General features: G+C 41.8%; 3 protein-coding genes across 8 annotated transcripts; 2 read left to right on the top strand and 1 right to left on the bottom strand.

Annotated features, from left to right (window-relative positions):
• Positions 1-14696: 14696 nt before the first annotated feature.
• Positions 14697-74129, top strand: nlgn2b (neuroligin 2b). Of its 2 annotated transcripts, none has more exons than XM_056411601.1 (9): positions 14697-15003; positions 42315-43060; positions 50203-50256; positions 54662-54811; positions 64600-64785; positions 67623-67888; positions 68027-68180; positions 68740-69100; positions 69412-74129. In XM_056411601.1, exons 2-9 carry the CDS (start codon positions 42544-42546, stop codon positions 70343-70345), a joined length of 2622 nt encoding a protein of 873 aa, XP_056267576.1. In that variant the 5' UTR covers positions 14697-15003; positions 42315-42543; the 3' UTR covers positions 70346-74129. The 2 variants fall into 2 exon arrangements, with proteins under 2 accessions (XP_056267576.1, XP_056267575.1); XM_056411600.1 differs by having other exon boundaries at positions 68734-69100.
• A 2098-nt stretch (positions 74130-76227) lies between these two features.
• On the bottom strand, positions 76228-77355 carry LOC130191698 (endonuclease domain-containing 1 protein). Its single transcript, XM_056411360.1, is given in 2 exon segments — positions 76228-76836; positions 77059-77355. Coding segments are annotated over 2 exon segments (906 nt in total).
• A 7475-nt stretch (positions 77356-84830) lies between these two features.
• Positions 84831-103904, top strand: kdm6bb (lysine (K)-specific demethylase 6B, b). 5 transcript variants are annotated; one of them, XM_056411599.1, is made up of 22 exons: positions 84831-84909; positions 87334-87476; positions 89943-89973; positions 90457-90580; positions 91671-91727; positions 91873-92092; positions 92212-92457; positions 92678-92833; positions 92926-93189; positions 93900-96475; positions 96585-96711; positions 98143-98248; positions 98806-99011; positions 100152-100306; positions 100393-100461; positions 100555-100703; positions 100829-100943; positions 101246-101433; positions 101551-101692; positions 101803-101929; positions 102033-102203; positions 102846-103904. In XM_056411599.1, exons 4-22 carry the CDS (start codon positions 90462-90464, stop codon positions 102867-102869), a joined length of 5217 nt encoding a protein of 1738 aa, XP_056267574.1. In that variant the 5' UTR covers positions 84831-84909; positions 87334-87476; positions 89943-89973; positions 90457-90461; the 3' UTR covers positions 102870-103904. The 5 variants fall into 5 exon arrangements, with proteins under 5 accessions (XP_056267574.1, XP_056267571.1, XP_056267573.1 ...); XM_056411596.1 differs by having other exon boundaries at positions 96561-96711; XM_056411598.1 differs by having other exon boundaries at positions 92209-92457.
• Positions 103905-104391: the final 487 nt, after the last annotated feature.

Genomic DNA, 104391 nt, shown 5'->3' with positions numbered 1-104391 from the left:
TGGTGATAACGAGAGAGCTGGCTAGAAGCAGAAGCAGCTTACTATCAGTTTCTCTTGACTTTTAGCAGGTCATCAATACAGAGGTCATTCCAATCAAACCCGTCTTAATTGCATCTCTTGGTGAATCCTAAAGACTCCTCTGCAGCCTGATAGATAGCTGAGCTGAGAGTTCCCCATTCCCCTTCATAAGAGAGTACTCTTTGATGTTGTAGAGCGCCGCTGAAAATCAGCCTTTGAACCAGTGGGAAACTGCAGTGGATTAATGGATATTGCAGTCAAGTCTCTTGCTGGGGGCTTGCTTGTGCTATTATGAGCAGACCATGCAGATCTTTGCTATTGTCAATTTACCACAAGTCATGCCCTGCATATGGCCCAGTGAGAGGCAAAGCCATGAGCTGGTCTGTTTGTTTTTCAGATGTGAACGGAGCGTTGTTATGAACAAGGACATGCTCGGGGAGAGTGTACAGAGAAAGACATTGTTCTCCATGTGTCAGACTCCAGGACAGTGTGTATTGCCAGAGTCCATGGGGGACTGGAGTTGTAACAAGGCCCGTAACAGCAGTTGTAAATTGTAAGCAGTTTGTTACTCGATGATGTGCTTCGTGTTGCAGGATCAGATAATAGCCATTTTAGACATGATCTTTCTCTTCTTTACTCTCTTCCAGGTTGGATCCATTGATTTTGCTATTGTTCTTTGGGAAATCGAACGTGCACGTTGCATGAAAAGCACCCGGACACAAAAGATGCATGAATGATCAAACACAAGTCGGCTGGCATATGATAATTCATTACCTGCTGTCACACAAGCAAACAGATCCAGACAGAGGAGAAAATAGTTTCCCTGTTTGCTATGCCAGATCCACTGAACAGGCGCCGTCCCACCTGTGAAGACCAATTAGATGACATGCACGATGAAACCTAATAATTGACTCTACAAATCAGGAAACTACATTTCCCCCAAAACATTAAGTGGTAAATCTCAGGGAGAACATTGTATTTATGTTTGGTTGTATGGTGAGGGTCTTAAACCTGCATGGTTCGAGATTAGTTCCACATATTTTTCTATACAAAATAAGAGCCAGGTTTTATTAATTTTTTTACATTTCTGGCAGCGCTCACCATCCTTGCACCAGAGAACTTCCCTGCACAGGTGTAGTGTGTGGTTTTGTGTTCGGAGCAGGCTGTTTATCTCACGTGAGCCAATTTATAATCCGGCTTTGCGTGCATTCAGGTACAAGCCTAAAATAAATTGAACTTGACTGTAGGTGTGTGTGAGTGTGTGAGTGTGTGAGTGTGTGTGTGGGGTGGAGGGGGCGGCGGCGGCTGTATTATATGGTCTTATGCCAATTCCTGTCATGTAATTATAGTTGTAACTAAAGGAATATATTATGCATGAACGAGTCCTGGGTCTGCAGAGGAGCTAAGGTAAAGCCACTCATGCCAGGGAAGACAGTCTACAATAAACAGGTCTTTGATTATGTTTTCGACCTCTGTTTTCCGTGTAGGGTAAAAAATAAAAATAAATAATAAAAAAGAGTTTAGAAAGAGACCATGACATGCTCACAGAGAGCGAGACCTTATCCCAGCATGTATTGGGCAGGTTGGGAGTCCATCACAAGGCTAACACAGAGTACCACGGTCAAAGTCATGTTCTCACCTCTGATGGAACAGCGGGCCGAGCAGTGAGGCTGCAGTGTAAGTCACTGACCCATTGCGATATTCAAAATTGTTTAAAACGTCTCTTAATTAACACCTGTTCTAGCCTGGTGGCAAACCAATAAGTGGGCTTCTACAGCTACAACTGTGTGCTTCAAAGATATTTTTTTCCTCCAATCGCTCTGACATAATCACACATCAACCACATATTTGGTAGACTGAAATGTAACATTGGATATTTTACTTCATGCAGTGAACTAGCGGACGGTGTCGAGCACTTGTGCCTCCGGTAATAAGCCCTTGGATTTGCATCCCTGCCAGCACAAGCTAGGTGCCTTTCAGCCAAAACGCCAGTTTAATCCAACAACTCTGTCCTCTCAATTCCCGTGGAGGACAGCCAAATCCTTGTTTACCCTGAACCCTCATCTGTCACCACATATTTAGCCCGTCTCTCAACAGAAGCCCAGACACTGCCTGCAATTAAAATATTAATGTGATACCTTTTATCCCCATCATTTGATACACAGAAATACCCCCACAGATGCTCCTCACTCACACAGACACACGTGGATGTGTGGTGAGTGCATACAGAGTGCAGATGTGCTTTTGTACACACTCTCTCACACACACACACACACACACACACACATGCAGACTAAGTGAATGTTTATGTCCGCTTATCAGATCAGTCACGCTTAAAGAGGTCATGTGCAAATAATACATTGTTTAATTATATTTTGAATTCAGAAATCAGAAACTTTTATTCCCATTTAGGTAACATATACACAGGAACTTTGTGGAATAGCACAAGATAACATTAAAAAATAGAAAATATGAAAATGTACACTAAAATATGATAAACAAACCAAAAAATTAAGAGTATGTTTAAAACTAGTATAGTATTAGAGTGTGTAGTAGAGTTGTAGAGTTGTGCAAATGTGTGTAACTCTATGAATAATTGTCCTGGGTATAGAAGTGTCCGAATCCCATTGGTGTATTGTTAGTATTGTGTCATTGGTTAAAATGACAACTGAGTTAAAGGTTCTTAATAAAATAGTCAGAGCATAACATGTGTAACAATTAACTGTTTGCAATGTCAATAGTGGAGCTCTTTTGCTGTTGTTTCCGCTGTTGGTGCTGCCAGCTGCTCGCTGCCATGTTGAGAGCCGAGTGGAGGCAATCCCTCTGCTGTGAATATGATATTGAGAACCTTTAGGGTAACAACAACTTTGTTGTCATTGTTACATAAATAAGCATGTGGTTAAGATGAGGGAAAGATTATGTTCATGCTTTAAAAAAAATCAGTTTGAATGAGGAAATGAACTGTGGTCTCCCGCGTCTGAGGATTTCTTCTTTTGTCCCCATGCATCCCCCAGAATCTCACTCTGAAAAGATATAATAATACTTACACGTATGTGTCGTTTAATGGCATTGGTTCACACAGTAGAAAGTAGACAGTTGTTGTGTGACAGTGCTATCGAGGGAAAATAAGCTCTTATTTGAGGAACAGCACATATTGTAGCTCTTGCTTTAAAATTGAACACGAAACATTTCCATCCTGGTAAGATGGGGGTTTAATAGGCCACTAAATCTGCCTCTAAAGTAGACCTCATACGCTTTTGGCAATAAGCTGTATAAATTGAGATGGATATCAAGTCACAAATTGCTGGAAAGAGGAGCCATGAAATGCATTACGCTCAAGACTGTACAATACTTTATGGACCTCAAGACAAGAGTGGCAAGTCCAGGCTCCATTTGAATTGACAGTGAATCAAAACCTCAACCTTGTTTGCGTCTTACAAACGAGTATAAACAAATAGTGCCATTAGTTGCTCTCGGATATGGCCTCAGTTTGTTTTATTCAGTTTTTGTTATTCCAATTTAATACTACAATGCTTTTATTGGATCACGTGGGAACTTTCTGGTGAGCGAGTGTTCCCTCGTCTAATTAGTGCCCTTGTTTGCGTACTGCAGCCCATCTTGTGCGTCATGGCTTAACAAATAATTTGTCACACCCCACTAGGAGTCTGTTTTCTTCTACCCCAAGCTTTCTGTCTTCTCCTTTTTCTCTCCGTCTGCGTCATCCATTGTGACTGTGTGTCTCAATTTATTCCCTCTGCGTGTTGACGTTCACGTCAAAGATGACATCAATTTAGTTCATCAATTAGTTTATCTTCATCATATTTCAACAATGTGAAACTATTACCGGACCATGGACAAGTTTTCAACATAATTTAACCCTTTGTATGATCACAAATTGCATACATTTTCACAAAGGGGAACTAAAAGTGTCTATTTCCATTTGTGCACTTTATTTAACAAGGCAGTCGGGAGAAATTGTTGCATCATAGAGCCGCCTGCTAAAGCTGATCTCATTTGAATTATACAGAAAAGGGAGCCAAAAGTAAGAAGTAAGCAGCAAGAAAGTTGATAGAGAAGAACAAATGGATGATTTATTACACCCTTGACTCTTAATCCATTGGCTAGCTCAACCTCTAAGATAGAGACATGTTGCAGCAGCAGAGGATGCTGGAGCTCCAGTGTGTGATTCCAGATGCATGAGGGCTGTGGATAAGGCGTAGCTTCATTTGTCCATCTTTCACATTATTGTGTAGTTTACATTGATGGATCAAATAAATTATTACATTTTGTCATAGTTCTCGAAATGAAATGTAACTTTTCATTCACTCAAAGTCCTGTTTTCAAAAATGAAGGACGACAACAGTGTTTAGTGTTCAAAGTAAACATTGCTTTCACAGACACATATTGAATGGGTGAATACACACATGACGCAAAACATGTGTCTTCATGTTAACAGCTTGTGCTGCAACAGTAAACATGTCTGCCAATATACACTAATACTGAGAACAAGGCAGGAATGAAAAGGACAATCACACAAGTACACACACACACACACACACACACACACAACGAGAGGAAACAAAATGTAAATCAACTATTCATTGACCACTGTAATCTGCCCCTAAAACCCCAGCAGGTTCCTCTTTTCATTTCCTCCCCAGCAACTATTAATACTCTTCCTGTGTTAATTGAGATTAATGTCTTAGGGCAACAAACAGACGTAGTAGAGCAAAAGAAATACCATCATGAGTGATGGTGGAGGGGTGGGTAGAAACAAGGGCGTAGTGAAAGATAGATAGATTTCATTAAGGCGGGGAAAAGGAAGCACTAAGATCTGAGGTATTCAACACCTTCCTCTCTCGGAGCAAGGTGTTCTCCAAATAATTACGGTTTATCGTCACGAGGCGGAGTGTAGCACAGTGAACAAGAGGATAACAAAAAGTCTCTTTGTTTTACATGAAATGAAAGAAAAAGGACAAAAGGTAAAACATGTCCTGGTATTGCAATGTTCATGGTTAAAGGGTAATTTGTATGTTTCAACCTGCACCTTGCTTTTGTGTCCAAGCAACGAGTGGGCACAGAAACTTTTGTAATTATTCCTGTCATGAAGGAGAGCGCTGCAGGAATGAATCTTGATCCAGTTTGCATGTCATTGAGTGTCACGCTTTGAGAAATCTCCCGTAGTCAAAATCATTCATATTCAAACATGACATTGAAAATCTTTTAGATAATAATAAGCTACACTTTTTGTACTCTAACACGTCAAACTGTGGAAAAGACTGATGTCCCGTCTCACTTCTCTCTCCAAGTCTCATTTCCGACTCCACAGAACACAAAAACAAACAGAAAGCCGAAGGTTTTTTTTCCTTTTTCCATAAGGTTGTCAGACACGTATAATGTGAGCCTGTCAGGGGGCCAACACGAGCACTTTTACCGGACGTAAATTGAAGGTGAGGAGATGCCTCGAGTGATTACATTGCAGCCTTTTCAGTGGCTGCCATCTGCAGCGTTCTCCTTCAATGTTGGGCCAATTTCAAAAAGTGTTGTCCCCCATTCGACACAAACCATAAGGAAACTAGAATGGGCACTCGGTAGAGCGCATACCTTCGCATATCACAAGATTGGGCATTGAATTATGAACATTTTGGCATTAGTTGCATGCCAATTGGACAAAAATGTATCGTGCTATGGTAAAAAAAAGATGTTGACCTTTCCATGACCTTGACCTTGACCTTTGACCCGATTGATCCCAAAATCTAATCAAATGGTCCCCGGATAATAACCAATCATCCCACCAAATTTCATGCGATTCAAGAAGATTTTGACCTGTTCATGACCTTTGACCTTGACCTTTGACCCGATCGATCCCAAAATCTAATGAAATGGTCCCCGGATAATAACCAATCATCCCACCAAATTTCATGCGATTCGGTTCAATACTTTTTGTGTTCTGCGAATAACACGCATACAAATAAATAAATAAATAAATAAATACACGGCGATCAAAACATAACCTTCCGCATTTTCAATGCGAAGGTAATAAGGTTGAGGGTTGAAAGGTCCCAAAGTTAGCCTTCTGCAAACAGGCTGTCCTGCAGCCTGGGCAACGTCAGACCAGTGGAAGTGTCTGACGGCGTGACGTGGCCTGAGGTCGTATCTTTGGACACACAGGAGAGGGCGGGGCTGTGCTTACATAACTTGAGCTGTGGAAGACCACAGCCTGGAGAGAACAGACAGACAGACAGTGTTTTCTGAGGGTGGGGGATGGGTGGTGGTGGTTGAGGGGGTACAGCAGAGGTATAATCTCCTTATCCGTGGCAGATTGGTTCAATGGGTGATGTGCAGTGTGTGTGTGTGTGTGTGTGTGTGTGTGTGTGTGTGTGTGCACATACATGTGTGGCAGTGATATGTTTGTGCATAAGAGGTTTGCCCGTCCTCCCTTCACATCACCTCCTCTTCTTCATCCTTCACCCGCTTCCTTGTCTTCCGTGTGTTTGACCCCCAACCTCCTCCGCCCTTCCCCACACAATCTCTCCATTTCATCGCAGGCTCCGGATCAAGATCCTCTCATCTGCTTTTTGTCCTCATTAGTGCCTCTTTTCCTCTGTATAGGTTTGTTCTTTCCCACCAATCAGAATATGAAAGTGACCCAATGTGGAAGGCAGAACTGAGGGAGGTTTCTCACTGAGACTGCTGGTGGGTCTCTGCCCCTGGCCACGGTGTAGATTTGTGTGAGAAGCAGGGGTGGGTGGAAGGGCATGAACCAAACCAAACCATGTCCTTAAGGATCACCCATCCAGCTTTCAGCACACATGCACACTCACAAACATCTGTGCACGTGCACACAACACTTTTACCCACCGATAGCCACACTTTTCATCTTAACACCTTTTGGAAGCACCATTTGTCGTGCCATTCCCTGTGTATCCTCCCATCTTCCTCTTCGATCCTGGTTTCCCTCTCCTCCCTGATAGTCTTACTCACAGACCGTGACTATCTCCCACTGACAGAGCCGCTGCAGGATTAGTGGAAGATGAAGAACGCGGTGCTCAGTCAGCCAGCACCTCCTGCTGTACACTAAACGCAACTGACTCGCAGGTCTGCTGCATCCTTGAAAAACGCAGCAAGGGCATTTCTCCATTCAGACACCTGCTGCCATATTCTTTCATTCCCAAATAAATTTCAACCTCAGACTGAATTCATGTAAAAAAAAGGACGATAAGAAGGAAGAAAGTTCTTCACAAGGCATCACAAACTGCATTCCTATTCTGATCACAATATTATTCAGCATCAGGAAATGCTCCCATCTGATTGGTGAGTGGCGCGCTGAAGGTCATACAAGTTATCCACTGATAGCATAGGAGATTATTTCTGCTATAGTCGTTTCCAATGCAAGCAAGAATGTAACGTCTCAAAGCTGTTAACCAAAGTGAGGAATGAGATGTAGAGCGGACACGGTTAGACCATTAAACAATTAGTTGATTGACAGAAAATTAATTGATAATTATTTTCTTTCATCAATTTACTGTTTGGGTCACTTTTAATAATAATAATAATAATAATCATTTATTTTTTATAGCGCTTCTCAAGTCACCCGAAGTCGCTTTACAGAGTCCAGAGTCCAGTAGTCACACACACACACACACACACACACACACACACACAGTCATCCCAGTGGTGGTAAGCTACATCAGTAGCCACAGCTGCCCTGGGGCAGACTGACGGAAGCGTGGCAGCCAATCAGCGCCTACGGCCCCTCCGACCACCACCAACATTCATTCACATCCATACAACCGGGGTGAGGCTGCGGTGCATGTCTTTATGATGGTGGGGGAAACCGGAGTACCCGGAGGAAACCCACGCAGGCACGAGGAGAACATACAAACTCCACACAGAAAGGACCTGGGACGACCGGGACGACCGGGATTCGAACCCAGGGCCTTCTTGCTGTTTAAAGCAAGAATGCCAAACATTTGAGGATTTGTTTCTTTTCTCCATTCCATATTCCATAGGTTCAACATTCCATAGGTTCCATAGGTTCCATACATAGGTTCCATAGGTTTCATAAATTCTCTAAGCTCTGTAACCTTGTGACGGGCTTTTTAAAAACAGTTTTATGACATTTCATAGACACAATACTACTTATTATTCATGAAAATAATAATTGCTATTTTTGTTGTTCTAAAAGACAAATAAAGGACAAATTGGGACCTAATCATAACATCACTTCTTCACTTTGATGTGGAAATTCAGAATTAACTGAGAGGAGGAAAGCAAATTATTTAGTTCAAATGTGGTCATCTACTTTAATAAATCAATGGAAGACCCACATGCCCCGTGTCCCATCTGTGTTGTACTAATGCAGCTATTAAATATAACACATTGCTCTTCCCAGATCATCATATTGTAACGCAATTTCAGTGTTCGTATTTAATCCAGTCAGAATAGATTCAGGCTGGTTTGGGGCGAATTTGGATACAATGAAGAAAACTGGGACACGGCAGTACATGCGGTATTCTCTGTGGTTCACTATTCTGATTCAAATAGCAGCTGCAAGTCGAGCTCCTCCAAACTAAACAGTCAGACGGTGGGTTTTTTCATCCGGAGATTGAGACAGAGTCTTTTCTCTCGTATTGAATGCTGTCTGAGATCCTACAAATGATCCAGCCACCAGGGCTCTCTTGCTCTACTGATCTTTTCATGTGGCCTGTGCCGTACATCCGAGTACGGAAACGTACTGACACTATTGCCCTTTTTTAATTTTTTTGGAGCACCGTTATTAGTCTGAGGCCTGGGAGAGTGAACAGTGATTCAGAGAGAGGAGAAAGGAGAGAGGAGACAGAACGAGAAGCTGAATGGCGGAGAGTGAGACTGGCGGATCTACAGCGTTTTACTGCAGAGGTTTTAAATCCTTTAAGATGATTTCCCCTCATCCTAAAAGACATAAAAGACAAAGCTATGGATAGGGAGGCTGTAAATTGTTATGTACAGGAGGGAGGGGGGCTGAGTGAGAAGGAATGAAAGGAAAGGCGAGAAGGGAGAGCGATTATATGGATGTTAAATATAGGGAACAAATCATCACTCCAGTCCCATTTCTACACAATCAGGCTTCTAAATGTTCTCTCCATCATCTCTTGTAAATTGCACTGGATCCTTATTTGCTTTCCTCGGCTATCATTCCTTATTCTTCACATGGACATCTCTCTTTTGTAACCAGTGACTTCCTTCTTCAGTGCAAACCGCCAAAAATGTAGATTACATCATATTGACGTATTGTATTGCTTTGGATGAGAATATAATGTTGGCACAAAAAAGTTGAGAGGGGGCTCAGACTCATTGGAATAATTGTTTAACAACAACCACAATTGTAGTGCACGGTCACCAGGTATTAACCTCCGGTTCTGAAAATTGAAGCCAATGCAGAATTGCCTTAAACGTGCTTGCTTTCTAATAGCATCATAGCATTTCTAATATATATATATATAAATATATACACAGTATATATCTGCAGTTAAAGATCAAAATGAGAACTAAAGCTGAAAGTTGATATGTCAATCTTGTGTTTACAATTTATTTTTACTGCCCTCAATTGGCCAAAAACATGACCGCGCAATACAATAAAGCCTTCTGTTACACTCAAGTCAGCTAACAGCATCCGTGACGGGGTTTAACACAGTGTGGAAATACGTCACAGTTGTGTTCGTCACGAACAGAGCTTTGGCATCCTCCAAAAAACACAACCGGCTGTGCACTGTGTCGCCAATCGCCGATAGCCAATGTATTTGTCCAGTCGCCCAACACAAGGCTGCTTTTGTCTCAGTCAGAAGCTAAGTTTAAAAGAATTACCAAATATGTTCCGCTCAACTGTTTGAGTGCATACAGACGGGATTAGTTTGAGCTTGTTTGTAACAATTTGCAATTTGGGCAGGCCAGCGTGCTTGTGCTTATAGTCTTTCATAATTCAGCACCAGCGACCGTTTAATACCGAGTCTTGATCACAAATCCTAAAAACCAATAAATGATCTTTGCACTAGCCACATTATATCCCCCCAACTTGAAATCAGCCCAGCTTGATACATCAGTCATAGTTTTTGTTATGTATAAAATCTAATATTAAAAGAAAAGTATAGAAGACAGCTGATAGATTCTGAATGATGGACTGACATTAACATTAGACACGCAGTCTCAGCTGGTTACAACAGGACACAGAAAAAGAAGAAAGTGCGACCAAAACAATAGCTTTAACCTTCCCTCTGTCGCCACTTTATTCTGTATTCATGTTCAACTTAAAGCTCTGAAGTTGTTCACTGACCCCTCTGACTCACTTCCTATTTCCCTCTCTCTGTCCCTGTGGATGCAGCCAGGATGAAGGCTTCATCGTGGCATCTTTCCTGAAGCAGTACAGCTATTAAGTTAACGGGAACAGGCTCTTCAAGGTCTCATTAAATATGTATTATGTATTTTCACTGTGCAGGTTTATACATCTTTGAACTGGAATTAGTGTGTTGATTTCTGACTGATGATTTTGATTCTTACAACGTTTAGTTGTAGTTTTGTCAAACATTTTTTGGCCAGCTTCTCATGATTTCTGGTTTATCATCTGCAGACATGATGGAAAATATCTACAATTCTTTAACTTGCTGCTGTTGTCTCTGGTTGCCAGCCACTGGTTTGCTTTTAGCTGTAGCGTTGCTGTAGCTTAATAAGATATCTGAGTTTGTTTGCTGGACAGATAGATGTCATGATGGCAGCATTACAATGATATTGTATATTCAATTCACACTGAATACCACTTGATGTCCATTTATCTTAAAAACTAAAAATTAAAAATGCCAGCTTGAATGGTGTCTTCTTTAACAAATGCAGTGCCCAGAGATGCAATATTAAGTTGAATCCAGCAGAGTGAGCTGTTCTCCAACAACTGAAGAGTGGACATGCGTCACCTCTTCATGAATCTCTGAACTGGACCCTGAGGTTTAGAGCTCATTAGTCCAATGTTCTTTTTGTATTTAATTAATTTTGCACTACAATCATGATTAGAGTTCAAAGCCATTGGTTCTAGTTAACATTTCTGAACACTGTGATACAAATGAGAACTCACAGTATACCTTCTACTGCCTCATTGTCATCCTGACAGTTACCTTGTGGTATTTGACATGGCGTTAGACACCTGGAAAGATAATCTGGCTTCTAAATGCTCTCTCCATCACCTCTTCTCGATTAGACTGGATGAACTTTTCTGTCCTCAAATATCTTTCCTTATTCTTTGCATGGACACCTCCCTTTGGTTAAGGTCAACTCCAAACATATTGTTGTTCTGGGCTATTATTGGCTTTTCTGGATAGCACAGAGGTGTAAACCTTAGCTCACCATATGTATACACCACTTCCATTCTCTCACGGCCTAAAGCATTGAGAGCAGCAGTCGCTGATTTTATGAGTTTACATCTCCATGATGCTGACTGCAAGCCAGTGCTAGGTTTCACTACTCTCCCGTTCGAGTCAGGTGATGATAAAAAGCTCAATGCTGTGATGCAATCCAGAAGAAGAAAAAAATCAATAAATAAAAAACACTCACTCCCACTCTGTGTAACAGAACGAAACTCCAGGGCCAGCATCGACAGGTAATGCTTTGTTGTTAATACTATTTAGTAAGCAGATGATTCTCCTGCAGCTGTTGGCTCTTAAATGTCCTCGCTAACTTATGATAAGTTGTCGGGGCCCCAGGGACGTTATCTCCCCTCTCATTCTAACGTGACACCAGAGATTTGCCCTCTGCTCAAGGACTATTGATGAATGGTTTTCTTCCGTACTGACCCAGAGCAATAAGTTGTGGTTTATAGGCTTTGCCTTTTTAAAATTGAGATTCTGCTCTTTAACTGTGCCGCAATAACACATTTCTAGCCTTAGTCATTGCTGTCAGTTATTTATCGAAGTCAGTGCATGTCGGACACGTTGATGTCTTTTTTTTATTAGCTATCAAATCTCAAGCTTGATGAATCGAGTCAGAGAGAAGATATGTTTGAAACTCGTCTTATGGATGTCAAGAACATTTCAGATACACAACATGTGATCTTTAACATTAGTATTGTATCCAAAACAATGTGTCCTCTGTTCAATCTGAAAAAAAACAGTTGATCAATTAACTATCAAAATATTTTTGGGGATTTGTGTTGACCTTGAGCACCTTAATGTATTGCTTTAAAGGGTTTCCATATTATTGTATTTGTATTATATTTAAATGATAGATAATTGGTTTCCTTTTGTAATCCCCTTCAGCGATGATATGACATAATTAGAATAGATGTAGAAATTACATGATTTGCTAACAGGGCCGACGAAATTATGGCAATTAAATGAATGTACCTTCAGCTGGTGTAATTCTCATAATTTTACAATGGAGACAGTTAAAGTTAAATAAACGGATATAAATAAGCACGTTAAGAAATGATTGGACGGACAAAATAATAAATCTTTCTTAACATATTGGAAACTAAAGCAAACAATAAAAACTGATAAACCATTCCATCAGGGGGAGTTTGAGGTTACAGTAATGTATACTTATGATAGTAATTTAAGGGTTTTCAAATAATAAACATTGTTGTGAGAAACCGAACAAATATTATACATAATGTAATATGTGTGTAAACTAAATTAGATGAGTGTATTGCTTTCTTTTTTATTCAGATAGTTTGGTGCATGAAACCGTTTTGACAAATAAATCAAAGTGCTCTTGATATTTTTATTTTAGTTTTAGTTTAATAAATTGCCTTGGTTCATTCCACAGTATTTTTGCACACTCAATTAACACACTCGATGTGCATCACTGCACAGAGAAAAAGAATAATGTTTATGCAATACAACTACTGCGACCTTTGTTATTTGAGATTGTGCATGTAATTGCATTTATTACATTTGGCTTCATACTTTCGATCAAATCCAACTAATGGCTCAAAGAAAACTCTGGTATTGCTTTGCTGCAGAAGCAGGCTATAAATAATTATCTAACCCTCCTTAGTGACCACAACCCCAATATATTTGAACTTCTAATTAAAAGGGGGAAATCCACCATTTTCCAGCGGAGGTGCCATGGTCACAGTGCAATGACGCACGCAGAAGTGCATCATTAACAATTAGTTGTGTTGAGTTCCAATTTCCAGAGATAATAACTCAAATAAGATGATGTTCACTCATTCCACAAACATAACAATTCAGCCAATATGGAGAGTGAAGTATAGTAATTGTTTCCTTCAGCTCGACAGGGCGGTTTAGCATCGTTCGGCTGATTGTTTGGGTTTTATGGTCTGCAACTTTACTGGTTCCCTCTCACTGCTCAGAACATAGTGGAGCATAGCTGCTATGAGCCAGTATTTATTGTTTAATAGAGTTAAAAACAGTAAATACTTGAAAGAACCTTCAACTCAGACAAAGCAGCCTCCATATCGTCACTCGCCACCAGATGAGTCACGAGCAATACTCAATTGCAATATGTTACAACCAGCAGGTATACTTCATATTTACAACACAATTTATAGTCATTCAAATACTTTGCACTAAAAATATCGAGACCTGAATGCATCACCACTTCGCAGAAATTATTGTTTGAAGTTTGGGGGTCAATTACAAAATTCAGGAAATGATATAGAACTATGGGACATGTAAAGTAAAGTGTTATCAATATAAATAGGCTAGTATCTTTAGATTTGATTTGTGTTTGTATCTTTTGAGAATTGAAATATTGAACTGAACAGGTGCTTACCCTGACATCGTCATGTGGAAGAAAAATCAATCAATAAATCTTATATTTGAAGGTTGTGAAATGCAGATGGCTGGCTCCCAAAAGAAGGGGGAACTAAAACATTCTGACGTCAGCATGGTGCAGATCCTCATCTAAAAACAATCAAAGCAAACCCCTCACCGGTGTGTCAAATGCAGATTTTTATTTTCTTTCCTTTCACATGTCGATTTCAGCAGAGCAAGCGGCCGTTCATTGAATTATGCGTCGCACCTCCTCGTCATGACAACAAGCTGTGGGATTGAAATAGTGTGTCGTCCTATGAGCGAGAGAGGCGATGAAACCGCACAGAGAGAGAGAGAGAGAGAGAGAGAGAGAGAGAGAGAGAGAGAGAGAGAGAGAGAGAGAGAGAGAGAGAGAGAGAGAGAGAGAGAGAGACGTGGGCTCCTCTTCAGTGCAGAGGCTTCAGAAATAATATCACTGCATCCAAATATTTGAAGCACTTTTGGTGTTATTCTGAAACCATGAAGGCTAAAAGGAAGATGCCCGCGCCGTGTCTCAGCCGGCGCCTCTGTTTCCTGTGAAGAGCATCAGACACCAAGTGAAACCAAGAGCGAGAAGAGCACCAGGCAAGCGCGCATAGAGGGGATCGGACACCTGATCTTTCTGGGGTGTCTTTAGAGCGCCGTTTCCCATTTGAAGTCAAACCATCCTTGTTTTTTTTGCAAGCCCTCGCGCTGCCGAGGGGTGGGACAGATACCGTGGATTATTATCAGCATGGACACACGGGAAAAGGAGGACAGATCACTGCGTTGACTTTTGAGGCACCGCGCAGAGTCTTGACGCTATAGCGTTACGCATTTATTTTACTGTGAGCGCTTCCTCCCCCCCCCCCCCCCTCGGTTTGAATCACACTCGCTGCTGCATCTCTCAACATTCTAAAAGTCGAATATCTGTGGATAAAGAACAGAGCTGGGTGTTGTCGGAGAGGGATGAGAGGAGGAGGGGGCAGTATGAGGTGTGCTTTTTTTGGAAAAGCCGGAGAAAGACGGACACCGAGAAGGTGTATTGATGTGCGAAAGCCTGCGACGCGTTACCCTCCTGAGAAATAATTGCGATCAGGGAAGAAATGGCCTAGTTAAAACATCATCGACAAGCCGGCAGAGGATAGAAAAGAAGAATCGTGTTTAGATGGACGGGCCGTCATCATCGTCATCATCACAATTCCAGTGCTGGCATCGAGTCTTTTAGGTAAGCCGTATGTCCATCACTACCTACGAAACGTGACTGGAGATGTTCTGTCTATAATGGGTTGTAGCCTATGTGTGCGCAATCTGTACGCGTTGGTGACTTTGCACATTGCGCACGTTATCCATCTTGACGCACTGTCACAATTGGGGAATGAGAGTTCAATGATAATCCTCGTGCCACTTTGTTGCTATAGCACATATTTTCTTCCTTTTCAGCGGGAGCCTTCGATTGGCCTTGCCTGTTGATTAGCTGTCACATCTTAGCATGATCAGCTGACTTTGGGCTTTCGACATCGCCATTCTGTCGTTTCCCCCGTGCTGCTATAACTAGATGATATCCGTGTGATTTAATTGGAATCAACTCATCATGCAGGCTGTCAGTCAGACTGGCTGTTCTTCTCCATTGGGCTCCAACAGTGTCCTGTTCCCTTTGCTATAGATTGTTTTCACGTAATGCTTTGATTACATGTTTGGATGGCTCTATTGCAGCTTAATTAGACACTCATGCTGCTATGCTGCAATATAACTAATGTCAAGCCAAGTGTGTGACAGGCCTTGAACTCGGAAGATGTCCTCTCTCATGAACAAACCCACAACACACAGTGAAACACACACACACGGTGTGCACAAACACTCACACAGACACCCAACGCCTGTGTCCTAGAAGATGCAGATAGGATTGTGAATTAAATGCACACACTCCAGGGAAAGGCTCCATTAATATTCAGTGGTGGTTGGGCAGTGCTCAGTTAATGGCAGACAACAGGACCTCTGTTCTGACAGGTCGTGGATGAGAAATGGTATGTTTTCATTTTGGGGGGAAAATACGTGTGTTTCTCCCACTGATTCGGTGCCTCTAGCAATGGAGGAGTGACATTTAAAATCCATCAGAAAACCAACAAAGTGATTTTGTAGACTTTTTGCAGAATTTGGCATTACTCTTGTTCATGTACTGTTGGAATAGCTGTGATTGCTTTCTTAAGCCGGAGTCATGTCCAACTGGTTAATGGCATTTGGACACTTACTCAAATAGAGCATAACATGGCTGAAGACTTCCAGTCTTCCGATATGCCATACGGTTGCCTTATCCAAATCTTGCCAATACATAGAAGAGGAAATAGAGCAACGATTCGTCAGAGATGGACCAAGAACCCCAAAAAAGTATTTTAAGAACATTTAAAACCTGTATTCTTACCATTGATTATCAATTTCTGAAATGGATCCATTTTGTGTCTTCCTCACTAGCAAGAGGGCCTGGCAGATTGAGTGGCATTATATTGACAGGTGGTCCTTTGCTATACAAAGATGTAGTGCAGTGACATCACATATACTGTGATGAACAGTTAATGTGTGTATACTTTAATACGTGTACTTTAACAAATAAAACTGCCAGCAATGTTTATATTTCTAAGAAAAGATAGAGTGATTGCAACCATTCCCTTAGTAACGTATCCAATAAATTACAGCAAAAGGCCAGTTTAGCTAATATTGTGGTGAGCACATCGTGGTTTGGTTTACAGAGGGAAGATAGACAAGATAATTGGAATTAAAGCTGCAAGCAGTGATGATCGGGGAATCGCACCGTTGCGTAGGAGGTACGCAACGGTGCCAGGCACAAATAGGGTTAGGTACCGGAAACCGGTGCCAATGTGGTACCGGTTCCAATACAACCGGTATTACCCGGACCGAAACGCAACGCACATTTCGGTGCTTCTTTCCGGTGCCTGAGCCGATTGAAATTGAAAAAAAATATTGTTGTGAACTTCTCTGGTGACTCCGCCCTGTCAGCAGGTTACGATTGCCTATCATTTAACGTTGACAGCGGAGGCTGCGCCGTGTGTGACTACGTGAGCCCGTGTCGAGCACACCAGCGTCAGGCTGGGCGCGATGGGGAGACCGTCACCGGTCCCCCTGAACACGTGGAGAACGATTATGATGAGCAGCATTAACTCAGATTAGTACCGTATCGTTGATTGCAAGTCTTGCATTCATAAAAGTAGCCCAAGAAATAATAAATTATCCATTATAACCATGTTTAAGCTAGCTCGTAGCTAGCGCGAGCTACGAGCGTGACAGTCTGCCAGCAGATATGTTGATGTACAGCGATCCCGGTGTTACCGGGAATATAATGACGGAGGAATAAAGACCGTGGGGCATCACTTTGTTTCAGTGTAACTCGCTGTCAGAAGCAAAACTTTATTTGTCACGTGTCATCTTCAGTATCTGATTGGTTGTTCTCTTTGCCCATCAAAACAGTGACAGGATTAACCCTATAAAGTCTGCACATGACAATACATATCACATCATATAATGGAGAACATATATTGTGTATGTTAACAGTCTGATATCCGTTGTTTGTCAGTGCTCCATGATAACGGCTTCTACAGGGAATATGGCCGAAGAGGTTTTTAATGTCCTCATTGTGCGTTTAAAAAAAAAAGTATCGGTTCAGGCACCGTTTAGGCACCGGTATCGTTTTAAAAGTACCGGTTTAGCACCGGTATCGGAAAAAACCCAAGCGATACCCATCATGACTTCTGAAAAGGGGCAACTAAAGCAAAGGGGGTGGAGCAAACTGCCACTAATGACATAGGATCTCTCTGCTGAGTGCAATGACAGCTCCGTTAAGAGTCTACGACAAACGGTTCAGGAGTCCAAAAAGGGGCATGGCTTGCACGTAGGGGGCGGGACAAACAGTCATTATTAAAAAAGAAACTCAGCAGAGGGCAATGACTGAGCGGATTGGACAATATATGCTGAAGTGACAACTTATGATGTTTTGGCGAAAGGCACGCCATTGTGTAAAGACGCAAACGTTTGATAACTTTTCATCCGAAAGTCTTTAAATTTGACTGACCAAAGTCGTTTTGATTATATCTATTAGATAAAGTATCGTAAAGTGAGGGCTAAAAACAGTTTAAAAGTGCACATTAAATATAAAACGGCCAACTTCTCGTTGGGTTTACGGTTTACCTTCAAGAGATTTTTTGGTATATCTCCTTATTTTTAATCTACTGACCAAATTTCCTATATGTAGGGGGATCTTCAATTAGGGGCTAAATGTAACAACGGTACTCGATGATTTTAAGCCACACTCAATTTAACATAACATTTTTCACCATGTGGGCACATTTTCAGTATTTTTTTCGCCAGTTGAGCCCCACAAACAGGTGATTCATTGGCATGGATGATAATTCCTTGCATTTTAATACGGTGCTTGCACCGAGGTTAGTGCTTGGACCCTAATGAAAATAGAAAGAACGGCGGCTTAATGGATTGGATGACCACATGAAGAGGAGCCTTTCAATCTAGAACAAAATGTGTTTAGTCTTAATGTACGTTTGGGTGCGAAGGTGAAGTGTCGGAAGGTGTTCAATGAGATATTTTATCTTGCATAAACATGATCAAAACCAGATATCTTTGCAGGAGGACAAGGTTTATGTAAAGTGTATTGTAGTTTATATGCAGTAACTATAGATATGACATTGTGAAATACCTGTGCTTATTTCAATCACCGTGGTCCAGCATTTAAAAGGGACAGCGGAATAATTTTACCTTGGTATTACACTATTAATAATTCACTATCCAGTTTTGAGAGAATTGTAATTCTGATTAATTAGATTTTGGTTCAGGCTGAGTTTTGAATTGTTTACCTTATTATGGCAGGTAAATAAATAATACACTTGACTTCCTCATTATGACTTGAGGCATGTCCATTTTCATCTGTATCATTTCTTTTAGCTGCTAACTGATTACCCAGTGCACGATCGTGGATTGAAGTACACACAATATTCTTTAAAACAGGATATCTAATATGTAAATTATGGATTTGGTAGTTGGTGAAATGGACCCATAGTCTGTGTTTTTCCATTTAATAAACACAACTTGCTGTTCCACTAAGCCAACAAGACAGAATGAGTCAATCGAAAGACCTTCTGTATGATAGCAGGTGGCTGATGTGTACAGGGCATATGCTGCTAGTGCATTTACCCATAATGCCATAGGAGGTACCTTATACAATTAGTTTGGTAAGTGGTGGTAAATTCAAGTGTCATTTTTTTCTTCATTTCACTGTGGCCATCTGAGCAGAAACAAAGGTATGGTTAGCCTAACTGGGTCTAAATGAAACAATCTGCGCACACAATCTGCATGAAAAAACATGAATCTGCAATGATTTATCAACGTTTCATATTATTACAATTTATTTTACCTCATCTTATTTATGTCTATTTGCGTTTACCTTCATGGTCTGAGGGATAATCATTTCTTTTTGTCACTGTCCATATTCAATACTTACCGTTCTGTAGATACCAATGTCCCCGTCCTTACAAATTATGCTGCTTCTATCGTTTCTTCCGCTGCAAAAGAAAAACAGTCTTTGTCCAAGTACATGTACTCATAAACCCCTCAAATCAAAAGCATTACAAGCTGTACAGTATCATTATGCTGCCATAACATAAAATGTCTGCACTAAAAAAAGCGTTAGGAAACGAGTCATCTCCTAGCAATGTAGCAATGACGCATCACATTCTCCACTCTAGAGCTGAAACATTGAAATGGACATTTAAGTGATAAAGGTTTGGCATCACATGACCAAGAACCAGGTGTTTTAATTGGCCATTAAAGTTAGGTCCTATGAATAAATGCATACATAAAACTGATTGTATTTTGTACTTTTCAAAATCATAATACTGCTCTATGAAATTGTCACTGTGCCTCCATGGAATCACCTTCCATGATTTCAGTTTTCTTTGTTTTCTCTTTTTCTGGGTTTTCTTCTGCGGTTCCCCGGTTGTTCCGGTGTTTCATGCCACAACTCTATGAACTGTGGGACAGTCCCTTAAGGAGAGACTGCAGGATGTTGCACTTTAAAAAGTGTGTTTCAAATGCTCAGAAAGTGCACAAAAGAGTCCTCATGTGCTGGTCTCCTCAATTGTTTGACTGTGGGACTACCGGGTACTCTGAGCACTCAGATACTCTATGTACCAAAAACATTCTTCAAAATATATCATATCTTTTGGACTCAGATGTCTTACATTGGGATAGGACTAAATCTGTCTCACTGCTCCACAGACAACAAGCCCCATTGACTCACTGTCCAGAAAGCTGCCCATTTTTAGCACAGACACATCACGTGACTTCTTAGATCTTCTTTAGCATTGCTATGTCGAGTGTTTGAGTCACAATGATCTCGAGGCGAGAAAGTGAGGCCCCATTGCTTAATATTAGACCAGCTTGGAGGCGTGTCAGCGTTTTGTGTCCATACATCCTCTCGATGACCGGCTAGTTTCACACCAAGCATCTTTACATACAACATTTACTGTGTTCCCTGTTAATGGTGTAGCTGCTGCAATGGAGGCTTGGAGATTTTAATTATGTGTGAAGATGTCAAGTCAGAGAACAGGGAGGTCAAAATGACCCATCTCTCAGTCAAATCATAACCAAGGGGGAGAAAAACAGGAGAATTGTCCTGGCCCTTTATCTGCCAGCAAAGTAAAGCTGGAGAAAACGCCTGTGCTAATGCCATGGAAACCATCTTGCGTAACCTCCTTTGAACAATATCCCATCGCACTCATCAATGAGATAAACCAGGATAAGTGCTATCCTGTCTTGCAAAGTCTGCGAAGAATATCACACCAAAACCATTAAAATATCTGATAATTTAATGTGTCTTTTATTCGCAGCAGCGACACAAGCCCATTAAAATGAGGCACGCAACCTTTCCTGAATTGCAAAGTTCCACCCTTCAATTCACCAGACATGATCCATTAAGCAGCTGTAACACTTAGTTCTCTGATATGTTGTGGGCAGTGAAGCACACGCTTGAGCTTGCATTCAAATGTGGCATGGCATGTACTTAAGAAAAAAAAAGGAGAATAAAATAGGTTATTTTCAAGTAGTGGTAGTTTGACATTGAACTGCACTGACCATCATTCACCTTGCTTATGACACGGCACACACATTAAGCAGCTGGTGCTCTTTAGAAAGGTGTGGGCAGTGTTGACATGAATTGGACAGATATGCAGTTTGAAATGTGGCCTACATGATGTATTGGGGAGGTGGCCCATTTACTGTGTTATTAATTAAATGTCATAGTTTCTGCATTTGCAGATGGGGACATAATAGACAGTTAATGTTGCAGTATGAAGATAGCTAATGCTAGTTTCATTGGCTTTGGAGTGAGGAACGTTAATGCCTAATGAGATACGGTGCTAGAGGAAATGTTAATAACCATACCCCCACCTCCTCTTTACCTCTAGTGCAGAAGAGAAGTGTCGCCCAGTGGAAATAAACACACTCAATATGTCCTCCCTGTCTTCTGCCTTGTGGAAAGCCGTTGTAGCTTCGGTACTATAAAGCTGAATATGTAATTAGGGACAAATATGAATAAAGATTAACATCCATTGACTGGAAATAAAACATTTTAAAAAAGACTGCATCTAGTGTAGTCACTGACTAAGAATTTTCTCAATCCTCATTACACAACCCGAAAGTTAACGCAGCTGGAAGTAAGCTGTTTGACAACGTGCAGATATTTTAAGATAAAGCTATGATCTGAGGTGAACACCGAGAAGGCACTGGTGGGCATTTTGTCTTCAAATTAAACAATCTATAAATCTTGTGTCAGGCCATCAGAAAGGTGCAAAAACATTCACAGACTAGAATGTCAGACGTATACCCCGTTTCAAGACATCCACCTCAGAATCATACGCGACAGCGACCATAAACATTGTAATCTTTGACACATCCCTGCAAAAGGTACCACCACACACTTTGAATGCAGAATGCATTGATATATGGAAATTAGGCCAAATAAAACTAAACTACTGTACTTGACCTTAATGAACAAAACGTCACGGTAACTGCTCTGTTGAAGCCAAAAAAAACAGGCATCCCACAAGGCTCTTCACTTAACCCTCTGAAGTCTAAGCCCGCACCAGTGCGTTTTGACAGCTTTACGTTTTTAAAATCTGTATATGTCCGCGACAATACGTCGCCGAGATACGTTTAAAATACTGGATGAATCCGGAGGATTTCCTCTTCCGTTTACTTCTCTACCATAAGCTCCTCTGCGATTCACAGAGAAAGATAGGGGGACGAACGTGTCGGGTGACGCGGCACCGAGTACTGTGATTTGCCAATGCGGTTGTCCGTCAACATTTTGCAGAGAAAAACAACCAATGAACACTCAAGAAATCACAAGGACCTACCCACCTCCCAGGTAAAGCTCATTTGCAGTCTGTCAGTCAGAGAAGCCATAGAACACGGCGCGAACGGACTTCACAACAATATAATGTATAACACATTTATTTGAAGAAAAAAAAAATGTAATGGTCATTTTTTATTTGCACACACCCCATGAATCTTTATCTGCAGTATGAAGTCATTTCTCAGTCCCATCTTTATCATTTTGGTGAATGTGTGACGGACCACATAATTTCTACTCCAAAAACGATAATACCATTTTTTTGTTTGGACATTTATTTACATGTATCTAGCATTGTATTAAAATATTTCACTGCTTTTGTGAACCTATGACCTTTGGTAAACCAATTTCAAACACCAAAACAGTTCGTCCACATGAGTAAAGGTGTGTTTTCAGAAGAGATATGAAGAATTTTTAAAAATCGAACTTACATTTTCAGCTTTAGGGCCATATTTTTTCTTTCCACTTGTACCTGAGGACAATTGTGCCTCATTATATAGAGAGCTGAGATTGTTCTGGAATTTTTGATGTATAACACATGGGTATGTGTCATATGCAAAAGCCTTTTGAAGGTGAATTTAATTTTGTTTGTAAAATCGAGAAAATGACCCCAGACTCCAGAGGGTTAAATGATGAGCAATAGACATTTTACAGGTGGTGTTTACTGTATCGCTCGTACATGACATCGACTGGCTTGGTCCTAGGGTTTCTGTTGATTTGGGTGGAGCTGTTGTTACACTGGATTGTGAATTGCTCATTTGGCCCTTGTATGTCAGGCAATTTACTTGTTTTTTGCTCCGTGTGAAGGATTGTTGGTATCTGCACAGAAGGTCAGCTGTACACATTCCCCTTCATCTTGGTATGTCGTATAGTAGAAGTCAAAAAGTTCTGGTGATTGCAGATCTCTGCAGTGGTCATCTGGATAGAACCTCATTGTCGGCCCTTGTGTCTATTCTGTTCAGATAAAGCAGGACACATCAGTGTTGCTCTGTTTTCAAAAGGCCAAGCCTCTAGTTTAAAGGCAGTACACCTTCATGTTTATCAGCAGGGCAAAAGGTTCGTCTGCAAATTACACGGAGAGTTGCAGAATCAGTAGACTGGGACAGGTGGACGAACAAAGACGAGCGAGATAAAAGCTCGGCCCAGCAGTGTCAACGCAGATTCAAAAGGATTTACCTGGACAGTAATTTGAAGGGGAGCACCCATATCACCTTAAGAAAACAGAAATGTTTCTCCTACACATTCAAATGGGCTAATTTACTGTATTGTCGATGACCTATTTAACGAAATCGGTTTCTTATTGCATAAGACATTGTAATTAAGCCGGAATCTGTTCGAAGTTATTGTGTGAGGAAAGCAAGAGATTTTTGCTATTGTGGGACTGCATGCAAAAAAATATATATATAAAATCAAAATAAATTCCTGTAAATTCACTTGTTTTTCTAATTATTTTAAAGAAATTTTTCAGTCTTGATTATGAAAACACAAATTGTTTAGTTGATTATCACTCAGAGCTTCGTTTTATTTACCCTGTGCCCGGCAGTTTGCTCATGAAGAATGGCTGTTGGTTGCTTCAATATAATGTGAAATATTAGAGATGCTCCGATCAGGTTTTTTGGTGCCGATCACCGATCACTGAAATCAGTATCTGCCGATCCGATAATACCGATCACCGATCACGGTGTCGATTGAAGCATTCTATTTATTGTGAAGCATTATTTATGAAATTAATTATTCTTAACAACATTAGTTTTGTATTTAAAGTATTTAAATTACGAGACGAGAGAGTATCATGAATTGACAACCATCCGTTTTATTGCAGGGAACGTGCAACATTCCCGCATAGAACCCCTAAATGCAGACCGTCGGGATGCCCGGTGCGGTGCGTAGGCCCTTGTCGGTTTCGCCCCTCTAGCCGTAAACCTCCCCCCTGCTCGTTACTGCCCCTTCGCGGGGGGAGGAACGGGCGGGCGCGCCCCTCTGTGCCCGTTCTTGCGGGCGTGGCTGCCAGTGGACTCGACCGTCTTCTGTGCTGCGTCAAGCATCCGAGTTCATGGGAGCGTCAGTGGGGGCCCTAGGTTGGTGATCAGGGGAGATCAGGGTGGGATTCGGCCGGGACCTTCCTCCGCCGCGGCGGGGTACCCGACGAACCAGATGCCGTGAGCCTCTGCTCCCTTTGCCAGAGCCAGAGCCACACTGCCGTCCTCCAGGGCGGCGCCTCATTCGACCATGACCTCAGATCAGACGAGACAACCCGCTGAATGTAAGCATATTACTAAGCGGAGGAAAAGAAACTAACAAGGATTCCCTCAGTAGCGGCGAGCGAAGAGGGAACAGCCCAGCGCCGAATCCCCGTCCGACGGGCGGATTGGGGACATGTGGCGTACGGAAGATCGCTTGCCCGGTGTCGCTCGGGGGCTTGAGTCCTTCTGATCAATCGTCGCGCCGGGGTCCGGTCTTCTCGGAGTCGGGTTGCTTGGGAATGCAGCCCAAAGTGGGTGGTAAACTCCATCTAAGGCTAAATACCGGCACGAGACCGATAGTCGACAAGAAAGTTGAAAAGAACTTTGAAGAGAGAGTTCAACAGGGCGTGAAACGTGATTTTTAAGAATCATTTCTTACCATTGGCGGCCTGAAATGCCTATCTCTAACGTTTTACTGAAACGTCTATGATAGTAGTTCTCGCAGATTTTATGTCATCTGATCGGCCAAGTTTGATCGGCCGTTTTGAGAACGCCGATCAAAACCGATAATGGGAATATCGGCCGATATGGATCGGCGCCGATCAGATCGGGGCATCCCTATGAAATATGTATTGAATTGTATTTTTGCCTGCTGTATACACATATAAACTATATACTATTAAAGTAATGCCCGGTGTAAATATAACATCACTGCATCCCCGAACACTGTTTTCCATCATATCCAACACTCCGTCAAATCACTTGAACTTGGTGAGCGTGAAGATCATTTTTCGTGAAGTCCAACCACATTGTGGACTGCTAACACTACTTTGTGCGGTGCTCTTGCAAAATGTCCGGCAGTTCAGTCAGACACTTACATCAAAGGATTCAGGACGATTTGTTGCAAATAGATGTCCTGATGCACTTGATGGAAAATGCTCTGCATTTCAGGGCGCTCAACAGAGGAATCTGAGCAGCCTGGGAGGGTCCGTGTGGCGTACGACCTCAAAACGGAAGCAGTGACATGAATAATCAGAGGAGCGAGAGTGTGAGCTTGTCTGATTATCGAGACCTGCACCTAATGACCTTGTTTTAATCTGAAAGGTGATTGTAATAGTCTGTTGATAGCGATCAGCCGATGGCATGCGGAACCCAGCGCCTCACCGGTGCCGACATAACGCTCCATTCCTTTACACAAGGAATGAAGTCCATGTTTAAAAAGCCCAGAAGTCAAAGATGCAGCAATTAGTATTCTGGCAATTTGTTAACAATTCTTCCTTCAATGTTGTGTTTTGGACTTTTCTTTTTTTTCAATGTCTAATTATATTTTGAGGTTTCACTGCCAGCGTATTATATATAACAATGGTGGGTTGTATTCAAATATATAAGATATGCACTAATGGTTAGGGACTATGCTTTATAAATGTGTTTTTTAATACCGCAATTTATGATTAATTCCGGTAGTTAGTCGTATTTTGTGTGACCTCATCTAAAGTGAGGACTATCTATGCCGTACAAAGCATTTATAAAGGTCATACAAAATACTTAACTAATGGTTAACTAACCAGTAGTAACTACCTTAAATAATCATTACATTTATAAATGCTTTGTAAGGCATTCTCATTTCAAGAATTATTTAAAGAATTTACTCACACTTTAGAAATGATCTCATCAATCATCTTTAAGTCCTTAATAATTGGTTTGTAATATATATTTATAAAGTATGAAAACCCAATCATGAAACACATAATTGTCAAGCTTATTAATCAAGAAAAAAACAATGGTTTATGAAGGATGAATTAAGCGTTTACTCATACTTAACTAATGCTAAATAGGGTGTAGTTATTATAAAGTGTTACCGAAATATTTTACCTTGCACATTGTATGTTTGCCTTTCAAACTAAAATATACGGATCATTACATCCACGAACAGAAGCCAAGAGATCAAATATACAATCTCCCGTTATCAGAAGGTAGCGCGCCTTAAAGTCTTGTAGGTTCTGGAGTGACGCTACAACCCAAATGAGATCCACCGCCTCTTATTCAGCTGAGCCCGGAGCAGTATCTTTGGAGTACAGGAAACCTTCTCGGCACCTTTGGGCCTACAAATCATTTCAGCAGAATTCATCACACACAGCGAGTCTCAGCGCTCGACTTAAGCCAACGCATCATCAAGGCAGCCAGCCCATCGGTCAAGGCCCGCTCTCCACTGAACGTGACAGTCCTCTTAAGGCAACATTTAAATCTCAGTCGCCGTTTTGTGTTGTGGCAGCTCGAATAGCGTGCCAAAGTAAACTGTATGTATTTACTCAAATGAATGATGATCCTGAGTCAAATTTCCCCCAGTGTGAGACAATGAAGCAGGCTTATGTTCCGGGACGTGTTGCTGAACTCTTCTGGAGTAGAAAAAGAAGCCCATCTGGTTCTCCCCTCCAGGAACCGATGAGGATAGGGCCGGCTGAATGACTCGTAGATATATGGTTTCTGACCCATCATTATGATTGTCTGTGGTCAAACATAGTTCACCTGCTAACTCCTCCACTTAAAGCATTGGATTTCTTTAGGTTTCCATTTGTGAGTAATCCTCGAAATCAAAATCTGCAAGGTGTCCCCTATGGCGTGCAACGAGAGTCCCAATTACCAGTGACAGGTCCTTCCCCTTGGGGATTAATAAAGTATATATCTATCTATCTATCCCGTCTGTACAATGTCCCCACACACTTGAGGTTACAAGGGCCTTTATTATGGCCGTAGACAAACTATTAAAATTATAATTGATTTGCCCGTGTATCCATTGATTTATGTCAGAGTGTAATAACACATGATCTACAGGACGGGTTGCATCTCAAATAGTCTTGTAGATCCCCGCCTGCTTTATTTTTAGCCGTCATCACTTGCATATGTTTAGACATTGTCGATGTAAAGGACACTGTATGGGGATGCAGTCCGTAAGACGTAAAGTGAGGTTTTCATCTAATGTCAGCAATTTAACATTTTTGTTTTCTACTATATCGGCACATGTCAACAACAGAAGGCTATTGTTAAGTGTAAAAGGCACTGGTTAAAGCAAAGATCCTATGGTTGAAATTCATAGTTGTAATCCTTAAGATTTTCGACCCGGTAGATTTTTCGACATCCATGGTTACCGTGGTAACAGCAAGTACATTGAATGGTTATTGCCGACCATGAACATCTTAAGGATTAGAACTTTAGGGTAAAACATGTTTATTAACTCAAGAGACAGGTTTGATTCTCAGAGTTTGAGTTAACATGGAGGAAGTAAAGCTCTGTGAATAAGAAAAATGCTAATTTTATTTCTCAATTTCCCTTGGTATTTTAAAAGTGCATCAAAAGGTCAGACTAAGATCACGTTTTCTTCTTTGAATAAACAACAGGAAGAAAAGAGAAACCAATGAAGCAAAATGTTTGTTTTTTTATTTCTGGGATCCCCTGCGGTCGTAACTGCATTTACACAGAATTCAAGCTCCCCTTGTTTATTTAAAAGGATGTTTTATTGCCATAGAGGAGAAACACTGCAGGTTGTCACAGTCTTTCTGAAAACATTTAAATTATTAATTGGTTTGGATACTCAGAACACATCTGGACTAAAGCAGTTAGGGAGCCGTGTGTTAGCAGCAGTAAACGACACAAACTAAACAAACACAAGCATGGAAACTAAATGGCTGAAGGATAGGAACAATGCAAATTAAATCATGAAGACGAAGATGCTGGTATAATCCCATCAAAAATAATAAATTCCACATCCCCTCTCAATTCAGTGGAGCTCAAGTCATTACACCTCTTAACTCTCTCAGGCACGATGTATTTTATATTGGATGATTAAACATTTAAACTAATCCAAATAAAGCAGTCACGCCGACTTTACATCGTCTGATCTATTTTGTGTTAAACTACATTGTGGTGTGGCGTTTTCTCTAAAATAGGGCTCTCACTTGTCACTATTTCTGACCAAATACATCAATAAACTGATGATACTTGGGGAGGTTATATAAGTGGTATAGTCTGCCAGCTGGCCTTGCAAGAAGATACAATGCAATTGTATTTTTAGAACTTAAAAAAAGTATTTAAGTAATGAAAAAACTGTAAACACCAGTGGAAAAAACCACGTCTTTCCAGGTCCTTCCAGATCTACAAAGGTCCCAACACTCAAAATAGATGTAATTGAAAATAGATGTACTTCTAATCCTTAAGATGTTAATGTTTGGCAATAAACATTCATGTGAATGGGCTATTCCAAGTTTATTCATCATTTTGATAATGTCAGGGTCTTGTCACGGGGTGAGGCTCAGGCACAGAGAAACAGGCTGGACTCAATATAAACAACAAAAAACTCTGTTTAATGAGACAAAAGTTCCAAAAAAGCAAAAAGTCCAAAAGGGAGCAGGCAGAGAATCAGGGGTCAGGGCAGGCAGGTCAGGAATATCCAGGGCACACAGAAGATGGAACTATAGACAACAATCCAGGAGGCGACAAGTGAAAGACTGACACAATATAAAGGGGGCGAAACAGGTGTACGGCATCAGACAGTAACGAGGCAAGAGTGGCTGAGGGCAGATGCAGGGAATGAAACAATCAAGGACAGGAGTGGCTGAGGGCAGGTGAAGGACACAGAGGCGACATATAGGAGACACAGAACACAATAGACACAGGGCGTTACAGATAATTGTCTTCTTATGACATTATGTTTGTAAGGAAATGGCATATATAAAGCAGGCTTTTTTCCAATAGTATACAAAAACATAATACAATATAACATATGTGACCTCCCTCAAGTTGTTCATCCAATGCAACATAACGAGCATCATCTCTGATGTTAAGGAGTCATCATATTCAATCCTGTCTGATGTGCAGTGCTGTATAGCACAAACTTACCTTTCATTATGAAAAGCTTTGTTGATAATGGTTTGAACAGGATTATGGTTATAGGAGCCAAGGGGATGGCTGCTATAAACAGTACTGTTGCCAAGGAGATGGTTCTCAAATAGGGTGTTTCTGTGGTTAGCAATAATTACAAATGATTGTTTCATCTTAGAGAAATTGGATATCGAGTGAAAATGATACACCAAACGTTTTGTCCAAAAGATTATTTGAGGCAAAATAAAATTCATTTGAATTTGAATTTTATTCCTTTAGTTTTACTTGTCCAGATATCTCCCTTTCATTCCCACCTGTCATCGTCCATGGACCTTAACAGATACATCCGAAGGTGCTCCGCACTCTTTTTGTCTCATTACATAGATATATATATATATTATATATATATATATTACTCTTTGTCGCTTATTTAAGTCAATGTTCCTACATTCCTGTTGCAACTCGTGCCACTTTCTCTAAAATCTCACTTCTCCAGCCCTCATCTGCTCCCCCTGGTGCAGTATCCAGACTCTAACTGCTCATCCTTATACCCAACCACCACCACCACCAGCACCCGCCCCTGACTCTGCACTCCTGTAATAATGAGTATTATTATGTAAATGTCATGTGAGTAGTAGTGTTTAAGTGGCAGCCATGTGTGCTTTTTCTAGCCCCGTAATTCTTTGCGCCCACATGATGGTCCGTAAGAATGAAGCAGGTGTGGCTGACATGTGTCTCTCTGCCACTCGCTCTCAGGATGCTACCAAAAGCAAATTGCTCTGTCTCCAGGGGATTTCCCTAACTAAATACTTCATTAGAAGTACATTTTAACAACACAACATGTAAGTGGATACTTGTGGTTTTTTCATGCAAAATGTGACTTAACAACATCCCAAAACAATCACGTTAGATGTTTTTTTGGAACATAACTGGCTGGACTTGTTCTGATTACATAGGAACAATGCAAGGGCCTGTTTCAGAGGGCGATATTTCAATTTAGCATGAACACAGTTCAAATGAAAGTGATATCACGCAGCAGCTGTAAGTTTGATTCACTCACAAAGTGTGGGCTTTACTTACCACTCACCTTTGTGTCATCCCTGTGAACAAACACTTTAAATGCCCCTTGTATTATTTTTGACACGCAAACACATTTAAGACACTGGAATCAGATCTGAAATCTGTGTTTTTTAACAGGTTGCTCTTACAGTATTCCTGTTGACAGATAGACAGACAAGTGTTAATACAACAACTAAAACAACTGGATTAATGTCTTAATTAGTATACATGGCTATTAGTGCAGACATAAATGCACCCACTATCATGTGGGTCTGTCATGTGTACCTAAAATCAATGTTGGTGATGAAGCTTCTTTATGTAACACAGCTGGCAGGGGATGTTTAATTGTCTTTTACACTTTACATAACAAACTTTTTTTTCCTGTTTTATTAATTATAAAACCAAACAGTTTCTCTGCTCTACAAAACGTAACACACTATTGCACTGGATCCCATAAAGCCCTGCAGTAAATTAGAGAATATTTTCTATTTAAAAAAAAATGCACAATAACATCTTGTACTAAGATAAGTCAGGATTATTGCCTCCTAGAAACAGATCTTTTCTTTCACAACTGTGGCTTATAAAAGCTCAGCAAACAGCCAAGCGACTTCTCTTCTGACATGACTGAAATAGAATTGCTTTGAAATGAGTTGCGAGGGAAACTTGATGGCAGAATGGCTCTTTTAAAATGTGTACAGTGCAATAAAAAAGATATTGGGACAGTGACATGCTTCGATTTAACTCCTGCACATTCTATACGTAATGAAACAATGGCTGTATTTTCAGCTTCAGGGATCTGCTTGTAGCCTGATTTTGGAATTTTGGTCTTAAATGTCAAGGTGGTTGTCATTTTAAAATGTGTTATTAATAGCTCATGTTTCGCTTTCATTGTTCTTTGCCCCTGTGCAGTAAGAATGAGGTAATGATGGAAAAGTCTTACATATTGTGTTTAAAGACCCTCACATATGCTGTAAGTACGTATCATCTTCACAAACTATCAGTGTGGTGGAACTTTAAGAAAGGGGATTACAGGATGATGAGCTTTAACTTGACATTCAGCAAACCACTTAACCACGCATGTCAGCCCTGCTGCCTGTACCGTTCTGTTTGAGCCTTGGCAGCTTCTTCCTCTATCTCTCCCGCCATTGGTCCTGACTCTCTACTCCTCCTCGCCTCTTTAATACCATCCTCTCCTCCTTCCTCATTTTGACCTCTTGCTCAATTCATCCACACTCACAAATGCACACGTTCACCTCTTTGTGTGATCACAAACCTTCTTCACTTCTGCTGTGAGTGGGTAGAACTTACAACACCCCAAGTTGTAATAAAGCAGGAATAGCGTTTAAAGTGTTGCATGGCAACAGGCAGAAGTTGTTGAATGAACCTTAACCATAAAAGAAAGATTGAGCAATTGAAATATACATCTATGATCTTTTGATATGTTACCTTTTTTGAAAAGCACAGATTTGACGCTATTAATCCAGAGTACAAGACCTTTTTGAGGAAATACATATGCATAATATGTTGAAGTAAAGTTGACGATGTAGAAACAAAGATATGAAGTATTGAAAACAGAATTATAATTTGCAGAATGCTTTAAGCTACAATGAATTTGTGGCCAAGATGCATGGTTCATTTTTACTTAATTTTTATTTATTTTTATGTTATTATTATTATACATTCTAACTTTTGAAGGTTGTATTTCTGTAAAAATACCTAAATAAAATATCAAGTATAAAAAAAAAAAGCTACAATGAATTTGGCAACCCTGGACTTGTTTGACGACAGTAAACTATAATGTTAGGTTGTCAAGTACGTTCTTAAATACATACAGTCTCAGGGCACTAACTGGCTTGTATTGTACATTTACAGTGCATGCCTTTGCTTAACAGTGATTTTGGAATATTTCTCCCCAGGCATTATATAATATAATTATAAAATTAATGATTTTGTAAAGTAGCCCATCCTCAAAGATTTTATGGCGTTTTATTTTACCAACTTGCCACAAGTCCTATTAAAACCTTCTCCACATAAAGGGAAAGGGATTTTCGTCAGTTGGATGTGGTGGTCACAGCCGGTAATGAATTAGTCAGACTTGCACATTGCCAGCGAAATGTTCATAACACATCCACATCAAAAACATGAGACACACATTGATAGCATATTACTTGGGAGCCATCGGACAAATGTGATACCTTTGAAAACTCAGAGCAGCGTATTGTATCTTCTTGAAACTAGAGGCTAAAGCATGATGTAAACTCGTTTGAAATCGTTGGGCGCCGGCTCGCTGTCATCACTTCTCAATCATCACATTTAAAGTAGGCTAAAGCAACGACTGGCCCGTGGCTACGTTCCGGCTTTCTTGTCAGCCGGGGATCCTCGGGCTCTGTTCACTCTTTCTTGGTCTTGAGTCAAGAATAAAGCTGATTGCAATGTTGCTAGGGTTGGGGGGGGGGCTTTGAATGTGCCTGCCTGAGGAACGTAAACTAGTTAATTCAATGTAATCCAGTAAATCTCCTTTTTAGATTGCGCCCTACTAGACATGCTTTTATGTATTGTTTACATCTTTGCAACAGCCTTTTCTGTTTCCTCTATTTAAATTGTCCTCGATTATCATGAGCATCATTATTTACATTTTTACACGTAACAGGATATCAGTGAGACTGTGCAATCAAGTCAACATGGCAAACCTACCCTCTCTATACGTATAACTTAGTGGGCCATTCTATTCTTGAATTAGCTTTAAGCTCAAAGCAAAGCAGCTGTCAGACTGCTCCCTCAAACTGTGTGTATCACCAACAGACACCTATACACACGCTAACGCAGCTCGCATTTCTCCTAGATTATCGCTAATTAGTGTGTCACCAGATTGTGCACACCACTTGGCTCTCAGGATGATGCATTCTGCCACGCACTACGACCAAAAACACTTACGAAAGCAGATAAATAAAAATTAACAGCCCACTAGAGGCAGCCATGTTCATCTATACCGAATTGTTAAGAGTGTCTGGCCAGTCGTCGTCAGGATGTATTATTCTGTTTGTGTCCTGGTGAGGAGCATTGTACGATAAAAGGGTTTCCATGTCTCCTACAGGTGTTAACTAGAGAGAACAGTGGTGACTAACAGCAACATAGGGATTTTCTGGTCCAACAGTGACTGAGAGCCCTTGGTCTAGCGTCTCGTATCTGCTTTTTATAATCCCTGTTGCTGCTTTGATAACCTACAGTCAGTGCGTTTACATGATGGTATAATTCGAATCTTGCTTTAGTCGGACTATGCTATCTTTTGGGGGATCTGCTGTTATCCCAATATACATGGCAGTGAGTAATTCGAATCATTGGTCGAAAGCATGTCATATCCGATACGATAGGTGGCGCTGTTTTCATTACAACTCGTGGTGATACAGCCATTTCCACTTGACCTCTTCACCACCACCAACAACAACCAACAACAACAACATCAACATTTTGAGAAAGAACCATGAACTTTAGTATGTTCAACTCCTTCAATACATTAAGCATAAATTCTGTCTGCTCTTCGGTCCAGAGATGTGCGGTGGCTCTTGTGTTCTCCATAGCGTTGTTTGTAGCGCCGCCGCTCCCATAACGTGCACTACGCGCTGCGCGGAGGGCACCAAGTCCTGAGGGGGCTCCACAAAATAGGCAACTAAAAAAATCCTCATAGTTATAAAAATTATAATGCCGATATTATTTCAGTCTAGAAATATTAGGCGCCTTTTAGGCATGTATATCACTAAACAGGCAGAACAAGAGATATATTTAATCGCTTTATTGGGTTAATTAGATTTATAATAAGTTTTAAGTGATATATCCTTGCGGATATTCCCACATTTATACGGGTGCAGTATGATGAGGATGGGAAAGCGGTGGCAGATGGAGCGGCCATGGTATCTGACTGTGCTGCTCTTTGAGTCTGGAGGGCTTAAGGTAAATAGAATAAATTGTGGGATGAAGCTCACGGCCCCCATCAGCACCAACAACCCAGTGGTTCTCCACAATTATAGGGTCGCCATGAACTTACAACCTATAACCTCTGATTTCCTCAGACAGAGTAATGGTGACAGCTTTTAAAAGTGGCACAAAACAATTAAATAACTGGTTTATAATACTTGATAATAACACTTTACAATGTAGTAATAGACAGATATATAAGTGTTTGTTCGTGTATTCATCAACAACTATAACTCTTGCTTAAGTGGAGGCTGCTGTATAGACAGATAATAAGTTTGAATTATTGACAAATACTTTATGGTAAATTCTCAATAATAAACTCATGAACATGTAAAAAATATCTGTTCCGTCTATGTGATTCCTTGTAATGATCAAGTCCTGGTCAAATGGAAATGTTGGCCTGGTTGTAGTGCAAAATGAAAGGTCAGAAGGTCATTCTCTGGGGACAATAAATATGTATTTCAAATTTGATTTCAGTCTGGCAAGTAATCCCTAAACTATTTTGCTATGGTCAGGCAATATATTGCATTCATTCAAAGTTCTGTTCTCACGGTAAAATAAGAGGTATTACGATGTGCAAATTTTTTTATTTTCAGTCAATAAACCGCTGACTACAATCGCTGCCTTTAGTCTCGCCAGGAAACTGTGACACGAATAGAACACTTTATTTTAGGACTGCACTGACTCCAGGTGTCTCCCGACTTCAGATGGCGAGCTTGCTCTGGCTCTTTTAGTCTTTTCTGACCTGGTGGCTAGCCGACATTAGCTTGCCAGCTGCCAGACGGATGGCACACACACAGCAGGAGCAGATGAATGAGTGTGTTCACGTTTTTACTCTTTCTGTGCTGAAACTGACTGATTGTCAAAGTGAATGTACGTGTGCTCTGTTAGGTTGAAGCATCTGGCACTGACACACAACTGTATTAAATATGATTTTCATATGCATAACACTGACCGACTTGAAGATGGTGCAGGTACTATGCATGCTCAGCTGTCTTGCATATTAAGACATACAAATATATATGCATTTCAATCATGTTTTTGCAAGTTTTATGTTCAATTAATTAATCGAACCACGCTTGATTTTTTACTTTGTCTACATTTATCGCAAAGTGATCGACTAAATCAACTGACTAACCAAGATCTTGAGGCTTGCTTGCAAGAAAGAACAAAACATATATATATAAATATATCTTTCTGTGATGGGGATATTCTCCCAGGGTTTATGACTGTTGAAGTCCGCTGTGATTTTTTTTTGTTGTATCTCTACAAATTGAAAGAATACACACAAAAAATTAATAAGCATGTTCCCAGAAGGTTCAGCAGTGATCCTATTACAATAATCTGAATATGGTTTCGAGCTCGATTGACATAAAGTCTGTCAAATCTCTGCCTATAACGCTCTGCAGCACTCCCCTTGTCTTTGGAGGCTTCAGTCTTCATTATTTGGCGTGTCATAAAGTTTTTACATATTTTCGGGAGTTGACTGTTTTTTTAAATTAAAAGACACTTTTTAGTCAGATGAGCAGTTAGTGATATTACTTTTAAATTGTGTCCCAAAATGAACTGATGACTGAACAGGGTGTCTTGTATTTGAGTTGGCTCGTCTCTAACCAAATGCATCACACCTGATCAGTGCTGAATATTAAATTGACTGATTTACCCAATGCTGTAGGACTGTCAAATCTTTCACATCCGCCCTGTTACCTCAACATCATTGGTGCATTATATAGTTGTTACAGATAATAAAGAAAAAGAACAGGCTTCTCAATTGGTGGCTTCTGAGTACCGACTAAATACATTGTGAAATAATACTGCACACTCCAGAAGTGGCAGACATTTTTTCCACCTAATCTCCTATTCTTCATTCTGTACATTGGGCGGTTTCTGCGTTGCTTCAATGTCTAGTGTGAAAAGAGGAAGAGGCCCTTTGGCTGAGCGTATGCAGTCTGACAAGTCTAATCTGGGCTCCAGCTACCGTCTCAATTCATCAACAAAAAGACTTAATCTCCTCTAATCCATTCAAGATGTAGGTAACATTTAGACCCCGAGAAACTCTTTAACACATGCATCTGAAAACTGTGCAGTTAAGTCATAGTTAATTAGCCTGTACATGATTGCCTTATTCCTATCCCCATAAGACACTTTCTGAATAAAAATGTTAAACTTTAAACAGGATAACAAAATTCAGAAAATTTCACTGGCAGTAAAGGTGCTCAGCGGCTCCTTAAAGGGAGGGGGAACTTTTGTTTTATCTAGTAGAAAAGCGTATTGTTTACATTACAACAAGATACTTTCACATTAGTGTGATCATGTTATGCCTTTACTATTTATCTGTGAAACTAACTGTGCATGGAGAATGAATATATTAAGGAATATATACTGAATAGCAGCCACTTTGGCCACAAGTGATAATGGTGAATTCAAATTCAAATTAAAACATGAGAGTATCAGTTCGGAAGTAGAGAGATTACTTGTGTATGTCAGTGACACAGCAAAAAGTTATTTTAAGCTTTCAACCCCATAACATTAATTGTTTCATGCTACTGGTCACATCAATTAAAACCCCTGATGTATTGAATTGCTCAAGAGTGGGTTTTCCTGCTAATGAATTCAACTTTTCATTCACAACAGGAATAATACATAGTCATAAAAGCTGCCAGATTTCTTATTTTAACAAATTACTAATTAGCCTCATAGCTTTTCAAATCACTTCACCTTTGCTAGCAATGAAATCAAGTAGCTAAATATGGTAATGAAACAATCAGATTATTCTGTTGGCTGTGTTCCCACAACCGTTATTTACCCAGAATCCCTAAGAAAAGGTAAGGCACCTGAAGCAAACCACCGAGTCTTGCAGATCCCGCTTCAGTGACAAACAATTGGAAGACGTGACCATAATTCACGCATGGTATTGTGGGTTAAAGAATAATGTGCATTTGCTTTCAAAGTCATTGCTTATAAGCTCTGTAGGACACCATTAATGTCTCTTACCAAAGGAAGTTTTTGTTCCCATTAGATATCAATGCATATAGAGACAATGGATGACTGTATCTAAACATTGTCTGTTGCAGAAGAATACAACAAACAAAGACATTTACACTAGTATTGATCCGTGTGGGGAAATTCTTCTCTGTATTTAACCCAACCTTAGTTATTAAGGAGCAGTGGGCTGCAGTGAAGCGCCCGGGGGAACAACTGGGGGTTCAGTGTCTTGCTCAAGGACACTTCGACATGCAAACTATGGGGAGAGCGGGGATCGAACCGGGTACCTTGTGGTTACGGGACCACTCTCCTCCACTAGCTACAGCCGACCCCCAAACAACCATCAGCTCAGCGAGCCAGAAACAGATTTTTTTTGTCTGAAGTTACTCATCTGCTATCTACAGTCACTGTGCTAAGAAGAAGTTTGTTGTTGAGATTAAAGCGTCCCTTTTTCTTAGCACAATGACTGTAGATCGGAGATGAGCAACTTTCGTCAAAAACGTTGTTTCTGGCTTGCTCGGGTCCTTATCGACCACAGATGTTGACTAGCAGAGGAAAGCAGCTTGAAAGCTGAAGTAATGCATTTAGTTGTAACATTCAAAGTGGAAACAAAGCAATATAAAATCCCAGAGGCGAGCATTTTCCGCAACACAACCATTCTACAAAAGTTTTCCCAAACCACTCTGACCATTGTGTTTTAAACATACCCATAAAAGTGTCCCACTGGCAGACTCATTACCTTCTCAAACCGCTCCAGCTGACAGAGCTACCTGTTATATAACAACAGCTGAAAACAGCCTGGTGATTTGTGAGTCAATTTATCCCTTTTTTATGTGTGTAGATTCACGCTCAATGCCGTTTCAGCTCACGGATGGTTGACATGAGCAGACGTTAGGGATATTTGGGTACTACCATTTGCAAGTCACATGTGAGCGGTTAAGAACAGACCAATTTGTTCTCACATGCAACATCTGATGCCTCGTAGGATTTTAAGTGTTTGTCTATCCATCATTGCCAGAGAGGCATTGAAGAGAACAATCTGACAGGCTACTTGATAGTGGCCAATGCTATCGCAGTAAGCAAGGGCATACTTCTGTGTGCATCCCTGGAACTATGCTGTGCATATTGAAGATGTTCTGACCTTGGGTTTGTGCTTTATGTTCAGTCCCATTGACAGACTATGACAAGCACATATATTTGTAACTATAGGAAACGTGAGCAATAAGAAATAACAGCAGCTCTGTGTCATTTAATGCTTTTTTGAAATCACAGGCTTTATACAATATTCATCTTTGGGGCGGCTTTAGCTCAGTGGGGTAAGAGGGCCGTCCTGCAACCGCAGGGTTGTGGGTTCGATCCCCGCTCTCCCCATTAGTTGCAAGTCGAAGTGTCCTTGAGCAAGGCACTGAACCCCCAGTTGCTTCCCGGGCGCTTCACCGCAGCCCACTGCTCCTTAATAACTAAGGATGGGTTAAATGCAGAGAACTAATTTCCCCTTGGGGATTAATAAAAGTGTATATTCTATTGTGAAGGTATTGATGTCCCGCCTGCATCTGCCTTGTTTCCAGTATTCCTAAGCAACTTACAATACGTTCCTCTTACTAATTCATCAACCGCTCTCATATCTGTCCATTGAATATGAAGCCACAGCCAGCATAAAGAAGAAAAAAATAACCACAAGCATGGCTCTGTCTGAAGGTTGTCTTCTTTGTTTATTCTCTCCTAAAACAGAAGGGTAAAAACGACAATTTGTGCTTTTGTGTCGAGCTTTTTTTGGCCAGGAGCAATGACTTCCCTCTGATGGTTACCTTGCAACCTCATGGCAGTGTTTCCCATTAATCATCTGGACTGGCGGCCCGCCAAAGTTTATTTTGTCCCGCCACAGTTTCCTAATGAAGTGAAAATATATGTATTCTTCTCCACCGGTGGGCTGGCTGGCACTGTCGCATTTCAGTGATGGAGCCCTGTTAGCTGTTAGCTGACACAACTGTTAACCAGGGCAGGCTGTCCTCAGTGGTTTGCGGCAATTTTGACAACCCTCCAGACCCGTCCTGAAACACGGACAATGGCACGTTTACCATACTGTGTGAGGGTAACTGCTTTGCTGTGTCATCACCATTCTTTTTTTCTTTTTCTTTTTTATTACAGCCATTGTGTTTATGATTATATTATTTATTGCAGTGCTTTGTAAAGATTTTTTTTTTTTTTAATCTATAAAGTGGCATCAAATACAAGTCTAAATATGAGACTTGGCCGACTGTAAATGTGACATAACAAGTGCACACAATTGTTTACAAGAGCAACAAGTTTTCCATACATCCAGCCTTTTAATGTTGTTCTCAAAATGCACCAGAATCATACTTTTTATTTTAAAATGTACAACATTTTCTTCTGAGGAAGCACGGCCGAGGAACACGTAATGGGAATAACAAGCACAGCCAGGAAATAGTCCACCACATCAAGCTCCTATAAAACAAAAGAGCCAGGCCAGCTGTTGCCTGTTTCCACATGTGTTTCTAAACTGAGCCAACCATCTTCTGAATATATCTTCATATGTAACAGACAGACATGAGAATAGTATAAATCTTCATCATCTAACTCTCAGCAAGAAAGTGATTAAGATTATTTACCGTCAAACTTCTTGATTGGTTAAATAAGAATAAAGAAGAAATTAACACATTTCCCTAAATTCTTTACCTCTTATTACAAATAAGTCCAGTGGCTTTTCTAAATCATGCAGTCTTACCCCTTCACAATGGGCCCTTGATTACAACGTGGAGAGTCATGTACTGTGTATAATTCACATTAATGTTTTTGTAAGTTGGATTTTCAGCTCGACGATGTATGCACACTAACTTTCTTCATGAGGATGAATGTACTGGAGAGTTGTCATAAGATGGAGTCACTCAGAGGGGTTCACTGAAATGAATATTTTTTCCACACAACTTGTTCCTGCTTTGTCCTTATGAAGCGGAGTACCACTCACATCTCTACCTTTGAACATTATGCAATGCTGCACGCCATCTTTCAGCTGTCATCCCTCGTGTCTGCTGGTTGGCAGCCGAGTGTGGTTCTTGAGGGGGGAAGGACGAGGTGGCATTCTACCAACAGTTAGCGCCATATAAAGCCTTTATCACACCTAAACGGCTCCGTCTCCCAACGCCAGAGTGAGATAAGCACTGCCCATTCATCTGTAATGATGTGGAAGCAAGAACCAACTGAACTGAGTTGAGAGGGTAAGGCTAACTCTGTCACAGTGGAGACGGCTGGAAAGGGTGCGGGGCCAATGGGGTTTGCTTCGTTCACTCCTCAAGATGATGCGTTTATTTATTTGGTGTTCTCTGTGGATTCAAGATGATTACAAGATGAGTGTTGTTTTACACTTCAAAGTGCTATAATTATCTGCAATACGAAATGTGAAGCAGGAGCCACATCACTCCATGGTTATTGAAAAAGTTTCCCCTTGGACTACAAATTGCATTTTTCCAACAAGACCACATTTTCTCAGACACTTAATGTTCCAATAAAACGGAAGTTAGAGCTTCTTTAGCTTCTGTAATGTGATGTATATCCCAGGGAAACTGAATATGTGAGTGGCGCACAGCCATAAGAGGGATTTACATCAGCTGAGGACTGTTGGCTCCACATTCACCTTTCTCACCTTTTAGATCGGGAGCAGGACGAGTGAGATATGAAAGGGACACTTTGCAGCTTTTCAGTGGGCTCCGTGTCACTGCAGCGTGGGCAGTACATATACATGAAGAGCACCCGGCCTGCCTCCATGCCACCAGCACCCCGAGCTCCATGCTCACCCGCTGGCAAAAGCCTGCTGATTGTTCGGCGTCAACTCGGAGACAATTAGGTTAATTTTTGTGAACACGGGATGATTCATTTAATATTTTAAACCATTTTGCAGAAGAGGAAAGACAGGGACTTTGATGTGATAGTACACTAAAACAGATTAGTTGTATTTTTGTTACACATTTCTATACAATAATTACAGGGATACAGGATTTAAAATGGGAAAATATGTTCTTTATTTCACTGTGTCTTTAACCCTGTCATCATAGGCTCACTAGCTTCTGTTCTCAAGTCATAATGGTTCTTCCTAGTAGGCTACATTCTGAAGTTCATGTTTAACTTCTAAGATTTTACATAACTTTACATAACAGGCTATCTTTGGTTTCTTTTCACAGTTTTCACCTCAAGGTGCCTGGGCGATATGATCACAAGTTTACATCTCTAATTACAGCTGTGTTTGCACCCACAGTGTATTAGTGAGGTATCACACAAACCGCTTTTGTAGATGCAATATACATTGCTATTTACAAATCAGCGAGGATATAGAATTGGACAAAAGTTGAATGGGAGAAACCAGAAAATCAGGAAAGTGGTGATAAAATGGATGCTGAATAAACATAAACTGTGCATGCACATGACTCTTAATGGTTAAGTCAGCTAGCTGGCTAACAGGACAATTGAAGAACAGGTGCAATAACACAGTACCAACAAATGAGCAATCGAGAAAGACAGCAATGGATACAGTAAAATGTGTTGCGGTGAACACATAATGGCAAATCTACTGTTTTCATTTTTGATGAAGATGTTTACTTCCTATTTTAGACGCAGTATGTGCTGCACTACTACACTAATACTGTCGGCAGCAGGGTTTGTTGCTCACTGTTGGCTTCATTTGAACTATTAACTATAATTCTCACTGATGTCACTATTTTCTATTCAAATAAATTGTCTTCAGCACCAGTAAATCACATGACATTACAGATATACAACCCTTGGTGTCTGCTAGGGTAGACAGAATAGCAAACTTTAGCCCCGGGGTAATATAAATGTACAACATCTGCAGTCATGTGTCATTATTCCTTCTCTTTTGATCTAACAGACACTTAAATTTAGGTAGAATCAGCTTCCCCATATTATCCTCTTGTGCCTTTAAAAAAACCACTGACAGGGTTTAAAGAGCACACTTATTCACACACTGACTCCAACCTGCAACCTGCCTGTGTCTTTCAGGTGTAATTGGCTTCCTGACTGCAGCCCTGGATCCATCAGGAGTTCCAAAGAGGAAGACGGATGAGACCACAGAGTCTACCTGAGAATGCTACGTGTCCCTGCGGCTCACCATGTCACCATAGGAAAACCGTTAAGCTGTCCCCTTCCACAAATCCTCTTTTTTCCTTCGTTACTTCCCGTTACCCACAGTTTGTGACCCCTCTCTACACTCAGCTGAAGTCCTAGTGATATGACGAAAAGAGCCTTTATTTTGGACATGTTGTTTTTTCCTCTCAATGCTGCCAGCCACCAAGGCTATGGTGGGAAACGTCATTATAATTCTCAGCAGATTGCTAATCACTGTCTGCTGTGGCTCTTGGGACTAGCGCTACACCTCACCCTCTCCTCATGTCAACGAGTTGACCTGAAACACCCCATAGTGTCCACTAGCTATGGAAAGATACGTGGTCTCAAGAAGGATCTCAACAATGAGATCTTGGGCCCCGTGGAACAGTACCTAGGTGTGCCGTTTGCCACGCCACCTGTTGGCGAGCGCCGCTTCCAGCCTCCTGAAGCGCCGGGCTCATGGCAAGAGATTCGCAATGCCACCAATTTTTCCCCAGTGTGTCCCCAGAACGTCCACGGGGTTTTACCTGAGATCATGCTCCCAGTGTGGTTCACAGACAACCTGGACGCGGCAGCGACCTACGTTCAGAACCAGAGTGAGGACTGCCTTTACCTCAACATCTATGTCCCAACTGAAGATGGTGAGTGAGAAAAAACTCTCATGCTTGGTATAGGAAGAGACTAAGTTAGTCTTGGCCTGTTAAACTGTGTATTTAAAGTAGGTCATAAGGAAGGTGAGCGTAAGAGTGAAATCCTTGGACCTTCCTGAAAAGATTAGCTTGTGTCACAACTGTTTCAGAACAGCTTGGACTTTTCAAATCATTTTTAATTTCGTAGATATCTGATCATTTAGTCAGGAGCCAAAAGACACCCAGGAGATTACCAAATACATTCTCTAAAAACCTCCTGGTTTTGTATTAATGCCAGTTTTAGTTATTTTTGGTTTCTCAATTACAATTGGTCTAATGGTTTTCTAGTCACACATACTGCAGCAACATCACAAAAGCAATTAGATAACACTTCACTTTTCATATTTAATTAATTAATTTTAACAATTCATCAGATATTCAAAATTCATACAGAACATGCTCTACTAACTAGCTGCTCTTTGTACCAATTAGCCACTCCGTTACATGCTATGTTTAAGGTCAACGAACACTAAGTCTCTTAAACCATGCATGAACATTATATCTTCACAATTCACTTTGCTAAGTATCCTTTTGCCCGATCAATCAGAATAAGTGATATTCGTTGAGTGACTGAACAAAGTCACTGCTGATGTAGTAAATCACTCAGTGACTCACTGACACCATTAACATTGTGGTACTTCAACCAGTAGATGAGTACAATTATTAACGTACACAAGTCTATATTAATGAATGATTATTTCATTTTAATTTATTTTAATTTACATGAGGTATACATTTTATTTAAAAAATGTATGCATGTGTTGATGAAAACATGTACACACTTTTTGTTTCCTCTCATTGGTAAAACAAACAATGTATTAGTTTCAACTTTCAATGTTATAAATCGTCTACAATTACCAGAACAATATGAACTTTCAGGCTCTCTCATGCAGCTTAAATATGTTTTGCAGACTATGGAAGAAATTATGCAAATGTACATGGCGATACTAATACAATCTCCTCCCATACGGGTGTTTGTAAAGGACTGCATTAAAGAGTGTACAAATAATAATATTAATAATAAATAAGGCATGGTTTACTTTTAATTTTAAATATGTAAGCTGAACCTGCATATGTTCATCATTTTGGTTCGCTATGGGACCAACATTCACATTGACATTTTGTATTAGTTTTAAATTATATTATAATTGCTCAAAACTGTTAAAGAACTTTTTAATCACATGCCAGTTTCATTGTTTGAATGGAATGAGGCTTTCTTTCCAAACTTTTGAGTTACACTTTGCATGTCATGCTGTTGTAGCAGCTGGGTGAGGGGGTAAAACAATTCAATGCATTGCCAAAGATAATCTTGTTTCGGCCTCCTGGGGTAAAATTAGCCCAAAACTGAAGATGGCTATAAAGCAAAGCCTCCACCTCTTCATGGGCTATCGGGGTGTACTTCTTGCATTAATGATCCAGTGGAGAGCATTTGAGAAAGCAGATGGGCAGGTAAAAGAACACAGGATCAAAGTTTAACTTTGGAGACAAACCATATGTTACTTATGATGGTAAGCAAGGCTAATGATGAAATGCTAATGATGAAATGTAAAAAAAAAAGTCTTTGATCAATGGGCACACCTGAGAGTTACGGAAGTGTATGCAATGAAATGTTTATGCATTACTGCTCTTATACTCTATTAATTCTGACTCCAGAATTAGTCTAGAGTGGTGCACAGCTTTGTTTTAATTTGACACGAAAGCTGAAACCATAACCTATTTAGCCAGATTGTGTCCGTGTTGCAGATTATTTCTTTTTGTTGATGAATGCTCTATGGCCCCAACAAAAAGATGGAAACAGATTAATTGCTAGTGGAAAATATGAAATATGACTGCAGTATTGAGTGAGACTAGAGCACCCGCCAGAGATGCTGTGAAGAAGAAATTAGATTGAAAAAAAACGACAAACTCTAACCATTTGAACTCCTCTTAACATAGGAAAGTGCACATACATGCGGTTACAGTGTGTATGCTGTACACGTCACACACTCTCCGAGAAGACGACGTATAATCTTTGGTGTTATTCCCGGAGGACAAGGTGTGCAAATGAGTGAGACTGATTTAACATGTATCCCTGTCTGCTTGTCAGAATCTGTCACTTATTGTCAGGGGTCACTGCTTACACAAGGCTGATGCTGTCCCCAAGGATATGTCTTGCCCTGTGTGTGAGAGAGAAAGAGAGACTGAAGGAGACTAAAATGCCCCTGAAATCAAACACACCACATTTTACACGTAACTGCTGTCAGAATCTCACAAATAGTTTCCATGGTGTTCGTTAGACTTGTGGTTAAGCCCCAGTTTTATAAGAAAGAAATCTATTTGACGCTCTAAACCTCGGCTGTTCTGAACCGGGCCTCGGGACCTTTCTATGGGAAGGATTTTGATGATATTATCAACACAGATCCGTGTCCTTCTTAGAGATGTTTTTTTAAAACACTTTGGCAGTGTTTGACTTTTAATCAAAAGAGCATCGTCAACATTTTCAACACAAAAACTAATGCCATTCCCATCAGAGTCAGTTGTACTTGGTATTAAGTAACTAAACTCGGCGAACATTGTACCTTCTAAACATCAGCGTGCATTAAGTTCAAAGCCCTCCTCTGCCTCAGCACAGCCTAACAGAGCTACTATGGCTGCAGACTCGTGGGTTAGCTTGCTAGCGTGGTTGCTGTAAGTGATGGTCGAGCATTTTCTAATGAAGAATGTCAGGGTTGTGCTCTGCCGTGTTTGGCAGTGAGCAGTTGCATTGCCGCTAATGGCAGGTGTAGGTGGGCCAAAATGAATTGGCAGCACAGAACCATACCGCCTGGATCAAAATGTTTTGGTGCCAAATCTGGCCTGCTCAACTCAATTTTGACACATTTGTATTCTCCGTAGTACAACGTTATGTATTATCTTCCCATTCTCAGACACATTCATAGACAAAAGGAAATGCACACACTCAAAGAAATGACTCATTGGATGAACTCAATTAAATTGTTGGCAGGTTTTCCATCTAATAATTATATGCAACTCCAACTCAAATTAAACACATCAGTGCAATAAAATGTAATTAAGTTAGTCCAACTCATTTGTATCAAATACATCTAAAATAAAATAACGATATTCATTAAATTAAATTAATTTGTGTTTGTCCAACTCAAAATATAAACTAACTAACTAAAAAAATATGCAAACTCCACACAGAAGGAACACCCCGACTGGGAATTGAACCCACGGCCCTCTGGCTTTGAGGCGACAGTGCTAGCCACTACACCACCAAACAGCCCTGAAAGTGTCTTCACCTCATGTAAACAACTTATTTTCAGCTGGCGCATGCGCAAAGGGTAGTCCTCAATGAAACACATTTATTTTGAGTTGATATGCACACCATCGAACCTAAATAAATCTAATAAATGAAAGTATTCATACATTTTGTGTTACACCCATTAAATATAAATATCTATTTTTGTAATTGATTTATTTAAATGTATCAAACAATATTTAAATGTGTCACCTCGAAGAAGGCCTTGAATTGTTTTTGTGAGTGTAACCTAAATAAATCTAATAAATGAAAGTATTCCTACATTTTGTGTTACACCCATTCAATATAAATATCTTCGTTTTGTAATTGATTTATTTAAATGTATCAAACAATATTTAAATGGGTCACCTCTAAGAAGGGCTTGAATCGTTTTTTTGAGTGCAGCTCTCTTGTCTTTCTGCATCTGTTCAACCTTCCTGCTCTCTCCTCCCTGAAATCCTCCCTGCTTCTACTCTCTTCTCTCCCCTCTCCTCCATCTTTATGCAGATGGTGGTAGAAGGGGTCACTGTTCTGAATGCAAATGAGCTTTGTGCCCTTCCCCACCAGGCCACTATGTAGCCTGTGACTTCTTCAATTCAAATGAAATCCAAATACATATTTAGAATAATGTAAATAACACAATTGATCTTGTGAATTGAACAGTGAGTTTCACTCGCTCTTTATCGCACTCCTTCTCCTTACTTCCTTTTACAGTGTTCTTCCCAAACTCTCCGATGAGGCCAGGCTGCAAGGCAACTGTCTCACTGCATTCCTGTTTCCTCAAGACACTCTTCGGCTATAGGCCTAAAATCCTTCATTTTTATTGCCGCTAGAGCAGCCATTTACTGTGCTCTTTATTAAAAACCATATTTCAGAAGGCAGGACAGTGGAGGCAGGGAGGAGAGTGGATGCTGGGGGCGCAGTAGAAGAGATGGAGAGCAGAAGGACAGGACTGCATGTGCTGGGAGCTGCTGCCTGGATGCAGAGGGGGTTGAACCAAAGCTGTGTCTGACACCTTGTCAAGCAGACAGGCCACCATAGACATGACATACTGCAGCTTCATCCCATTTACCGCACTGAGGAAATAGAGAGGGACGGGAGGCCGCTTGCGCTCCGGCCACTAGCTCACTGAACCGAAAAGAAATGCTGTTGACTGAGAGATGGAGCTGCATTAGGTCAAACAGTACGAGGACAACCCAAGCCAAATGCTCCTGCATAGGCCAATGCATTTCTGTGACCAGTGGCCCATTACATTATGAGACAGTCCACCTACCGGCAGGCTTCTCTGCTGAGGCAGAAGGGAAAGATGTTTTGTTTTTGTAAGTGTGTCGGTTTCCCTTTGGCGGCATCCTACTTTTTGTCTTGTCTAATCCATTCTCTCGTATTCCTTCAGGAGTCAGAAGTTTGTTGTCAGAAGTTAAGACCTCGATACTGCCGTGAGCATTTCTGACAAAGCAAATCACCAACATAGCAATGCTATCTATTTATGGAGAGAATACCAGCAGTAAGATAACCATAAAATGAAGACAACAAGGACTGACATGATCAATTCATTAGTTTGACAATGCAAATATAGTTTACAAAAATATTGAATAATTTATTAATTGTTTTTTAGCCAAGCTAGCCCTTTTGGTCCAAACATATTTGATCAGCTATTGGACAGATTGCCATGGCTTTTAATTCACGCATTCATGTTCTCTTCAAGACTTTTCCTCTCACGGCATCATCTGGTCAAAAGTTACAAATTTTCAATGCTTTGGTTTACAAGTGTACCCTCAGAACTAATGGGATTACCATCAACTTCAACTTCTGTGTGGCCATAAGATGAGGAGACCTAGGTTGGATAAATGATCCGGATTGTGCCCACATGTGGTCCACACTTCGTTGAGATCTCAACTCAATATGGGCCAGGCCACCCCGGCATGTGGTCCGGCTAATGGGATCTAAATTCGAGCAAGATTTGATCTTGGAGAGTATGTACTTGATAGTTAATGCGTCCTGGCATTATTGGATGAGAGAAGTCTCATTGAAAAGAGAAGCATTACCACGGCCGTAGTCTTGTTGAACAAGACCTCATTCAGGTCTCTGGAAAACTGTGGTCTTTTCCCGCTATTTTATACACTCAACAATTAAGAAATATAAAGTGTACAGATTGTATGATGATACAAATGGTCTTAAACCCAACAGTAATTCTTTCTATTCTCAGTTTAAATTTAGATGAAGGTGAAGTGCCCTTGTGCAGTCATAAGTTTATCCTCACGCAGGTTAGCTCTTTATTAGGCATTAGAGAACGAATGAAATCAGAGAAGTCTGCATTAAGGGGAGAGGTGTGGCTTTAGAGTGGTGCTAAGTAGTGGGGAAGTGCTGACAAGAAAGAGGACTTCTCTGCCTCACTATCCATTACCGGTCTGATTACCCGTCTGCTCCGTAGCCGAGGACCAACTGCTGTACCATCTCCCTTCATGGCAGGAAGTGCTCTCTGAATCAGGCGCCTAGATGCTAGTACTCATAGGATGCAGCAAATCCATTCAGCATTGATCCTTTTCCATTTCGACAGAAGATAAACGTTTTATATCAGGAAACCATATTCATAGAGAGGGATGGCTGAAAATGCGGCGGTGGAGTGCAGTGATGCTCTTTGTCAATAGATGCACTGTGGAAGGGGCGCAAACCGTTACTTTACTGTGAGGTTTCCAGCAGAATGGTAGAAACAGACATGTCAGCAGAACTCTGGCAGAGTGATAAACCTCTTGGCAACCACACATATGGTATTCTTTAATACGAGAGATGGAAACGCCTCCCCACCGGAGAGAAGGGCATGTGCTGCTGGCTGGGTACGGGGAGGACAGCAACAGATGATAAGGACACAGTTAGCATGCTTTGTGCAGCGAGTGGAGGTCTAATCTGTGTCGGCCTTTCTCTAAGACGTGACGGAGAACAACACAAAAAACGCATCGGTAATTGTGCGCTGATGGAGGGTTCCACTGACAGAGAACGAACAAACTAATGGGGTCCTTATCAGTTAAGACTTACGGAGGTTGATGTGCCAGGGCGTCGGTTGGTCACTCTGATGAATGCTTGTTCTTTGCCGTGCACTACGGAGCATTTAACTGCCGTTAACGTTAAAGCTTAATGTGAGACACCTCTTTGACCTTGGTGAGGGGGATCCTGTCACAGGCCTTTGCAGGCGGTACGAATATCAAAAGCAGCTCCGTCTTTGCTCATTTGGAAGGAAAGACTCACATCCATGCCAGATGTTCTCCGTGCACCACGAGCATCCGAAGTCACATGTATTCAGGATGCGTATCTGTGTCTGCCCTTGTGCACGCGTGTGTCTTCAGTGGTGTGTCTTGACATTCAAGCCTCTCAAGATCGTGCAGGGACTTTTTGCCTCAGGACTGAGCCGGAGCAGCGTACGGAGAATCTTGGCATTCCTTTGCCTTTTCTGACCGAAGAGAGTGATGGCTTGATTCTGCTCATTGATTTTTCTTTACAGAGCAGCGGTGAGTCAGGATTGATAGGGTGAAGGGTTGAGGAGAAGTGGTCTCTGGGGTCATTTCAAGGCAGTGCGTGACTAGATCCTAAGCAGTTGAAACAGAGGGGTTTGGGGTTATCTTTTGGGGGAACCGTGTGTCGTCTTAGTAGCCTACACTTTTGTCTCTAGTTGTATAGCCACTGAAACGCAACGTACAGAACGCTCACCTTTTGCTATGTTTCCTCTTTTAATAAGCTCTTGTTTTTCTGTTTTGTTTTTCTGCTCATGTAATCTTTTAAAATGTTGTCTCCCCCCCCCCTTCTCTTTTCTGAACCTCAGGTCCGCTCACAAAAAAACAAGATGAGTCTACAATGAACCGACCGAGGGATGAAGGTATTTTAATTGCATGTTTTATTTTCTTCCTCGTGCCCCATTTTTCAAGCTCCGGGGGGAATTTTGCGTTTGTATCTGTATTAATAATCACCTTAGACTCATCACTCTCTGCGCACATTACGTTATCCATTGTTAAGTGCTTTTATCAGCACACACATCTGCCATTCCTTATCACTGGCACATGTTGGGCTAACTTCTCACTGGCACACGTTGAGCGAACGTGCATGAGGACGGAGCTATATATAATGTAGTTGTTCTTCATTCCCCACAAATTCAGCTTTCTGGGTACCTGCACAGGGAGATAATTTCCTTTCCTTTCTCAGGTGCGATGTGGTTGATCAACCACATCCTGATGTTCGGACTATCCTGTGTGATGCATCACTGAAAATCAATACTGAGTCCTTTTTCACCATCCGTTTCATTTTTGTACACTATACACCATATGAAATGGTCCGCTGATTTATTGTCCTTCATAATGCTATTGGGCTTTCTCCAGTTCTTAATTTTCAAAGAAAAAAAAAACTAGAGGATTGCTGCACATTTCTGCTATTGCTGTACAAGTTCACTGCAGTCATATGTAAATGCTCTCACTACTCTTCACTGATGCAGCCTAAGTCTATGCAGACAGCATGTGCATCTGTTCCTGTACACGTGCCCAGACATACTGTATATTACATAGCATTATGCATACATAGAGTGCATTACATTTCCATTTGTGCAATGTGTGTCTACTCGAGTGCAGTACATGTGCAAATCTACGTCTGAGTGCACGTGCTCTAATCTGTGCCAATGTGTGTGGTTTTTCTTTCTTTTTTGGGGGTATTTTGAGCTCTGTGCTATTTGGGTATTGAATTCTCTCTCCCTTGCATCTCTAATTGCTATGGTTTAAAAAGAGACAGATGTAGCTAATCCAATTGTGTGTTTTCTTAACGGTGAAAACAGAAGGAAGGATTCATGCAGGATTGCCTAGAAGAGGAGCAGAATGAGAATAGAGATGAAAGAAAGGGAAAAGCTGAGCACTGCGAGAGCACAGGGGAGGGCAATAAGGGGGATAGAAGGGGAAAAATAGTCATAATGAAGACAAGTGCATGATGAAATGACATTTACAAAGCTTTGAAAGTGAGAGAGATGTAGAAAAAGAGAAATTGAGAGGGTGGATGAGTATGAGACTGGTAGAGCTTGACATTTATGCCAACACCTGATGGTTCCTGACAGGATCAGGAGGGCCAGATTCCTCACGTATAATTGCTCAGGTATGGATTGGACCCAGGTTCCCAAACAGTGTTGGAAAATACTATTATTAGCATCTTGTTTTTGAAAGTTATTTATAAGACACTGCATTGCTTGGGTGTGGATTGGATGCAAACAATATTCAAATGCTGAGTCAGACTGAAACTTTTACGCCCAAATCGATTGAGATTTCCATAAGAGAATGAATGAGAGAGGCCCGGAATAATGGAAAAGCAGAAACGAGGCAGTTTCTTTTGGGAGGTAAGACATAACATTGAGAATAGAAGTGAGAGAGGGGGCGGGGGGAGGTTTGAGGAGGATAGTATCATGTTAGTTAGAAGAGGAGTGAATAATTTGCCAGTGTTTTTGAGGCAGGCAGGAAAGACAGAGAGGTCCTTGTTGGCCGTGTAGGCCTTGGATCTGGCCTGATTGAAACACTTTCACCCTGCGACCCTGCAACCCTAATCACCCCTCTGTTTGTGAGAAGCCCTCTCCCACCAGTGTACCATGTGCCTCACTCCAACACACATCCAACTCCATTTGTTTTTATTTTTGTTATATTAAAGTGTTTATCTCATGCCAATGGTGTCATATCTTCAGTGTTTTTAGTAAATGCCAGATGCCGAAATTCTATTATTACCATGTGTCCCATTTTGTAAAATCATAAACCCGACAGATATTATTCTTAAACTTACTAGATGAAAGTCCAAAGCCCCTAAAATATTATCAGAATAAAGTGTGTCCAAGTGATGAGCTATAGACTGCCAGAAGTTTTCTTCTTTTGCACCACTTAGAGTTAGACCTTTTCCTATTCACCTTGCATTAAGGCATTGTGGCTATGCATGAGCTTTTTATCTTTTATTCCAAAATTAAGGTTTACTCTTAGCGTCCATTGGACTCAGCAAATATTTAAGTAATAACTTTGGTGTTTCTGATTAGAACGATAATTTAAAAAAGCTGAAATTATAACAGAAGGATATTTAGTCAGTTTTGGATTTAAAGATCACGGTTATTAACTGGTTAATCTATTAATGTTAAAATTACAAGCTACCCAGGACAGCAATATATACCAATTTAACTTTGACAAAAGAAAAACACCATCATCTTTCAGCCTATTGGAAAAAACAATGAAAGAACGTCTTAAGGGGGAAATACAGTACATGTTTTGCTCAAGACTCGTGGAGCAGAGGCTAGCTTAAAAGAGTTCTCCCTATCAAAGGCACAATTTATAATTGAAATTACTAGAAACTCTTCTGCCAGTATTTAACTCAACTGTCTTCATTTTAAGGAACTTTCCGCATAATAGAGTTCACACTCATTGGAGTGTGTACTTAAGAACATGTAGAGAAAACAAATTATTGATAAGCTACTAAACATTCAACGAATACATTTAAAGGAAATACAAATTTGAACTCCAACAATCTCACACAGCAAATATTGGATCGCGGGGTTGAAGTCAAAGTTGAAGATGTGGTGGTTTGGTGTTGGAAACAAGTGATCATACCAGACCTCAGTAGCTTACTCCTACTAGTTTACCACACCTGAATTTCCAACCCAGCTGTTGGCAGTCGAGTTGCATTGTTGGTATTGTAGGCGTTTGAGAAGGAGGAACAATATGTGGAATACAAAATGGCTAGTTCTTGAGTTCTGTGAGATTCAGCGCAGCACTCTTTTAAATTGGTTTGACACCTGAATGTGCATCAGATATGTTCACATCAGTAATCCGTAAGTTAACACAGCAGTACAATTCTATTTTAATGGTTCAACAAAATACTGATTGGGCCTTTAAGATGGCTGCTATATGTCATAGCCTATAAGTTCATTTTCTCTCAGGATTTAATTCATGGTATGAGTGTTACTGTGAGGCCTGCTGTTATGTCACTCCTCTATACAGCACTGGTAATGCCAGGATAATTGAACTTGTTTACATATCCTCTGGGAAATCAGCCGAGCTACAGAATCCACCGGAGAAGAGCAGAAAAAGAGCAGCGCGTCACAGTGTATGACTGAAAATCTTTATTTTTAGCCAGTCCGCCTGTGTCATACGTTTGATCTATAAAAGATCTCTGCGTGTGTGAAGCCATATGTGCCATTTTTCCATGTTCCCCTTGTGTGTGAGCGCGTGACCGTGAGTGACGCACCCAAGTGCACGTGTAACCTGAGATTCAGGTGGTGATGCAGGCGGGTGTGCAAATACGTGAGTAGAATTTGTAACCACGGCAACAGGCATTCAGTGAGTCGGTGCAATGGAATGGCTGGTGCAGTTCTATTAGCGAGAAGCAGTTTCCATAGCGACTCAACATCGCAGCTGCCTATGCAAGAGTTTGTGTGTGTGTCTGTGTGTTTGTGTGCGCGCGTGTCTCTGTATGAATCCTGTGTGAATTTGCGTGTTCATTAGCGTACCTCGCTATGTATGACTTGCTTTGTAACATTTTAGATTGTTTCATCCTTGCTATCGTGTCTTTTTGGTGTGAATCTCCCCATCCATGTCTCTACCCCCGTCAGTTCTCTTTCACTGCCCTATTTTCATCTCCTTCTTCTCGCCGTCTTACTCCCTTTCATCTCTCTTTCTCTCTTCCTATCTGCCTCTCCCCCCCCCCATCTCTGAGCGCTGAAGCTCATCAGGGTAAACAGATGCTGTTGCTGTTATTTATGTTTCCACTTGGTCTGGCTTTCATACAAATTATCCACAGGCCTTGCACAGTGCAGACGCTAAGCCTAACTGGGCTGCACCGGCAGCTCTCGCAGCCTTATCCACGCTCAAACACTCGGACCATACCACAGACGCTGCAAAGGAGGGGGGTTTAGGAGATGTGAGGGAGTGGGGGGTGGGGGGGGGGGAATTAACCATAGCAACACACTGATGGAAGCGGTATTGATGATGGATGGATGGAACACACTGATGGGCAAAAAGACACCAATAACAGAGAGGGCATCAGAACTGGCTGCACCATTTGGAGGGGTATAAGTGTTTGAGAATGTACCATCACGGCACAGGACAGGGGAAACAGACATCACAGAACCAAGTACAGTTGATAAGCCAAGTGGGTCCGACATGAAATACTTGCTGCCAACTTAAAAACAAAATGTTCATACTAGTGTGGGTGGGTGGTTTTTACCAAGGAATAAATTAACATGAAAATAACGAACGCCAATGTTTGTCTGTGTTGTGCAGATATTCGAGATCGCCGTAAGAAGCCGGTGATGCTGTTCATCCACGGGGGCTCCTACATGGAGGGCTCAGGGAACATGTTTGATGGCAGCGTCCTCGCTGCCTATGGAAACGTCATTGTGGTCACCATGAACTATCGGCTCGGCGTGCTCGGTAAGTTTGGCGTGACACACATCCCGCAGGCCTCATCAGGGTTAGGTCTAGCTTCATCTCACCTTTACCGGTCCCTGTGCCAGAGAGCTGATGTCTATCAAAATATGTGTTTGAGAATTGGTGGTACAATGCACTGGATGGAAAAATAGCACTTTATCAAAACATCCATGTTAAAAAAAACATCCATTTGCAGGCTCTTGTAGTCCCAATACTGTAGGTGTTATACTGTCTTACTCTCAGCTAACAACTCAAGGCATATGAATGTCAGTTCACACTTGTAATGGAGTACACTGTAATGCTATTTGAATTGTTGACACAAAGCATTTCACTCAACTTAAATTATTTCAGCAGTGTTGACATGCTACAGCACAATTAACATGTAAGGGCAAGTCCAGACATCATGCACAAATGAGGAGTAAATGCTGAGCATCCCAAGGGGGCTCCTGTAAGATAATGTCCTATCAACGCAACAACAAAAAAGAAATTGCTCAAGCAGATGCTATTGCTTTATCAGTGTAATCTACAAATACTATATCATTGTGTTTTATCTTTCTACTGATGGCATGAGAATACCGTTTCTGCATAAGCAAAACTATTTCTTCCAAAAACATTTACATCCCCTTTCAATTTTTTAGCATGAAATCTTAATAAGTTGTTCTCCTATCTTGTCTACAACATATGATGTGGTCATGAGTATGAACGTAAAACAGAACCCAGAGCTGAGCCTCTGCTACAAGGATCTCTGTGAACGCTCTTACATTTTAGAAATTGGTTTTAGTGAAAAGATTGTAAACCGCAGAATAGAAATGTTTTCAACTTCAGTCGTTCAGTATGAAACCTCGGCTCAATGTGCATTCGACAGTGTCTAGCTGTACGTTTCAGAAAGCACTGTGATAGATTTACCTTTTGCTTGATGCGGTTGTTACTCTTAAGCCGAAATGAAGACTAAAATCCAGCAGTGACTAGTAGCTCCTATTAGTTTTATGAATATACACATCATGTATGGTCAGTGTAATTCTGTCTTCGTCATCGAGTGGCAAATCTGACAGAAATGATCTGCACAAAGAGGGGGATGATAACCACAAAACATGTGTTCAACCAGTTGCAAAACTCAATGTTCCATGCTCCACAATGTGTAAAAAAAATGGATTTCGTGATTTATTTCCATCCAAAAAAGTGAATTTTTGATAACTTAAAAAATGAATTAGTGTTAAGGTTATTTTATAAGATAACTTTTAAATTGAGTCTCGAGGATCTTCAACACTAGACCCGACTGGTACCTTTCAAATTAAGGACCAGAACCCGACCCAGGCTCAAACTTTATTGATATCATTCTTTGTTCTGACTTGTCCCGAAGAATCAGGGTCCGGGTCAAGTAGCAGAAGATGAATACACGGATATCACAGACTGCTGGTGTGGGACTATCATTATGTACAAAAACAGTCTGTGTGTGCAGCTGCTTGATGTGTTCACTCAGGGTTATTTCTGTTCAGCAGGGATTTCACAATAAAGCGCAAACAGGTGTGTTTACTGTGTTCACCTACCCATTTTTTGGGGGGGATTAATTAGCTGTTGTATTAATATGCACTTCTGCAGAAAAGAAAACAGCCAGGATCAGACTCACTATAAAGTATACTACAGAGACATAATGCTTAATGCCTTTGGTGAGCACTGAAAACTGAAATAAACATATGTTTGTTGCTTTCAGTGTATTTTTGGATTAGGGGGTATTCTATTTGTCCATTCTGTTGGAACTTTACAGTCCTTGCATGGCCTGTGACTGGACTGTGTGTGTGTGTGTGTGTGTGTGTGTACACCCACCTCCTAATACCTGACTCCACATATCAGTGGAGTCAGGTATTTACATTTGCCGTCATCTTTCGGAGATGTTTGCACACAAACTATCTGACGCCGGCATTCCGGTTGCCAGGTTGGGTAATCGGATATTGTTTTTTGCATCACGCCTGTTTCAACATTTCAGAATAATGATAAACAGAGAAATGGGAGTAGTTTAGGATCGAATCCAAGAGCTGCACAGAGTATTAACAGAGGGTAACATGATCCAGAGCGTTATTGAAAGTGCCAATGGAGAGGGGACAAGGACAAACAGAGAGTTAGTGAAAAGAGCACCTGGACCTGCAGCTTTATACCGCTCCATCTCAGCTTTTTTTTCTTGTTTTTGTTGCGTGTTTTTTTCCACAGCTGCTAGACAAATCATGACCGTTAACAAATTGGACGTGAGATTCAGTTCACATTCTGAAAGCGGGTTTGTTGAATGTAGTATTTAAATTACACTCTGAATGAAACTATCTTCGGGGACTTCTTTGTATACTTCTTTGACAGACAACTCCTCTCAGTCAAATTTACATTGACATAGTTTCTGTGATTCATGTTGGAAATGTTTTGAAGTTCATACTCATGCATGAAATTCCACACACTATCATTAAAATGCATACGAATTACATAAATATAAATGTGTAGAGCGCTCCTGCTGAGTGGTAATGAGGGACGACGCAGTGTCCTCGATTCCTTTAACATAGTGGAAAATGTTGCTATGTTGGCGAATGTGTGCTCTCCCTTTCTCCCTCTCAGATATGCTTTAAATGGGTTCCTGTACTGAGGTGATTATCGTAGCATGTGTGTTTGTATGTTTGTGTAGCATAAGCATGCATGTTTGCCCATGTGTGTGTGTGTGTGTGTGTTTATGTGTGCGTCTTGGTTGTGTGCCGTGCGTAAAATATATGTATGAGTAATACACCATCCATCTGAGTTTTTAATAGCGCTCCTATCTGACACTGGATTTGAGTCAAAGTGAGAAACACTAGCATGCTGTATTTTAATAGTTTTATGTCCTAATCTTGAGTATTAACTTGTTCTTACAGACACAGGAGCTTACATATGCCAACTTCATTTCATATAATGCCTGTGCCTTTAAGAGAGGGAGTCAGGAATAAAGGAAGAAGTGTAAGCAGGGAATAGAGACAGATGAGCGAGGGAGAATCGTATAGAGACAGTGAAGGGAAAGGAAACAGAAGGGGGGAGATGGGAACAGTCTAAAAATAAACCGTCAGAAATGCTTTTTTAAATCGGCAGTGATGCAAAGTATTCATTCAAATAAACGCTCTTGCAGTGTGACCACAGCTCCCTTCCATATGGTTTAACGCCATATGTTTTCACCCCAGTGCGACACATACGCGTGTAACTTTCCAGAAAATATACTTTTCTCATTAATTAATGATGCGCTCTGTCGTTGTGGAGCGAGATGGGAGAATGAGAAGAAAATGTCTGCTGCACACAGCCTGGTTCAGAGGTTTGGTGACAGTTGAGATTCCAGATTGCACCTCTGCTCACCTTCTCCTACCTTCCTCCTGCTTCAGGCCCAGAGTGCCTTCTGATTAGTGTTGCACAGCCATCTGTTCGGACTAATTAACTAATTAACTCATTAATGAACTCTGGGGAAAGGCCCACCATCGCTCTCTGAGAGCGAGAGCATTTTTCACCTCAGGAAGAGCGATGAATCGTTTCTCTATCCAGTTCCAGCGTTATACTTGTAAGTAAGAGCAACCCATTTAGGAGTAAATACCACCACATTTAATAACCCCGGCTTTTACACTGAGCGTTTAAGTTCAGATCATACTCATTGTGTTGTCAATGTTCTGAAGATGTGTCATGTTTTGTCCATGCTAACACCCAAATAGATCAATACTGGCGGTCAATATGATTTATGGTCTATTGATTGAATTTGTATTGACCACTTGAGGGAAGTGTTTTGTTTACCTCAAGCTGTAAACACACCACTGACGTTATTTTTGTTAAACTGGTTATATGTTGAATGTATTCTATTTATGCATCCATCAGACACTAAGCAACAGTGATATATATGTGATTGTATTGCTAACCTGTTCGCAGGAAGTTACTTATTTTACACATCCAGCAGAGACAGAGCAACAATAGAATTTATTTTGAGTCATATTTGTGGCCTTCTGACAAATGTAACTTCAATATTTAATCTCTTTTTAGCTCTGATTAGGTCTTCACCAACTCCGGAAGAAAATATACACATATTTGTCTATTTAGCTTCTACGTGCTCCACTATGTTCAGCAGCTGTTTGGTTGTTTCAACAAAACAAGGCTGATGAGAGCAATGAGACTGAACCAGAACTGTAACGGTGCTAGTTATAGGAGGTTGGGTGAATACCAGAGGTCGACTGAAACTCTATGAGAGCAGCAGCTGTGGGCTAACCGGCTCACATGCACGATCATGCACTAAATGCAAGTGCAGCCGGCCGGCTATGTCAACAAAGCGAAGAGAGGCTCGGGTTACAACACAAACAGATTCTCTGCACTTCTTTCAAAAATATTTTTAAATAACAGAATGCAGCAACAAAAATCATTTATCTTTTGCTTGTTGTACTCTGTCGAGTTGGTTTGCCCATTAAGTAGACGGATCAATCAATTGAAAATGATGAATCCAAAAATAATGTGCTCATGTTTGTGACACACTGGTAAACACCATTTAATCCATTACTCAATAAATGTAATTTATGTATATTTTTAAGCCCAAGCACATGAAAACATTTTGAGCACAAGCCAAGTCAAACAGTATTCACAAATGCTAGCCCGGTCAGCCTGGGGAATTAGTTAAAATTGGGTTGCCCGTTGTTCTTAAAACATCCCTTTAAATATGACAAACAGTATTTTTAGCCAGCAAAGATTTTGCTGTCAATTAATTTCAGTTTAGCCGCCTTCCCACAACTCTGATGTCCCTAAATACAAATGAAACACACCTCCCACTCCCTGCACAGAATCACAATCTTCCCACTCGGCAAGCAATGGTTAACTCTTCTTTTTCCCACATTTTGCCGACAGTGCACGACTGTGATGACAACACAGAAAAACAGACATTTTTGCTTTAGTGTTATTCTGACTGACTCACGTGCAAACAAAGCTTTTAAATGCATTGCCATGGCATGCTTCATACTTGGTCTATCTGGTCCCCATTGCAAGTGTGATTGTGTAGAATGTGATGCGAGTGTGTAATGAATGTGATGGTCAAATTGTGTGTGTGGGAGGCTTCAAGTTGTTGCCAAGAACAGTTGCTTCCATGATACAGGCACATTTTACGTTGAGCACTAATGACCTATGTGTATGTTGACTGAAACTGACACCAATCTGCCTCCCAGGCTGGCAGCCAGCTGCACAGCTGGACCAATAAAATACAAGGAAAATAATGAACTGTAGAGTCATACTCGATGCTCGACATGTTAACCGCCACATAGTTGGCCACAAAGTGTCCAAATCAAACTCTTTACAAAGAGGAATTGTTAGTAACTAATTATTTGACATACCTTTAATGATAATAATTTGCCTCCATTTTAAACAAATATAGCCTATAGAAATGATGTCATGTTGTAACTAGATAATCAACTCAAATACTAAGCTGTTCACTGGAAAATCTTTAACATGGCTGATCAATAACTTTTGGTGAGATATCCACATTTAAATAAAGGGACCATCTCTATATCATTAGCTTTATTGTGAAAAGTTTGGTCGGTAAAACTAGGTTCTCTTTCTAAGGGGTTTTAACTTGTTCAATTTGATCCTTTTTTAAAAATTCTCACTGAACTCATCGAAAGCTTTGAGAAGTTTTTGTGCGGGTGTGAATTTTGAAGCATTGCTTTTCAAATGTGCATGACAGCCTGGTTTTACTGCACAGCTTGGTACCATTTGAATGGACCTTTGAGAATAAAATTGAGTGAGATAAGTAAGGTAATAAATACAATGACATTGGAAGCCTATGGGCGGTGTGGTGAAATTACATTAGTTCAGCAGGAGAAGGCCCAATTACAATATAACTTCCTTTCTGGGTATACTTGACGAACAGAGTGATATGGAATTGAAATGGGCCTGCCAGGGTCTTCTGATTGGGCTTCCAGCGCCAACTAGGAGATTTAACAGATTTTTGTAATCCAGGTGTATGGAAAAAGGTATAGCAGCAGATCTTTGAATCAAAGACTGGAAATGATCATACAACACCAAGGGGGTGCCAGCATTGCTTTAGACCGTAAGTCTCAAACAAGACAGAAACATTTTATTTTAAAAAATCACCCTGTTTTTAGCAGATGTATAAACAGATTATTAATCAAATGATATTTTGTTCACAAAAACTCTGGCGAGAATGTGACATTACACTGTTTATCGTGTGTTAATGCCTTTACAGGATTTACTAACTTGTATCAGATATCAGACTCTGTCCTTTTATTTACTAAAGAACCTTTGAAGAACTTTGAAAATCTGATGTAACTTTATCCCGTATAGTGCATACAGTACAGATATATTCATCTACGCTTACATTCATACACAGTAGATAGTCCCCAAGGTTGCCGCGCAATGCTGAATAATCAAAACCACTTTATTTCAATCGTCAATAAAGATTCTTCAGTCTGCAGTGTGCAGGAGACAGTCACCATCTGCTCAGGTTTTTATGTCCTGTATTGTATTGGGGCCTCTGCTTGATTCATTTTGTGACCTCACTTATGCGAAGCTTTGTTTTTTCTCTTCAATCACCTTTTCTGCACGCATAAAAAGGTTCTACATTCCCTTTGATTTTTGACATCTCTAATCATCCTCTCTGTGACGTCACAGCAAAATGATATAATATGCCCTTGAATATATTCCTTTCACCTCTCTCTCTCATTTAGGATCTGACAATAACTTTGGGTAATATTCAGTTAGATTTGTAAACTTTTTTTTTGTATCCCTTTTTCCTACCTAACCCCGACGTTTACAATATAGAACACTGAATATACTCTGCAAAACATTGAAAACATCCTCAGAGCTGCTGACCCATTTTGGTGCATGACACACTTCCCTTGTCTCAAAATTGAAAAAGGAAATCTTCCCAATACATGTCTGATTCTTTATAGAAACACATCTTCCTGCTGCAGATGCGATACAACACCAATATGGTGTTTAGTTTTACCATGACGTATCTCATCAGCATACATTAGGAGTGCTGAGTGCTCCTAAAAAAATGTTATTCAGTGATAGTGCACATTATGCTTTAATGATTTCATAAGATACACTTTTTGGAAAGATTGTTCTAACTACGACAGGAAAACTCTATGAGTGGGTCTTGAGGTTTTTTTTGTAGGATGCTCCGCTTGATACTGTATAGCCTACTATAATATTTCAAATGTCCCTCCTTATATTGCTAACCACTCCTCTGTTTTCTTTCATCCATTCATTTCATGTCTCCAGCCTGTGTTTTTAATTAGAGGTTGATGACTTTCCTCACAGTTCCTTGGCCGTTACATAAAGCAAGTGGTGAATATGCATGAGTTCAGCCTCATAAACTGCTGCTCTCAGCGCTAAAATCAGGAGGAAGCCCAGCTCAGCAGATAGGGGGGTGGTGGATCAGAAAGAAAACGTACTGAAAGAGAAAGAGGAGAAGAGGGAACGTGTCGACTTATCTTCAGTGGCGGACAATGAACCACATTCCCTTTCTTCATATTGCCCTTGCAAAGAGAGGGACAGGAGGCGGTTGCTCCAGCTAGCATGCTAGTTCATTCACTCAACTGCGCGTGCACTGACTTTGTTTTTGTGTTCATGTGCGCATGCATGCATCTGTTTGTGTACTTGAATATGTAAGTGTGTGTTTGTGCAAGCTTGTGTGTAAGTGCTTCTGTGAGTGTCCAGGGCTCTCAAGTTTTGAAGACAGGCAAGAGTGACATTTCTATCAGCACCCCCCCCCCAACCCCCTGCTTTATTTTCATTGGTTGCTGGATTAAATCTTACCCAGATACGGGGTTTTTTCTGATTGGCTATTGTGTAGCCCATTTCTTTTTTTTGATTGGCTGATAAGTGGCACCTCACAGCAGAACTCCAGGGGAGCGCTTGATTCCTCCACGGTGAGGGCAGCGCGGCCAGCTCATTTGCGCGCTGCGGCACATTAAAACATTAAATAGCCGAGAGTTTTTTTCAGCGTGAGAAATACGATTTGTGGCGGGAGTGCGTGACTTAAGACCGAAATGCGTGAGTCTCACGCTCAATGCGTGAGACTTGAGAGCCCTGGAGTGTCTGTCCATATCATTTTGCCTAAAGCGCTCTGGACAGTTGCCAGGCAACTGTGTCAGGCCGCGCAGCACTAGGCAGGGCGTCCACGGAGCAGACACTTCCACATGCCTATGGTTCTGATAAGTGGCACAGGTCAGTGCTGATACGTTACCGGGTCAGAGTCACGTCAGGCTAAGAGCCAGTCAACTGCTGGGTTGATCTAAGGATAGTACAATTACACAATAGCACGCTAACTATAACCATATATCTATTTGATCGTCTATCTGTCCTATTAACTTTGGTTTCTCATGATCATCATCGCATATTCATTAGGTAAGAAGAAGGATTAATGTTTTCTCAAGAGTGAGTCACTATTTGTGGTTGCGTATTGGGCATCTATTCGACCTAGAAAACCACTACATATTACTTCTGACTGGCTAGTATTTATAAATATTGTCAAAATGTGAACAGTAAATAACACATAATTTGGATGACCCTCTTTAATATGAATCACAAATAACCCAGGTAAACCTGTAGCGTAAGTAGAGTGTGGAATGACACGTTTGGGTCACACTAATTATTAAAGAAAGGTCAGTTTCGTAAGTTATCATCACCATCATCATCATAACTTATATTATAATTACTAACAATAAAACACATTTGTGTTGAATGTCCTCTTTTACGACCTGCCTCTGTGGGCTCTCTAAGCTGTACTCTATAGCGAGGCCACTTGCTCCAACTGCCCTTCAAAGCATCCTGCTGCTTAGTTTAGTCATGTATGTGTTTTACAATTCAAACACCAGGACACTTGCTGAATTGGAATCAACAGTATCCACCAAAACACTGCAATGTGGGCTCATGCCATAGAGAGATACACCATTACTAACACAGTGTACGAGGACACACTGACCATGACACCAGGACCTTTATTATAGTAGTACATCTTATGTATACTAGATCATGCTGTACATATCCCTGCAAAACTAATGTATTATTCAATCAATTTGCTCATTTAGATGACATATAGCATGGTTATTATACTGTATTTAGAGCCTTACGTCAACAATATTGAATTCCCTCCTGGTTTTGAATAACTATTGGACTGTAGTCTGGGTTTTTTTTCTTTCTTTTTCTTTGTGTCCTCCACCCCAACAACCTCTAATATGAGTAGGATACTGTTTACTCAAATCATTCCAGATTTCTTTCCACGGTATTGAAGATGTCCAAACTGTTAAACGTGTTAAAAGCTCTGCTTCCTGTGGGGTAAAATAGCCTGGTAGTGCCTAAAAATCAATTATTTTTCTGTAATTCAATATCATACTGAAAGAACAAATAATTGTGTGTGTAAGACATTGTGTTCAGTTTATTTTATCTTGTTGTGGGTGTGCACCTACTGTGTGAATATGTGTCCTGGAAGTAGGTGAAACATGGCTTCGGTTGCTCTCCTCCTCTCTTTGCTGACAAGTTCTCTTAACTGTGTTGTATTTCAAGCGTGGGTATTAAAAATGAATAATTTGGCATGTTTTCTGTGTGAAATCTCCTCAGACTTGCAATGAGTTGGAAGCTGAGAAGTTCCTCACAATGACAGGATGCCATCTTCTGTTTATGTACAACAATTTATATTAGAAAACTGAATAAATGCACAGGATTATGTTATCCTGTGCTCCTCTTCCTGCACATCATCAGTTTTCTTTCTCTTTTCCTCTCTGTGTTTGTTCTAATTTACCCTGCAGGGTTTCTGAGCACAGGGGACCAGTCCGCTAAGGGGAACTATGGCTTGTTGGACCAGATCCAGGCCCTGCGCTGGCTCAATGAAAACATTGGCCACTTTGGAGGAGACCCAGAGAGAATCACCATCTTTGGCTCGGGAGCTGGTGCCGCTTGTGTGAACCTTCTCATCCTCTCCCACCACTCCGAGGGTAAGGTTCTTTCACTGTCATTGTCACATTAGTAGTCCTATACCCTGCTCAAAGGGGATTAACATTTCAGGACAGTGTGGGTAGTGTATTTCTTCACAGAGCATGATAGTCATTTCAATGAACAGCCTAAACCACATGACTTTTTTTGTTTCTTCATATATCTATATATATATATATATATATATATATAATATATTATTCCCTCAAGGGGATGCAATATTCAGAAATGAGTCATCCACTTTTTTTAGCAAATGTGTGTGTGTATATATATATTTTATATATATATATATATTTATATATTTGTGTGTGTATATACATTTTAGCAAATATGTTGGTGTGTACATATATATATATATATATATATATATATATATATACTGTATATTTGTGTATGTGTGTGCATGTGTGTGTGTGTGTGTAGACACCCACCCACACACACCCACATTTGCTACAATTTGATAGAATTGTCATTCTAGACTGTGCTAAAGGACAACTAATGTGACAGATGGATGAACCGGTAGGTTATCTGCCATAAAACCATTATTCACCTTGGGACACAAACCATGTAATAATACCAAATAATGTTATAAGATGACTGAACTGCACTGACAAAAATGTTCTTCTTTGGTGTATCTTACGTAGACTTCCAATGAAAGACATCATGAGCAAATACATTTACATACTGTACATACATGCACGCATGCATACATACATACATACATACATACATACACACATACAGCTGTTGGTTCAACTTATTAACTTGACTGTTACTGTTCTGTTTAGATGCTGACATGTCATGAATGTGCTCTCTGAATGAGTTCATCCCCTTAATAGATGGGCAGTGTAAAGTGCCCTTTTGTTCAGTAATCTAGCAATTTGTGCTTTTAAAAGCATTTCTTTCATCCTTTTCTGAAGTAAATGTTGCTCACATTTCTGGTTTTGATTGAGATCTCTTGCAGTGTTCACTATCTCTTCTGGCAAACAACGGTGTTTTATAAAATCTCTCCTCAACTTATTCCGTTTCTAATTGGTCACTGCAGATGAGTGACTCGGGTGAGGGACGGCAGGCCTCCAGCTTTTGGTGGACAGCGGAATGTATGGTTAAAGTAGTTTTCACCATGCAGTGGGATTTGTTCTGTGTTTTGGGTTTGGTCACTACTCTAACAGTCATTATTTATGACTACTGTGCATTAAGAAAACGTGAGGAGAGGGAAATGGGTTCCGTTACAACAGGTGTGGGGCCCTTACCAGCTGCATCATAACTGAATATTACATTCTCTATACGGTGGCTTTGATGTCTATTCCTCGTTTGAAAGCAGAGTATTACAATACAGTCCATGGAAGTGTAGCCTTGTTATTTCATGTGATGAAATTTACTTGAAACTGTACATTAAAATCAAATACTATTAAGTCTTGTGTCAACCTTGGCCTGACCACCCCACTGAAGTATGCTACTTATTAAGGACTGTACTGTACTTCCTTTGTTTTTGAATGGCAGATCTGTGAGATACCCACCAGATGTTTGATCATTAACCCTCTGATGTGAGTAGAGCTCAGAAGATGAATCGCGCTTTATATTTTACCCAAAAATTCGGATTATGTTATTACTGAACTGTTAACCTTCAGAAACTGACCTTGAACAGACCAAATTAAAAACTTTGTAAAAAATTATTATTTGTACACATTGAGGAAAGTGTGTGTGTCTGGGAACACACACACACACATATTTGTGTCATTCAGGAGGGCATGGAAAAGCATTTCAATGATTGGGTCGTATCGGCCAAGTTGTTAAATGTCGCCAAGTGGCCAGCTAATGTATGGCTGCAGTGCATGCTGTCCATAGATCAAGATTGATACTCGCACAAGCACTTGTGTTCAGATTGTATTGTGCGTGATTGCGGAAGGTGTTGTATTTAATACTTATCTTATGTCATTAACATTTACGGCTCTTTTATTTGCCCATTTGTTGTGTTACTACAAAATGCCCTTCAGAATCAGACAGCTCTTTGTTATGGTTAATGTTGGACTATTTTGGCCAAATAGGATGGGATGTTTTTGCTGATGAGAACAGTTGGTGTCATGGCAAATAGTGAACATTGAATATATAAATGTTATCATTATTTATCAGGGTTCTGTGTGGCAAAAACCCTCTACTACTCCATTTTGAAGTTTGGCTGTAAAGTTGGTGGGTGCACAGTTTTTAAAGTTAGTGTGGGTGTGAGGGTGTGTGTGTGTGTGTGTGTGTGTGTGTGTGTGTGTGTGCAGAGGAGAGATGAGGGGTAGAGCTTGAGCTGCTGCTGAGAGGCTTCTTAATTGATTTCACAGGGAGAGGAGCGGGGGTGGGGCACATGCAGAATATGGGGGGGCTTAATTATTAATGACAGAATCTGCAGATAAAACTGAGGGACAGCAAGTCACTTTACATAACAGTGCAGCGGTGCAACAGTGCGAGCCGTTTTCTATCTCTTGCTGTCTCTCTTTCGCACTTCATCCAAGACAGCCGTTACACCTACTGCTGTGTGTCGAGTTGCCACCGTCTTTCTTGCTGCTCTCTCTCGCTGCATATGGGATGGAAGCACTTTATTTTCCGACCCGAATGTTCGTAAAGATTTTGTCCAGCTCTAAATAGCAGCGGCATTTCTACTTCATCTTGCTGCCTATGTATTGCTCTACAATTGCTCCTCCTTCATTATGCATTATTGAGCACACACACTGGAAGGCCTTAAAGATCCTATCAGTTGCGAGCAAAAGTGTGTCAGAGAGAAAGAACTGAGAGAGAATAAGTGACTGTATGTATTCTGTTGAATCTATATCTGCTGTATATGGTCCTGCAGGCCTGTTCCAGAGGGCCATCGCTCAGAGTGGCTCAGCCATCTCCAGCTGGGCTGTCAACTACCGACCGACGATGTACACCAAGATCCTGGCGAAGAAGGTTGGCTGCACTCTCGGGGACATGGCTGATTTGGTGGAATGTCTGAGGAGAAAGAGTTTCCGGGAGCTCGTGGACCAGGACATCCAGCCTGCACGCTACCACATTGCTTTTGGGCCTGTGGTTGACGGGGACGTGGTGCCGGATGACCCTGAGATCCTCATGCAGCAGGTCAGAGCTGATGTCTCAGGACGTCATCCTTGATGAGAAACCTTGTTTCTATGGATTGCTTCCTTGCATTTGGTGTGTGAATTCTGCCCTGGCATTCCTGCTTCATGTCATGCTGTGTGTGCTTTGTGGTGACACCAGGGCGAGTTCCTGAACTACGACATATTGCTGGGTGTCAACCAGGGAGAGGGCCTGAAGTTTGTGGATGACAGCGAAGGAGAAGATGGAATATCAGCAGCCTCGTTTGACTACACCATCTCCAACTTTGTGGACAATCTTTATGGATACCCTGATGGTCAGGCCCTCTCTTATTTGACTATTTAACCTTTAAAAATATTAATTAGTATAAAGCTTAAATCTTTACTTTATATATGTTACATGTTAAAGACGTATTAGCATTAATTAACAAGTATTAATGGCGAGTAAGTATCAAAAGTAAAAAATACTCATAACAGATAATTGTGCCCTGTCAGGGTTATGCTAAACACAATAAAGAATCTAAGGGGAAATTTGGTAAATAGAGGTGTAACACAAAAAGCTTTGATCAACTATTAGTTTGCATTTTAATCACAGTTCTGACATTATCTTCCAAAATAAATGGAGGTCAATGAAGAAAGAAACTCAGCAGGTTCCTTTGCTGTAGAGTTGATTCACTTTTAAGGGACATCCGTGTGTTTATGATACTTCCTGTGCGATGGCCTTGGTCTGACTTGATTGGCACAGTCCAAGAGGGGAGATTAAACAGCACTGAGACAGGAAGCCGGGTGAAAATGGAACAATATACCACTGTCCAGGTGAGAGATTTTCAGCCTTAAATCATACTCACGTTCCCTTTTATTTCTTTCAAGGTAAAGACATCTTGAGGGAAACCATAAAGTTCATGTACACAGACTGGGCCGACAGGGACAACAGTGACATGCGTCGGAAGACTCTCCTGGCTCTGTTCACAGACCATCAGTGGGTGGCCCCGGCTGTTGCCACTGCCAAACTACACGCTGAGTTCCAGTCACCTGTCTACTTCTACACCTTCCACCACCACTGTCAGACCGAGGCCAGGCCAGACTGGGCAGACGCAGCCCACGGAGATGAGATCCCCTATGTGTTTGGGATTCCCATGGTGGGAGCCACTGACCTGTTTCCCTGTAACTTCTCCAAGAACGATGTCATGCTGAGTGCTGTCGTCATGACGTACTGGACCAACTTTGCCAAGACAGGGTTAGTTTAATTACTTTCTGTTATCAAGTTCACTTATCGTTACATCAGGTAATACCCAATGGGCACAGTGTACTGCAAACCTACAAGCTAATATGGAGCAAAATGAGGATTTCACTTTCTCAGTTCATTGTCCTTCCCGCCTACTTGGAGAGTTTTACTCGTGAGTGACTAAATTATTAGGGTTTAGTTTTGTTTTGGAGGTATTCTCTTGGACGATAGAATCTGTTGAACTTCTGAACATGTCCTGGGCCTACAAGTAAAAAACTTTGAATATGAAAAATGTTTTTGATTCTTCCATTTCTCTCCTCCAGGGATCCGAACCTCCCAGTTCCTCAGGACACCACGTTCATCCACACCAAGCCCAACCGCTTTGAAGAGGTCATCTGGACCAAGTTCAGCTCCAAAGACAAGCAGTACTTACACATCGGCCTGAAGCCTCGCGTGAGAGACAACTACCGGGCCAACAAGGTGGCCTTCTGGCTGGAGCTGGTGCCACATCTTCACAGCCTCCACAAGGAAATCATTAGCTCCATCACAACGCGACTGCCGCCCGGAGGCACCAACCGCTGGAAGGGCCCTCCCAGCACTGGCACCCGCTCCACACAACACCCCGTAATCTCCACCGATGCGCCTGATCCTCAGCCCTACGGTTCAGAGAGGCCCCGCTTCTCTCCCTTCCCCGATGAGACGCGGGACTACTCCACCGAGCTGAGTGTGACAGTCGCTGTGGGCGCCTCGCTTTTTTTCCTTAACGTGCTGGCCTTCGCCGCGCTGTACTACAAACGGGATAAGCGCCACGAACTCATGCAGAGACGCCACCGCCGGCTGTCCCCGCAACGCGTCACCACGATGGGCATGGGCGTTGGCATGGGAGTAGTCGGGGCCCCGCCGCACAATGACCTGGCGCTGAGTCAGGAGGAGGAGCTAATGTCGCTGCAGATGAAGCAGCAACGAGTGGAGCTGGAGCACGGCACACCCCTCCCTTCCCGCGGCATCCACGGCGACCTGGAGCCCCTGCGGCCTCCCGTATGCCCACCCGACTACACGCTGGCCCTGCGACGGGCACCTGAGGATGTGCCACTGATGACAGCCAACACCATCACCATGATCCCCAGCACCATCAGCAGCATGCAGCCCCTCCACCCCTTCAACACTTATCCTCCTGTCCCGGCCCCCTCCACCACACCTGTCCCCAGCCACAGCAACAATGCCCTGCCACACCAACACTCCACCACCCGTGTATAGCACCAGGCACAAGCTCTGCTACCCCACTCTGGGCTTACAGAGACGCACCACACAAACTGCTCCAAACAAACTCCACTCTCACCACCCTCTCTTCTTCTTTACTATATCTTTGTATTTTCTCATTAAGCCCTCGAATAAAGCTGCAGTTTGTAAGATTTTAAGCAGTGAAATACCTCTAAAATGTAATCATAAATCAAGGGGGAGTTGATTAAATAAGCTCCTTTGCCAAAAGCCTGACATCGTAGGTACATACTGCTTTGCCCCCGTTAGCGCTCTTTCAATATCTCGTGCTTAGGTGAGCCACCAAACGCAGCGTTAAGCTTGTAGCTGTCTCTAAAAGAGGTATCGAGCTGATCACAATCAGTCAGACATCTTATGTGTAGCTCAGTTGTTTTTGCGCATGTGTTGTCGTGTCAGTGTAAAACTATGTTTGACATAGAATACATATATTCACTTCCATTCATTTAGTGAAAAGATGATACAGAAGCGAGCAGCTTTGAGCGAGGCAACATATGCCGCAACAAGCTGTCTGTTATAAAGCGGTGATTTCTTGAAACTTACAAATTGCAGCTTTAAAGGCCCAATCTGGAAGTGGAATTTGGCACCCTGTGTTGAACACCATGTCCCAACAGCTGTCTCTGTGTTCTGATTTTGGAGACTTTATTGAAGTGTGATATGTATTGACAGCACTAAAAAGTACACGGATGAGCAATTTGACTTTTAAGTATGAATCTCTAATCGATTTTAAAACTTTATTTCTTCTGTTTACAAATTTATGCACCTGTGTTCGGTTACCATGCAACCGTAAATACCATTATTAAAAAACTATCAACTCACAAATGCTGCTTTTAAACGTTTCCAGATTGGGGCTTCAACTGTTGGGCGGTACAGGAAATAACTGAATCCTACTCAGTCTGTGGGATTCAACCTGGAATCCAGGCTGCCCATTAGATCTCGCTGCATCTCCGCCACACAGGCTCTAATCATGTCCATTACTTTATTTGTTTCTCACTCATTACCTCTCTGTCTGTACCCCCATCTCAGCCCATTTAACCGCTCCGCTCTTTTCGCTGCCTCACACTTTTTTTTCTCTCTCTGCATCCGCCCTTGTAGCTCTTTTTATTAAACCACTGATATAATCCATTTGCATCTCCACTTCTCTCCTCTTTCTCGCAATCACTTCTAGACTCTTTTTTCCTTTTGGAGTCTTTTATACAAAAACACAAATGTAAATGTTGTATTATTAATAAATTGTAAGGATATGAATGAAAAAAAAGATATTCTGATATCTCGTTTTTACCAGCATTCTTGGTGCCAAGTACTGTGATAAAGTTCCTCTTTCACTGGCGTCCAGTGGACCGCCTGGAGAGGTCCATACTGACTGTATCTTACAAAAGGAATTACCATCATAAAAAGTGCCAACCCCTTCATCTTTCTTTTTGATCCACACACTTCTTTTTCTTTCTTTTTTTACACTCAATGTTGCACTGTGGCTGGTCTCTTCTTTAAAGGGAAATCAGATTCAATATATCCTTGTTTAAAAAAAAAGAATATAAAGTTTTATTAACTACTTTGCTGTCTAGGATATTTGCATGATGTTTATTTTTGTTATAAAGAGTGTGGACAGAGAAGTTTGTTTGTCATTTTGATGATTTGCCTTGTTCATTGATTTTGATTTCATTTTGAAAAACATTTTCTATTTTAATATCAGCTGCACTTTGTGGTACTTCAAAAAAAAGTATTAAGAGATGAATATTGTGTAAAACTATGATTATAACAAAGAGAGTAAATATTTCCTCTTTATTTTTTTCATTTCCTAACACTGAGGCTGTGTCGCAAAAACTACCAGAAAGACTGATGAAAGCCGTTTTCTTTCCTCCCTCTTTTGCTCTTTTTCTCGTTATCTTTCGCAACCGTCAAGTCTGCAGTCACTGTCTCTCAATTTCACATGAAGATAGCACTCTTCATTTACGGAGAAAAAAAAAGAAACAACAACTTTACATAAATAGTCTAAATAAAGTTTTTGTCTGTGAATGACATTGACCACATGCTTCAAAGACTGCTTGACACTTATCTTTTTCGTCTGCTCTTTCGTTGTTTCACAATTCTCCCTTCTGCAAGGCGGAAGAAAGGATAAGATATATTTATGACGGTCAAAAAGGTGAGAAAGCCTTGTAAACGCGTTTCACATCTTTCGCACAACTGAACACAAAAGGACGGGTCACACTCTGGACAATTCTGAAGAAAGGGAAAAAAACAGCGACATTTGGACATCTCTGGACAAATGGTGATGAGGGAATAGCTCGTCAGCTAAACGGTATGACCCGTCAATGCACAGAGGATGCATTCTAAAAACCTGATTTAAAAAAAAAATCTTTAATGACAGACGTTACTCCTACACCATATATCACAAAAACAAGGCAAGTGGGATCAATTCCCGTCCTTGTTATGTTCTGTATCCTGTCTGCTTAGGATAACAACACTCTGGAGCCAGACTGCCATCCCTCACACTGGACTGCAGCGAGCCGCGAGGACAAAAGAACAAAAACCGACACGTGAAACAAACTGTACATTTTATAAGTGTAAGAGAACAAACTGGAATTTGTAAATATTATGTTTGTCGTTTGGTTTGAGTGATTGGCCGGATCTTTTCTTTGTGACAACAGGTGCAAGTTTCGGTGACTCACATGATTTACATGCGTATGTTTGATTCTCCTTTATTTCCTAGATCTCAAGGGAAAAATTACAATAGGTTATGGGCACATGAATACATCTGTGAACATCAGTGAATCATTTTCAACAACAAAAAATCACAGCATGGTTGAGGTCAACGTAAACACGAAATGGAATGCTTACGGCTCAGGTTAGCCTAGATATTGTGGTGAAAAAAATGCTCTTACTGCATATATATGTGGGTCTAAAGCATATAACATACTCACCTGGTACTATCCCATCAATCATGAAGGCAGCTTTTGAATGAAATAAGTCCTTTCATTGGTTAAAAAGCCAAAGAACAGCTGCAGGGAACAGATGACGGATAGGGAAACAGGGATGTTTCAAGAAGTGAAGCAGGAAAACGAGACAGGGTAGATATTTTTAAAATGTGCTCAAAACGGACCACAAATGAAGGAATTTTACTTTTGCTGCTGTTGGATTTAATTGCTAGTGTCTCACATAGTGTTGAGCATTGTCAATACAGTGTAACATGTAATTTGGAGGTTGTGAAATGCTTTGTACTCTTTTTGGTCTTATTTCAGACTCTAATCATGATGGTTGTTTTGCTACAGTTTGCAAATTTGTCTGCACATTCTGTTTATGGGATTATTGACCCAGATGTTTGATGTGAGTTTGAGTTGTCCACAATTACAAAAACAGCATTACAAAGACATTTGTTGTTGTTGTTGTTGTTTTTTTGTTTTTTTAAACAAGCGTTTGGACAGCCAACGGATAATGGAAGCACACTCACCAAGTGCACATGTTTACACTACAGTTTTGATGTTGGCTTTAGGGTAAGGAAGAAAATATAAAAAATTCTAAAAAAGCATTTCAAGGGTTTCAAATATCTTCTTATTACAACATTTTATGCTGGAATGGTAAAGTGAAGGCTTGCACCTGTTTGTCTGTTTCATTTAGTCTGATTCAGTAACCTGAAGCTCAAGATACTGCGAGAGAGCATAATGACCAGAAGGAGTTGAAAGAATTAAAGTTAATATTTCTATTTCGAATAGAGGCTATTACACACTGTATGTTGTGTATCTGAACTGGAAAACATTAAAAGACATTCTTAAACAAACTCTTTGCCATCATTTGTTTTGTCACATATTGTCAGAGGTGCAATATTAAAGCTGTGGTACATTTTATTGCCAGGTGGGGGCAGAATAAACCCACTATCAGAAGGCACTTGGTGATGTTGTTAGCGCTAACCCACTAGCTCGTTTTACACCGGAAGGAGATACAAGCAACTTTAAGTGGAGGCAACTGACCTGTCTCACCAGCTAGCTAACGCGTGTGTTTGCTAATACAGTTCAAAATGGAGTGCCTGGAGGACATTTATGTTTAAGAGGCTAAAAAGAAATGTGTCACTGAGCAAAGAGATTTGTCTTTTTTGGGGCGTTTAATTTTTTATAAAAGACAACATCTATTTGGCTGCTCAGAGCTAGAGAGCCATGGTGTCTATTGCTTTGGTAGTGCGAGTAAGGCTACGCATTAGCTAGCATTCCCCCTGTAGCTAACATATCCCCCTCAGCTCAGCCAACCCTTGATTTCATTTGCTAAAGCCACACAAACTGAGTTCTGACTTTCATTCAACGAGGTCTTAAAGTCATCCAGGAGATTTCCATTTCAAAAGCCTAATGTAACAGCACCAGTTTTATGTCGGGAGCTGTCATCTAATCTTTGTTTATTCAGCTGTTCTACACAAAACTCACTAATATGGCAAATATACTGAAGCAGACTGATGCACTGGTGCTGTTGGATGAAGCGTGTGTGCTAATGCACAGCTTTCCATTCATTCAAGCTCTTATGTGGAAGTAATTTGATTTTTATGACCACAGATACTTTTACTTCGGTGTTATCACCCGGGAATAAACACTGTTGGACCACATTACGCCTCTATCTACGTCTCCAAGGTCACAGTTTCTAATCTAATCAATTGCTCTTCTCGTCCCACGATTACATCCGTGGCCTTGCACAGAGAGATCGTTGAAACAAGCGAACCCTGCCTGTGGTTGGATGGTTTTGAAATATTTTTTGGGGATGAGATTTATATGCAATAATTACTTACAGGAGAAAAGGGAAAAGTCAACATTGTGACCTTGAATACATTTCCAAAGCATCCATTTTATTTAACTTTTCATACCTTACATATGAATGTCTTTCTCCTGGTTTAAATGATCTTCCTTGAATTATTGCTGCAATAAGAAGCATGTCATGAGAACCTGCATTGTCTAATAATGTATGATTGATGTGTACTGTATTAATCAAAATCATCTCTGTTATAACTTCAGCAGATTCATCATGGATTTCACAATTGTTGAGATGACTGATATTTATGGTTATGTGATATTGTTTTCTCTTCTGCGCTAAACCCAGTCGCCTTTGCAGAGAACACAGTATAATACTGTATGTTTCCCTGTAAGCGGTGATCACAGGAGACACTTCCCCTCCGTCACTAGATGGCAGTGCGCAACTATGATGTGCAGAAAAGGCCCCCATCAAGAAACCACTTCTAAACCAAATGAACCAGCTTCCAGCAGCTCAAGGAACATCTTCCTCTTTGGAGTTGCAAGCTGCAAAATCACAAATAATCACAAATAAGATATTTTAAGCATTACATTGAACAAAAAAAACTACTTTATTTTGTATGAAAGGTCTTTATGATATGATATCCATGGAGGTAACATTCTAGACGTTGTATTGGATACCTGAATGTTATTCTCACTGTCTTTGATTTAAATGATCAAATAAGCTAAGTTTGTAAGGTTTTTCCCCAAATTAATTTTGGTCGTCTAAAACCTTAAAGAACTCTGCAACAAGTTACGCAACAACACAGTAGGCCTATGTGTCGTTTTAGTATATTCAAAATATTTTTATTACAAGTAAATTAACCAAAGTGACAGTAAAACCAGATAGGCCTACCTGCAAAATTCAAATCCAATTTTCATAACTGATCCAACATTCAAACTCACATATAGTGCAAGAGTATGATGAAAAGAAGCAAAAACAGCTTTACAAAATTGACATTAATTCAAGAAGAGCAAAACCAACTCTGTTTTATGATAATAAGTGAGACATAAGAGAGAGTTATGACAATAGTCATATCACATTTTTTCTCACAATGACTATTGACTTCAGCGGAAGCAGCCTGACCAACATTGAGGTTTTTAGATAGTGTGTTGGAGGTATAGAGGGAGGGGTGAGGGAGAGATGCAGTTGTCATAGAATAGCTGACGGTTCTGGTCAACATCCAAATTACTTTTCAGGAAGATCTCAAGTTCCTGGACCGTCATCTCGTGCACGCTGTTGCCCTCCTTGGCGTTTTAGGCCAGGACTCCGTAGGACGGGAAGCGGATGCGAACATCGTGCGGTGCGTTGCGGTCGTACTCCGTGCAGCAGTACGCGGACCACACGTCCTCTGGGATGGCCACGCGGTCCTGGTTGTTCCTGCGGATCATGTTGCCTCTGGTGGTCACGCCGGTCATGATGTGGGCCGTGCCGCGGCAGAAGTTGTTGAGGCGGATGCAGATTCGCTCCTCGTACTCACGCCAGGGCCCGATGTTGAACTCGCGCATCTCCGGGACCACGTTGGTCAGAGTATAGGTGGCGGCGCGGTCATGTGGGGTGGACTGATTCTGGTCCGGGTTCAGGTGACCTCTCTCGTACAGGACCACGTCAGAGTAGTCATTCAGCACTGCCTGGCTGTCCTCAAACTTGTTGTGCAGGTAGCCAGTGGGGAAGGCCTGCATGTTTCCATTGCCATCGACCTCTGCCAGCTGGGGGGACACAGAGCACAGGCCTGGACATGGACACATATGTAGGAAACAATACAAAGCCAGCATAGTCTATTTAATTAGGCCTATTTGCCTCTGGAGTAGACATACTGAATGTTTTAGCTGCTGAGATACACTCCAGTGTGAGCTACCTGGTTAAACAATAGTTATAATTAATCAGGATGAATTAAAAAACAATTACTCAAAGACGATTTAATATCTGACCTGTGGCTCATACATCCAAGGGTAGTCCACGCGTCTGTCTCCCTCGGTTTTCTTGAAGGTATAAGCTGAGTAAACTGGAATCCGTTTTTGGGGGTCATACAGGGTCACGAAGCGAGGTCTGTCTGCTTAACGTTGACAGATCCTCTTCAGTTTCATGTCGGTGAACCCCCGCGGTGGTGTTCCCATATACAGGGAGTCCTTGCATCTCTCAATGTGATTAAAATCCTGAACAACTGTCGACGACATCAGAGGCAAAAGACAGGCCAGCAAAGGAACAAAAGCTGAAGGCGGTAACATATTCGTGGTGTAAAAAAGTCTCCTCTCCGTCTCACCTATACTGCGGCTCCTGGAAGGCAATGACGAAAAACGTACACAGTTATGATTATGGCAAAGCAGATATGTAAAGCGAAGTGGAAGACATGCCTCCTCCACTTGTGGGTGTGGATGTGCAGGTCATTGCTCTGACCTATGATTCTAAAATATTTCTGAATAAAAAAAGCAGTTTTCTCTCTTGAATATTATTCTAAATGGTTTTTTTGAAGAAAAGCTACTTTAACAGACTTGTGGATCGATTGAGGTGAGATCCATCATCTCCTTTGACATTTAAACCAATTGACAGGCTCGTTCCTGTGAGTTCTTAATGAGGTTACGTTTTGACCTTTGAGATTGCAATTACCTTTTATTCAGGTGCAATTAGGTTAGGGTTAGGGTTAGAGGGTTAGAGGATTAGAGGGTTAAAGGGTTAGAGGGTAAGAGGGTTAAAGGGTTAGGGTAGGGTTAGGGGTTAGGGTTAGAGATTAGGATTAGGGGTTAGGGCTAAGGGTTAAGGGTTAGGTAATATAATAATATATTTGATCATTGACTGAGGTGTAGACAGCACTGTTCAATGTCACAGTTTTAACCATGTCATTATTTCACATATTCCCTATATTACCACAATAATTTCATAACCAGCACACCGGTTCTGAACAATTTGGGAAGGCCTGATTTGACACAAAACATAGTTTCCAAAACTATCAGCCAAAATGACTTTCTCTCAAAGAGCTTGGGGATGATGGGACATTGAAACAGGTTATTCATGCCCGCGCTATCAACCAAATGGTAAAATGCAAAAGTGTCTAATCGGTGTCAGTGATGAACAAAAGGCCTACAGTGACCAGTGTGTTTTACAGCTATGACGCAGCGTAATTAATCGAGATAAAGCACGAAAGTTTAACTATACGACATAGCGACAAAGAGCGGACAAGTTCAAAAGCAAGAAACCAAACAAGAAAATAGCCCAGAACTCCACAGAAATTGAAGAAAGTGAGTTTGCCAATGAAGTGGAACGAGCGTTTCATAGCGAATGGTTCAATTTTCTGCCAAAATGGGTGCTTGACTTATTCTGGCAGTTCACTGTGTACAGAGCAAGAAATCCATCTGAAACTCTCCGTCTGTTTCCAAATGTGCAGCTTGGACACTTTATGCAGATTCTACATTTTTGCTCTATTTATCAGACACATTTCCTCCCATGGCAATTTGGTGACAGTTGCAAGGGACACTTGCATGTTTTCTTATCCTTTGATGACAACATGCCATGCCATGTGACTCAGTGGTTGCGTGGACCACCCTGTAGCAGAAGGGGTCACCGATTGATAGGAAAAAAATAACCCTTCAGGGAAAAAAGGAAAAAACCTGGAGGAGAGCAACAGAGAGGAGGATCTCAGGATGGACAGATGCATGTAATGTGTATGTGCAGACACATTTAGAGTTAAGAAAATAACATTCATGAGATATGACAGAGTGTATGAATAGTTAGTAGGCATTCCATTCGATGAGACCTCCACGATCCATCAGGCAGATGGCGGAGGGATGGGGAGGTCTCTCAAGTGTGCGCGGAGTCTCAACAGGACAGTGCGGCGAGTCAGCAGGAAATTCACGACCCAATCAGGCAGATAGGATAGGGTCTGACCCGGGAATGCTGAGGAAGTCAAACTCCGTGAGGAGTTAGGAACGCAGTGATTGAGAGATGGAGAAAGTAGGAGAGAAAAGAGGAAAAAGAGAGAAAGAGATAGGTGCTCAGTAAAATGTCCCTGTCGCAGCTATAGCTAATAGCATATAGGGCAAGGCTGGACCAGGCAAACCTGACCTGCCTAACTATAAGCTCTGTCAGAAGAAGGTCTTAAGTCTCTAAGTCTACCGGTGACTGTGACTCTGTCCGGACTGACTGAAAGATTGGGAAGCTGTTCCATAAAAGAGATGATAATATAGGCTCTGGCTCCCCATTTTACTTTTTCTAGAGACTAGAGAACCAAGCAAGTCCCCGCATAAAGCTCCGAGTTTTAGCAATAACAATATACTACTCATCTCTTAATGATGATGATCATGCATCATCAATCAAGGCTTTTAAAGAGAAGAGAAGAATTTTAATGATGATTTATTTTACAGGAGAGCAGGCAGAGCAGTGTGTGCAGGAGTGATGTCTTTTCTAGTTTTTAGTGGAACACGAGCTGCAGCATCTGGATCAACTGAGGGACCTAAGAGATTTATTAGTCTTTAACATCAAGAAGTTGCAGGTCATCCATTTTTTTTTTTCTTAAGAAGTATTGTGATTTTCATGTTTTTACATGTTCTAGTTTGGTTTAAGTTTAAATATTGTTGAGTTTCATTATAGAAAGAATAAAAGTTTATAAAGTTTGGTGCATAAATATACCCCAAAGAATATCATATATAAATAAAAAAAATCATAAGGTCAAAGACTTGTGGAATACACGTGTAATATGAACTCAGTTATTAAGAAGCCGTCATTAAATACAAACTGAAATTAGATTCGATCTGAAAAATGATTTATAAATTACCGTGCCGGAAATAAAAATCAAGCAAAAATAGGATTTAAAACCAAATTAGTGCCGAGCTGTAACAGGATGTCACTACATGATGTCAGAATGAAGCATCAAGGACAGTGTTTTGTCCAACACCTTATAGAGGTAATTTGCAATTGCACATTGCTGTCTCGGTGCTGTGGTGTTTTCTAAATCCTGATTGAAATTTCTCAAATTGCTCTAATGAAATGAAAACCTTCTCAAAATTTGCGACCACTTTCTCATGATTCACCACTTTCTCAAGGATCTTTGAGAGGAAGGAGGTGGAGAGGTTTAATAACAGATCTGGAGATTCTTCAGGGTGGAGTGAGTTTGTAGTTAGCCAACACAGAGGATCCAGAGGGCTTCTTCAGGAGAGGAGAGTGCTTGGCTGTTGAGAGCCGAGAATTAAATTAATGAAGAGAGCTAATTATAAGCAAAAAGGAGAGGGTCCTAAGAGACAATGGGGGTCCAAGAGATGAGAGAAAGTGGGGTCCAAGAGACAGGAAGACAATTGATGTCACGGTTGATGGGAAATTTAAAACACGTTGATGGAGAACTTCCATCAAATTATACTTGAGGACAGATTGGTTGTTAGTATAATTAAGAAGAATAATAAGATTGGCACTGGTTATGCTAATTTTTAAAAAAATTCATAATTAATTTAAAAGATATTTAATTAAAGATTTATACTCCTGCTGAGCTCAGCTTCTCCTGGCTCCTGTCAGCCCTTGACTCTGACTGCTGCTGTGGCTCTTGTTTTTTTCCTTTTTGTATTATTTTTTTCTGCTCTTTCTACTCATTACTTATGAGTAATTGTTTGAGGGCTTTATATGTTTTAAAACCATCTCGCCACCTAGTTGAGAACAGTTGCGGGTCTGAGGTTTTTAAAGTTTGTTTCTTCTCTTGTGCGGGGGGGGGTATTTGGTCTGACCTCCTCCTCCTCAGTTCACCTTCTTCTCTCTCTCTTCTCTCACTGTCTTCTGTATCAGTCTCAGTCCAGCTAGTGTCTTTTGAAGATGATCAAATGGCACTGGGGATAAATCTGGGATCGAAGACGACTATAGTTGACCATGAATTCGAAACAAATCAAATACAGAAAAAACTTAGAATTTAGCTTTAGCACTGTCAGTTAGACTGTCAGTTAGACACTTTGACTAAACTTTGACATCCCGGAGTTAAATGGTAAAGTTATGAGGTTGTGGTTTGAAGAAAGAGTGGGAAGCTCAATGGGAAGCTCAATGTCAACGCATAAGTAAGAAATAGATCCAAAAAGTGTGAATCAAGCTTGCAGTAGCCAGCTGAGTGTCTTTCGTACAATGACAGAAGCAAACCAAGTCCAACAGCAAGATGGCAATCACAGCACATCATTACATACATCCATCTCCTATAATAATATCTTTTATCAGTTTAAGAACCAAACTTGATATAAATCAATATAAATTCTAAATAATGATGATAATATATCTGAATATGACCTGGTGGCACAAATATAATAAAATGTAATTTTTTGTGAGTTGGATGTGAAAAGGAAAGAACAAGGCTTTCAAATGAGGTGAGTGTAATTTTGGTTTGAGATTAAATTTAGGCTTCGATTCAAGATGGCTGCTACTCCACCACCCCTCGACGGGTGCCTCGAGGAATGTGAGTATTAATATGACTGATTGATCCACTCATCAGCCGCGTGTCCGGGTCAGCCTCTGAGGAGGATCATCAGCTCAATCGGTGATGGTTGCTCTTGCCCAAGAGGAAAGAGTGTGGAGTGGCAAACACTGAAGGAATAGCAGGCAAAAAGATTCAAATGAAATGTGCTGGAGTGTCTGCCGCTGTGCTATCTACTGGCCTCTTCTCAAGCCGGTTTTATGCAAATGTCAAGAGTTTGTCAGATTAGCTGGAGCAACAATCCTTCACTGCCTAATATGTCAATTTGAGTGACTGAGTGTGGTCATTCATCAAGAGACCAGCTTGCCTCTCTGATCTATTCCTGAGTTATGACAATCATAATTTATGTAGCTGGGGCTGATGATGTAGTTATGCGAACAGACATTTTTCAGATCTCAGCATTTTTACCAATTAAAATTATGAATTCAGACCAAGTGTCAACCCAGCTCAGCTGCCCTCTGCTGCCTCGTCTTCAGCAGCAGAGGAGGGAGAGCATGTTAGTGATGTGGAGTTCAATGTTATCAGTTCTTTAGAAGGAAATGTTATTATTGCTCACGATATTGGTGTTCAACAAACGGCCATTGCCCGTATATTTATATATGTATATATATATATTTATATATGTCAGTGGTAGGCCGTCAGGGCCAGCAAGGCCTTCTCTGCTGGCCTAAACATCATCAGAATATAATTTAAAAAAAATATATTTCCCACAAATATGTATTAAATTATTCCCCAGAGTAAGAGTTATACTCTTTATTTCATAGCTTTCCTCTTGGTTGCACTGCTTCCAGCCCCAGGTTGAGATTGGGAGGGCTGGTCTTTATGTTAGATCTTTTATCCAATCATATTCAGCCATCATGTGTTGCCAGGGGTCTAAAATCGATACAAAATAGATAGGTTCTCTGATATATACACATGTACATACATAAATACATGGTGAACTAATTTTACATTAGGTTGTTCAGCTGTAGTAAGACGACATTGAAGGCCTAGGTAGAAAATGCACGGCCCGCCACTGATATATGTATATATATATATATATATATATATATATATATATATATATATATATATATATATATATATATATATATCAATGCAGTACAGCAATTTAAACAGTATGATAATTCAATGTGAGGTGAACTTTTAAATATGTTTGACCTATTTTGCTTTAACACAGCGCTCAGCAAAATTTCAATGTTCCCGGCAGGTCTAGGCTCTGCACGTTCATGAACCTCATCATGCAATAAAATATGTTCCCACTTGGAGGCAGTGTAGGCTTGTTTGTTTCCATTCTCACTCCATGATGAGCAAATGTATTTATGCATATAAACATAAATATGTTTTGTTCTCAATTATATATATCAACATGGCTGCATTATAGAAAGTGTGACAACTGCCACAATTGTGATTTAAATTTGTAGTCAGGCACTATAGGCTGTAACTTTGGGTTTATACAGTATTGCGTTAAACAGTTTTCCTCATCTGTAAATTAATATATTTAAATTTTAAAATTCTGAGACAAATCTATGTTTCTCTGTGCTCAACATGAATAATGAAATAATGTAGTTTACAATTCAGATTAATCTTCCAGTTTTGGGCTAGTTCGTTTTTCCATTTCCCTTCTTGGCTTTTGCTTTCTCTTGGTTTTCTTTTACATTACATTACATGTCATTTGGCTGACGCTTTTATCCAAAGCGACTTACAATACTGTTACATTCATTCACCGTAGACACAGCTACAGGGAGCAACTCAGGGTTAAGTGTCTTGCTCAAGGACACATCGACTAGGGCGGGGATTGAACCTCCAACCCCCTGATTGAAAGACGGACCTGCTACCCACTCACCCATAGTCGCCCCATTTTCTTCTCATGTCACTCAGTTTACCACTGGATTTTGCCAGAGAATTTTGTTATCAGTCAAACAAATGGGTAAAACATCTGTTTTACATTTATTATTTACTGTTTAAATTGGTGTGACATGGGCGTCTTCGGTGGAGTAGAAGAGGATCAAACTGTTTTTAATAATGTCACTCATATTTGAGCTACATTAAAGAAAAGCATGGGTGACAAAACATTTGTATCATTACTGTATCTATCAGTAGATGTTTGGTTTCATGGCAGGAATTATTGAGACAGACCAAGCAGACCTTCACTGGGCCACTAGGGGGCGCTGCTCAGCAGCTATTCCAGCCTGTGAAGCTTTCCCCTCTTGGTTCTGCACCAAAGTCCTCCGATTGGTTCAAATACCCACATGGGTTTGCGCACTGGCCAATAGGATTTGGGTTAATCAGACGCTGTTGCTAAGGCATTGAAAGGTTAAAAAAAAAAAAAAAAAAAAAGAAGAAAGAAAGAAACCCTGTCAGAGGAGCAGAGGGGCTGCTTCCACCATTTCATTCTCACTCTGCTTTCGCTCCTCACCAGCTCTCCCTCCATCTCTCCGCACTCAGGCACCGGCAGCTCTGCCTGTTTTCCCCCCGTGCAGAGGGGGAGAGCGGTGCATTTAACTTGGTGTACTAGTACTAATGGACCCTCCCTCGTGAACCCGGAGCCGTTAGCTCCACCTCCCCCTGGTTCTCCTGTCGCTTGACATTTGAGCTCAGCTGACGCTCGCCGCACGTCCGTCCCCATTTCACTCTGCTTCACTTCCCACTTCATCCAGAAAGATACCTGGCGACACAGCTCCGCCATGAGAGAAATGTCTGCCGACATGCACAGGGCATTGAGGCGCAGTGACCAGTTCCTCCTTTAATCAAGACAGCAAATGCCCTATGTTGCAGGGTTTTGCAACAAAAAAAGTGTCAACCACTTCCAGTGGTATTAAGTTAAATAAATAAAAAATTAAAAGAGAGAAAAGAAAGATTATTTTACAGCTGTGGGAAAAAAATGAAATAGGCTGCCTCTTCTACTGTAGGCTACTGGCCATGTTCCAACTCTCACTTGATATCTCTCTTTCTCACTCTCTCGCACAGAGAGAGGGGGAGAGAGAAATAAAGTGCCCCTCCATGCCTCTGTCTGCTGCCCCCCTCCTCCTCCTCCTCCTCATGCCTCCTCCAGCTCGCTGCAAAATGTCACAGATTAGAGATTCTGCTGCCTCTCATTGGCTCGCGCCCTGTGATTGGCAGCTTGTCGGCCCGCCCCTTCGGTCTCCGTAAATGGATCGGTGTGCACGGGGAGTCCGAGCATCAGAGAGTGGAGTGGAAACAGGAAGAGGTGGAGAGGAGAGGGGGGAGAAAGAAGAAAGAGGAGAGGATCGGGTGTTACAAGGTGGCGAGGAGTGAAAGGGAGGGAAAAGGGGAGCAGAGGGGCGCGCGGGCCAGAGAGAAGGAAGACACACACACACAAAAAAAGGTAAAAGAAGGCATTGCAGAGGGGTAGCTTCATGTGCTATTTGCATATGTCTGAATGTAAATACCACTACTTGTACTCCATCTGCCTGTGTGGAAGAGGTCTGCGCGTGCCTTTCTGTTTTCTTTTCTCTTCTGTGTGTGTGCGGGTATCCAATGTGTGTGTTTGTGCTGAACGATCTGTCTTGGCAGAACATACTGCAGTGTGTGTGTGTGTGTGTGTGTGTGTGTGTGTGTGTGTGTGTGTGTGTCTGCAGACAGTGCTGCACATTCATGCATGAAGCTCACATGCACACACACACATACACGCGCGCGCGCACACAGTGCTCACGTGCAGACACACAGAGAGCAAGAGCAGAAATGTGAAATGATGAATGTGGTGAAGGGGAACTGTTGAGGTTACACTTGTGCTCCCTGGAACGTTGAACTGTTGCATGTGTGTGTGTGTGTGTGTGTGTGTGTGTGTGTGTGTGTGTGTGTGTGTGTGTGTGTGTGTGTGTGTGTGTGTGTGTGTGTGTGTGTGTGTGTGTGTGTGTGTGTGTCGTACAGTAGTAATAAGCTACCCAGTGTCATGATTACATCTTCATCTTGAGTCTTGTCTAAACTGTGTAATCAGTATTGGCTCCACTGAAAGTTCGGCTCAGGCTGCAAACACATGTCTCTCAGAAAGCTCTTTAGCCCTGCTGTGTTTTTCATTGACTCCCACTTGTTTACTTCCTGAACGGTTTCAAGTAAATAAATAATTGTGTGGGGTTACTTGTTTAGAACGTACAGCTTGCACCCAACGTGTGCCTCCAGCTGATTTGACTGCCAGTTTAGGTAACCACCTGGAAGTGCGATTCTAGGTTACCATTCCCAACACAAGCCAGCTGCCTCTCTCTCTCTCTCCCCCCCCCCCCCCCCCACACACACACACGCACACCTACACTCATGTGCATCGAGTGCCTTCCGTGAACCTGTTAACCTGCCCCATAGTCTTTGTTCACACACACAAAAAGCTGTACATTTAGCATTATTTGCAAAAGACACCCCTCTTTCTCGTTCTTGACCTTGCCTTGGTACATTCCAGTACCCCTCAGAGAGGGCTGTGCTTTATGGAGCGTACACCGGGAGAAGCTGCTATTATAGCGAGAGGGAGAAGGGGGATCGAGCTGAGGGAAGCGGGGCTGCAGGGATGTTATTTTTAGAAATGTGATTGATATTCGCGTACTGTCTGTGATTGTGCCGCTATTTCAAGGCTGAAGCCAATACAATCACACACCGGACAGACAACCCCCTCCGAATGCACACACGCACACACACGTGCGTGCGTGCGTGTGTGCGTGCATTCGGAGGGGGTTGTCTGTCCGGTCTATCTGTCTGCTTCTCGCTTCTGCTCCATCTGCTCTCTCCATGTCTCTGCTTCTCATGTTAGCTCGCCAAGGAGCCACCAGAGACGGGTCTGATCTGCTGCAGCCCATCCTTCCTTTTATGGTCTAGGATCAGTATCCTTACTCCTCTCTCACACACACATACGCACGCGCAGACGCACGGACGCACACACACGGAAAGTCACAGCAAGGGGTGCACATCTGCAGTGGTTCACTGGAGCTAGCAAGAAGCTCTAAATAGTGTGAGGTATGCAAGAATGTGAAAGACTGTTTGTTTGTCCATATGAGCGCACACATTGGAGTGGATTTGGAGATCTGGAGCAGTTCTTCTCTAAATAATATGCATATTTCTATTCGGCCAAACAGAGCAGCTGCATAATGGTTGCAGACATCTCAACAGAGAAAGGAAGAGAGAAATGTGGAAGTATACATACAATCCTATAAACTATCCCCCCCACCCCCCCCACCTTTTCTCCTCATGTCAAAATCACACTTGCATGCAAACACTCCCCTCCTTGCTTGAGGCCTTGCTCCCAGCTCTGGACTAAATGATATCATCGGTTGCCAGGGATACAAGGACACAGCGTGCAGAGAAAAGGGAGGGTGGGGCAGAGGCAGAGCCATACACATAGCCTGAAAGAGAAAGCAAGAGGCTGGAATATTGGGTATCAAGAAAGAAAAGGAGCCTTGTTGAAACAAGTAGTGAAGATAGCAAAGGGCAGGGCCATGCCGAGGAAAGACAGGAGCATAGAGAGCCTGTCAGAGGTTACTGGCCCATCCTTCCTCTCCCTTCTTTCTTACATCTCATTCCATCCTCTTCCTTTGTCTGGAGAGAGGATGGCTTGCAACAGTGCACATGCATGTGAAAGCATGTGTTGGAGGGAATGAAAGGCAAAGGATAGAAAGGAAGGGAATGGCAGTGATACTTGAGGGATGGCGGAGAGTCGCTTGCCCTCGAGTTGAGACAATAAAACCTTCCTGTCTTGTACATCTGTGCACCGACTGAGTATGGTATATCCTCATTCCCTCTACTATGTGTGTGTGTTTGTGTTTGCCAGCTTGTGGAGGATGAGTACGCCTATTTAAAGGGGTCCAAGTCTGCACTGGTCTGCTGTCTTGTTATTCCTGACTGACAGCATCATCGGATTTGGATTTGGACCGAAGCCTGTCTCCCCCTTTTTCTCTCGGTGCTCATTGCGAGGTAAGTGTGGTGACGGGGATGCACGTGCACACATACATCCACCATTAGGTTAGGCATACAGTAGCTACAGAGTCACAGGGGCTTTCAGCAGAGACATGAAAGGATGCATGGCTACCCCTCTCTGGGTCCAAAAAGATGACCAGGGTTTCCTTGGTGACAGGAGTGAGAGGGAGGCAGCAGACTGAGGGGTTCAGGCTGCAGGTTTAACAACCAGTTTCAACTACCATCACCCACCGGCACAACAAGTGGAAGAGATTCATTTGTACAGCATCGTTTCTCTCCACAAATATTTTATCACACAAGTCAGGAACACGCCACACTCTGACCCTGCACTGTTTGCATTGCACATTCTTCTCTTCAACGTATCTCACTGTGAAGCAGTGGGTTCTCCCAACAGCAACTTAACCCCTTTTGCACATGACATCATTTGGCCGTGGAGATGAATTCCAGATGTCTGGAATTAACCCTGCGCACATGGGTTTGATATTGGAGGCACACAGCCATTGTTGTGTAGAATCAAATGTAAGCTGCTGCTGCTGACTGCTGACTCCTCCTACAACACTGTACCGACAGGGTGTCCATGTGTGCAACAGGGAGGGTCGACAGCAGATGGTGTATCTGCTGCCTGTGTAGTGTTGCTCAACTACCAGCAGCAGCAGACTGGTTGTAAAAAGAAACGGGAGAGCACACTTAAAAAAATTATAAAGAAATGTCGCCGCCACACAAACTGTGAATCCGTTTACAAGTTGTTGGCATGAATAAAGAAAACGGTGACAGCGTTGTGATATTAACACAACTTCACACACTGGGACACAAATAGGCAACTCTGAGAAATAAAGCACGACAATCTGTCATACTCATTGAATGTGTTGTGACTCTGTCATGATTCCTTCTGTACACATGACATCTTTTGCTTCTGTCCATCCTGGAGAGGGGTCCTCCTCTGTTACTCTCATGAAGGTTTCATCCCTTGGGAGTTTTTCCTGATCCGATGTGAGGTCCTGGGACAGAGATGGCGTACGTGTACAGATTGTAAAGTCCTTTGAGGCACATTTGTAATTTGGGATGTTGGGCTGTATAACATAAACTGAGTTGAATTGAATTGAAAAGTTCCTATAAGCTTCATGGCGTTTGATAAAGATCCTCTATTTCAGCATTAGCAGAGAATCGCAGAAGCTCAGTGAGCTGGTCTCTCAAAGAGCGGATGTTGGTGGAACAGGGGGTGATGTGAGGATTAGAGTGGATGTAGCCAGACCTGCTGTGTCTATTGCTCAGCTGTTTGTAGCAACTAATGGCACGCAGTGCGTAGGATACATGCATCTCGTCTCAATTCACCGCATGGAAGCCGTGTAACATTGTCTGCACACAAACTGCCTTTTGTGTTTTGTGTCCTCTCTCTACTGCTCTAAGAATGCATCTAAATGCAGTTGACGTTAAAATGCCTAAAGCCTCAGTCGGAAGAACCGTCTGGCTTCAGTTGCTCTAGCAACTGGTCGGAAATGGACTCTTGAAGAGGTTGCTCACTTAGCCCATCCAGCACTGGCGGAAAGGTTACTTCACATCTGCAAACCACAGGCAAACCCGTGTGGAACAAACTTGTAAAAAGGGAGGTTTCAGGGAGGTATTTATTAAAAGCTGTGGGAAATGAATGCATATAGAGGTGCAACCCATCAGCCATACAGTCCAGCTTTCTTCAAAATACATTGTTGATCTTTACAAGGTCAGCTGAAATGTCATCTTAACATAACACGTAAGTGTTTGGCAAGAGACATCTTTCCTGACCATGGACCAAATAATTACTTGAATTCAACTTTTCTATTTTAATCAAAAGGGGGGGGGGGAAACAACAACAACCAAAATTAAAATATGCAGATGAGACGAGGAAGGTAAGGATAAGAAGTTGGGACTTGACCAGCCAAACATTGGACCTGGTGTGGTGGTTCAATACTCAGCGGGGCAAGTTGGTGTCATGAAAGTAAAGGAAAGGAAGACCGTAGCCCAAATGAACTAGCAGCTGATGATGAACCGTGGGACTGGATGGAAGATGGGTGCTGTTGATTTGAGACTCATTCATCAGCACCCTTCATGTCAAAAAAGAAGTACAAATACTCCAGCAGCCCAGCTTTGTTTTATTTTGCTCTGCTTTCCTTTGCTCTCAAAGTGAGGTTGCCATGGCCCTTCTTCTTAGTGCCATGTTTGTGTTTTTTTTCTATCATTGGAGGGCCACTGGCTGTGGCGGCTGCTGGGTAGCAGTGATTAGAGAGAGGCTGAATACACAATGCAGCTCTGGCTGACGATGTGGTACATCAAATGCACCACAGATGCACAAGCTGACACTATGCCCCCCCCCCCACCACCCCATATGTAAATTATAGACCCAGAAAGATAAGCCAAAAGTAAAGCAATGATGATGCTGACATCCATGTTTCTCTCTCTCTCTTTTTGCTCTCTCTGTTGGGGTTGAAGTGGAGGGCCTCCCAAACACAGACCAAGACTGGTAATGTGTGTGTGTGTGTGTGTGTGTGTGTGTGTGTGTGTGTGTGTGTGTGTGTGGGTGTGTGTGTGAGAGTGTGTTCACATGTACTTTGTGCACCACTTTAGCACTATTATGGTATCACACTGTTAATTAAAGCACCTCATAAAAACAATAGATTACCGTCAACTGTATTATTCGTGAAAGCAGAAGTAAATGCAGGATGAAGATGCTGAAATTCACATGTTTTACACCCGTGTGTGTGAGTCGCTGCATGTCGTGTTTTTCGTTAGTGTTCACCTGCTGCTGTAATTGGATGTTAAATTGCTTGATTAGAGGGCCCTTCCGGTTGGCCTTTTTAAATTTATTAATCGGTGAGAGGAGCAGTCTTCTGAATAAGCTTTGAGGAAATAAAGCTCCGCTGCAAAGTGGTGGGCATTGTCGTTGCATAAGCTGCTATCTGATTGGTTAAAATTGTTTGCGTAATAAGCATTATCTGTGTTTCAGGCTGCATGTATCACCCCGCAGAGCTGTACTCTGGCCGTAACGCATGGGACTCCTATCCAGCTGGAGGACCAAACAGAGGACAATGGGCTCCCGTAAACATTCGTCCCTGGAGCCACACAGAAAGGTCAGCAGCAGCACCGTCACAATACTCACATTAAATGCTTCTGCAATGTCACCTTTTCATTCTTACAGGACAGTAGTCCATTCGCAGATGCACACATGTCATTTTGCATGCTGTAGGTTCTTATGTATTACCTGTACTGTGTAGTTCTTCCCTATTTCTTGACTTCTCATAGATTATGATCTTTAGTCGTGAATTAGACGCTAAGCTTCACAGGAGTCACCGTTTTTTGTGTTGGCTGTAACGGTTAAGACAGCAGATACAATATAATAGCCCTTAACACCGAGATAAAAAAATAAATAAACGTCCAAAGCCTTCCCAAAGATAATTTCAACTCCGTCGGATCAAATACTGACGCAACTTGAGACTTGAACTCTTCCAACAAGGGTCAGTCCAGCAGGTGGGAATCCAGCTTTTGTTGTCCTGGTTGATTCACGATAAGCACCACTTTATGAAACTGACTGATTAACTGGAGCTGTGATGAGCATATTCATGAAACAAAAATGACTTCAGCTGCAGCTGTAAGCAGGAGCCCATCTGCAGTTCTGCTGAATGAAACTATAACTTCTTCAGCTGCAGCTGTGGGAAGACTCAGTCCAGCTTTTCAGCTGCAGTGGTTGAGGGGGACTGAATGAATATGATTATGTCTGTCGCTGACCGCTTTTGAATTTCATGGCAATAGTAGCAATTGTGTCTTTAGTAAATTTGCATGACATAAACACAGCGCGACAAACAATAACTGATATTTAAATTATTTTTTAAATGTCTCACAAATCCAAGATCTTAAACGTGATCCTTCAACCAGAAGTGCTTTTCTAGCAAGCAATGCAAAATTAACTCCATATTCAGAGAGGTTTCATTGATACAACAGTGCAAAATTAGCAATCAACAAGAACAACTTGATTTAGATATTCAAAGAAAGAGCGGCTATACAAAGCTAATTTATAAAAATTAACTGATTGCTGGTTAACCTCATGTAACCTACTATACTATAGCTTTTTTTTTATTGTCCAAAGTGATCTATATTTTCAACTCATTTTCAACATTATTATCTTGAGAATATCTGTATGTTTTTGTTTTTTTGTCACTAAAGGTGTCATGGAGAGCGCAATCAATCACATAACCCATCATCAAGTCGTTTTTATAACAGGTGAGTCGCTCAAATAAGTCCTCTCGTGCAATTCTCCTGAAACCACTTGGAAAGTCAACTTCACTTGTACTTGCTGCTTGAGCAGCAGAACAGCACAATACTTGACCTGTCATGGTACTTCTTGCTAAGTTGGTCTTCTGCCCAGGGGGGAGAGGACAGTCAACCATGTCCAGGACAAGGTCGTCTCAAAGGGGCACCGACAGCCGCTACGTCTCTGGGAGGGAAAGGAGCAGTCGTTCGAGGCCCAGAACTGGCATCACAACTCCACGCGCTCATTCCACAGCCGAGGTGTCACCAACGACAGTTATCCGACAGGACCAGGAGAGCGCTACGCAAACTGGGACCACAATGCCAGCAACTCTGTGGTGAGACCTGCAGTTCCAGGACAACATTACTTGCAAAAGAGTAAACATTATTATTTATTGGAGCTAGAAGTGTGTCATCATTTGATTGTGTCCCCTTTTCTCTTGCCGACCGTTAGCAGCACGGGGGGCCTCGCCAGCATCGCAACAACAGAGAACTCCAGTGCCCACCAGAGAGATGGGCCCCCTCAGACTGCAGCAGGATCTTTCCTGGCAGAATTATAAACAACAGACCAGGACCTTGGAAACGGCCAGCCCTCCACCAGCGGCGAGACCAACTGCACCAGCACAGTCCCCCTCCACAGCACCCTCTGTCCCCCAGGGACGAATGTCCAGCCAAAAGGAGAAGGGACTCTGGCCCTGATCAGGTGAAGTTTGTTGGCCTCCATTCCTTGTGTTGAGTATAGTTTATTTATTTATTTGTATACAGGCTTTTATTTCTGTGCAACAGCACCACCCGTTGGTCAAATTCTAGTTAGTATGACAAGTTACTTAAAATATAATAATAATATTAATAATAATAATATTAATAATAATAATATTAATAATAATAATAATAAGACAGGTTACTTATGCGTCTCTGTTTAGTCATCCGATCCTGGATCAAGGCATTTGTCTTCACTCGCCCGTGCCGCATCGCCACCTCGCCACCACCGCTGTAACCAGGATGACTGGAAACCTCCTAATGAAAGGGGGGGTCATTGCAACCACTATGACCACCGGACCTCAACCACACAGCAACAGGTAAGCGTAGAGTCTGTTAACAATTACTAACAGATCAAACTGAACAAAACAAAAGTCGGTGATTTCTATATTATTAGCTTTTGAATTTGCAGGAAACCTCTAAACTGCGGGCTGGGGGACACTTAGCGGATCCGAACCAGAGCTGTCGCAGCAGACCGCCACACCACGGAAGCAATGGGAAGGTCGACCGGAGAATCTCATCATCACCAGCAGACCCCACCCGTGTGCCTTACAGCCAAAACCATCACTACTACGATCAACGGCACACAGGCCACCCCAGAGCTCTACCGCACAACATGCAGCTACACCCTTCTGAGAACAAGGACTCCCGGAGCCATCACCACAAACAAAGCACAGTGAGAAATATACATTTAAATAGCACAAAGACACAAAAGTCGGGATCGATAGATAAATAGGTTGAGTGTGTTTTTTGTAAAGTAGACTTGACAACACTCAATACCTTTTCAGTTTGTGCCATTTCACCAGGCAAGTTGCTGCTAATAATATCATCAACCTCTTCTACCTCCACCATCCCTACCATAGACCCTTTATGTCTGCTAGGAGGGAAGGGGGATCTCTCGGGGGAGATGGCAGGTCAACAGTGTGTGGCACATAGAAGTGGTGTCCAACAACCGAAAGCTGGGACGCCGCTCAGCACTTTGTGTCAAGTTGTCTTGACAGAAATCCAATGGTTGATACCATTTGTTACATATATTTGGTGCTAAATGGAAAAATGTTTGACCACTGAAATTTATATAAATGGTTAAAAAGAATCCCTCCAACATACCACATTAAGAAACCAAAACCTGAGGAGCACCATATGACAGTGAGGTCAACTTTCAAATAATGGTCTCACTCCAATGATATTGTTACTATGGGGACTTACAATCATCACACATAATTATAATATGTGCAATTCCAATACTGTTTAGTGACCCTAGTATGTAGAATATATACCACTTTTCTAAAAAGAAAAACATAATACATTTATATTGCATTTAAAAACTGCATGTTTTTTTCTGGATTCTATGTAATTGATATTCTAAACAGATGTAATCCTTTGCAGGAACCTCAGCGCAGTCATCAAAGGGGCAATTCAAGGGATCCAGACTCTCCTCCTTATTCGTCCCTCCTCTGCAGCCCTAAAGATGGAGGTTGTTCTGCCAGCAGTCCACATGCTTCTTCCAGCCCCCCTTCCTATACGGTTGCCAGTGGCAGAAAAGACCCATCAATCATTCATCAGTTTATCCCTGGCCTCAGTGGACAGCAGAAACTCCAGGGAAGTCCTAATTACACACTGAGACCTAGCCTGACATCTCCCACGTCTCTCACATCTCACACTGGTCTAAATTCCAGGTTTTTGGATGTAAAATATCGAAAGACCTTGCAGCCGCTCTGCTCAAGACAGTCCCCCCACGGCCGATCAAGAGCGATCAAGCCAGAAAAAGTGTCGGAAGAACATAAAAAAGCAGAGAAGCTGATGAAAAAGGAGAGGAAGGGGGAAGTTCAAAAGACAAACAGAAAGGGTGAACAGAGGAAGAGGCATAAGAAAAAAGAGGAAAAAAGGTTGGCCGAGAGAAAAAGGAAGAGGGATAAAGCAGCTAGGAGAGAAAGAAAGTTAGGCTTGAAAACTACACTCACACAAAACGAAATGTTTGCTTCCGTCCCTACTCCCAAATCTTCAGGAGAGGCCAAAATATGTAAAAAGGAGACTTCCACTCGGTCCCCAGAGAATCAAGGCCAGTTACGACCCAAACACAAGCACAGGGAGAGGAGGGAACGAGGAGAGAAGACACACAGGCCATCCACAAACACTCCTGATTCCGGCTGCACCTCAACATGTGGAAATCACAAAACGCCCAAGAGGAACAGAGTTCCCCCAAAACTCCCCGTCAAGGAACAACTAAAGCGATCTCTTCCCAGGAAAACATGCCCCAGCCAGACCAGCAAGAGGCCCACCGCCGTCTCACCCCGCTCAAAAGCTCGACCAAAAGCAAAGCCCGATAACACACTTCCCTCTCTTTTATTTAAAGCCTTAGCACCTCTCAGCACATCGTGTTCTATCAGCTTAGAGCGGCCCATCCACGGCAAAGAAGGCGGGCATGGAGGCGCTAGAAACGCTCCGGACCTTCAGCCTGTGGGAAATGTGAAGGAAACGGGGGACAACCCTTCCAATACTCCCCCTGTTCTCAGCTGGCAGGGCTCCCCAGTATCAACTATTGGAGAAGATGAAGAGGAGCTAGGGAAAGGAGTGTTAAGTAGACCTGTCCTCCAGCCCAGCCCCACCCAGTGCTTCTCTCCTCCTCCTCCTGTCGACAGTGAGCGCACCGATGAGATGAATAAGGAGCCTTGTGAAAACACACCGGCTGATTATTCAAACGATGGCGTGTCTGAACTCGGTGATCTACCTTGTGCAACGGAACAAGTTGCCGATGGAGAGAAGGAAGAGGAGGTGGACGGCAGCAAGGGAACCTCTGGCTCTCTTCTCCGTGAGCTTCGCCACCACAAAACGGGTTTGGACGACGTCTTCAAGAGCCTAGCCGCCTTTCTCGGAGGCCAGCGGGTCCCATGTCGAGGCGGTCCATTCGGGAGGCCTCCCGCGGGCTCCACGAGCGGAGTCAAGTACTCCTCTTCTCTTGAATTGGGGCCAGAAATTCACGAGCATCAGGATTTCTCCCCACAATCCGACCTTACAGCGTCTTCCAAATCCAGTAATCAGTCACCAACTCACTGTACCTCCACATTTTTGAGAACCCAGAGTCCGACGAGTCTGAGGGAGCCTGTTGTGGACGCCCTGGTCCAGGAGAAGCAGGAGGAAGTCAAGCCCAGCGTAAAAGAGAGAAAAGAGGGTGAGGATATGGAGATCCTTTCTGAGAAGAACAAGTCATCTCTTTTGGATGGGTCACTGAGTGCGAAGCTGAGACTTACCACCTCGCACACAGCGTCTTTCACCAGCCTCATTACTCTCTCCACCAAGGAAGAGAGAGGACACAGTGAGGAGATGGAACGCTTGGGTACAGACAGGAAGAGGAAACAAAAGGTTAATGACGGGGAGAGCGAAGGAGAGATCAAGATTAAGATAAAGACGGAAGAAAGCAGCGTCATCTGTTCTAAAAACAAAGCAAATGAAATAAGGGATTTGGAAGAAAAAGCTGTTTCGTCCTCTTTGCTCGTCATCTCCAGAAAGTCATCCAAACCTCTCAAAGATGGTCAGAAGGGCCAGACTACTCAGGAAAACCCCACACCACATGCCAACCACATCCAGAAAGAAAAAGTGGACACGGGGTACGCCGATGTAAAGATCATAACTGAGAAGAAGGAAGAGTTCAAAAATAAGATATCCTCAGCAGCAGGGCAAAAAAATACCAAGGCCATAAGCCCAGCGTCAACTGTAACAATCAAGCCATCTAAATTATGTGTGATCACACCAGCAAGCAAACCACTATGCTCAGCAGCTCCAGTTGACCCCATGAAACTGAAAGCATTGTCCATGGGCGTGTCGAAGGAGCTAAAGATCCTCTTGATTAAGGTGGAGAGTGCTGGAAGACAAACATTCAACATATCGGAGGTGGAGGAGAAAAGAATCCCGCTCTGCAAGATCAGCATTAAAAACACGGGCGCTGAAGTGGTCAGAGCTTGCAAGTGAGTACGCTGACAAAAACAAATTTGTGCATCTTTTTTATTTGGATGTGTTTTACATCCAAGTTGTTACTCTTGATGAATTTAGTCTTTTATTGTCATATTTTTCCAGGGGGACGAGGGTGAAGGGGAAGTTCAAGGAGTCTTTCCTGCTTCCCGCCTTCTCTGTAAAACCTAACATTGACACCAAGATCCCCATCCCTCGAGAAAAGCTTAACCCTCCTACGCCGAGCATCTATGTGAGTCCACGCAGATGAGCATACCCAACGGAATCCAGCTCGACAAGGGGCATCATCACGTATTGAATCCTAACGACGTGTTTTTAGCCACGCTAGAGGCATGGCTCTATGGACGGCGACGTCGGCCTCTTCTATAGGTCGGACGCTCGGTCAGTTGGTGTGCCACCTCGCTCCAAATCGAAATAGCCCGATAACTGTCTGATGGCTTGGCATGCGATTATGTACGGACATTCACATTCTCCTCAGGATGAATTGTGATCTCTTAACTTTTTATCCACCACAAAAAAATATGTATTCTTCTAACACACTCAAAACTAGCCTCAGCTGTACTTCATGTTTACTGTCTAATTAGCAAATTTTCGCATGCTGACGCGCTAAACTCCGATGTTCTACAGAGTAAAACATAACATCGGCATCCTAGCATTGTCATCGCTAGCATACTGCCCGACGACCCGATTATTTAGAAATCCCACATTCTGAAAAATGTTTTTTATAAACGGATGATATGTCGAGAAAGTCTCGACAGAATCCTTGGCACTTAGACTCTACAGGGAGATTCGTAATCGAGGTGCAACCCCCTGTGGAGTCCAGACGCTGTTGGTAGACTGATGAATCTGATGAATCTGAGGAATCTGATGAATATGCAAGGACTGGGGTGATGGGGTGGTGGAGGGGCGCATGTAGCAGCAACATGACACGGCCCTATTTAGTAAGACACGGCACCAAGATGATGTCTCAAACAAGGAGCTGCAAGGACATTCGGAGTGAGAATGCGTGAGCTGGTGGACGGCAGAAATAAACTTCAGGAGAAATCAACTTTGGGTGTGAGCGTGCAAAAGGATGATATTCTTAACTGAACCTGCGCTCGTTGTTCAAGGCTTATTGTTACAACGATTGTTGTTGTTTTTCCCTTAGCCTCTTTATACTAGGTCCCTTTGTTGGTTAGGTTTAGGCAAGAGGAGTGAGAGCTATGTTTACGGTCAGAACATCCTGATATTCAGAGAAGGGCGGGTCATGGCTTGGACAATTCTAATAATGCGACAAGGGAAGAGCCAATGTCGTTATTTAGCAAAAATTATTAGCCATGTACCACAAAAGTTTGTACTGTAGGAACAATGGTTGTTTTTTCAAACTTTTGGGATATTCAAATGATCCTAAATACAGCCTCAGTGAGCCTTTAGCATGGCTGTAGACCTCGGGGCTTGTTCTCATATGAACTAAGAAATGAGTAAATCGCCGCCGTAAATCTTTGAATTGTGTCTTGGGTTGTTTTCTCGATAGCAGCAGAGAGAGCTGCCTTATCATACCTTGTTTCAAGACATCTACGCGTTACCAACCTACTGTCAGTATTTTTCATTTGTTTTCAAAACAAATAAATAAATTCTGTCACCGCGTTCAAATGTTCATAATTATTCTGTGTTTCTTCCGCAGTTGGAGAGCAAGAGGGACGCTTTCTCTCCGGTTCTGCTTCAGTTCTGCACTGATCCCAAAAATGCGGTGACTGTCATCAGAGGTCTTGCCGGCTCCCTCCGCCTTAGTAAGTTTACACCCCACTCCAGTTACTCGGTTCATGAAATTCCAGTTAGTCTAAATGAGTTTTTGGGGATTAGTAACACATTGGCCACGATTAGGGCCTTTTGTTTATTGGAGCAGGGAAAGAGAAAGGGAAGGAGGTGTTGATTATCCAGATATAAATGGAGCGTATCATAAAACGGGGGACTATTCTAGATGCAGCAGATATTTTACACATGACATTCGAGACAATTGAGAAATGTTATACAACATACAGTTGACTCTGAGTCACAATTGTGTCTTTGTGATCTACTATGCAATGAGTTTGACGTGTGTGCTTCGACCATGACGGGATGGCTTTGCCACCGGTAGGCTGAACTTTGAGAGAGAAATGTTAATTTGAATGTGTTTGCAAAATTTCTCTTGTGTTTTATAATCGTCCAGTACAGATGAACTGACCTTATTTCAGTTTATACACCTTTTGCGTTGAGCTTGGAACCACAACCAATGCCTTGAGAAAAATACAATATACTATTTATCTGATAATGACCTCTGTTCTGTGCTTTCCTTTCCCTATGTGAGACCTTGGTCTGTTCTCCACCAAATCGTTGGTCGAGGCCAATGCGGAGCATCCAGTGGAAGTGAGGACTCAGGTCCAGCAGCCCGCTGATGAGAACTGGGATTCAAGTGGATCGACGCAGACGTGGCCCTGCGAGAGCAGCCGCTCGCACACCACCATTGCCAAATATGCTCAGTACCAGGCCTCGAGCTTCCAGGAAAGCCTGCAGGTAGACATTGGCCAACACATGTACACACATGCACACAGATATGGATCGAATAAAAGGCATTATTAATTGATTTACATGAACCCGTATTGCAAATAAAAAATTATAAATGCTCCATTTGGCCTCATTCAGGAAGTTTGTGTGCAGACCGATTTATCCTTAAGTGGCAATGAGGGAGTTGCAAGAGAGTTTGTGGCATTCTCTCCATTCCCTGGTACTTATAGTTTTCTTCTAGATCTGATCGGTCCAGACATGTCGTCCGAGTCATGAACAGATAGTCTGTCTTTCATCACAGGACAAAATAACCTCACATTTGAAAGCGTAAATATTTGGTATATTGAATATGATGCAAAATTAATAGTCACCATTTCATCATCAAAATGGTTTATCAATTAACATTTAAAAAGATTTCCTGATTTGAATTTGCATATTCGGCACATTTGTCACTGTGACGGCGACCTCAGAGTCTCTTTCCAGTGTCATCCTCTGTTGCACCAACAACATTACCGGCTTTAGACTATAATATTCTCTCTTCTAATATACTCTATATATATAACTGTCAAATCCCCCTTGTTCACCTCTCACATTGTTAATTGTTTCTGAGTTTTTGGGATCAATATAACGCTCATCTTCTTGTGAACAACTGAAACTAATTATTTCAGTTTAAGTTTACAGTATGTTGGTGAATCCAACTGGGAGCACTCAACCTCACAACTTCTGAATCAGAAAACAACAATGTTCTTCCGTGATGATTATTGAGATAAATAACCAGTGTGAACAAAAGTTCAGTCTTTCTTTGAATCCTCTCTGGTGTATAATACCTCTCGAGCTTTGAGTAAGTTTCAATAAGTTGTTTTGATTGTAATTATTAAAAAGTAATAATATGTAGCGCTGTATACACTTTCCAATGGGAAACACATGCACACTTATGTCACTTGTTTGATGTAAGGCTTTCAAGTTGTTACAGCTATACAGAAAAGCAGGTTTTGGAAATGAACTCTTTCAGATGCATGTGTGTCTTTCCATTACTGTTGTATTTACTAATGACATCCACACATACTTTAGGTAAATAATGATATAACAATGCATCCTTTTTTAGCTGTCGGCCAACCTGTCAGCTAAGCTCATGTAGATGTGTTACAGGAGGAGAAGGAGAGCGAGAATGAAGAAGGAGAGGAGACAGAGTCTGTAGATACGACGGCCGCTACAAAAGCTGCTCTGACATTAGGCAGCATTAAAACCAACCCTGCGACCTTCTTCAGCAAAGTCCAACCTGTTACTCCCAACAGCACAACCAGGTAAGCGCAAAACAGTGCTCCGTCTGTACCAGTAACTCACAGTTTTAATGGGCTAACAATACACAAGACTTTGTTCTGTTCCCCAGCTCAGAGCAGAAAACAGGCGGAAAGATTATAAAGTTTGGGACAAATATTGATCTCTCTGACCCTAAAAGGTGAGATGGTGTCATTAACCTCTGCCCGCTCATACTGCCCTCAATGAGGGTCCTTGTTGTCTCACGTTTTACATCATTATGTTTCTTTATAAGGTGGAAGCCTCAACTGCAGGAGCTGCTGAAGCTGCCAGCTTTCATGCGCGTGGAATCCAGCAACAACATGCTCAGTCACGTCGGTCACACCATCCTGGGCATGAACACTGTCCAGCTCTACATGAAGGTGCCAGGCAGCCGCACGCCAGGTCAGTGTGTGCGTGTGTGTGTCTGTGTGTGTGACAACACAATCAGGAGCTCGTAAACCACAGATTGATTGATTTTCAATTGATGTTTTTGAATGAATAAACGGACTGTTGGCGCTCTTCATTAGGTCATCAAGAGAACAACAACTTCTGCTCCGTCAACATCAACATTGGGCCTGGTGACTGCGAGTGGTTCGCTGTTCATGAGCACTACTGGGACGCCATCAACACATTCTGTGAGAAGTGAGTGAAGAGGCTGTTTAAGAACACATGTAGAAACAAGGAAGCTGCGATTCAGTCCACGGCAGATCTTCTCCAGGAGTTTCTGTAACGTACACTGCTGTAATATTTGCATTTTTCTGTTTCGAAAATGCGTACAAAACAATCAAATTGAGCAAACTGCTCTCCCCATTGTGTCTCTGGCCACCGCGGCGAGGCCCTCGGCTGTGTGATTACTTGTGGCCCCAACCAGCCCGGCGGAGACAATAATTAGCTGTAGTATTGGGCGCTCGCTAAATGTCATTGTTTGAAATTGTTTCCCTCAGGCATGGTGTAGACTACCTAACAGGGTCCTGGTGGCCAGTCCTGGAAGACCTCTACAGCTCCAACATTCCTGTGTACCGCTTCATCCAGAGGCCTGGAGACCTGGTGTGGATCAATGCGGGGACTGTGCACTGGGTCCAGGCGTTGGGCTGGTGCAACAACATCGCCTGGAATGTGGGACCACTCAACTGTCAGTTACAGCAAGAAATACAATGTGTCAAATCACAGCTCAAATATGTTGACTATTCTTCCTCCTTTCAGACTCACCACTGTTTTGTGTCTTCTTTTTTTGTTGTTGCTCTCCCAGCGTACCAATACCAACTCGCCCTGGAGCGCTACGAGTGGAACGAGGTGAAGAAGGTGAAGTCGATCGTTCCCATGATCCACGTTTCCTGGAATGTGGCACGCACCATCAAGATCACCGACGAGGACACCTACAAGATGATCAAGTAAGATGCGTCTTAGCCCGTGTCTATATATGTGTGTGTGTGTGTGTGTGTGCGTGTGCGTGTGTGTGTTGGGTCACATCTTTCCCTGTGCCCTCCTCCCTCTGCTTCAGACACTGCCTGATGCAGTCCATCAAGCACATCCAGATTCTTCGAGAGCAGCTGGTGGCTGCGGGGAAGAAGATCTCCTACCAGAGTCGCATGAAGGACGAGCCCGCCTACCACTGCAATGAGTGTGACGTGAGTGCCTCCATCTTTTCCCCCGGCCTCGCTGTCTGCCTGGGAACAGTGAGTGTGCGTGTGCGTGTGCGTCGCGGCCGTGATATAAACCGTGTCTCTGCAGGTGGAGGTGTATGATCTCCTGCTGGTGACCAGCGAGAACAGCACCAAGAAGAGCTACGTGGTGCACTGCGAGGACTGCGCCCGGGCTAAGAGCCCGTCGCTGGCGGGAGTCGTGGTGCTGGAACAGTATCGGATGGAGGAGCTGATGAGGAGCTACGACACCTTCACGCTGGTCAGTCTCACTTTCTAAGCACGAGCCGTAATGCCGGAGTATCTTTTTGAGAAACAAACAGGACTCCATATTGCGAAAATATATTGCCAAAAAGTCCTGAATCAAAGGATGTTGCATGTTTTATTCTATTAATTGACTTAAAGTAACTCTTGACCCTTTTCCATCGGGATCGAGATTGATTTTCTTTCTCCGCGTCACAGATTGGTTCAGTTCATGTCAATACAATATGAAAATCAGCTTGAAGCTCACTTGCAATCGGTGAACCATTACAGTGAATATGTACGTGTGTATTTGTTGTTCTGGTTAACGTTACCGTTGCTGGGGAAAGTTTTAATGTTGGTGTAATCGTTCCTCCTGTCCATACCGGTCATGAAGATACCCCTCGCTAAACAGTTCTAAGTGATGGGGTACGAAATAGAATTAATACATGAATAAAAATGTTGCAAAAACATTACAATAAAAAAATAGTTTTGCATTGTTTACATTGTTTCTAATTCATAATTGATTCCTAATTGTCCTTAAATCCCAACTTAGACTGCGCACACACATACACACACACGCACACAGACACTCACACACACTCACACAGTTTTTTCAAGTGGCGATCTAAGCTATCTCTCCCTCTTTTTCTCCCCCTTTCAGGCTCCAGCACCCTTTTCAAAGTGAGGACTCCTTCGCGGCGTCTTCCAGCCATAACCAAAACTCTGATGGCAGCACAGATGTTGTCTTCAAGGCAATCTATTTCTGCAAACACTCTTTGAATCAGCCAATCACGTTTACTCAGTATTGTTTACATCACACAATAAGGTATGGATACTCAGCCAATCCAACTATAGCTCACTGTCTTCCCCATACCAGCTGCTGATTGGACGTGTGTTTTGAAATAGAATGACTAGACTGGTACTTTTCATGAAAAGCATTTCAGATATGTACAAAAAAAGAAAATGTGAGCACTGTTAGCACTGAAAATCAGGTTAAATGTTCAACGGACACTGCTGTGATTCAAAAGCGTCAAGTAGCCGGTTCTGTGTTTAATAAATTCAGGTACTTTTATGCAAATTCTGTAGAACTTTTTAATTCCAATCTAGTTATTCTATATGTCCATGAATTTGCTGTGATTCTGTTGTACCAGCAGGGGAATCGCTTCACAGGAGAAGTAGCTGTCACATTTGGCATCGTATTGGTTCCTCTTGGTTTTTCTTTGGTATTCAGGTAAACTGACATTTGTAATTCCTGTCTGGATACTCTTTGAGGTGCTATTCCAATCTTATTTATTCCCGTTAGATACTTACAAAGTTTTACCAGCCTATTAGTACACCACATTGGCCTTGCAAACTGTATTTATAGGAGAGGTAATTAGAGGATTAAACAAACAAATAATGATTTATGTACATATTTAAAAAGAAAAAAGTTTTGAAAAATCAGTTTCTCTAAAATACGGGTTTACTAGAGGACTAATATGGTTTCATTTTTAGTTGGAAATCAAGTATGTATATGGGGGTGAACGTTTAAAAAAAAAAGATAAATACTTGCGTTAGTGTGGTTCCTGTGAAACGCACAGAAAACAGACAGTGTGTTTTGTTTTGTTTTTTTGGAATGGGAAAACAATCCCTTTTTTTACCTCCTTTGGTTGCTATGTTTTTGTTTCTAGATGACAGAGAAAATAAGTAATTGTGAATGAATTTATGGGATACACAATGGTGTGCATAGATGGGGGAACAGAAGGGGGAGGGGGGGGGTTGTAATATGTCCAAATAGACACACAATCATAATATTATAATGCAAATGCCAATGAGGCCAAATAGATGACCAGGCTGAATGGCACCTCACTGTTTCCATTTGCCCCAAACATCTGTCCTGATGAGGCTCCGTGCTCTGCCCGGGGTTCAATGCACTGCATTTACCGTTGAACATGCTGAAGAGCACATTAATTGAGACTTCATGAGAAAGACCCAGTTGTTGTGGGGGGTTTTCAAATATTTTAAAATTAAAGGTCTAACCTTTGGCTTTAAATGTGATATGTTATAATGCAAGGGTGAGCTTTGCTTCCACTGGACTGAACTCGCATACACATTTTTGGTGGCCCAAGTTTGACCCATTTCATCATTTGAATAGAGGTTCATTATTACTATTAAAAACACTATGAAAACCATGTGGTAACTTCCACATGTTAGCACTGCCCTCATTA

This window comes from Pseudoliparis swirei, chromosome 3, assembly GCF_029220125.1.
Source record: "Pseudoliparis swirei isolate HS2019 ecotype Mariana Trench chromosome 3, NWPU_hadal_v1, whole genome shotgun sequence".
Classification (NCBI taxonomy): domain Eukaryota; kingdom Metazoa; phylum Chordata; class Actinopteri; order Perciformes; family Liparidae; genus Pseudoliparis; species Pseudoliparis swirei.
This window is presented reverse-complemented; position numbering and strand designations above follow the sequence as displayed.

Excerpts from the sequence above, each read along its gene's own strand:
- nlgn2b (XM_056411600.1), top strand. The coding sequence starts at position 42,544 with ATGACGAAAAGAGCCTTTATTTTGGACATGTTGTTTTTTCCTCTCAAT. Across the intron at positions 43,061-50,202 it reads CTATGTCCCAACTGAAGATG|GTCCGCTCACAAAAAAACAA; the intron begins GTGAGTGAGAAA and ends TCTGAACCTCAG. Across the intron at positions 64,786-67,622 it reads CCTCTCCCACCACTCCGAGG|GCCTGTTCCAGAGGGCCATC; the intron begins GTAAGGTTCTTT and ends ATGGTCCTGCAG.
- kdm6bb (XM_056411594.1), top strand. The coding sequence starts at position 90,462 with ATGTATCACCCCGCAGAGCTGTACTCTGGCCGTAACGCATGGGACTCC. Across the intron at positions 90,581-91,670 it reads CCCTGGAGCCACACAGAAAG|GTGTCATGGAGAGCGCAATC; the intron begins GTCAGCAGCAGC and ends TTGTCACTAAAG. Across the intron at positions 96,712-98,142 it reads CTCCTACGCCGAGCATCTAT|TTGGAGAGCAAGAGGGACGC; the intron begins GTGAGTCCACGC and ends TTTCTTCCGCAG.